The sequence below is a fragment of the Sorex fumeus genome, unplaced genomic scaffold, assembly GCF_029834395.1.
Source record: "Sorex fumeus unplaced genomic scaffold, SorFum_2.1 ptg000129l, whole genome shotgun sequence".
NCBI classification, from domain to species: Eukaryota; Metazoa; Chordata; class Mammalia; order Eulipotyphla; family Soricidae; genus Sorex; species Sorex fumeus.
In genome coordinates this window covers 10263239-10385134 of record NW_026606186.1, presented here as the reverse complement: position 1 = coordinate 10385134, position 121896 = coordinate 10263239, and the positions used below count along the sequence as shown (strand labels likewise).

At 40.7% G+C, this 121896-nt stretch overlaps 1 protein-coding gene across 2 annotated transcripts; it reads right to left on the bottom strand.

Annotated features, from left to right (window-relative positions):
- Nucleotides 1-10970: 10970 nt before the first annotated feature.
- On the bottom strand, nt 10971-110073 carry MEGF9 (multiple EGF like domains 9). Of its 2 annotated transcripts, none has more exons than XM_056138641.1 (7): nt 109308-110073; nt 109171-109232; nt 69638-69839; nt 34750-34889; nt 20519-20662; nt 14589-14858; nt 10971-12437 (listed from the first exon to the last, which is right to left on the bottom strand). In XM_056138641.1, exons 1-7 carry the CDS (start codon nt 109916-109918, stop codon nt 11986-11988), a joined length of 1881 nt encoding a protein of 626 aa, XP_055994616.1. In that variant the 5' UTR covers nt 109919-110073; the 3' UTR covers nt 10971-11985. The 2 variants fall into 2 exon arrangements, with proteins under 2 accessions (XP_055994616.1, XP_055994617.1); XM_056138642.1 differs by having other exon boundaries at nt 109171-109278; nt 109378-110073.
- Nucleotides 110074-121896: the final 11823 nt, after the last annotated feature.

Here is a 121896-nt window from a genome sequence, read left to right as displayed (position 1 = left end):
GAGTTTGCCAGGCTTTGCCGTGCAGGTGCGATACTCTCGGTAACTTTCCTGGCTCTCCGAGAGGGGCGGAGGAATCGAACCCAGCTCGGCCGGGCCAGCCGCGTGCAAGGCAAATTCCCTACTGCTGTGCTATCACTCCAGCCCATGAAGCACTCCAAATAAGGAATATAATTTTCTAACTCACTTGAAGGAACTCTTTCAGATTGGGCTCTGTGTAGTCTACAATTCTTTTTCTTCTTTGCCAAATTCCCAAATTCCCCAGCATATGATGGCAACCTATGATAATCATATACCTCAAGATCGAAATATCATATGAATACTACTGCCAACATATTCCCTAGATTATAATAAAAATAAAAATAAAAATATCTGAAGTTGGCTTGAAAAAGGCCCAGGACAGCTCAACGAAAGAGCACCTGCATTGCCTACGTGAGGCTGAGAGTTTGACGCCCCCAGCACCGTTTCACGTGCAGAATGTGAGCCCAGTGGCATTGTAATCCTGCAGAGCATCACACAAGTGTGTGATCGCTGGTGAGAGAATATCTCATTCCATTTACATACCCCCAAACTGAGAATGGCTTTACCCCAATACTGTGCTGTGATTTGACTTTCTACTCAGAAAACTGGTCACCGGGTATGTGATCCAGTTCTCCACGCACAAGAGAAAGAATAACTTTGCATTGGGAGTGAAACTTTTATAAAAGACCTAAGTATTAGGGAAAGAGTAGGAAGTTCCCACTCACTGTGGATGTTGTATGTGTGAGTAGCTTCACATTTAAGATTTTATTCAGCCTCATGCTACCCTAAGAGGTCAGTATAATAGTTCCTTTTACATACCAGGGCCAACTGCTAACTTGTGCACAGTCCTGTGCTGGGGGATCTGCATTTTCATCACCCAGTCCTCTTCCAAATCCTATGTTCTACATATTACAGGTATTGTTTTATAAGGTCAGATAGATTTGCTGGTGATGCTTCAGTGTGCATCCTTTAATGAGACAGCGTCAGCTAAGTAATCTGTGTCATTGATTTCTGAAAAACACAGCTCAATTGAGTCTCAGTTGCTAATATCACCTTTGGTCCACTTTTTCTAGTGTTGTCCCACTTCCTCTGTTATCTAATTGATACTTTAACTCTTCATTTAATCATTGAACAATCTGTCTTTTAATACGGAAAGGCAAGGTACAGATTAGATGAAACTAATTTTTTTTTTACCAAGGACATATGCCTGTTAACAGATCTAGTTTTTCATCTTAACCAAAGGAAATTCAAAATGCAACTATAGTCAAACTCTGATCCTTACGCTGGAATTTAAAGTCCCCATTTGAGACCATCCCTTTGGGGATTAATGGTCCATTGGAGACTATACAATTTGTTTAATTACCCCCAAATTATCTCAACTAATACAGATTCTTAATAGACAACCATTAATGTCTTTATCCCTGTCTAAAAGAATCTTATCTCTTGGCAAAAATAACTTCCTCAAGTAAGCTAGATAATCTCCTAGCCATGGTGATTAAAGATAACAATGGCTCATTTAGAAAATGTTTGGGGAAATTAAAAAGCAGGATATAGCCTGTTGGTTCTGCAAGCTACTAAAAATAAAGGCGAGAAAGGGAGGGCACCAAAAGCATCCATCTCGCAGGGCAAATCACTCTTCTATGCAGTCAGCACCAGCTGCAGTGTTTGAAAACAACGCGCTCTGGTCTAGGGGTCAGTGCCATGTGCACTGAACAAATGAGCTTCCCAAGGAGATGTTTCCATGAAAGGAGATTTTGTGCTGTTTGTTCTCTGGATCACACCTTCTTTGAAGAACCCCTTCTTTGAAGCCACTTGGTATCACTGTATCACTTGTCATCCCATTGTTCATTGATTTAATCCCCGGTAACATCTCCATTCGTCCCAGCCCTGAGATTTTAGCAGCCTCTCATTACTCATCTTCCCCAACGATTGGAGGCTCTTTCAGGATCAGAGGAACGAGACCTGTTATTGTTACTGTTTTTGGCATATCGATCATGCCATGGGTAGCTTGCCAGACTAGTGCTACCCAAAATAACAGTCTCTTGGTTTAGGGATTAGACTTGGATTAATTTAAAGCTTAAAAACTTCAGCATTTTGACACATATAAGAACATATAAACAACAGTAGTATCTTACTGTCTATATTCTAGTTACTAAAGTCAGAGCTTTGAGACTTCTGATCTACTCATTGTGGGTTGTTTTAGTGTTGTTGTTGGGGTCTTTTGTTTGTTTTGTTTTGGTACCAGGGCCTTTGCATGGCAATGGGGATAAAAGATGATGATAGACCAGTGAGAGGTTCACAGGGCTGGAGTGCATGCCTTGCACGTAGAAGACCCAAGACACACCCCCTGATCCTTGAGCACTGCTGGGTTTACCCCACGTGCCCACAGCTCTACCAGGCTGGATCAACACCACAGGGTCTGATCTGAGAAATGAATCTTAAGGTCTGCACAGTTGAGCCATTGATCATGGGAGTTGACCCCAGCCTACCTGAGACACCCACAAAGAGATGCAGACAGTCCCAAACCTCAGACTGAACAAAGTGATAATAAAGAACATCATTATCATAATCTTCTTTATCATAAATCAATGCCAGATTGGATCCATGTCATTTTCTGCTTCTATTGAAATAATCATGATTTAGCTGTTGCAGTCTATGACTTACATTGATTTTTGACTATTACAACAACCTGGCCTTCATGGGATAAACCCTAGTTGATCAAGATATACTTTTTAAAAAATGTATTGTTACATTTAATTTGGACTGGAGCGATAGCACAGCCGGTAGGGCGTTTGCCTTGTATGCGGCCAACCCAGGTTCGATTCCTCCATCCCTCTCAGAGAGCCCGGCAAGCTACTGAGATACAACTGAGAGCCTGGCAAGTATCCCACCGCACAGCAGAGCCTGGCAAGCTCCCCGTAGTATATTCGATATGCCAAAAACAATAATAACAAGTTTCACAATGGAGATGTTACTGGTGCACGCTCGAACAAATCACTGAACAATGAAATGACAATGCTACAGTGCTACATTTAATTTGCTTAAGTTTTCTAAGAGAAATTTTTATCTAGATTATTAATGAAAAATATTGGTCTAAGGTTTCTTTTCTTGTATTGTCTTTGTCTCGTTTTGTTCTCAGAGCAAGGCTGGTCCTATAGAATGAGTTGGGAAATATCACGTTTTTAATTTGTGTGTGAACAGTTTATCTAGAATTGGCACTTTTTTAAAAAAATAGAATTTTATAGAATTTGCTAGTGAGTTATCTAGAGCTGCAGTTTTCTTTGTAAGGGTTAACTACAAGTTTAATTTTTTTTATAGCTGCAAGGGCCATTTAGTTCTTCTCATTCTTTGTGCATGTCCTTTAAATAAATAAATTAAATGATAATTGCCAAGTGCAGAGCCAGCAGTAAGCCTGAGCACTGCCAGTGTGGCTAAAACTAAATAGATAAATACCAATTGCAGATCCAGAGAGATGGTACAGGAGATAGCTCGTCTTGCGTGTGGCTGACCTCAGTTTGATCCCTGGTACCACATATGGCCCAACAGGCACCATCAGGGATCACTGCTGAGCATGTCGCTAGGAATATAGCTCCTGAGCACCATGGGGCCCACCCCACCCACTCCCAAACAAAGAAACCAACAATAGGAGCGATAGCACAGCGGTAGAGCATTTGCCTTACAAGCAGCCAACATGGCCGACCCGAGTTCGATTCCTCCGCCCCTCTCGGAGAGCCCGGCAAGCTACCGAGAGTATCTCGCCCGCACGGCAGAGCCTGGCAAGCTACCCGTGATGTACTCGATATGCCAAACACAGTAACAACAAGTCTCATTATGGAGACGTCACTGGGCCCGCTCGAGCAAATCGACGAAAAATGGGAGGACTGTTACCGTGACCTACTAAACATTTAGAATGTACTGGCACTGTGCAGATATTAGATACAGCATACTTGTTGATGACTTCAAGAAATACAAAGTCTAGAGAAAAAAACAAGTATTTATACAAGAATTTACTCAACAATGGGGCTGGAGCAATAGCATATTGGTAAGGCTTTGCACCCGGCCAACCTAAGTTCGATTTCTCTGCCCCTCTTGGAGAGCCCGGCAAGCTACCAAGAGTATCTCACCCACACGGCAAAGCCTGGCAAGCTCCCCGTGACATATTCAATATGCCAAACACAGTATCAAGTCTCACATTGGAGACGTTACTGGTTCCTGCTGAAGCAAATCGATGAACAACGGGAGGACAGTGCTACAGTGCTCCTTACTCAACAATGAGTAAGGAGAAAGCCATAGAACCTTTGCCTGACAAGCTTGTTAGGTGTTATGGAGAGGGCTGATTAACTTTCTTACCTTAAGGGATGGCAAGATATGTGTTACAGAGGGAACTCCTACAAAAGGACAAAGATCATGTATACTGGCAAATATTAGGGAAGTATACCTAAGTTTAATACGATCAACTTAAAATAGTAGTGAATACAGGGAAGGGCAGAGACATTTTGGGGGAGGTTAAGAGATTAAGAAAATATTGACAGATATCAGCTGGTCCTCACCAGGGCCCCTTGGAGGGGAGGGCGGGTTGAGTTTTCCTCCCTGCCCCGAGCAGAGCCCCGGCAGCCGAAGACCTCCAGAACCAGTCACAGCCATGCTGAGACCACTCTCCACACGCATGAAGGAACCGGCAGAGGAACACAGGCATGTGGGTCCCAGGGCTAAGATCTCCAAGCCTGCTTGGATCGGGACTGGGCTTCCTCCACCCAGATCCCCCATCTTCCAGTAGGTAGGCGTCACACCTGCCAACTGCCCCCGGCACCAGGTAATATCATCAACAGCCAAGACCCAGAGAAGCGGACGCATGACATCTTATTATCTGGTTCTTACTCTGGAGAACCCGGCAGGCTACCGAAAGCATCCTGCCCGCATGGCAGAGTCTGGCAAACTCCCCGTGGTGTACTCAATATGCCAAAAACCAGTAAAAATGATGGGTTTCATTCTCGTGATCCTGAAAGAGCCTTGAATATGGCACTGTCTACAATCTCAAGGGCTAGGACGAAGGAGACGTTACTGGTGCCTGCTTGAGGAAAACGATGAACAGGATTATCATGATCATGATCAGCTGGTTTGATCACACAAAGGAAACTAAGGAAGACCGCCTCCCTTTTCCTTTATTACCCAAATCTACACTTCACTGTATACAAAATATTTGGCTTGTTTTTTTCTGTTTGAAATCCAATATTCAACAAGATTTAAAACCTACTTATTAATACAACTAAACAACACGTTAAATGTAATATTGTTTAATTGTTTTCATTTTGTGAGCCAAAGTATTAGAAAGCTTGTGATTACAATGATTACTGCAATATTTTTTTAATAAAATTTCTTTGATAAACTGAAAAACAGGTAAAAAATACAGGTCTTTGCTTTTGGGCCATATCTAGCTATACTCAGAGATAACTCTTGGCCCTGTGCTCAGGGAGTTTGGGAGACCATCAAGGGGTGCCAGGGATCGAAGCTGAGGTTGGCTGCATAAAAGGCAAGCCCCTTCACTCACATACTTTCTCTCATTCCCTAAAACTTTTATTTTTAAACATTTACTTAGAATGTTGCTTTAGCCTCTTAACACATCTCTAATTTTTATCTCAAGAAAAGCATGTCTTGAATTTGTATTAATTTTAAAATGTAACTAAGCACAGCTGTCACTTTGAAGCTATAAATTTATAGCAGAGCGGGTAGGGCGTTTGCCTTGCACGCAGCTGACATGGGTTCCTGCATCCCTCTCAGAGGGCCCGGCAAGCTACCGAGTGTATCCTGCCCACATGGCAGAGCCTGGCAAGCTCCTCATGGCGTATTCAATATGCCAAAAACAGTAACAACCAGCTCACAATGGAGACGTTACTGGTGCCCGCTCAAGCAAATCAATGAACAACAGGACAACAGTGCTACAGTGCATATAGAATAATTTTAAAATTGCATCATATGCTCTTACTAAAATTAAATAAAACCAATTTTGATAATGGACCTAGTCAATGTCTTTAACAATAAACTTTCTTTAGATGCTTGAATATAAAACTATAAAAGTAGTGTTTCTGACATTATTTCCTTCTGGTGTTCTGTTTGTATAAATAAATATATACATTTATTTTGAATTTTTTATTTGACTGGACATGTTCATTTTGTGTCCTTAAAATAATTGCCAGTTCATACGCATCACAGAACTCCATGTATATATGGAGTGATTATAAAGTAACAAAGCTTTCCTTGTTTTTAAAAAGGAAAAAATGAAATCCCAATGTTTAATTACCAACCAACTGAAGTCAAGTAAAGAAATCAAATAGTTTATGACACTCTCTTCACAAAGAAAAGGCAGAATTACTTTTCTTCTTTTTCAAAGTAACCCCATTTAGCTTTATCAAAATAGGGAATCTTTAAGGCTACTTCAAAATAATTTAGATGTACCTTTACAATTTATCTAATAAACACAATATGATTTTATTGCCATTACACTAAAGAATGATTTTTTTACACGAATGAGAAAGGAGCAAAGTTTTTCTGAGAAATTTTCATGGCGGTTCCAGTGGATTTTATAAGCAAATAGCCAAAAGCACAAATAAGAAAATATGTTTATATATGCTTTTTACTTGGTGGGGGTGTTTTGGTTTTGTTTTGTTCAAAGAAAGGGGATCTTCTTTACGTGGCTTTTTTTTTTTCCGCCTATGTGGAAAACACACTTTAAAGGAATTCCTTAAAAAGGAAAGCCTGGCCAATAAATGAAGGTTTCAAAGGTCTTCATGAAGTGATTTCAAAATAAATGATCCATGATGTGTATCAAAATATTTCCAGAAACTCAAAGCACACTAAAAAGTAAAACAATAAATCTACAATAGGTACAAATTATATACATTTATTTTTAATAATTTTAAATAACACTCTTGTATAAATTCTTTCATATATTCAAATCATACACAAATTAGAAATGCATCATGAAGCCTAGTACAGCGTACATCTGAGATATGCTTTTAAAATTTATGTTAGAATTTTAGTGACATAAATGCAAGTTTAATGTTTCAGAAACATTTCCCTAATTGCTTGGGCTGACATTTAATGTGTTACAGAGTGCTTTTGTGCAGCATGAAAACTTTAAATCATTCCACTTTCAGATGAGATTGGAAGCCCTAGGATCTGTCTCTCTCTCTCTCTCTCTCTCTCTCTCTCTCTCTCTCTCTCTCTCTCTCTCTCTCTCCCTCACTCACTCGCTCACTCACTCTCTGGTTTCTGTTTCAGCTATTACAACTGCATAAGTAAAAAATTAAGAAAGATTCCCAACTGCCTTTGAAAAGGCATCATTCAATCACTGACGTTTGAATGTTCCGCAGCCTTTATTCCTTTTAATATTACTTAGCTTCTCTGAATGAATCAGTGTGTTCCTCCTTTTTGCCCCCATAGCTGAGGGGTTCATGAAAGAAACTTGCTTTAATCTCCCACTATTTCCCTGCACACACCGAACTCATTTTAGCTCCCAAACTCCTTTCTATCAAGAACATCTCAGTAGACTGAAGGTTTTTGGTGGGTGAGGCCAAACTTCTTTCCTTGCCCTAATAGGCACACTGAGTTGCTGTTTACTTCCTCAAGATTTGTCTGTTTAGATGTTTGGGGACCACACCTGGCAATGCTCAGGCCTGACGTCTAGCTCTGTGCTCAGGGATCACTTCTGGAGGGGCTTGCGGAACCATATGGGGTGCCGAGATCAAATCTGATAGTCTGCCATATGCAAGGCAATCATTCTGGCCCCCCAAACTTTTATTTTTTGGGGTCAGGAAGTTGTATAAATTCAATTCTTACCTACATACGCAAAACACAAGCAGGGAATGGTTGTGTCTCGTGTTATGTTCACCTTGTGTCTATGAGAAATATCAGAACACAGCGAACGATCACATAACCCAGTTTCAACCAAAGCTGTAAGAGAAGTCCTGCTGTGTTAGCTCTTTGCCTCCAAGACAGTGTAGCCTGGGCCAAGTGTCCTCAAAGCACTCAGTGGACCACTGTGAACTAGTGGTCCATCGATCAAATTAATGACCGATGTTCTTGGGAGGATTGGGGCTAGACAATATCACTGCCATCCCATAGTTCATCGATTTACTCGAGCAGGCACCAGTAACGTCCCTGCCCTGAGATTTTAGAAGCCTCTCCTTACTGGTCTTTCCCAACGCTGCTATATTGGAGGCTCTTCAGGGGCAGGGAAATAAGAACTGTAAACAGTAGCCATGAGATTTCATATATATATATATATATATATATATATATATATATATATATATTCTCATCCCATGTCTGCACTGTTCTCTTTTTCATTTAACAATGTCATCATCTGCATATTCTCCTAAATTTCAATTATCCCTAAGATTAACACATTAAGTCCATAGGACCTTAGTATAAGTGAGGTTTAGTTTTATATTATTCTTCTTCTCTACAGCTGGAGAAATTCCACTAGCAAGTAACCTTTGGAAGCTGGAGGGTAGTGGGGGAAATAAGGGAACAGAGACATCATTAACAATTACCTAGGATCCCTGTCAGGAATGCATGAGGGCTTACTATAACGAGTTAATGAGAATAAAAGTACCACAACAGCAGTAGCTGTCATCTGTCAGTAATATTCACACTGGTCTTATCTCATTTGAAAATTGACACATTTCTAATCCTTAAACAAAACTTCTTTCAGTATGATGCCTGTAGATAAACCGCTGGAATCCTGGGGATCCAGGTCTTTATCGGAATGAATATCATGGAACTCATCCTGGACTTGTTTCCCAGTCTGATTTTGGCCAGTAAGCCACTTCCTGAATGAGAACAGAATTACTTCCACTAGCAAAAAGCAGAAGACACAATAGAACATTCTTTCAAATTCATTATTTTACTATTTTTTAACTTGATTTTTTTTTCCACTGGGAAAAACTGAAAACGTGACCTAGGAACATTTCATAAGGATTCAAAGGTAAAGGTTCTATGTGGTTCAATTGTTGCAGTGGGGATGGAGCAATGGCACAGTGGGTAGAGCATTTGCCTTGCACGTGGCCAACCCAGGTTCGATCCCCAGCATCCCATATGGTCCCCTGAGCACCACCAGGAGTAATTCCTGAGTGCAGAGCCAGGAGTAACTGTGCATTGCCAGGTGTGACTAAAAAAGCAAAACAAAACAAAACAAAACAAAAAATTATCAATTGTTGCAGTGCCTTTTAAAGTCTGCTTCAAGTAAGTCCGACATCGGTGGTCTTTGACCACCTATCCACAGACTGGTACCAGTGCGCAGATGCAGAAAGGTTGCAAACCTCTGCTCAGCCACCTCCCATGGACCAGTGAGCAGGATGGGCGCAGTCTGTGAGGGCGAAAGGCAAAAGGGCGCTGCTTGGCATGACCAGAATTTAGACTATATGTCTCAGACCTCCCTCCGCGCCCCCACAACAAAAACTCCTTTCTCTGTTGGGTTCATTTCTATTGAGCAAATATTTACTTCTCACTGACCTCCATCTCTGACTCTGAGGGGTTGGTAAACTGGGAGAGAGGCAGGAATGACACATTGCACAGCTCCCAAGCACTGTGCTGTGCACTGCCTCTGCATGCTGATGCTGGTGTAACAGCTGGTGGGGAAAGCAGGGTCGTCCCTCTCTCCTGCCCTAGCCTGGAAGGATTAGTTTACTTTAATGAAGCTCAGGCTAGTCGTTGTTTTCTTAGCGCCAACATTGGCTTCAGATAGCAATCCTCCTGGACTCTTTCCACAAAGTCCTTCATGGCTGTATGACACGCTCCCCGCCCCCCCCCCCCCCATCGCACCTGGGACTTAAGAAAATCAGAAATATTCCAGCTGGGATTCTTCTTCTTAGCCTTCTGGTACCCCTGGCTAGGCAAGGTCTGCATTAGCAGCACATAAGGAATTGTGCGGACACATAAGGAATGGAAAAGACAGAATTTCAGAGTTAGGAGTCCCAATTCCAAGTCTAATAACACTAAGTTGTCTGGCCTTGAACAAGGCACTTACCATCAGCTCTAAATTATATCTAGACTATATTTTGAGGGTAACATTGTTGAGAGACATGAATGTTGTTTGAAATTTATTTTCATTGTTGAAAGATAAGAATCTGGAATGGTGCACTGAAACCGTGAAGGGCTGTAGTCATACTAACTGATTTTAATATTGCTTAATGTGATGTCATCTCTCTTCTCATGCACCCCCAATGTCACCAGCAGGACATTACCTGTCTGCACAGTCTTCAGAGCATAGGATACCTCCACACCCTGAAAAGAACTTAAGGGTCTCCTACAAAGTGATAACCGGAAGGGATTTTTTATTCCTCTAGGGAAGTTAGGGCAGAGTTGTCAACTTAGATTTCCTATGCCTAATCTAGTTAAGTCTTTGATTTTTTTTCCCTAACCACTTGACAGTTTTCTGTTCCTCCTGATTTCTGTATTTGCTGACATTCTTAATTTATAATCTGTCAATATTATAATAGATGAGAGCCACAGTAGGGGACACCTAGAAAAACCTGCATCTAGAATTAAGGACTAACTAGACCCACCCAACTACAGAGCGACCCTCTAAGAGGACAGAAACATAGAGAAGTACGGCAGTGTGCAGAGGCGGCTCACATCTGGAAACGGATGACAGACTATGTCCAAATGAAGGAGGTGTACCAGTGGGAAGGGGAGGAATAGAAATACTTCACTGACATGAAAAGACGAGATCCCACGTGATATCATAGCTTTGCTTCTGAAATGAAAACATCTGTCATTCCTTTGGAAGACTATATTTTACATTAAAAAAATTTTAATGAAGATACGTTCTACATTAAACTATGTAAAATACACAGAGGGGCTAATGTCTAATTAGATGAGTAGTTTGGAGAGTGCAGCCTGGGTCCCACCTGAATAGTGACTGACATAAAAATCTATTGCTTGAATCTATAGGAAGTCAAAGAACATATAACTTTACTGTTGAGAAAGGGAAAGAACAATTAGAAACATTCAACCTCTTATAAATTTCAACTATGTCCAGACAGGGACTAAAAATGACCATTGCTTACCAGAGTCCCAGCTCTAGCAATATTGCCATCTATTTTACAGTATTTTAAAACCAACTCCTGTATATTTTTTACAACGCTATTAACTGCTGTACAAATACATTCTAGATGATAAAATATGACATGATTTTTTTTACAAATAGATACAAATACAATATTGACCAGATATGCTACATTAATTATATACACCTTGTTTATCTCGAGGCAGGAATAATGGTCCCCACTGTTGACAATTTATCATTTACACAGAGACTTAGGGAGGTCCATCAGCTTCCTGTTCCCGATGTTGCTTTCCTTTCTCGACTATTAGATGCTTATCCTGTGTTTTAATCCTATAATTGAGCAGAAATTCTGGAAGGAGAAATCAAGCCCTTCTGAAAATCGTGGAACTTTCTGTCCCTGTCTTGGGATAAATAAGGATTGTTTATTGTCATACAGACCAGACATCTTTTCCTTCGTGATATTTCTTTCGTACAATGAATGAGTATCATTCCTGAATCTCCTTTTAGAAATAGTTTCAGGAATGGAGATGATGTCTTCTGGAAGTCTTTTTTCCCATCCACATCCATGATCCTGTTAATCGCTGGTTTGAGGAACACTTCCCCGGGAATCTATCTGGAGGTCAAAGTGGGTTTGGACTGCACTGGGGGATTCAGCCTTTCTAGCACATCCCATGTGGTTTGATACAAAAATATACTTTAGTTTAAGTCCTTGTTGACAGTGAATGCTCCGAGTCTTCAGGGGACAACTAGAGTAATAAGGCTAAGTGCATTACAAATTTGTACCCGAAAGTTGCAGATGCACTATACATGCCTTTGCTCACTCAGCAAACTCGACCCAAGTGCCAACGCTGTCTTAGTGAGACTCAGATCTAACAATCCAGGAGAAAAGTTCTAGCCCTTTAGGCTTTGTAGTTATGTATGGGTGTCGTCAGGGTTAGTTGCCCATTGGGAGCCACTTCATTGCCATCATCTTCCAACAATCCCGACACATCTGCATTGGGAATGCTATCATGGTAGCTGCTGAAACTGATATTGTCTTCTTTTAGCTCGATGGTCCAAAAGGGGGCATTCAGTTTCCGGTTTTGGTATTCCCGGTACATATACACGGCCCCCACAAATCCCATCAGCAGCACCACCACAATGATGATGACTGTCAGAATGATGATGTTAAACTGGGTCCATGATACATCAGCCAAAGCTGATGTGCTGTTCTCAGAAGAGCTTACTGAATAGATAGTCTGCAGGGTGGTGAGGGTAAATGTACTATTTATAACAGGGGTGGGCACGGATGTGGTCAAAGAAGCATTGGAAACCAAAATGGTAGAACCTTCAGGTGTTGGAACAATAACTTCTGAAAATAAAAACAGAGAATGAAATGTAGAAGACAAAATCATCTAATTTTGAGAAACAATAAAAGAAATACACATGGGAGTGGAAGTTGATATGGGATGTTGACATGGTATTCTGCTTTAAGGTAAGGGAAGTTAAAAATAATTTTAAAAGAACAAGAGTGAAAAGAATCAAGTCTAAAAAGCTAGATTATTCCATCCATGGCTATTCTCCAAAATGTATAATATTCATACATATATATCTTTGGGAAATTTCTAATATTGGAATTTTCCACTATTCAGTCTTGAAGAGATTTCATACAAATTCTTGCAAAGGTAGTAACAACGTCACAACTGGATAAAATCCTTGGTTGAAAGTTATAGGGATAAAGGGCAATCGTGTAAACTAAGTTCAGTATATTTGCTGGCATTTCATATGGGTAAATTCTCTTCCAAGGACACAAAAATAAAACAGAAAGACTATTTCTAGTTACTTTGGAAAACACAATTCAAATGTTTAAATTTGATGTAATTTAAAGAAAAAACATCCTTTCTCTAGCTGTGTGTGTGTGGTACTGCTTCTTCTATGTATACCAATTTCATAACTGAGGTATCATATTTTGTATTCCTACTGCAGTATAACTCCGTGGAAATAGAAAAGATTTTAGAATTAAAGTATAAATGTTGTAGCTAGAGATAACTGAGCCAATCCTTTTAGAAATTGATGTTCTTCTTGAAAATGGGAATAATAATAACATCTGGCCCTGTTCTTGGGAAACATTAAATAAGAGAGTGTTTTCAAATCACCAGTCTGGGGACTAAGTACTGACCCATTTTATATTTTACAGTGCTTAGCACATTATAGTTACTCAATTAAAATGATTGATATTAACATAATTTATCACCAGAGTTAGCTACATAAATTATGGTAAAAAGAGACCTTTTTAGTATTATCTAATAACTAGAAAAGTATTCCCAGGACTGTCAGTTAAATGTTGCCAAGCTGATCCTCCAAAGGGAAAGAGAAACAACAAGTGACTGGATATCTGGGCTAGTGATTGATTTAATCTGAGTCTTTCAACTGATCACAACCGAATTAAGATATCAAGAGAATAGGGCTGGAGCCAGAGTACAGATGGTCGGACTTTTGCCTTCCATGTGGTTGTTCCAACTTTGATCCCTAAGTGCTGGGCCAGGAGTAAGCCATGAGTGACGCTGGGTGTGAGAAAGGAAGGAGGACAGGAAGGGAGGGAGGGAAGAAAGAACAGAGGGAGGGAAGGAGGGAGAGAGCAAGGGACAGGAGGGTCACACCTGCCACAGTATAAGTGCCCACCAGCCTGGTACTCTGCAGCTTTCAAAGCATCAGTGATTTGTAGATCATGGACTAATCTTTCTATGATCTAATAAAACCTGAATCCCTAATTCATCCTGAATTTATAACCACTAATTTTTTACCTAAACTCTTACTGAACTTATCTGTAAGAAGCATTTTCCTGTGTGAATAACTTTTTCTTTACGAAATTTAAAGGGCCGGAGCAATAGCACAACGCATAGGGTGCTTGCCTTGCATGTGGTCAACCCCCTGGGTTCAATCCTGGACACCCCATATGGTCTCCAGAGCCCACCGGGAGTAATCCCTACATGCAGAGCCAGGAGTAAACCCTGAACAGCTGGGTGTGAACCAAAAACAACAACAACAACAAAATGAATATTATTACCACTTCCTACATCACACAAGAATATTTATGCTCAAAGTTAGGACAGACACTAGAATGATCTCTTGTTTCTCAGCTGGACTCTCTAATCAGATTATAAATCCCTACTGAAAAGATCTTTCATGATCACAGGAAGTGATGAGAAAATACAGGAAGCAAAGGATAAAAAGAAATGATGGGACTTTTAAATTATTAACAAAAAATAAAAATAGATGAAGAGAAAATGTGGGGATGCAGCAACGACACTGTCTTGATCCTCAAATTTCTGGAGTTGACTTGGAGTACAGGAGAGCAGCAGGAATGGAAGGAACCCTCTTTGGGCAAATATCTATCAAAATTTATTTCCAGATTGGAATTCCTTGGTGGGACTGGAGAGCTTTACAAAGCTATGGTAGCTGTCCTGAAATTTGCACTGCTAGGTTCAGATTATTACTTTTACAACTTTGGGCGAAGTTTTACCTTTCTTGGTGCAATTTCCCTCGAGGTCTCGAACGTAACCTTCTAGGCAGTTCTCACACCAAAACCCAGTGGTGTTATGGAGACAGTTGATGCATTCACCACTCTCAGGCTTGCAAATCTTAGGAGTTTTCACTGGGTCCACATGGCCATGACACTGGCACCGTGTGCAGATGCTGTCAGAATTGTAAAAGCCATTTTCACATTTATTGCAGTTCTGGCCTGTGTAACCTTCGTTACACTGGACACATGTAGGTTCCAATTCACCCGATTCTAAAATAGAGAAAACAGCAAAATATCAGTACAATATCAAAATACCACTGGGAATGTAAAACTATCTCTCAAAAGGGTACAAACCCTCCCTCTATCTCCTCTCCAACCTAAGAGACATGGAATTAAACTAGTAAATTATACTTCTAACTTTTCAGATTCTTGTGATAAAGTTGAGGCCATCTGGAGAATCCATTTAGGTAGAGAATGAAAGAAACATGTTTACAGAAGAATACAAGTGATTGTGAAAAAGAGGCTCAAATTCTTTTTATTCCTTCCACTTTAGTCATGAGAGATAGAACAAACAGGATTTTAATAACTCTCCCACCTAATTTTTTTTTTGGTGGGAGCTTTTGGGATGTATCTGATGGTACTCAGGAATTACCCCAGCTCTACACTCAGGGATCACTTATGCTGCGCTTGGGGAGGCATATGGAATGCCTGAGACCGAACCTGGTTTGGCTACATCTAAGGCAAGCACCCTACCCACTGCACTATTGCTCCAGCCTTCCCACTTAATAGTTTTTAACTTACCATTTGCAATCCAACTTGATAGCATGCTCTCAAGTAAGTTACTAAACACTGACAATGTATTTCTGTACATTTGTTCATCTTGCTCTCTTTATCTCAAATGCCCCTCCTTCTGTTCACTTATTAAGTGATCATTTCTTCACAAGACTTCAATTTGATGTCCTTCTGCTCTGTAACCTTTCTCGTATACCCCATTCCAGGTAGTCTATTTATTCTTTGTGCACAGATCTGTGATGTCACATTACATATATTTGTGTATTAGTCTCTCCTTTAGAACTTGTGAGTTCTGAAATCATCAGATATATGTGCTGGGTGCCGCCTGTCCTGAGTTTGCAGTCTGAATTCACTCCATGATCTGGACCTGCACATCTGTCAGCTTGGACCAAAGGGACCCGGGCTCAGTCACTGGCTCCGGTCTCCCATCTGCCTCTATTTGCATACACTTGAAGACATACACACTTCACTCTTCAAGGTCCTATTCAAGTGCCTCCATATCTGTGAAGACTTTTCTCTACCTCCCAGGAGGAAATGATCTTCCAAACTCTAAGCTTTCAGGTTCTCCACATCTAATCACTTTCTACCCTGAGCTGTGATTATATTACTTTTTACAACATGAACTCCAAAACATTATTTCTCTTGTCATTCTCTATTCCCCTAGAATAGAGTTTTGTATCTCCTAAGTAGTCAGTATGCTAATAGGATGTGCCAAAAAGCCAACACAAGGGCCAGAGAGATAGGACAGTGGGTAAGGTGCTTGTCTTGCACAAGGCCAAGCTTGCTAAGTTTTTCTTTAGCACTGAGTATGGCCCCCCAAGCACCACTAGGAGTAACCCTTAAACACAGATGGATATGGATCACCCAAACCAAAACAAAACAAAAAACTAAAAGCCAACTATATAAGCACTAAATATAAATCCAATTTATAGGTGTGTGTGGGGGGGAGGTGTAATACATTTAAAGCCAATTAGGGGCCAGAGAGATAATACAGCAGGTGGGCATTTGTATTGTATGCAGCCAACCCAGGTTCGATCCCTGGAACCATATATGATCCCCTGAGCCCTCCAGGATTGATAGCTAAGGACAAACCCAGGAGGAAGCCCTGAACACTGTAGGATGTGGCCAAACCCCAAGAATAAATAACTAAAACAAATTACATCACACTGCATATTGTTCATTATTTAAATTTTGGCACATCTTTCCCTGAAATAAGAACTTCTTTGAGGATTATTTTTATTAAATGAGGATGCTAATTAGACTTGTACACCACTTACAAAAAGTAAAGGTAAAGGCCCTCCCGTTGATCGTCGATTTGCTCGAGCGGGCCCAGTAACGTCTCCATTGGAGACTTTGTTGTTACTGTGTCTGGCATATCCAATACTCTCGGTAGCTTGCCAGGCTCTCTGAGAGGGGCGGAGGAATCGAACTCGGGTCGGCCATGTTGGCCGCTTGTAAGGCGATCGCCCTACCCGCTGTGCTATCGCTCCAGCCCCACTTACAAATGTTGAAATTACTAGTTAGAAACAGAAAAATTCCATTATTGTCAACACACAAGACAAAATAAGGCTAATTATGGCAATTAAATAGTTGTAACTTTTCTTTTTATGAAATTTTAATAATCATTAGAGATTCCATAAAATATTATAAAGTCCATCAATTGATGTATAATAAATTGGATATAAATAAAATAACAGACGCCAGCAGACTAAAAGGCCTAGTAAGTATAGCCTTCCATATGTTTTAAATTGATAATGTATTGTTCTAGGAATAAAATATATTCTGGTATATTATTCAATAGCTATATGACCATGATCACAGAGGTTGGACTCAGCAGTTTTCAAAAATTGTGTTCTCTCCCAAATATGCAAAACAATTATAAATGCTGTTCTCGTTGAAGGGAGAGAAATAAATATGAAAGTTTCTTGTATTTTTTTTATAAGGGGTCACATCTAGAAGTGCTGGGAACCAAGGATCACTGGGGGGGCCATCAGGGCCGTGACTAGAGGTGGCAGAAGCCACCACAGCCATAACCATTGGTACGCGGGCTACTGAGGAATGCTGGGCAGTGCTGGGCGGAAGAGCAAGCAGAGCTGGGGATCAAACTTGGGGCACTACACGATAAGAGATGTGTTTGACCGCTCTCTCCTCCAGGCCAAATCTCTACTATTCTCATCACTCACTCCAACTAAGATGAAATCATGCAGGATACTCAGGAATGCTATGTCAAAATCCCCGAATTAGATGCTCAGCCACGAAGTTCTGAGCACTGTCAGATGTGGCCCCCAAACCAACAAAAACAACATAAAAGTATATATGCATTGCTAAGCTTTTATGGAGCTTATAATCCCCAGGAAAACAAATGTCAAATAAGAGAACAAAATATCTGAAGCCTATTGGCTTGGCCAGGTGCTTTGTTCAAAAGGAACATTGCTCTAGATATGCCAAGAACTAACATGAATTTTTATTGGACTTTCTTAAAAGTTTTCAAGTTTTAAATTCTTTGATACTAACAGCACACATTGGCGTATAAAAGAAATTCACTAAGGAATTCTAACATCATGAAAACAGACATTGATACATCATTTTTTCATTTTCTTGACTCCATATATAGCACTTACAAGTTCTCCTAATTGCTAAATATGTACCACATATATAGTGATTATTAATAACAAATTATCTCCTGATGTTATTTTTGTTTTGTTTTGCTTTGTTTTCAGGCCACGCCCAGCTGTGCCCAGGGCTGACTCCTGGCTTTATTTTCAGGGACCCTATGTAGTGTCAGGGCCATATGGAAGCAGAGTCAGCTGCATGCAAGGCAAACGCCTTCACCGTTGTATTATCTCTCTGCCATCCTGGTATTTCCTTTATGAAAAATTTCTCAATGTTCCCATGTAGAATGGGACACCCTTACTTAGTGTCCCACCATATCCACTCTACATAACTGCTATCTTTAATGATTTATGGGTTGCTTCTTTAGTATATGGGATATTTTTAAAATGTCTATATCTCCCCTGACAAACACAGGAACCAACAGGCACTAGATGCTCTTTAACTATTTACAGAATAAATTAGAGACTCTACCAAAAGAGAAGGAATTATTTCCCATCTCCAGGTGTGGTAGCCCGGCATTCAAGATGGGTTAATGAGCCATGCCTCCTAGCACTCACGCCATCCTCACCCGCTCTTCTACTCGAGGGTGGAAGTGGAGAAGCCATAGAAAGGCTGTGCCAAGGTTTCAGAGACCACGCAACAGAACACACTGTCTAGTTTCATCTAGTTTCTTAGCCTGTAAGCTCCTTGGGGAAGCCAGCCTCCATGCTAGAAGGAAACTCTGGTCGCTCTCTGAAGAGGCCCATATGGGCAGGAACAAAAGGCCTCCTACCTTTAGAAAAAGCTGTCTGAGTAAGCCCTTCTTGGAAGGAAATTTACTAGTTCTAATTAAGTCATCATGCCTGACTGCAACCTTGGCTTACAAATTGATTGCAACCTCATGAGAATTTCTAAGATTATGAAAGGGGGGGGAACAACCTTGGACTTTGCTGAAATTAAAAACTTGTGTGCTGAAAACACATCAAGGAGGTGAAAAAACTAACCCAGAATGTATGTGAGAACCGCAACTAAAGAAGTGTGACTGATGGCAAACACTGAAGGCCAAGTGTGCAACCCCGGTGGACACAACTGAAATGTGTGAGTGCCACATCCAGGCCTGTGAGGGAACCCTGCTCACCACGATAATGAACAAGAAAAGAAAAGGGAGAGAAGAAAGTTGAAGGCCAAGCCACAAAAGAGATAAAATCCAGGAGATCAGATGCCAGGTAAGGCACTTAAAAAGAACTCTCTCAACTCAGGGATAAAAACACAAAAACCTAATTTAAAAATGAAGAAAGAATCTGAAAAGACTCTCCTAAAGAAAATACATAAATGGCAAATAAATTCATAATTATCCACCAGGAAGTTGCGAGTGGATACTAAAATACCACTTCACAACTGTTAGGATCACTATAACAAGGCATGTATTAAACAAATAATGGTAAGGATGTGGTCTCCCACATAAAAATAGAGCCCTCTTACAATGTTGGGAGGAGATAAAATGGCATGGTCACTATGGAAATTAGTATGAGTTTCTCAAAGGTTGAACAAAGAGCTACTATACAGCCCAGAAACTTTCCTAGATAAATACATGAGAGAAACAAAAATATATGTATACACAAAAACATAGTACAATGTTCATAGAGCATTATTCATAGTAGCCAATAAGTAGAAACAGTCCAATTATCCATAAACATAATAATGGAAAAATATTATGTAGCAAATCCATGATGATTAGCAATAAAAAGGAATAATATATTGATAGATATTACAAGATGGATGAATCTTAAATATTATGATAGATAAAATAGTCCAGAAACAAACTATCACATATTATATGATTCCACTTATGTAATACTCAGAATAGGCAAATTCATAGAGGAAAAAAAGTAAGTTCATGGTTGCCTAAGATGACAGGAAAAGAAATGTCTGCTAACAGGAACAAAGTTTGTTTGGGTAGCAGAAGTACTAAGAATGTTTTAAAATTGATTATAATGATGATCACACAACATTGTGGATATACTAAAACGTACTAACTGTACATTCCCAGCTAGGGTGCACCCAAAGTCCTAACAGATATCATGTGAGATAATAAATGCTTATTATGTTAAGCCACAGAATTTCAGGGTAATGGTTATGTGGTAGGAGTCAACTAACACACCAAAAATAAATGTGAGTTAACTACATGTCGATGCTGCTATTTAGACATAAGCAGCCAATATTAGTAAGTAGATAGAAAAAAAGACTATTAACTAAGGTTACCTTAAAATATGTGAGCCTATTTATACCTGATGCAAGTTTCCCATTTTCCTCAATCCTGAAGTTCTTTATTTACTCAATTTGCTGCTTCTTTAGACATTTTAAGTATCATCTCACATGTGTGTTTGCATTTGACTGCAAATTCCTAGAAAAGAAAACCTTTGCTGTCTGATGGCCCCCCTTCATCTATAGCATATGGAACTTGACTTATCAACACAAGTGAAACCTAGTGACACACAGTCAGTAATGGGGTCCCTGAAAGATGAAGGTATAGAGAGAGGCCTTACTGATGACGCAAATGCCCGTGGACGTCACCGCTGAACAAGGGCAGCGAAGACATTCTTGAGTGGCACCGGGATTCTGGTAAAATCCATCTTTGCATTCTTCACAGTGATCCCCTTTGCTATTTTCCTGGCAGTTTAAACAAGTACCTAAAAAAGAAGCAATTTTTTTAAGATATTAAAGATTTATATGGGGAAAAATTATACTATAACCAAAAGGCCTCCAAGTTGACCTGGAAAAGTTATCTGATAAGGATTGGGCAGGGTTTCGTTTTGACCCTGCTGGAAGCTGTGTTTCTCCTGCCCGATTTATAAGCTCTTTGGAGAAAGGTGGAGGACATGAATAAGCCCCACGTATACCGAATGCTGGCCAGCTAGTGACAAAGAAAAAAATATAAAACAATATAAAGAACTAGTGAGGGGGACTGGAGTGACCGTAAAGCGGGTAGGACGTTTATCTTGCATATGGCCCACCCGGGTTCGATTCCCAGTGCCCCGTATCGTCTCCTGAGCACCGCCAGGAATAATTCTTGAGTGCAAAGCCAGAGTAATTCCTGTGCATCGCTGGGTATAACACAAAAGGAAAAAAAAAAGAAAGAAAGTAAGGTTACCAGGAAGCTAGATTGTAGGGTGAAGGTGCATGTTTTATAGTAAAGAGTCGAGGTTTGGTCCCCAGCACCTCATTTCCTAAGCATAGTGGACATGCCCCAGAAAAGAGAACTCTACAGAAAAGCATAAATATATTGTTAGGGTACTGTAGTTAGGGTACTGTAGTTAAGTAAGTGAGCAAGATCCACCTATATGTAAGTACACACACAGACCTTAAAACTAACATTTGTTGCAAAAGAGAAAACTCTGTAGAAAGATGTGTATAGAAAAATTTTTATTTTTATAACAGGTTCAACCATTCTAAGCAAAAGGATACATAAAACGTGAAGCATCTGGCTACAAAAATTAAATGTGAATTGAGAAGGGACAGGCAAAATTTTTAAGGTCTGCTTCTCTCTTTGAGAGGAAGAAAAATGAAGACTAGGGAAGAAAACAGACAGGAGTGAAATTTTTGTTTTGTTTTGTTTTTGCTTTTTGGGTCACACCTGGCGATGCACAGGGGTTACTCCTGGCTCTGCACTCAGGAATTACCCCTGGCGGTGCTCAGGGGACCATATGGGGTGCTGGGAATCGAACCCTGGTCAGTCACGTGCAAGGCAAATGCCCTACCCATTGTGCTATTACTCCAGCCCCAGGAGTGAAATTTTATTAGAACTTTTGTTCAAATACTTAACTATTCAAAGGGATATCAGAGACATTTGCAAAAATATGTAAGTAAATGCTACAATATGTATCAATGAGCTACAAAATAACAAAATGGTAAAAACCTATTAATCCTTAGTGTGGGTACATGGGTATATTATTCTTTGTATTTTTATATTTAAAAATTTGAAATAAAAACAGAGACAATAAGAAAAAAGTAAAAGAAGAAAATGAGCAAAGCGATGTGTTCTGTACAACACCCCTTTGTATCCCCCTCTTCAGGATATTCTCCTGGCACTGATGCAGCATAATGAACAGAAAACGAGAAGGATCTGAGTAATTCTCATTTCTTTCTTAGTGAGCCAGAGAAATTCAAAGGGATATCAGAACACTTTCACAAAACTTCCAGAAGAAACCCCACACTGAAATTTAGGAAGACAAGGACACTGGATACCTCGAGTTGAATACAGGTCACACTAAAACTATTCTATTTCAGTTCTTTCATTTTTTTCCCCCTTACTAGTATAATATTTTCAGAAAAGGAATTGAGAATGGGAGTGTGAAATAAAATGGTCTGACAGTTACAGACATATTTGTAAAAATCAAAATAATAAAAATGTTGTTAAGATCTGTGCCAAATTTTAATTATTAAGTAATTACGGCAGGATTCTCCTAAACTTCATGGAGTAAAGACAGCTTCAAAATTTTATGATCAAGGCCTGGGGAGAGAGAGGGCTCAATAGACTGCAGTGCACCTTTTGCATGCAGGAGTTCCAGTTTCCAATTACCAAATAATTCCCAGAGCATCACCAATAATTTTTTTTTTAATGTAGGGGTACTGGGGCTGGCGCAATAGCACAGAGGGTAGGGTGCTTGCCTTGCACGTGGCCAACCCGGGTTTGATTCCTCCACCCCTCTCAGAGAGCCCAGCAAGCTACCAAGAGTATCTTGCCCGCAGGGCAAAGCCTGGCAAGCTCCCCGTGACATATTCGATATGCCAAACACAGTAACAACAAATCTCACAGTGGAGACATTACTGGTGCCCGCTCAAGCAAATCGATGAACAATGGGAGAACAGTGCTACAGTGCTTCAGGAGGAGTGCTGCTATTTATTCGCCTGATTGAATTGGGCATGATATCCACATCACTTTTTTATTTTTAAATTTTTTAAATTGAATATCCGTGAGATAGACCATTACAAAGCTGTTCATGATTGGGTTTCAGTCCAGCACCCATCCCTCCACCAGTGTACATTTCCAGACACCAATGATCCCTTTTTCCTTCCCGCCACCCCCCAACACCCCAGCCCCCATCCCCAGCCTCCCTCTATGAGAGGCACTTTCCTTCTTGCTCTCTTTCTCTCTCTCTCTCTCTCTCTCTCTCTCTCTCTCTCTCTCCTTTTCCTTTTGTGCATTATGGTTTGCCGTATAGGTGCTAAGAGGTCATTGTGTTTGCTCAGGGCATTCAGTATTTTTATTGGGACAAAAAGGCTGGAGTAACTTTTTAGTTGGGTGGCATCTTTGGGGTGTGGACATGACTGCTGAGGCTTCCTGAAGAACAGGGAAGTGGAGGGGGATATCACCAGTAAATTTTGAGTACTAAGACAGGAAGAGTCCCCAAGGATTAGAGGATGTGGCCCCCAAATAAAAAATTTAGCTGGGGTGATGAATGTAGTTCAGCAATAGAGCACCTATCTTGCATGTGTGAGGCCTGAGTTTGAATCCCTGAATCACACACACACACACACACACACACAAATTAACACAAATTTAGCATCTAACACTTATGTTTGAATTGAACTAAATTTGTGTTCAAATGCCCTCACCTTAATCATAAGTTTAAGTGGCCTGAGAGTGTTAGCTATATCTTTAAGTAGATAATGCAGTAGTTTATCTTCATATAGTGAAAAACACTTTAATTTAGGTACTGTTTTCTTCCATGTCTTTTGTGACAATAAAAATCATTTTTGGGGGGGTCACACCCGGTGATGCACAGGGGTTACTCCTGGCTCTGCACTCAGGAAGTACCCCTGGCTGTGCTCAGGGGACCATATGGGATGCTGGGAATTGAACCTGGGTTGGCTGCGTGCAAGGCAGACGCCCTACCCACTATGCTTTTGCTCCAGCCCCTAAAAATCATTTTTTTTAAAAAAAATACACACTAGAAAACTATAGATTTTGGCTCGAAAAATCGAATAACCTTAAATGTCAAATGTGTTATACAGGTTGGGAAAACTTGTTTACTTTAGATATAAAATCTGCCTATTTGCTCTCCTACATAAAAAATGTTCAGTGGAAATAAATTGTGTGGGAGGGCTCTTTTCAGCACTATGATGAACTTGGGGGACAAGGGGCTTTTCTCGGTTCCAAACGTATGACCCTGACAGCTCTGTGCTCGTCCCAGGGGCCTAAGGGGGGCATAGGGCACTGAGGATCAAACTCAGGGGTCTTGTACATACGTGCACATACTTCGGCTCTTGGAGCTATCACTGAAGTTTGGAAATAATGGTTTTGTTTTAGTTTTGTTTTTCACTTTTGGGCTTCCAAAGTATCACTCAGGAGGCTTGGGGTTCACGCCTGGTGCTTCTCAGCCAGCTGTGATACTCCTGAGGATCATATTGTGCTGGGAAATGAACAGGGTCTGTTGCCATGCCAGGCAAGCACTGTAACCCCTAGACTATCTCTCCAATTCCAAGAAACACCTTTTTAAAGGTTCTGATTAAGTCCTAAGCTTTAGCTAAAAAATACCTAATAAACAGTGAATAGCTCTATAATAGAATATGAATGTCTGGAGCAAAATGTCTTCCAATAACATGCCATTTGCCTGTGACTACTGTAGCAAGAGAAATTCACATTGTTACTTTCATTTTGGGGGGAGAGGGGTCCACACCCAGCAATTCTCAGGGATTACCCAGGCTCTGCACTCAGGAATTACTCCTGGCAGTGCGCAGGGGACCATTTGGGATGTCAGGCATAAAACCTGGGTCAACCACATGCAAGGCAAATGCCCTGCCAGCTGTACTATTGCTTTGGCCTTTGTTACTTTTATTTAGAATGGCAGATTTCCATGCTTGGCCCAGAGAGATATTATAGAGGGTAACAGGTAGGGTGCTTGCCCTACAGTCAACCCAGGTTTGATCCCCAGCACCACATATGGTCCCCTGAGCACTTCTGGGGGTGGCCCCAAAGTCAAAGGAGAAAGAGATTTTGTGGGCCTTTATGACTATTATTTAAGGACTTTATGATCACTTTGGCAGCTCATATACTATAATTGGAATGATATTATTTAAGGAGTTTTCACTAGTTCCAGAAAAGATTTTGTGTTTCACTCTCCTAAATGATTTCTATTAGAATATTTAAAAAATTTTCCAGAGGATTTACTTATTTCTATTTGATTTAGTCATAACCTACAATGAGGAGTCAAAAATGATCTTAAAACAAAACAAAAATGTGGGATTGGGACATAGCACAGGGGTTAGGGGACCCTTGTCTGATTGTCAGCATCTCAAATTACCCTAAAAGCAATGTCTGGTATAGCCCTGGAGACCACCAAGCACCACTGGGTATGACGATGGTGGCCAGGAGTACCTCAGGGCCCACACAGGACCACTTCCTTGGGCTCTCGCATTGAACAGTCCATCGTGGTTGACTCTCAGTGGGAAAGGACTCTGGCCCAATGGGAACTGCTAGGGACTTCCTGCTAGCGAGTTCCCCACTGACCCCCAGAAAGGAACAAAAGAAACCTATACAGAATATATGTTAAATCAAAAGTAAAAATTAAAACACAAATTATTTTTTTAAAAGTATCAGTTCATAAAAATTCATCACTCTCCATAGCTTCAAAAATAGCATGCACCTGGAACACAGCTATAGAGAAGAAAATTAATAGACTAAAATTGTATCAGACAGAAACACCCTGGAATGTTGACTTGTGAGGAGAAATGGTCTTTTTAGTGATTCCCCACCCATTTCCCTTTTTCTTTTTATCTTTCTTTTTCTTTTTGGGTCATATCCAGCGATGCTCAGAGGTTACTCCTGGCTTTGCACTCAGGAATCACTCCTGGAGGTGCTCAGGGGACCATATGGGATGCTGGGAATCGAACCCAGGTCAGCCACATGCAAAGCAAATGCCCTACCTGCTGTGCTAGCTCCAGCCCCTGTTTCCCTTTTTCTATAATATGCATCTATCACTTTTACTCTGATTACCTAGATACTTTTCTGAACATAAAAATTATACATTGTAAAATCTTTAGCATGTGTACAGTAGGGTATTTCAAGAGTTTAGCAATTTAAAAACATTTCTTATAGAAACTTAAAGGTTCATTTCATTTAGAAACTTAAAGGTTGGCCTTTATAATAAAAATAAAGAACATAACCTCTAAAATCCATATAGGTGACATTAATAATGTGAACTTGCTTTTCCAACAGCTTACAACTCCCCTCTGAGAGGGGCAGAGCATTAGAAAAATGGCATGAGATTGAATACTGAATAGGAGTCCTAGTCCCAGCTAAACCTCTGACTGTATTACCTTTACTAAATAGGCTGAGTTTCACTTTTCTGTCCTGTAAAATGGGACAATTCCATGCCTACCGATTTAATATTTCAAGGGGCGAAAGATTATTCCATAAGCAATATTGCCTTTATGCTTTCATTTCCTCATCTATAATTTAAGAAATCTGAACTAGAAGAGATCTAAGTTCTCTTTAAAATAAAAAATGGTGAAACCTTTTATGGTAAATGAAAAGTAAAAATGAGTGGAGGTTAAACTTTGCCCACTATGCTTTGCCTAAAACCTCCCTTACGGTAACAACACTTTCCCAAAATTCAGTCTCCAGTGAAAGATGGACAAATGAATTGATTATCCCCTTCCCCTTGGAGAAGTAAAAAAGAAAGGAAGGAAGAAAAGAAGTGAGTGTTTCCTGAAGATGATCTCATACTAGTTGGCAAAGAATTAAAAAAAATCTGGTAGGGGTAACTAAGAAAATAACTGGTCAAAGGAAAGAATGTAGGGCTGCTCTCTAGCTAAATCCAGTGAAAAGGTTGGAAAACATAAATAATCAGCACCGGTAAAATTCCCTTTCCTTATTTATTTTTCCATTTCATGGTTTATATATAAACCTGTCAAAACTACAGAAATAATGCACTTTGCTGTAGAAAGAAATGCCTAATCCTCTCCATAGGACAGAAGGAAACTTTATCCTGTCAAACAGAAAGGATAGATTTGAGTGAACAAAAGAGAAAATAACAGGAGATAAGGTCAGAGAGAAAGGTAGAGAATTAAAAAAAAAAGTCACATCACAGAGGCCAGGGCAAGAAGTCTGAATTTTATTCCCAGAACAATGGGAAGCCATGGGGAGTTTAAGCTTTGGAAAGACATGATATGACTTCACTCTCTCTATTTTTTTTTTCCTTCCTGGGTTTACACTTTAAAAGGATCACGCTGGTTATTATGTAGAGTCTGAACTACAGTTGAGGTAGGGGTGGCAGAATGAGACAATGAGAGGCAGAGGGACCAAAGAAGAGTGTGGGAGTAGTTTAGAGAGAAGACGATGTAGTCTACACAAGTATGTCAGCAAGGACGTTCATCGAGAGTGTCAGATTCAGAGCAGATTTTGAATATCAGGCTGACAGAACTAGCTGGTGAGTTGAATATTTGCAGTAAGGAAAAGAATCAAATCCAGCTCATGAGCTTTTTTCAGACTGGCAACTAGGTGAAAGGGGCAGGTTGCCCAAATTCAGGAGACTGGCCGTACAGTGGACTGGGCTTAGATGGTACAACGAAGGCTGGTGCTGAGTTCAACAGAGCTGTGATGCCAACAGAATGCCAACAGACCTCAAACTCAGAGGTCGAGTGCAGGATAGATCTCTGAGTGTGAGGGAGAGATGTGAATCTGACAACCAGCCCGGGTGTCCCTAGCACACGATGAAATCCAGGGCACAAAAGGCAGCCACTTGGGGAAAGTGAAAAGCAGCACAAGCCAAGGTCTGAGCTCTGAGGCACTGCAGCGGGTGTAGCTTAGCAGAGGAAGAGCCTTTGGACAGCCTGAGGAAACCTGGGTGTCACAGGGGAGTGAAGGGGTGGCTGGCACAGTCAGCCCAGAGGACCCTGGGGCCTCTCCACACTATTCTCTATTCAGTCAACTGGGCCGGGAGTTCGATGCCAGCCCTGCGGTTGCGGAGCTGCTTGGGCCCTGCGGAGCAAGCGGGTACCCAGTCCAGCCTACCAGTGCTCAGAGGCTTGCAGGGTCACACTCAGCCTCAGGGCTGCACCTGGCAATGCTCACACCAATGGTGCCAAGATCCAAAGTGGGTGGCGGCTGCATGCAAGACATGTACCTTCATGCCTGGGTTATCTCTCTGGATCCTAGGCAACTTGATTACAAAGAAGCATCCTAGGGCTGGAGTAGGAAGCATGCCTGCACGCAAGAGACCCTGGTTTTAGGGGGCTGGAGTGATAGTATAGCAGGTAAGACATTTGCCTTGCACGCGTCTGACCTGGGTTCAATCCCCAGCATCCCATATGGTCCCCTGAGCACTGCTTGTAGTAACTCCTGAGTGCAGAGCCAGGAGTAACCCCTGAGTATCGCCGGTTACTTGCTATGTTTCCACAGTTCTTATTTCCTTCTCTTGTCTCTTTAAATCAAAAAAGAAAAAAAAAAGAGACCCTGGTATGATCCCTAACACCATGAGATAGCCACTCCCTTTCCCCCTACACACACACACACACACACACACACACACACACACACACACACACAGAGCTGGCTAAGCTGTGGAGGCCCTCTGAGCACCACCAGTGTGGCTCTGAAGGGCCTTGAGCACTGTGGGATCTGGGCAACACTATATCCTCGGCTCGAGCATTCAAAAAAAAAGGCTCAGTTGGCTGAGAATCTCCAGGAAGGGCCCTGAGAACTACTTGGGAGCCCCCTAAAAGAAATGCACTAAATGAACATAAATTCTATTAAAATATTAATAGTTCCCTTACTTCCATGTTAAATATGTGTTTAATAAAATGCAGAAAACAAGAGAGCACAAAGAAGTGGGGGTTGGGCGGGGGGCGGGGAGAGGAGCAGGAAAGAGAATCCCCCTAAGGCCCAGGGGACAGATGTGTGTTATTAAGATTTTGAATGATTTCTCTTGAAATCTTTTCTCTGTGGATTTTGCTTTTAAGATAGTCTAAACACACCATATACATGATTTTATACCCCATTTATTTCACTCTCATTTTATATCTTTCTTATAAATATTTAATGGCAACATAATAGTTGTAATTTATTGACTGCTTATAATGAACCAGGAATTAAATTAAAGGGGTTTAAAAATATATAAGATTCAGCTCTGGAAAAAACCTGAGTGTTCGAGAATAGATGACTGGTTAAAGAAACTTTGGTACATCTACACAGTGGAGTACTATGTAGCTGTTAGAAAAGATGAAGTCATGAAATTTACATACAAGTGGTACTACATGGAAAGTATCATGCTAAGCAAAATGAGTCAGAGAGGGACAGACATCGAAAGATTGCATTCATCTGGGGAACCTAAAGTAACAAAATAGGAGACTGACACCCAAGAATAACCAAGATAAGTACCAGGAGGTTTACTCCATGGCTTGGAGGCCAGCCACACATTCTAGGGGAAAAGGAAGCTCAGATAGAGAAGGGAGCACCAAATAAAGGGTGTTGGGAGGATCCTCCCAAGATGGGAGATGCATGCTGAAAGTAGACTATAGACTGAACATGATTGCCACTCAATGCCTCTTTTGCAAACCACAGCACCCAAAAGGAGAGAGAGAACAAAAGGGAGTGCCCTGCCACAGAGGCGGGGTGTGATGGGGGGGACGGGGTGGGGGAAGGGATACTGGGATCATTGGTGGTGTAGAATGGGCACTGGTGGAGGGATGGGTACTCGATCATTGTGTAACTGAAACCCACGCACAAAAATTTGTAAGTCTACAACTGTACCTCATGGTATTTCGCTAATAAAAATTTTTAAATAAATTAAAAAGAAGTAAATAAATAAATATAAGATTCGGGGCCAGAGAGATAGTACTAGGCAGGGGTATTTGCCTTATATGCAGCAGACCCAGGTTCAATCCCCGATACCAACAGGAATGATCCCTGAGCCAGCAGTAAGCAGTAAGCCACCGAGTATGATCCAAATACAAAACCCCCAAAACACATAAGATATACTGCACTGAATCTGAAAAACAATCTATTAGAAATTTATTTTTATTACTTCAATTTTTTTTAGGTGAAAATACAGAAACTTGCCCAAGGTGAACTCCCAACATTTTATTTTCTGTGCTTTAAATCACATATTGCTTATTTAACAGAATTAGCTTTGTTCCTGTAGTTAGTTGTTAGGAAAACATATTGCTTTACTGTAAATATTTCTTCATTCTTGTTGTTAGAAAACCATATTTATTTAGTAAACATCTTTAACAGTTTTTATGAGATTAGAATTTGTAGAATAGATTCCAGGAAACGTTTTGCTTGATCGAGGGATTATTTTTAAGACTTCTGATATCACATCATTCAAATTTACTTTCAAAATGGTTTTCTCAGATATTTATCACAAGGAGTTTACTTAAAAATCGACTTTACACTGAAATACAAAATACTGAAGCATGGAGAAGGAAATAAAGACTGTGAAGACATAGCAAGTGGCCAGCAGAGGGCAACCGTATCACAGTTCTACTGAAAAAAAATATCTCGGAAACAAAAGGAAACTGATTTGTTCTATATTAAGCTTGCAGTTTGAAATCAAATATTTGCGGTCCTTCAAGTTGTATTCTACTTTTATTATATTTCCAAACAGAGGAATCATTTGTTTCTCCTACTACTGGTTCTTTCCAGAAATTACAACCATGAGAAGCATTTCCCTTGCCCTAGGTAATCTTCAGAGCAAGGACAAGCTGGGATTTACTTGACAGCAGAGTTACCGCTGGGGACCCAGAGAGTGTTGCGAGTAAGGTACTTGCCTTGCAGGCAGCTGACTGGGGTTAGATCCCTGTGCAAGGTCCCCCAAGCACAGTGGAAAGTGATCCCCAAGCACAGAGCCAGAAGTCAGCCTGAGAATGGCAGGGCGTGACTCAAAACAAACACACACAAAAGAGCTGCCTCACTGATACAAGGAAAATTAGAAGTGAGAACCTGCAATGCACTTTCTGTGTACTATAAAAAGGCCTAGGGAGTAATTTAAGTCATCAGTACGATGGCACTTTCCTATCATTAGAGGATTAGAGTTCATCTTTCCCCTGTATGTTATTTTTCCATTCATTTGCTTGACACATTTAGTGAGCAGTTATTATGTGCTAAGCTCTCTGCAAAATATTGTATATAATGGTGAATGAAACTGATATTGCTCTGACCCCTCATGGAATTTACAACACAGTGAGTAAGTCACATATGACTCATAATCACAAACAAGCATATAATTACAAACTGTAATGAGTGCATGAAAAAAAACGAAAGGGTACATGAGAGGGTATAATTGGAAATTATCATTTAGCCTGGAGCATCTGGAACTGCTTTCTCATGAAGCAACTTTTAATTGAAGGCCCGAAGGAAGAATATGATTTAATAAAACGAGGAGAGGGGCGAAGGTGGGGGCAGAGTGCATTAGAAAAAGCCCATCTTAGCAGAGGAAGGTTACGTACAGTAGCCCTGGAACAAGGGAATGTCATTTGTTCTAAGAACAGAAGCCAGTATAAATGGCTCACAGACGCGAAAATAAAAATAGCGCAGAGCAAGACTGGTAGGTAGGACAGATCACGTGACAAAGAACAAACCAAAGCTAAATCACAATTTCTTCTCAATCAATTTGTTTAACTGCAGGATAGAGAATGAGAATAAAGAATGTGCTTTTTAAAAAGTGAAGCCAGATACTTTTTATTGAACAAAACTGACTCAGAAAGACGTGGGCTGGGGAGAAGAGAAGAAAAGCATGTTCAAAAGGGAACACAAGCCTGAAAGTTCAAGCAAGCAAAGAGAAATAGAAAGCTGTGTGTTCCAGGGAGAACACGGGCTTGAAGGAGCAAGCCAAGAGTATACGTTTAGCATAGACTTCCCCCGGTGTGTTCAATTTCAAGTATTCTGCTACCTGCTCTCACAAACATACACCAGTCAGATTAGTGTGTTTCTTTTTTGTGGGGTAGGGCAGGGTAGGAAAAAAGGACTTCCAAGACAGTTTTACTAATCTTCTGCATTTAGGAAAACTAAATCTCAGAAAAGTTCATTGTCTTCGGATTTTCATATTTTGCCTAGAATTTTACTTTGATTTTGTACGGTCTAGAGTTTATGGGGCTTTCTGAATCTGCGGGTTGGTGTCTTTGATCAATTTGAAAACTTGATTATCATCTCGAATATTTCCTCTGCCCCCAATGTAACTTTTCTTTCTCTGTCTCTTTGGGTCCCAATAACTTTTGCTAGACATTTCGACAGTGTCTCACATATTTTTCTGCTCCCTTCTTTCCATTGCATCTTTCTCTCTGCTTTGGTTTGGATATCAAATTTACTTAATTGTGAGTTTTTGAGTTAGACTTGTCAGTGCTTGGGGCCTACTCCTGGCTCATTGCTTGGAATTCACTCCCAAACCTTAGAGAATCGTGTACTTCCAAGAATCAAACCTGGGTATCCTCAATGAAAAATATGTGCTCAATTCCTATGAGTTATTTCTCTGGCCCCAGTTTGGATATTCTTAATTGAGCTGTGCTCAAATCTACTAACCTTGTCTTTACCATGTACAATACTGTAAAAACCATGCAAGAGATGCTAATTTCATAAGCTGCACCTTTTATTTCTAGATTATCCTTTTTATCAATATTTATTTTTTATCAATATATATTATTGATATATTTTTATCGATTCCAATTCTCTTAAAATGTTGCTACCATCAGCTTATTTTTGTCTGTTTTTTCCTCTATTTTCTTAAAATAGTAAATTTTAGTAATATTAAAGGCATTGCTTGCTAACTCTAACACCTGGATCACCTACAAGTCTACTTCCATTGTTTATTTCTTCTTTGTACTATTGATCACATTTTCCCCTTCAACACCATCTACTAATTTTGATTATATGCAAGACACAGTGGGCTGGAGTGATAGGACAGCAGTAGGGTGTTTGCCTTGTGCATAGCCAGCCAGGCCGAGCCAGGTTCGATTCCTCCGCCCCTCTCGGAGAGCCTGCCAAGCTACTGAGAGTATTCAATATGCCAAACACAGTAACAAGAAGTCTCACAATGGAGACATCGCTGGGCCCACTTGAGCTCGAGCAAGACACAGCATATGAAAGAACCTCAGATAGAATTGCCCTTTCCTCTGCTGGGGACATATATTGAGAAGATCACCTTAACCAATAATAAACTGAGATGGGTTGAACATAGACTGTAAATTTAATGTATGTCAGTTCACCCTTGGCTCATGACTATTTCTTCCTCCTTAGTACTCCAAGACTTTTGCTTAAGAGCTAGCAGATATGCATCTCCTTAGCTGTATAAGATAGGGACTGATTCAGCACGGCCCTTTGGTGGTTTAAGCCCCAGATACCACTCTGGCACCATCAAACTCTGGTAAGGTCTTAAGAGAAAGATGTGTTATGTGTTGTAATAAGTCCTCTCTTTCTAAAGGTATTTTATGCCCTGCTGGATTTGGGAAAGGACCACTAAGTGAGTGATGGTTGGAGGGCTTGCTCAGGATGGGAAATGCATGCTTAAAGAAGACTATAGACCAAACATGATGGCCACTTAGTACCTGTATCGCAAACCATAACACCCAAAATAAGAGAAGAAAGTAAAAGGGAATGTGCCTGCCACAGAGGAAGGATGGGGTGTGGGTGGCGGGAGGGATACTGGGAACATTGGTGGTGCAGAATGGGCACTGGTGGAGGGATGGGTACTCGATCATTGTATGACTGAAATGTAATCACTAAAGTTTGTAAGTCTATAACTGTATCTCACAATGATTCATACACACACACACACATACACACACACACACACACATAAAGGTATTGTATGCCCTAAGAATTACCAAAGAATTTCTTTGTATCTTTTTTGGTTAGACTTCAATCTTCTGCAAAGTCAGCTAACGTCCTGTGGGACAGTGGCTTATGTTTGGAGCTTCTCTGGGTTTTAATCCATCAAGTAAAACCTAAATAATTGCCAAAGGCTCTTCTTACATCCCTTTCTTCAAGAAGAATTTGCTTGGGCCAAGCCTGCTTCTTAGTCTTTGTCCAAAATCAGCACACTGGGACCAGAGAGATGAAAATCAACCAGCTTGGCACACGTTTTGCCTGCAGGAGGCTCAAGTTTAATCTCAAAGACCACAGGAGCCCCCAGAGCGCCATTGGATGTAATTCCAAGCTCAGAACGAGGGAGTAGTCTATAAACACCATCGGGTGTGACCCAGAAACTAAACATCAAACCAAACTAAAATTAGCAGATGTTCCCAGGAAAGAAAATGATAGTTGGTAATTAGTTGGGAAGATATTTGACCTTTCTGGAATTTTCTCTTTGGCGGGAGGTGTTGGCTCCCAAGTGGTATTTAGAAGGTCTGGGTTGCCCACCTGAGATTCTCTATTACCTGTGCTGTCAGGCCCAAGGATGCTATGCTGCTTGGGTCTGACCATGTTGGGGATACCCGGGTCACCCTGTATATGCAGGGGGCCTCCAGTGCTGCACCCAGTAGTGCTCACAGGACCATGATGAAGACTCGAACCCAACCACTGGCCAATCAATGGAAAGAAGAATCAACTAATTACATTCAAAGGATAAGAAAAGTCAAGGCTGGAGCTATAGTACAGTGGGTAGAGCATTTGCCTTGCATGCGGCCGATCCAGGTTTGATTCCCAGCATCCCATATGGTCCCTGGGCACCGCCAGGAGTAATTTCTGAGTGCAGAGCCAGGAGGAACCCCTGTGCATCACCGGATGTGACCCAAAAAGCTAAAATAAAAAACAAAAAAGGATAAGGATAAGAAAAGTGTTTACCTGTGAGGGTATCACAACTGGCGGATCGATTATTGCATTGACAGGGCTGGCAACCACTCTTATTGAAGCCATAATATCCATCTTGGCATTGATCACAAGTAGAACCCATGACACCCATTTTGCACTGGCATTTCCCAGAACTGCAGAGAAAAGCAAAGACAATGAACAAAGTAAATCAGAGGGTTTACTAATATTCCATCACAGACTATTTAAAAAATACAAATAGTTTCAATTAGATTCTTGTCACTGGATGTATTGATTTTGATGTTGAAGTTAAATAGCTTCTGCATGAATTCAATTAGCATAAGTTCGTGACAATTTAATAATATTAATCATTTGTGACAATTTAATCACCTGTACTTAGGAGATTCAAAATAAATTATAAATGAGCCATGGAGATAAAGTCCCCAGTGTTTAAAAATCTGTTTACTAAGCGCTGAGACATAGAACTAGTCCCACTATCACATCTCATTAATGGATCTTTCTACAGTCCATTATTGGCAGTGCCCCATCAGAAGATATCTTCATCTAAACTAGCTTCTGGATAAAGATTATAAAGACCAAGATCTTAACACTACGCTGACAGATATTTGTTAGTAAAAACATCCTGTGATTTTGGGGGGAAACAATGAGGGTGACCACACCTGGAACTGCTCAGGATTTATTTCTGATGCTATGCTCAAGAATCATTCCTGACAGTGCTCAGAGAACCATATGCAGTGCCAGGTATCAAACCAGCGTTGGTTGTATAAAAGGCAAGCATCTTAACCCCTATATCACTTGGGCACAATGATGCATTTTTAAAACTTTAGACCCAGACTGTATTCAAATCATATTTCTAGGAATTATACTGGAATTGTCAATTAAGTAAATATGACTATAAGGGGACCACCATTGCTTTCTGGATTAAGCCCACATAAATTTTCCAGGTTGTAACCCCAGAGGAAGACTACAAATATAACATTTTAAATTGTATTGTTTATTATGTTTTTCTATTAACTTGGTATGCCTAAAACACAGTAACAATAAGTCTCACAATGGAGACGTTACTGGGCCTGCTCGAGCAAATCGATGAACAATGGGAGGACAGAGCTACAGTGCAGTGCTCTATTAACTTATGTTCTTTGAAAAGTTAACATTTATGTTTGCTAGATATTTATAACCAATTATAGACATTTAAACTTTAAACCAAATTTTATTTTTTTATCACTGTTTTGCAATACTGTAAAATTTCAGAAGTAGTTTCATACATCAAATGTTTATCTTATTACACCCATCAGTTTCTATCCAACCCCCCCAAACTCTATCCAAGACCGCCCAAATCTACCCCAAACTCCCAACCCATTCCTCCCACCTACTTCTTCTATCCCTCTGGTTACCACCAGATTTTTTGATTTCTGAATTTTTTAAGTTGTGTTTTGTCAGTATTTTAGTTGCACTTTGGTTACTTATACTCTATTTCACATATAAATAAAACCATCATCAGTAATTATCTAACATACCCTGATTTTTTTCCTTAGCATGATCATCTCAAGTTCCACACTGATTGTCACAAAAACACTTTTTTTGCTTTTTAAGAACTGAGTGAATTGTGATTTTTGGCACCAGTCATATTGGTTGATCGGAGGCAATCAAGGTAGAACTGCTTTTCAATATAATATTTAGGAGTTCAAACTCCTAATAATGAGTCCCTGTGGGGTTAATTTTAGTTCATGAACCCAAGTTAAAATTTGTTAATACTTACACTGCTCTATCACAAATCAGTTAAAGTAATCCCATACTATTTCCCATGGTCATAGTTCGGTAATAAAAATAGACATTCTAAATTTAAGAGTTATAGAAACTTTGGGTTGCACTTTACAGAATGGAAGTAGAGTATTTCCCACCATGTGTCTCCATTTGTAATTATACAAACCTAAGGAGTTTTATTTGGGGGTGGGAGGGAGAGTAGAGAGAGAAAGGATCTCCATGATTCATTCCCAGTCATTCTTGGTCCCTAAATGCAGGCTTAATGCTCAGGCCATCAATGAACTGAGGCTTGGGCCTGAGAGTAAGGGGTCCCCAGGGTCTTGTGGTAGAGCTTGTAGGTACCCACAGGGGATGTACCTGGTGCTGTACACAGAGCCATGAAGTGCCAAAGATGCAACCAGGAGCCTCTGTATACAAGATATACACTCCAGCCCTTTCAGTTATGGCCCTTGCCCTAAATAATATTTTCATTGTTATCTGAGAGAAGTCTCAAATAATCAGCATTCCTTGGGCCCAATAATGAAGTGTTTGCCCTCTCTCCTTAAAAAAAGGAAAAGAAAAGAAAACACAACCTATTTTGAGCAGTTAAAGTTGAAGTACACTTTTCTCTCCCATATTTCATGGTTCTCTACAATACCCCAGGGAAGGCCCAAAAAGAATAGAAAATAACAGTACTACATAAAATATTTATTTTTAGGATTTGACACAAAGTCCAAAAGGGAAAGAAAGCCAAGCTTATAGAAATAATGTATACCCAATATGTGTCTTTTAGCCTTGTATAGTCAGAAAACATCTATCAAACTTGATTTTTCTGCCTAGCACACTGGCTTATGCAGTCTTTTGACCAAAAAAAAAAAAAACCATGGTAATGATGATAAAAATATAGGTCACTGAGGTTTGGGTGATGGCTCAGAGGAAAAGCATATGCCTTATATGTGTGAGGTCCAATCCTCAACATGGTGGGCAGGGGGAAGAAGAGTTGTTAATTATTCAGCGTTTATCCCAGTAGTACTGTAGCACTATCCTCCCATTGTTCCCGTTATCCCAGTAAACAAATACACACACACACACACACACACACACACACACACACACATATATGTACTTTCTAATATTAAAATAGCACTATTAGGTAGAGGTCATAATACTCATTTCACTATTGGGGGAATTCAGAGAAGCTAAAGTTATTGTCCACACCTACTGAATCAGACCCTTCCCATCTTCCTATGCTACTTACTCCTACCAAAGTTGGGCATTAAATACGTCCCTTCCCCCCGCCCCATATTTTTAAACATTGAAACACCGTGACTTATAGTTTCAAAATACTATGTCCACACCTACCACCAAGGTGTCTATTTCCCAACACCATTATTAAAGGATCCCACCTAGTGGTCCCACCACTATTGCCCCAGATAAGCTCAGTTCTGTAGATCTGTTGGGGCCGGACTAGGCCATCAGGATGAGCCCATGTAGACTGACCCGCAAACGGGCAGGAATGGGGCTTTATGAAAATGGGCGAGATTACTCCTGTGTCCTTACTGGTTTGGATGAGGTTGAACATCTTTTTCTTTAAACTGCCTTCAGTAAATAATTTTACAAATTTCAGTATACTGAAATTGTCAATCTTCCTCTTCTCACAGATCCTAGGTGCTTACATAGCCTGTCTGTTTGTAGTATGCAGTTCCCAAGCACTTAGCCTGTTTGTTTTCAGTATGCAGATCTCAGGTACTTAGCCTGTTTGTTTTTAGCATACAGAAAAGCTTTCGGCTTTGCATGTTCTTCCTGTAACTTCTTTGTTTTTGCATGTTCTTCCCATAACTTCTTTGTTGATGACCTCACTGTATTGAGCCCTTTAGAGGTATGAACAGTAGGATGGTAATAAAAGGAGATTTCAGGACGCTCTACTTTTGTCACAGTGTCTGAGCAAACCTGGACCCTCCGTGAAATAAAATTTCTCTCACATTCCTTGTCTCAGCTCAGAATGAATATTCATGCAACAAGATCAACTTCTAATTTGTGAAAAAAAAGTCATGATGAAGAACTGATAGTTACTTGGGTATCAGCTTTTCCCTGTAGAGTCCCAAGTACTACAATTCACCATTCATGTAAGTGGTGATGTCACTGAGTTGCTTCTGCCTTGCCCAGAATAAATTCAGGTCTCTTTTTCTCATGCCAGATTAATAAAAGCTTAGCATTCTTATTGCTTGAGGAGAAATTGCAGCCTAGCAAAATCCAAGGTTCTCCGAAATCCAAACCCAAATATTCTGATGCTTTGCTAAAGCTTAATTAAAATTAAGTAATTTGTACTGGTCATAGTATAAAAGATGAACATTTCTTTTAAAAATGCCACAGAGATTTATTATATTTATATTGTCAATCTGTCTCTTAAGTTTGCACAAACAAAAGAAGAAAAAAAACAAGACACACACATACAAGACTTTTATGTGTGCTTTACACAGGAATACTATAAAGTACAAAACTATCTAGTAACATTCACTTGGATTCATCCCCTAGAAAGTTTAGGAAATGTCTTATGACTCATGAAGGAATCAGTCAACTTAAGTCTGCCTTTTAGAAAGAATAAAGGTTACAGTGCTCCTTTACAATGCTCCTTTCAGAGAGCAGTTAGAAAACTTCATGAGCCAATTTCAAGGTTTAAAAAATATTGGTGAGGGGCCAGAGCAGCAGTACAATGGGTAGGGCATTTGCCATGCATGTGGCCGAGCTGGGTTTGATCCCCAGGATCCCATATGATCCCTCAAGCACTTCCAGGAGTAATTCCTGAGTGCAGATCCAGAAGTAAACCTGAACATTGCAAGAGGTGACCCAAAAGCCCAAAATTAAAATAAAATTTGGTAAAAATATGCCGGCTCCTCATTTCTCTAGCCATTAGATTATTTAGCATACAGAAGAATAACTAGCTACTTTCAATGACAGTGTCTGTCCAAGAGACCATATACCAGGAAAAGGTGCTGTCTTGAAGTACCTAGTAACTTGGTATCTCAAAACTGCAATGTAGCCAGTATTCCCAAAGTGGTTGCTATTCCTGTAAATGAACTTTCCCTCATTAAATTCTGCTTTAGGCATTCAAAAGATTGATTTAAGCAGGAACCTTTCTCCCTGGAGAACATACTCCTTTGCTGCTGATTTTAATGTTTCACTTTTACCAGGGAGATTTTCCCAAATTCAATTAAAATTTTATTCTCTCTCCCCCCTCCCCTGTTGATAATTGGTTTAGTTCTTACAGTGACGGAGGTCGAATACCTGCCTGGTTGTGTTGCTCACACACTTTTTTAGCTCTGGTACTCACACCTTGCCTGGGCCATGGTTCTCACTGAAGTTCGTGGGACTGTCGCTGTGGTCCCTCCACACGTGCTCATATTACACTTGCATGCTGATTGAGCCACATGAGTTAGAGTTGTCACGCTTGCCTGGGATCACTGGTGCTCACCCAGCTGCCCCTTCCTGGTGCTTGCCAGCACTTCCTGGTCATGGAACTCCTGCATCTTTTTTTTTTTTAATTATTTTATTGAATCACCATGAGATACAGTTACCAAGCTTTCATGTTTGAGTTTCAGTCATATAATGATCAAATACCCATCCCTCCACCAGTGCACATTCTCCACCACCAATGTCCCCAGTACCCCCGCCCCCCACTCTTTCCCACCCTCCCCCTGCCTTCATAGCAGACAATTCCCCACAAACTCTCTCTCTACTTTTGCAGTACAAATACTGAGAGGTTCTCACATTTGGTCCTTTATCTACTTTTAGCACACATCTCCCATTCGGAACCATCTCTTCAACCATCATTGACTTAGTGATCCCTTCTCTATCCCAGCTGCCTTCTCCCTCAGCTCATGAGGCAGGCTTCCAACCACGGAGCAATATTCCTGGCCCTGACTCTACTGTCCTTGGTGTTGGTCTCTTATTATGCTATTTTATATTCCACAAATGAGTGCAGTCATTCTATGTTTGTCCCTCTCTTTCTGACTCATTTCACTTAGCATGAGACTCTCCATGTCCATCTACTTATATGCAAATTTTCACACACCTTTTTAAGCTGCGGTGTTTGCTGGGGGTGTCACCTCTTTTGGTGTTTGCTGGGGGTGTCACCTCTTTTGGTGGTGCTTACAAATACCTGGCTGAGATGGAGCTGGACATTGTGGGGGGCAATAGGGAGCACACACAGCAGAGCTGCCAGGACCACACAGGCATGTGTGAGACACCAAGAATTTGAATTCATGGCCACACAGTAGCAGGTCAGGTACACTCCTCCAGGCCCTGCACTACTTCTCCCCATCCTGGGCAAATTTTAAAACACCAGGAAAGGGAGTGCTTTTTGTCGGGTAGGGCGTTCGCCTTACAAGCGGCCAACATGGCCGACCTGAGTTCGATTCCTCCGCCCCTCTCGGAGAGCCGGGCAAGCTACCGAGAGTATTCGATATGCCAAACACAGTAACAACAAAGTCTCCAATGGAGACGTTACTGGGCCCGCTCGAGCAAATATATATAATCAATAAAATAAAATAAAAAATTAAAAAATAAATATGCATATATAGAATCAAGTAGAAATGGTTGGTCATGAGACTGCACGTCCACGGTGCTATTCCAATGTGTTGTTACCCATGGCTCATGGCCAATTTCTGTATGTTTAACAATTTAATCACCCAGCAAATAAAAAGCTGTCCCTGTGTGACTTCCTTCATAGAACAAAGCCTGACAATACCCCCTTTCATGGTCTCCCTCTGTTAAAGACTATTGAGTGCTGTTTGAAGCAAAGGTCGATGGTATAAATGAAATGAAATTTCTTAAAAGGGAGGGGGAAGCCTATTTGAAGCCTCAGACGACATTTGCTTCTAGATACGTTTGAAATAAAAGTACCATCGTTTTATGATTTCAGATCTGGTCAATCTGGACACAAAACTGACAAAATTAGGTTTTTTGAAAAAAAAATCTACACTAATATAACTTTGTTTTTTGTTTTTTTTTCTTGTTTGTTTTGAGGCCACACCTGATGATGCTCAGGGCTTACTCCTGACTCTGTGCTCAGGGATCACTCATAAAGGTGCTCAGAGGGCATATATTGGGATTGAATCAGGATGAATCAGGATATCCCATATACTATCTCTCTAATCTCATGAGAACTTAAGATAGAATTATTCATCTGCTATCTTTTTTGTAAACATGTTAGCTACTAGTAAAGTACTAATGTAGAATTATATCAGAAAGAAGAACATAGATCTATGAAAGAAACTCAACATTATGGAACTAAGCATTTAAAAATCTCTTGAAATGTAAACAAATAATACAATGACTAACATAAACTTATTAATTTTATATGTTTTCTACAGTGCCAGGAATAACACCTAGGGCCTCACACATGCAAGGCAAGCACTCTACTGCTAAGCTACATCCTCTGTCCCAAAGTCATTAATTTTTCAAGAGGAAATTCAGTCATATGTCATCTCAAAATATTTTATCTATATATTTATATGACATCTACAAACATACATACGTACATATATTTGTTTCGTTTGTTTGGGAGCCACACATGGTGGTGCTCAAGGCTGGCTTATTTCTGACTCTGCATTCAAGGATCACTCCTGGTGGGCCTCGGGGGACCATAATTGGGTGCAAGAGATAGAACCTGGATGAGCTGCATGCAAGCAAGTGCCCTGCCTGCTACACTATCTCTTCAGTCATCTGAAATATATTTAAAGAATTCTGTTCCACTAAACATGGGCAGGAAGAGATCATTCAGAATTTCCATTATTTAATAATCACATTGATTAGGGTCGGAAGGGTGGAACACAGGAAGTGAACACACATCGGGGCCTATGGAAAATCAACCGTCTATGGAGACAAAAAGAATGAGTTCCCATTGCTGCTCTGAGAATAATAACCTGGGACCAAGCAGTTATTCTATGTTAGACTCCATTCTCGTTGGTAAAATGGACACACTTTTAACAAACTTCGGTTACTATGAGAATTGAAGATACACAAGATACTTAGCAGAGTGCCGGTAATATAATGAGTTCCTCCAACGGAAAGCAATAATAAGATGATGACAATAATCCCAGATCCTGCAATTTGTTTTGAGAATTTTAAAAATTGGTTAGACTCTCAAACAGGCAAAGGCAGACAAAACAAAGTTTTAAAAATTCTGTTAACTAACCTAGAAAAATGGCAAGAATTTATGGGGGTAATTACTAGCTTGGAGGGGAAATGTGGCCAAGAAAAAAGAACATATTATAAAAAGAACATAGGGTAGAAACAGTTTTGGAAAAAATGTTTGAGAAGGAAAAATCTATGCACAATCCTACATTTCTGGCCAAAGACATGCTTTCCTGTCAACTAGCTAATTGGTTTAATGTTTTCTAAACTATCAAGTAAATATCTTGGCATGTTTTGTGCTATTAAAAATATTGGGAGGAAGGGGTTTCCTAAGATTTTCAAGATATGACTTTTGTGTGTGGTATATCATTTGATAGTAGGTCATCAGTTTTTGTATTGTTTGGGGGGGTCACTCCCAGTGGTACTTGGGGGGCCGGCCTTTGTTGAATGGGGATCAGAGCCAGGTTCCAGCATGTGAAACACACACTCCAGGTCAGTGAAGTATGTTTCACATGTCACATATCCAGGTCACTCCTTATCCCAGGTCATCAATTTTAACTCTAGAAACCATAGTATATTAAAAACAATATATCCTTGTATTAAATTTATATCCTTAATGTAGGGGAGCTTAATTTATATGTGGATATTCAGAAACTACTTTTTCCACCTTTCTTCTTCCTCGGATATTTTATATGTTAGCATTCTTACAAGGAAATAACCACAAAAAATAAATAAATGTATCCATTTTCTTCTTCCTCTTTGAAATATCTGAAACTAAATTAGCTTTGGAAAAAATTGAAATGACTACTTAAAAAATGAGAGTCTGGAATTAATAGAAATGTTCTGGCCACAAGCTCTCTCGAAGTATTAAAATAGTATTCAAAGGCAGCTAGAAAAATAAAGGTTTTCTACCAAGTTTTTTTTACTTAAAAAAACTAACAAGAAGTTATTAACAATTCTTAATTTCATATTTGGGTCATGGGTTTTAAAGGTAACAAAAAAATAACTTTTCTTTTTCTGCTGTGAAGGAACATTTCTACGATCATGGAAAAGTGAGAAAAGCTCTATTTCTCAAAGAAAAAATATAGCTTTATTGTTGGGCTAGAGCGATAGCACAGCAGTAGGGCATTTGCCTTGTGTGTAGCCAGCCCGGCCTAGCCAGGTTCAATTCCTCCACCCCTCTTGGAGAGCTGGCAAGCTACTGAGAGTATCTTGCCCGCACGGCAAAAACTGGCAAGCTACCCAGGATATATTCAATATGCCAAGCACAGTAACAACAAGTCTCACAATGGAGACGTTACTGGGCCCGCTCGAGCAAATCAACGAACAACGGGAGAATAGTGACAATTGTTGAAAACATTGGGCTATTATGCTACACATTCCTTGTATTTCTGAGGGCAAATAGTCTAAAATATGGTTAGAATAAAACTATCTGTAAATTCTTAATATTCAATAAAATTACTGCCTAAGTTGAAAATATTTTCCGATAACTGATCTTACCAAAAATCAAAAACTTAAGTTTATTTGAAAAGTCAGCAGTAAAACTTAATGGCAAAATAAAACAAATAGGGTCATGTTTCCAGAGTTAGATCTGGATTCAGCTAGGAAAGCTATTTCTTATTTCCTTTACCTTTTAAGATGGAAGAAACACAGCCAAAAGAATTCTCAAGCCCAAATAATACTCTATTATTTCACATGCACGCACACACACACACACACACACACACACACACACACACACACACACACACCTTCACTTAAAAAGTAATTTTGTGGGTTTGGTTTTGTTGGACACACCTGGCAGTGCCCAGGGATTGCTGACTCTGCTCTCGGGGATCGCTCCTTATGGCCTCGGGGAACCATTAGGGTGCCAGGTACTGAATCTGGATCAGCCACATGCAAGGCAAGTGCCCTATCTATTATACTATCACTCTGGGCCCTCAGAGTAATTTTTTTAATTGAATCACCATGAGATAGAGTACTACAGAGCTGTCCATGATTGGTTTTCAGTCATACAATGTTCCAACACCCATCCCTCCACCAGTGGAATTTCCCAGTATGTGTCCCCAGTTTCCCTCCCACTCCTTCAAGTCAGCCCCCACCCCAGCCTGTCTCTAAGGCAGGAACCTCTCTTCTTCTCTCACTCTCTTTCTCTTGGCATTATGGTTTGTGATACAGATGCTGAAAGGTTATTATATATATATATGTATATGTATGTATATATATTCTTTTGCCTTCTCTGAAGACTTAGTTCTTGTCCAGACTGATCATTTCCAACTACTGTTGTCATAATGGATCCTCCTCTATCTTAACCACCATCCTTCTCCCACACCATTGATCAACCAATGACCAGTCTTCCTGGCCTGTGTTCCCTGGTCAGGTATTAGTGTTTTGTTTTTTAATATCCCACAAATAAATGAAGTCATATCTGTCCCTCTCCTTCTGATTTATTTCACTCAGCATGATATGTTCCAAGTCTATCCATTTATAGGCTAATTTCATGACCTCATTTTTCCTAACATCTGTGTAGTATTCCATTGTGTAGATGTACCACAGTGTCTTTATCCATCTATCTGTTCTCAGGTACTCAGGTTGTTCTCAGCTTCTGGCTATTGTGAATAGTGCTCCAATGAACACAGAAGTGCAGATGGTGTTTCAGCTGTGTCTCAAAAGTAATTTTGAGAAGAGAAGAAACCTGATATCTCAGTATCATCTTCATAGTATTGTGAACCAAAAAAACTAAAAATAAATGATAGTTAAATTTTTTAAAATGCTTCTTCAAATAGTAACAGTTGTATTTTTTTATAACCATTGTAAAAGGTTTGCTTAATGAGAAGGTAATTATTAATAACATTTGGTTTTTTATAAATTATTTTCTAGTGTTTAGAATTCAAGCTCATTTTCCACATAAATGACAATTTTGATAGCTTTGTTTCCATGAGCAAACAAAAACCTGTTTAACTGAAAATGTTGATGTTGACTGTACCAGGGACCAAGTCCTAAGCTTGTGAATCCTTAATCTTGTAAGGGGTGAACAAGAGGTACATTAACATATGTTGAATCCCAAGTCTGGAAGCACCAACGTGCAGACTTCAACATTTGTGACACTCCAATGTTCATTTTTTCCATTTATAGGTGTATGATTATTGGGTAAGGTAAGTTTTCAATGTATGAAAGACTAATAATGTTTCAAGAAGTATGAAAATTTTATAGATAAGTGCCTTTCGATGATTATAGTTCATCATAGCACTACACTGTAGCACTGTCCTCCAGTTGTTCATCAATTTGCTCGAGTAGGCACCAGCAACATCTCACAACAAATTGTGAGACTTGTTGTTACTGTGTTTGGCATATTGAACACGTTACAGGTAGCTTGCCAGGCTTTGCCGTGCAGGCGAGATACTCTCGGAAGCTTGCCAGGCTCTCTGAGAGGGGCCAAGGAATTGAACCAGGGTCGGCTGCATGCAAGGCAAACACCTTACCCGCTGTGCTATTGCTCCAGCCCATAGTTCATCATATGGTAAAATATTAGAAGTGCCAACCAACCTCCAATGAGTAGAGTATTAGCAACATGAAATGACTTAGTCTTCAAGGCCACACAGCAGAGAGTATCAGAATTGGAGCCCAGGTCTTCTTCCTATTAGAATACAGCTTTTCTTCTTACTTGCCTATATTACAAATTACCTCTATGTGCTTAATGAAAGCAAGTCAGAAGAATTTAATTTCCTCATCTTAATGGGCTTGCAACATTCACAGAATAATCACTTTGTAAAAACTATTGAAGTATGAGTAACATTAAAAGGGTTTCACGAATCATCATTATGAATCATTATAGATCTGCTTAAACTATGTTAAATACTAAAAGTCTGATTCCACCCTTTATCATTAAATTAAAGGGTTTTATATTAATTGCTGGCCAACTCAATTATTTTCATTAAAATATCTGCTTTGATGAATGAGATTTTGAAAATATTTTGTTGTTAAAGAAATAAGACACTGCTGTTCATCTCTATAATTTTAAAGTTAGTAAGTTTCCTAGCTGTGTGTGTGTGTGAGAGAGAGAGAGAGAGAGAGAGAGAGAGAGAGAGAGAGAGAGCAGAGAGACAGAGAGAAAAGGAGGGACAGAGAAGAAAAAGGAGTGTCTTCCATAGAGGCAAGCTGGGGTAGGGAGGGTTAGTGGAAGGGAAACTGGGACACTGGTAGTGGGAAATGTGTACTGGTAAAGGGACGGGTGTTGGACATTCTATGAATGAAACCCAATCATGAGCAACTTTGTAACTGTGTATCTCAAGATGACTCAATCTAAAAAAAAAAAAGAAAGAAGAAGTTTCTAAGCTGTATCTAGCACTGTTTACAAATGCCCCTACTGAAGATGGTTTCCTTGCAAAGCTTAGCACCTCCACTCTAGGAGATTTCTTGATAAAAACTTGCAAAGCTTTTTCAATTCCAAGTTTAAAAATACACCATTATAGTAGATAAATTTAAAAACAATATAATTTTTTAAAAATTTTTATTAGTGAGGAGCTGGAGCAATAGCACAGCGGGTAGAGCGTTTGCCTTGCACTTGGCCAACCCAGGTTCGATTCCAACATCCCTATGGTCCCCTGAGCACCGCCAGGGGTAATTCCTGAGCGCAGAGCCAGGAGTAACCCCTGTGCATCACCAGGTGTGACCCAAAAAGCAAAAAAAAAATTTATTAGTGAAACACCATGAGGTCCAGTTGTGGACTTATAAGTTTTTATGCTTGGGTTTCAGTTATACAATGATCGAATACCCATCCTTCTACCAGTGCCCATTCTCCACCACCAATGATCCCAGTATCCCTCCCACCCACCCCCATCCCCCCCACACCATCCTGCCTCTGTGGCAGGGTATTCCTTCTTGTTCTCTCCCTCCTTTTGGGTGCTGAGGTTAAAACAATATAATTTAAAGGACAATAATCTTTTTTTAAATTTTTTTGCTTTTTAGGTCACACCCAGCGATGTTAAAGGGCTACTCCTGGTTCTGCACTAAGGAATCACTCCTGGTGGTGCTCAGGGGACCACATGGGATGCCAGGGATTGAACTCGGGTCAGCTGCATGCAAGGCAAATGCCCTCCTTGCTGGATGATCATATCAGCCCCAATAAGTTTAACTTCCTATTGTTTTTTGTACCACGCACAGAAGTGCCCAGAGCTTATTTCTGAAATCACTCCTGATGGTGCTTGGAGGACCATATGTGGTGCCACAGAATTAACCTGGGCTGGCTGCATGCAAGGCAAGCACCCTGCCCACTATATCATCTCTTGGGTTCCAATTTTACTGTTTTGATATATACTTGTAAGACATGTGAAGACTCTTACATGATCATCCTAACTGCACCTCCTTCTCATGTATGAGAAGCAACTAAGTTTTATGTGAATAATTCTTTAGTTCTTTAAGACTTTCATCATCTCCATAGGTATTGGTAAATAATATATTGCTTTGTTTGCTATTAATCTTTGCTAGGGTTGGAGTGATAGCACAGCAGTGGGGCATTTCCCTTGCATGCGGCCGATTCAGCCGACCCGGGTTCAATTCCTCCATCTCTCTCGGAGAGCCTGGCAAGCTACCAAGAGTATCTCACCCGCACAGCAAAGCCTGGCAAGCTACCTGTGATGTATTTGATATGCCAAACACAGTAACAACAAGTCTCACAATACTGGGCCCGCTCGAGCAAATCGATGAACAATGGGAGAACAGTGCTACAATCTATGCTAATCAAATCATATCCTTATATTACTCAGCAGATTTTTAAGTTTTATTAATATAAATGTGCATGGTTGCAGATGTTCCTTTTTCATGTCAATCTTTCACTGCATGAATACCATCACTTAATGACATTTGTGACAGTGAATGATAAACTGCTTGTACAGTGGTGGTCCCACAAGGCTACACTCTATGTAAGTTATACCATCTAGGTTAATGTACTTACACTCTCTAATGCTTACATAATGACAAAATGTCTTAACAATTCATTTGTCAGAACGCATCTCTGTTCTAAACTGATGAGTAGCTATAAAATGCAATTCATTTATTCATTCTTTTAAACATGTGAGTGTTTTCAGTTGGTATCATGATTCTTTGTAAGTCTTATCGTATATGTCATCTAAACATACATTGGCATGTTTTTCTCTAAGGTATATACCAAGGCTAGAGTAGAGTTTGTGTATGACCAACTTCAGTGGGTAACGCCTGTTTTCCAAAGCAATAGTGTCAAGTTTCAAATAGTCATGGAATAATGGTCTCATTGCTCAAATGCTGGCCAGTTCTTGATATCACCAGTCTTTCACACTTGTGCCAATCTGGCAATCTGAAGTGGTATATCACACTGAGGTCTTAAATTTCATTATTCTAATTATTAGTGACATGGGGCAAGTTTTCATGTTTAATTTTTCTTTCCTTTTATTTTTTTCTGTGCTGGAAATTCAACCCAGGGCCTTATACATGTCTGGCTCATGCCTTACCACTAAGCAACCTCACCAGTCCCCGTGTGCTCATTTTGACTGGTCATTTGATTTTTTGATTTTTCCTTTTCTACAAAGACTCAGTCCAAGAATTTTTAACAGTGATTTGTAGACATTCTTTAGGTGTTAACTGAAAAAAGAAAAACAGTCTTTCATCAGTTTAATGAGCAATAATGATGTCTTCAGAGTTTGTGGCTGGTCATTTCATCCATTTTATAGTATTTTCTTGGTTTTGTGGCCATACCTGATGGTGCTCAAGGTCTGTTCTGGCTCAGTGTTTAGAGGACCAGGTGGTGCAAGGGACTGAACTGGGGTTCTCGCATATATAGGATGTACTCTGGTCCTCTGAGCTATCTCCCATGCCTTCACTTTATAAATTCTATAGTTTAGTGAAAATGAATAGGATCAAACTCCAGAGTCAGGCTTCCTGGATTCAAAGCCTATCTTTATCACTTATTAGTCATATGACCTTACTTGCATTTTAATTAAACTTTAATTCTTAACCTTAAAGTTAACTTCTAATTAAATTGAGTTTCTTACACCTTGATTTCTTCACTTGTACTAGGTAAAACAACAGTACCCTCTCTTATAGGTTAACTATTAAGATTAACTTAGTTCATGTAGAATGGTGACTGATACATAGAAGAAACTATGGAAACTTTCTAACATATTAATGTCATGTTAAAGAAATCCTTCTCTATCTTAAGTCATTAAAAAATTCCCCCCCAAAAAAAATTTAGTTCATCTTTAGTTCTTTACCCTGCTTGAACTTTAATTTTGCCCTTAATGTAAGGTAGAGGTCCAGTTTCTTATTCAATTTATCAAAAAGTCCATAATTATCCACTTATCCCTAAACTTTAGTATTTCCTCTGCCATATGGTCAAATGTCTTATTCCTATCAGTATTTCTGGATTTTCCTGGAAAGCTACCCATGGCATATTCGATATGCCAAAAACAGTAACAATAACGGGTCTCATTCCCCTGACCCTGAAAGAGTCCCCAGTATGCCATTGGGCTATGCTAGCATGTGATAGGGACGATTGGAGTTGTTACTGGCGCCTGCTCGAGCAAATTGATGATCAACGGGATGACAAGTGACAAGTGACAAGTTCTATTTATTTAATTGCCTATTTGTGAACCAAAACCACATTGTCTAAATTGCTACCATTCCCCCAAGCCCAATTTTTTCACTTAATTTTTATTTTTTAATTCTAGAAACACAGATGTGCTGGAAGAATTCCCTTCTATCTATATTTTGCTTTCCTTACTAACCCTGATCCCAAATTTCTTAAGGCATACTCCCCTTACTATTGCTCAAACGTGCTCATCATAACTCAGCATCAGGAACCCACATTTGCTGCTTCCTTTATAATACATTTCACTTAGGGGATACACTGCAATACATTTCACTTAGGGGATCCACTTGCATGCTCCCTTTTGATTTGGTTTTGTTCTTTATTCAAATGCCATTCTCAGAAAAACCTTACATAAAAGGTTTAAAATTATAACTACTCTCACTATTTAATACACTATATATTTTATTTACTTATTTTCTTTCTTTACCATCTAGAATGTCATCGTTATAAAATTGAAGAATTTCATCTGTTCTTTTCTCACTGCTATATTCCCAGGATCTAGCATAATATCCGGTGCATGGCAAACAAAAAATTTGATTAATAATTGTGTCATCTGGTTGCACAATGTATGCTTTCGTGATTTCTCCCGATGCTTTCTGTGTTAATTTGTTTTCAATATGGTATGTTTAATATTTCCAAATAATCTCGACACTTTATCACACTTAAGTAAAACTCTTAGAATCTCAGAAAATGTGTATTTATTCTTTTTGAGCAAAGTGAGATATGTAATGACTCCCATGGATCAATCAATTTATAAAATACTTGTCCTTTGGACCCCTTGTCCTCTAATATTTAACAAACAAAAGCAAACTAGGAAAAAAACATTATTTATCCTCCAAGAAAAGTCCATTTTGCCTAACTCCCAAATTCCATTACAACTCTGCTAAAATGGTCTCTTTAAGTTAAATAATTCTCATATAAACAAAGCACAGAACCTGGAATGCCTCGAACAAAACTACTCCTTACTCATTTTGATTTTCTTCTGCATTTAAGTTGACCTTATTATTATTTTTTTTGTGGAGGGGGGTGTGTTATTCACTAAATCAGTAGATTTCAAACTCTAGTATGCATCAGAATCATCTGGAAGACATCACAATAATTATAGGTTCACTGGACCTATCCTATAATTTCTGATTCAATAGGTCTGGGGTTGGGCCCAATAATTTGTTATTCGCTGGTTATACTGATATTGGTATGGGGGGGTCATACTTAAAGACTAGCCTAACTGGGAAAGTATCATATATTTATTTCACTCTCTAGTTTTAATACTCCTAGTATACTGGTAGAGAATACTGATAAAGCTGGCAAACTGCTTAATTTCCACCTTTGATCTTAGTGCCAAGCCCTTAATCTGGTATCGGGGATGACCTAAGAAGATGCTCTGATTAAGTTCCATTTGCTACTGGTTTTTGTGAGTTAAGACCCTATACTTCAATGGCTAAATTACAACCTCTGTCCTTTACTTCTCAAAGCCTGGCTCCTGGTTCCAATAGTTCTGCCTCCTCATGCCCCACTTCCCACCTTCAATGTTCATGATGCTTTCATTTCTACATGTCACTCAACTTTAATATTTATAATGTCCTAATTCCTGCTTTTCAAATCATTCTCCAAGGATATTCTCAGTATTTCACACTTCTTTTATGAAATATTTATTTCTGCTGTAGCTCAGATCTGATTTCTAGATTTATGTCTCCATCCCTAGGTCGATGAATCATGCCTACCCACATCCAAACCTACACTTACATTGAGACTCACATCGCCAAGTCTAATCTTGCCCATTCTGTTTTAGGGTACATGTGGGGGTGAGCCGTGGAGTCAGACAGACCTAGGTACAATATAAGTTTTGCCATTTACTAATTATGCCGTTTTTGTAAATAAGTCTGCCTCTAAAAGCAAGATAGCTAAGTTTTTCTGAGAAGTTTAGAGAGGTTACATACATGTGTAAAACACCAGCATAGAGGTTTGGAGGTCCTCATTAAATGTTGATTTCCTTAGTTTTTTTCTTTTGTGTCTCCTAGATTATGCAGTTTTCTTAGGTGAACAGTTTAGTTAAGAAAGATAATAAGGACCAGGAAGATTGCTCCATAGTTGGAAACCTGCCTCATGAGTGGGGGGAGTAGGCAGCTGGAATGGAGAGGGGATCACCAAGAAAATGATGGTTGGAAGGATCGGTCAGGATGGGAGATGTGTGCTGAAAGTAGATAAAGGACCAAAAGTGATGGCCTCTTGGTATCTGTGCTGCAAACCATAATGCCACAGAGTAGAGAGTATGTGAGAAATTGTCTGCCATGGAGGCAGGGGAGGGTGGGAAAATGGGGGGGTATACTGGGGAGATTGGTGGTGGGGAATGTGCACTGGTAGAGGAATGGGTATTTGAACATTGTATGACTGTAACTCAAACATGAAAGCTTGTAACTGTATCTCACAGTGATTCAATAAAATAAAATTTTTAAAAAAAGGAAGATAATAAATGGAACTTAAAAATGTGTCTGTCAAGTACTCAGGCTGGGGTTGGGAGGAACACTGGTAGAGCACTTGGGGAAGACCTGGGCTCAATGCCTCGCCCTGCATGTTACCCCCAACCACCTCTGGAAGCAACCCTAAAATAAACAAAATGATAAAAGATAGGCTTCCCTGCAAAAAATCTTCTCCTAAATATCTATGTGTTTTACTGGTCATTCTATTCAAATGTAGAATCTTTTAAAAATCCATTCAAGACAATTAAAAGTAAACCTTTTTTAAATGACAATATTTGTTAGAAATTGGTTTTAAAAGGAAAGGAAGGAGCTGAAACGATAATACAGAGGATAGGGCATTTGCTTTGCATGTGATCCACCTGGATTCAATCCCCAGCACCCCATATGTCCCCTGAGTACCTCCAGGAGTGATCCTTAAACACAGAGCTAGGAGTAAGCCCTGAGCACTGCCACATATGGCCCAAAAATAAGAAGGAAAAAGAGGAAGGAAAGAGAAGAAGGAAAGAGAGGAAGGAAGGAGAGAAGAAAGGGAGGGAGGGAGGGAGGGAGGGAGGGAGGGAGGGAGGAAGGGAGGAAGGGAGGAAGGAAGGAAGGAAGGAAGGAAGGAAGGAAGGAAGGAAGGAAGGAAGGAAGGAAATCCTGTTAACAATATAAGCCATATTTTCACTACTGTTCTGGCAATGTGAGAAAAATATCAAGACCTTCCTATACAAATGTTTAGAATACAATTTTCTAAATTTGATGGCATCATAGGTATCTTTAAGAATTTATTAAATATGGGGACATAGGCCAGAGAGACAGTACAACTGTTAGAGCTCTTGTCTTGCACACAGTCAACCCGAGTTCACTTCTTGGCATCCCATATGGTTCCCTAAGCTTAACAGGAGTGAGCCCTGAGCACAGACCCAGGAATAGGCCTTGAGCACCACCAATGTGGCCCAGAAACAAACAAAAAGAATCTATAAAATGTTATAGACTGTCACAGAAAAATGCATATATTCATCATTGTATTTATTAAGTATTTGGTTCCTGACAGATGACTCCTTACCTCAATCACAGGAGTACGGAGAAAATCAGAACTGAATACACAGGGGTTTCAATGTCATAAAAACAATATGGGGATGTGTAAATTGACTCTTCCCACTCTGCTATTTAACAGCTATCTACACTTGGGTTTATCATGTAACCTTTCTTACAACTTCTCATCTACAATTTTATTGTTTATAATATTTATCTCACAAGCTTATCAGAACAAATGAGAAAATGGACCGGGTAAAAAATACTATTAACTGTAAATGACTTACTAGGTCTTTGTTAATATTTCCTAGAAATCTACAGAATTATAGGAGAGCAAGCTTGCCCATATTGTTGAGACACATGAACATATCATATCTGAGAATTTATTTAACACATAAGGAAATACAAGGTGGTTAATTTTTAAACTAGTCCTATATACTTTGTCAGAATAATCATTGCTAAAGAAGCTTCAAGTGTAAATTTCTTTCTGGAATTGAACAATTTAGATATTTTTGAGCAAAATCCATATTCAAGGAGAAAAAAATAAGAATAAACAGTTTTACATTTCTCTGTATCCTCTCAAAAACACTTCTTGCAATGAGAAAAAAAATCAGAGATGGAAATTCATGCTGATTTTATTTTTTCAAGATACAAAGACTTCTCTGTTTCTGTGGAAAAACAGGCATCCTATTTCAGCCTGTCTACTAACGTAAGTTTTAGAGCTCTTCCTTTATACTCTTTTGGAAAAAATAAATTAAAAACATTAAAACAGGCTAGGAATTTAATTGTACATCCTACTCACAAGGTTATTCAACTAAATGGGAGAACTTCATGACGGTTTAGAAAAATTTATTTTCTTATCCTGATTCCTTCTCTGCAGTTAAGGCCAATCACTAGACCAACTTTGTTCCAATGACTTCTCCAAATAACAATTCAGTTAACTTTTTATTTTGAAATATTATTTTTCACCCTCCCGTTGATCATCGATTTTTCACCTAACTTGACCTAGTGTCAACTTTTGTTAACCACAACTTTTTCATTAGAACTAGAAGTGAGAATTTCTATTACTACTATTATTTAAGTATCAATCAAATACAGACTTATGTTTTTAGTATGTTCCCTGGTTTTTATACTAATACCCTTTTTTGTTCCAGAATCCAATTAGACTATTACCTTATATTTACTCATCATATTTTCTTAGCCTTCTTCAATCTGATAATTTCTCAATCTATCCTTGTCATTTGTGAGCTGATTATTTGGAAAATTAATTATTTCATGGATTTTGTAAAACATTCCCAATCTGGGTTTGTCTGGTGTTATGTTTAGTCTGAGGTATAAATTTGAGGAGAATATCACATACCCCCTATGATTATGCAGTGAAAAGGGGTATGTGATACCCACATGATTTACTGCTAATTAAGTCATCTTGATAATTGAAAAGATAATTTTTTATGTCAGGAATCTACGTCTATGGTAATTGTACTTAGGGTAGCTATGGAGCTTATTTGGAAAATAGCCAGTCCAGCTATTTTCAGGCCCTGAGATATACTGAATGCAGAGTCGTCAGATAGGTGTTGGTCAGGGCCTGTTTGGGTCACTTATTGTCTTGGTTGAGGTAACATTACTGAAGTTTCAGTTTCTTCATCTGTTAGATGACAGAAACACCACTTCCATTGGTTGTTAGTTTATACTTGAAATATTTAGAATTATAAAGTACTCAGCCTGGCATATAGCAAAAGATCCATTGGGGTGGGGTGGTTTTTTTTGGTTTTTGGTTTTATTTTGTTTTTGCTTTCTTGTGGGGTGGGGCTTTGTGCCATACCCAGTGATTCTCGGGTTACTCCTGCTCTGTACTCAGGAATCACTCCTGGAGGTGTTCAGGGGACCATGTGGGATGCTGGGAATTGAATCCAGGTTGGCCAACTGTAAGGCATGTGCCTACCCACTGTACTATTGTTCTAGCCTGCAAAGGATCGATGTTAATAGTGACCATTTTAGGGTGGATGGTGGTGGTAAAAATGTTAGTAGTTTTTGCCATGTTCTGTGTGATATTTTATAATAAGGAACATTTTTGTTGTTGTTTTTTATTATAATCACTGTGAGATAGTAAAAGGCGAAAGATTTATACGATCTGAAGAGAAACCAGAGTATAGACCCTTACAAAGCTGTTCGCGGTTAGGTTTCAGTCATACAATGTTCTAACACCAAACCCTACACCAGTGCACATTTCCCAGCATCTAAGAAGAAAGTCAAACTATAGATCAGGAAAACTCAGTGTGTTTATACAATTATTAAACTTCTAACATAGAACAAAATGTTTTCTCAGAAAGATGTTTAACCGAAGATTAATTCTGTTTAATTAATCCTCTAGAAAGAGAAATTTATGATTTCTTAGTCACATGGGCAGGGATAACCTTGAAGCAGACCCTCCCACAAGGACAAGAATCACTTATGTTAGGTTTCCCTTGTAAGCTAAGTATCTAGTGAACAATGCCAATGTTTTAACAAGAGCTTTTGTTTTAAGGTTGGAGGAAGACGTGGAGTTAGTCAGGCAGAAGACTCCATAGAAAGACAACCAATATTCTGGAGGCTGGTTTATGCATTGGGGTGTGTTTGCATGTGTAAACTAAAGAAGCTGATATTAAGACCTATAAGTTTTATGGAGTCCCAATTTAAAACATTCAAGAAAGATCTTGGCACTACGTGGCTTTTGTCCTCTTTCAGAGAACTGTTGTTGCTTCTGCAAGACCAGGGGGCTGGAGTGATAGCACAGTGGGTAGGCCGTTTGCCTTGCAGGCAGCCGACCCAGGTTCGATTCCCAGAATCCTGAGCACTGCCAGGAGTAATTCTTGAGTGCAGAGCCAGGAGTAAGCCCTGTGCATTGCTGGGTGTGGCCCAAAAACAAACCAAAAAAAAAAAATCTGGACCAGTAAAGACATCATCAGAGCAACCAGCAAGCAGATCTGTTAGGTTTGTTCAGGGCCAGGTTTCAACCCAGAAATTCTATGCAGGAGTGAAATCCAACAACATCAGTGACCTTATCAGAACCACACCCCTCTGATACATAGATCACAGCAGGTTGACTCTTGGGGTTACAGGAAAATTAGTAATTAATTGGTCATGAAAGGTTTGCCTCAAAGGACAGCCCTGGATTAATGCTTTCAAGGCACATGAGTGACAGAAATCAGTTGAGAAAATAAGATGTATGACTATCAGAACTCACTTTGAAGAACATCAGTTGTACAAAAGCACATCAGTTTTATAAGCTTTCAACTTTCCCGTGTATTTTATATTTGCTATCCTCATAGACCTCTGTATGAAGATTAATAGTTTGGAAAAAAAACCCTTAAAAGAGAAAGGGCTCTTGAATTTATTTTTAGCAGCCAAGAGAGAACATGGGCATGGGGGCATTGCTTGACGCTCAGCAGTGAAGCTTGGGGAAATAAAAATCCTATGGATTCAGTGGGTGGTAACGATTGAAGCCGAGCAAAGCAGATTTAATTCCTGCAGCCTGCAACAAAGGAAGAAAGGGACGCCTAGGGAGAGGGTATGATTCTTAGAAGGAGCTCTCGATCTGAGCAATTTTTAAAACTCAATTTAGAAGTACAAACCACGTTTAGTCTTAAGGCAAAAGCCATGAACTTTCTAGGCATTGAGCACATGACCATTCTCACTAGTTTCTATACTTTCTCATTCTGTTTTCACTGTGATTACCCTAATTTTGACCCGTAGGAGGGTTTACTTTCCTCTAATCTCCCCTACTTACAACCACTTGTCCTCTTACTCTTACAGTGCTGATCTTTCATCTGATTTCATGAAAAAATTAAAGTACTTTGGGCATTATGGTCTGGACCTCAGTAAGACCTGCCAAATGAATCTCCTCTGCTCCACTGTTTTTTCACTTTAAATCCAGTGAGTGTGCCTGTCTGAGGCATTATTCTATTTCCTATCCTATAATATCTTCCCAACCTTTTCTACTTCTTTAACTCCAGATACTTTTCTTTATTCAAATTGAGGTTAAGAGTACTTCCTCCGGATAAGGAGGATCCATTATGACAATAGTAGTTGGAAATGATCATTATGGACAAGAACTGAGTGTTGAAAGCAGGTAAAGGGATAAACAAGATAACCTTTCAGCATCTGTATCAAAAACCATAATGCTTAAAATGAGAGAGAGAAAGAGAAAGAGAGTGAGAAGAGAGGTGCCTGCCATAGAGGCAGCCTATGGGGTAGGGGATGGTTTGAAGGGATGGGAGGAAACTGGGGACACTGGTGCTGGGAAATGACACTGGTGGAGGGATGGGTGTTGGAACATTGTATGACTGAAACACAATCATGAACAATTTTGTAATGCTCTATCTCACGGTGATTCAATAGAAAGAAAGAAAGAAAGAAAGAAAGAAAGAAAGAAAGAAAGAAAGAAAGAAAGAAAGAACAAAGAGTACCTCCTCAATAAAATCACTGATTTCTGCAACAGTAACCATCATTTCCCACTTTCTGAATCCCCTAATATTTTTTTAAATTATTTATTTATTTATTGTTACTGTGTCTGGCATATCGAATACTCTCGGTAGCTTGCTGGGGGCTGGAGCGATAGCACAGCGGTAGGGCATTCGCCTTACAAGCGGCCAACATGGCCGACCCGAGTTCGATTCCTCCACCCCTCTTGGAGAGCCCGGCAAGCTACGAGAGTATTCGATATGCCAAACACAGTAACAACAAAGTCTCCAATGGAGACGTTACTGGGCCCACTCGAGCAAATCGATGATCAACGGGAGGGCCTTTACCTTTACCTTTTATTTATTTATTGAATCACTGTGGGAAAAGTTACAAAGCTTTCAGGTTTAGGTCTCAGTCATGCAAATATCAAACACATTTCCCTTTACCAATACTTATTTTTTACCACGAAGAACCCCAATAAACCCCCCCCCTCCACCCCACCCAATGCCTGCGAGGCAGATGAATTCTAGTTAACACTCTATCTGCTTTGATTAGATTCATTGTTTCAATAAAAGATCCATCACTATTATTTAGAGTTTCCCACCCCCCCCAAATCAGACATGCTGAAAAAGCATTGTGAAATGATTTGCTTTCTACAGCTGGGTTCAAGAATTAAATGCTGGTTTTAGATTTCCGCTATTTTACTTATTAATCCTGGAAGTATTTCTACTGAAAGTCAGCTAATTAAGAGATTGGTTTCTGTGCTCTGCAGTCGTGACCGTGCTGGAGAACTGCTTGTGGGGGGCAACTGGTGACCTCGGTAAGGTATGAAGGACGGACCGGAACGCCCCCCTTCCCATGAGGTTTTAGTCGCCCCCACACCCCCGGCTAATACCTGCTGTCCACAAGGCTCCCATGCGGCTGCCATCTTTCTTTCCAGAGAGGAGAGGGCGAATGGGGCAACACCCTTTCCCCTCCGGGTAGACATGATGGCCTGGATTAACGCATAGTCCGTTCACTTTTCTGCTCCAAGCTGCTGGCTTCTGCATTAAGTCCTTGTGCTTCTGGGGCCGTGGCCGTGCTGGAGAGCCACTTGTGGGGGGCAACTGGTGACCTCGGTAGGGTGTGAAGGACGGACCGGAACGCCCCCCTTCCCATGAGGTTTTAGTCGCCCCCACACCCCCGGCTCATACCTGCTGTCCACAAGGCTCCCATGCAGCCGCCATCTTTCTTTCCAGAGAGGAGAGGGCAAATGGGACAACACCCTTTCCCCTCCGGGTAGACATGATGGCCTGGATTAACACATAGTTCGTTCACTTTTCTGCTCCAAGCTGCTGTGAATCCCCTAATATTTTATCTTTATTTTTTATGTAGGCAAATTTTTATTTTGTTTTATAAACACACACACACACATATGGGTATCTATATCTATCTATTTTTTAGTGTCCATACGAGACCAGAATAGCTCACCTGGAAAAGGGATCATGATTTTATTTGTATTTTATTTCTGACAAGAACTATAGAGTTTCTTATATATAATTTGTTGAATAAATGAACAATATCAAATAACACATTTACATAAACTTGATTATTTGCACCATTAAAATAACTTATTTCCCCACTTGATTAGCCTCTTAGAAGAGGCAAAATAATCTTTAAATAACATTGGTAACAGGAAATATCTACTTTATTTATTTATTTATTTTTACATACCAAAACTGCCCCTTTGGGGCTGGAGTGATAGCACAGCAAGTAGGGCATTTGCCTTGCACATGGCTGACCTGGGTTCGATTCTCAGCATCCCATATGGCCCCCTGAGCACCGCCAGAAGTAATACTGAGTTCATAAGCCAGGAATAACCCCTGTGCATCGCCAGTGTGATCCAAAAGGAAAAACAAAAAACAAAAAAACAAAAAACCTCCCCATCCATATATGTGGCTTAATAAAATGAAGTAGGTAGAACAGCAGGCAACACAATTTAGGGCAAGTGATATCTTTGAATAAGAGCTACCCCTTTGACTAACTGCATCATTTTATGTTGATGTTTTTTAAATTAAAATTTCACAGCAACAACTTAGTGGGGTAAAGGGAGCTTTCTTCCATCCTCCACCCACTGCCCATTCACTTGACCATAGCTAATATTCAGTTAATCATTAGAAGACCAGGGCGGGCCATGACCTGCTCTGAATGGAGGGTTCTAGTTCAAAAATGCTCTGAAGAACTCAGAGCTATCCAAACTGTAAAACAGACATACATTATTTACTTAAACCCAAAGACAGTCAGTGCCTTTTTCAGAATAAATCCCTGTATAGCCATTTATTAACACTCAAATTGTAGTCTAACATATTTTACCACAAACCAAACATAATTGGTATAATATGCTTAAACTATCTTCTAAAACTATAAACCACTTGCCACTATTCAAAAATTTTTTGAGACAAATTAACCATGGAAGAATAGAGATTGAGGTCAAGTTATGTGCTTTTCTATAAGATAGTTCTATCTTTTCTGAGGGTGAGGGAAGGAAGGGGTTTGGGCCACACCCAGTATTGTAGTTCTGGGAGTCCAACTAATGCCAGAAAGCATGACAAACACTTAACCCCTATATTATCTCACCAGCTCCCAAATGGCTCTTCGTGGGGGCAGAGATGGGGAGAAGGGTTGATTTGGGGAACCCAACCCGTGATGCTTAGGGGTTTCTCCTGGCTCTGCACTCAGAAATTACTCCTGGCATTACTCAGGAAACCAAATAGGGGGTGTCTGGGGTAGAACCTGGGTCAGTCATGTGCACGACAAGTACCCTACCTGCTTTACTATCTCTCCAGTCCCAAGATAACTGGAAAGATAAGTTAAATTTCAACCTTGAAGGAAAAATATATTTAAGTGCATTGAAACAAAGGTAATTTCAATAAGATATCAATATAAATTGCAAGAATAATTATTGGGGTGCAGAATAGTTACTTTAAACATAAAGGTAAAGGTAAAGGCCCTCCCGTTGATCATCGATTTGCTCGAGCGGGCCCAGTAACGTCTCCATTGGAGACTTTGTTGTTATTGTGTCTGGCATATCGAATATGTCACGGGGAGCTTGCCAGGCCCTGCCGTGCGGGTGAGATACTCTCAGTAGCTTGCTGGGCTCTCCGAGAGGGGCGGAGGAATCGAACTTGGGTCAGCCATGTTGGCTGCATGCAAGGCAAACGCCCTACCGCTGTGCTATAAGTAACATATTATAACGTTATTTTATAAACAAAATAAAGCCATGAAACTTTTTCTCACTGTATTAAAATTAATAAAATCTTAAGTTTGGTATTCAAGGTTTAAGTGGTTATCTGATGGCTTCAAAATCAACATATTTGATACCAAACATCATCACTGTGTTCTTTTAAGTTGATTTTGTAACTATGTTTTTATTTAATAGACTATCTCTTCACTCATGGCCCTGAGTCAGAAAGAAATATGGGCGTCAAATATCTGCATATATCTCTTCCTCTGTAAATACAATCCTCCAATCCTGTACATTTGTAGATTTCTAGCTTCTAAATATTTCCTATTGATTCCCTCATTTCTAGCCCCATAGATAAAAATCAATTGATAACATTTTACTTAAGCCAGTCCCTTATCTTCTCTTACTTGGATTGTTACAATATTCTCACTGGTCTACTTGCCCAAGCTCACCCTATCCACCAGACACTGACAGAATAATTTTTCAATAAAGCAGGTTCCATATCATTCCTTATTTAATATTCTTCATTGGACAAATTTTCAATTTCAGGCACTTCATCATCTGGTTCTTTTAATTCTTCATTCATTCATTGAATATATAATGAGTCTAGTTGTGCCAGGCAATATTCTGAGGTTTTAGAGACACAATAGAAAACTAATAGATACAAGTCTCACCTCCTGTCACTTTCTAGTTTGAGTCTTCCCTTCCACCACTATCAAGCGCTATTTGCATTAAAAAAAATTGAGTTATTTGCAATCTACTAAAGATAACTTGTTTTATGTCAACTTTTTTAATTGAATAACTGTGAGATAGAGTTACAGACTTACAAACTTTCACCATTACGTTTCAGTCATATAATGATTGAGCATCCATCCCTCCGCCAGTGCCACCAATTCATCACCAATTTCCCCAGTATACCTCCCGCCACCCTCTCAACTTTTACTATCCTTAAAATCTTAATTTAAGTCCGACCTCATCTTTCAAGGGTCTCCCTGAGAATTCTGTGTATTTTGTGGGTAATCACAGTTTGCCTGTAATTTCTGCCAGTAATTTCCTTGAAACGATATGTTCAGACATGGTCGGCAAATGTGATTTATTTATTAAACAAAATTAATGAATAAAGCTTTCCTTATTTGACAATTGTTTCTAATGACCAAGGGACTTTTCCTAGAGCTCTCAGAATTGGAGTCAAACTAATAAATAAAGAGTTTAGGCAAGCATGTCATTCTTTATTTTTCTAAATGTTTCTTAAGAGCTCTCTATGAATGTAAACCTCAGTGGGTTTGTCATCTTCCAATTTGACATTTATCTCGTGTAATTTAAATTCTAAATAAAATTGTGCCCTCTGTTCTGAGGAAAATTCTCATCACTAAAAAAAAGTGCAAAGTAGTAAATTTTCAAAATAGAGAGTATAATAGCGACCACAAATTTTATATTTTTTAAAAAAGGGTACAACACCTACAGAACTTCTTTGTTTCTTAAAAGATAATGTAAAATGATGCATGGCAAACACTAACTTACTCTGAATATGATAAAAAATTCTCAAATCAGTATGTAATTGCTTTTGTTAGCCATGAGGATCTTTTTAAATAGCTTAAGAAATGCAGATTCACTGGGAATATTATGACAAAATATGATCCATTTTAAAAACTGATTTATAGAGCAACACCAAATGTAAATTGGTCAAACATAGAGCATTTCAAAAGAAAAACTGAAAAGTTCACTGTATACTGTTTCCCAGTGAAACAAGTTGGAACTCTGCAGGCAGTGGAAGGGGTGGCCATCTGTCAGCACATAAAGGACTGCGTGTTTGCATACAAAGACGTTGTTCAACCCGCATCTGACTCCTGCAGCCAAAAATCTACCCTCACTGGGACAACACCCACTGAAATATATGAGCATAAAGAACAGGGAAATTAATTTTTTAAAAGCCAGATGTTCATTCCATGGACATTAGATGTAGGAGAGAATTGGGACAGAATTAAGTCAACTTTTCTACGGTCATTTAATGTTTTGTTTTGTTTTGTTTTGTTTTAAAGAAAAAAAGAACAGGGAGGTCAAAGAAGAGAATGTGAGTAGGTGTAAGAGACCAGATTTCTCATCTCACTGTATAATGTTTGTAAAATTCGCTTATATTCACGTTAATTTTTTTTCCTGATGGGGTATATTCTTATCTTTGTGTCTTCTGGAATCATACCCTGTAAAGCACATATCTCAGTCTAACCTCTTTCAGAAGTATTTCCTTATTGAGTTTATTTTTGTTCTTTTTCACTAAAAGCTACTCCACTCAGAATTTTGGCATATATTTAGGTACTGATTTGTATTGATTTTCACATTTTTGTATCCTTTTAGCCTTGTATAGATTATAAGCTTTTTGACAGGAGTAGAAAAAATTACTCTAAAATTTGTTTTTATTTGTGAGGATAGTTCTGGAAGGGCTCAGGGATTTGTGGGGGGGCGGGGGGTGGCCCATGATGCCCAGGATTAAACATGGGGTCTTACACAGGCTAGGTCTTTGCTTTTCCACCGAGACATACATCCAACTTCAAGGCAAAACTGTTTCTACTCCTAAGTTTTCCTCTCCTTTTTGTGAGTTACTAATTCTATTTCACTTTTTAAACACAAATTTCACTTCAAGAGAGCCAAATCTGTGTGCCAATCACTATGTGTATATACACACAATTTAATTTCACACACACACAAAAAAAATCCTTCCTGTTTAATCCTTTTGTCAGATGAAGACACTGAGACTTAAAGATATCAACTATATTAATCTGGGGCTGTATTTTTAATATGTAGATAAATCAAGAATAGAACCAAAGTCTACTTTTGTATTTCACTTCCTTTCTACTACCTATCATATTGCTTTGCTTACAACTTCCCTTTTCCTTTAATTTGCCCATATAATTTATAGCATAGCAGGACATTAGCAATGTTTCCTTATAATTCACCCATAAGCTCTTGCCAAAATACATAGTCCTGCAACTTCCCACTTCTATTCCTCTAGTCTCCTGTCAATTTCACTTCCTTTCTGAAAGAAAGAAATGCAGTACTTAGAACTGGATTGAGTGCTCCCAGGCCTTCTTTCTAATGACTTCCTTTAAGTAAAGGCTTTCAAATGACTTTTGTGGTGCACTGCTTGTTTTGACAGATTGCCCAACAGTCTGAAGTAATATTGTTGAATTTTTTTAAATGACATATTACTCTGCAAGAACTCAGGGAAAGGAATTACAGATGTGTCTCATAAATGTAATATTCCTATCCTGGGGCCAAAGACAATCAACAAATAGAGTATAAGTAAAAGAAATAAAGAGTCTCAGTACAAAGAAAAGAGGATGGGAAAAAGCTTCTGAGAAGAGAGGTCATGAAACAAAAGGCCAAACTCTTGTTAGAATCATCATCTGTAGATATTGGAATCTACCAGAATTACAACAGACATGGCAACATGGCCAACCCGAATTTGATTCCTCCGCCCCTCTTGGAGAGCCCGTCAAGCAACCAAGAGTATCTCGCCCACACGGCAAAGCCTGGCAAGCTACCCGTGATGTCTTTGAAATGCCAAACACAGTAACAACAAGTCTCAAAACGGAGACGTTACTGGGCCCGCTCGAGCAAATCAATGAACAGTGGGAGGACAGTGACAGTGACAGTGACAGCGTGAGAGAGGCAACAGTGGGACCCCATGTAAGAAATAAGTGGCCTGGAGCAGAAGCAGCTTCAAGGCCATGTGGTGGCTTAGTTTAGCCAATGAGGAGTGTCAGAGGTGAGGATTCCAAAAGAGAAAAACTTGGAAAGAACTCTGGGAGTAGCTCCAAGGAGCCAGAGAGATGCCTATGTCAGCTCCACATCCAGAGGTAAGAGGGGGACTGTGAAACAGAAAATAACCCTCACTGAGAAACTGAAAATGACCATCACTGGTTAAGTATGGGAGAAAAGGCAAGATTCTGCTAGAATTCAGTTAGAAGACAATGCAAAGGATCATGCATTGGCATTAGACAGATCATATAAAGCTGCACCATTACTTTTATTTAGGAACCACTCCCAGGAATGTTGGGGTTAGGGGTGATCATGTGGTGGCAGGATTCACACTCTGAGCCTCAAAAACGCTAGTCATGTTCTCTACCACTTTTGACAGATCCTCAGGCTCCACATGCTTGTCTACCTACTAATGCCAGCAGAACCTACCAGCAACACAGACAAAATAGTCCTTGAGTACCAGATAGTAATAGCACTGTAGCACTGTCCTCCCATTGTTCATCGATTTGCTCGAGCAGGCACCAGTAACATCTCCATTGTGAGACTTGCTGTTACTGTTTTCGGCATATCAAGTACGTCACGGGGAGCTTTCCAGGCTTTGCTGTGTGGGTGGGATGCTCTCGGTAGCTTGCTGGACTCTCCAAGAGGGGTGGAGGAATCGAACCCAGGTTGGCCATGTGCAAGGCAAACGCCCTACCCGCTATCCTACTGCTCTGGCCCACCAGATAATAATAATGAAAATAAAAAATAGTCATAATATATCTTCCACCTTCTGCTTACATTTCAACCTCAAACCACCAACTTTCTAAAGTGTTTTTCAAAAAGAGTTAATGCCTCGTTATAAGTAACAAATGCCAATACTAGGAAGTAAAGTACTTAAAACAACACTTTCAGATTAAAGGCAATATAATTATATTCCTCAAATCATTAACAGGTGCTTCATATGCAATAACACTGCATATTCTTTTTGTTGCCATGTGGTTGTGCTTTCGGAACTGTATATAATTCTGACATTCTACCAATTATACTGGAATTTAATGTAAGATTTACCATATTATTTTGTTCATAATATACATCACTTTATTGGGTTTCTGGAACATAAATACAATGTTTTCTTACACAATCATCAGCCAAAACACACTGAATTGAGATATGACTGATGGGATATTTGGATGTTAACTATCAAGAGATCTTCTACTGGGAAAGCTATTATTTGTGAAAAGATTCTGCTTCACATTTTGAGCATTTACCTCTTATGTTAGTTCGACTGGTTTGTGTGTCTTTTATAGTCTGCAAAGGTAAAGTTAACTACATCCTATAAGCATCCACATTCTCATTATCATGGAGCCAGAGCAGTGAATAAGTGAATAAGCAGTGAATAAGCCAGTACAGTGAATAAGGGGTCCTACCCGAACACTCAGTATGGTTGCCCAAGCATGCCAGGAGTGAACCCTAAGCACAGAGACAGGACTAAATCCTAAAAATAGCTGGAAATAGCAAAAACCAACCAAACAACAACAACAGCAACAGAACAAAATTCTCATAATAAAAATAGAAAAATAACAGTGCTCTGCCTCCGCCCCTCTCGGAGAGCCCGGCAAGCTACCGAGAGTATTCGATATGCCAGACACAGTAACAACAAAGTCTCCAATGGAGACGTTACTGGGCCCGCTTGAGCAAATCGAAGATCAACGGGAGGGCCTTTACCTTTACCTTTACCTGCTCAACAGAGTTTTGTAAATACTAATGAGATAACGCACCTATAGCAAATAGCACAGCACACCCTAGCATACAGTACATGCTCAGTAAATGATTGCTGTTATTATTATTTTGTTATTGTTTGTCTAGCAAGTGTAGCACTGTCCTCCCGTTGAGCGGGCACCAGTTACGTCTCTCTCCATTGTGAGACTTGTTGTTACTGTTTTTGGCATATCGAATACACCACAGGGAGCTTGCCAGGCTCTGCCGTGATGATGGGATATTTCTCAATAGCTTGCTGGGCTCTCCAAGAGGGACAGAAGAATTGAACCCGGGTCGGCCGGGTGCAAGGCAAACACCCTACCCGCTGTGCTATCGCTCCAGTCCAGCAAGTGTAGATTATGAAAATATACACAAGTATTATCTTCATCCTTAAAATAATCCTATACAAGAGAAATAACCTATGGATTATTATCTCTACTTAATAATGCCAGGGGAAAAGATTAATCAGAAATAATAATATCCAGGGGCTCTAAGGTAGGGAAAATCCAGTACCAGGGACAGAGTGTAGAACCTTGCACATACTAAGTAAGTATATGCTCCACCCCTTTTGCTATCTCCTTGACCCCAGCACTCATCTCTTTTTTCTCCAGTCTTACAAAAATACTTATTAAGCATCTACTATTGGTAAGACTCTGGGGTAGAAACAAAAGTGAATAAAAATCAGTTTGTCAGACTTCTAGGATCTTCCTGACAGGCTAGAATGATAGATTACAAACTCTTTTATTTATTTATCTTTTAATCATAGAATCATTTCTAGAAAATGAGTCTTCTTTCAAGATTCTATTTGTTTTATTCTTTTATTGGGGGCTTTTTTTTTGCTAAAAAATCCTTCATTTTATTTTATGTTGTTTAATTTCCAAGTGCTTCAGAGTTTTTCATCTTTTCTGTTTGTGATTAATTTTCATTTTCATCTCCTCTGAGAGGATAGTTGATATGATTTCTATCTTCTTGATTTTATGGCAATATATTTCAAGGCCCACTATGATAGGCAGTGGTAAACAATTACTATAATCTTAACCTCAGTTTTCTCATAATAGAGGCCATAAGGCATAGTGTGATAAGGACACTGGATTTGGAACTAGGAAACTTATTTGAAATTTACTTTCTGTCATTACTTTTATAATTTAATAAGATACACAAATCTGTATAAAAGGACTTGTTTTAAGGATTTGAAGAAACAAATATTTTAAAATACCATGTGTCGCGGCTGTAGCGATAGCACAGCGGGTAGGGTGTTTGCCTTGCACGTAGACAACCCGGGAGATCCGGGTTCGATTCCTCCGCCCCTCTTGGAGAGCCTGACAAGCTACCGAGAGTATTTCTCCTGCACGGCAAAACCTGGTAAGCTCCCCGTGATGTATTCCATATGCCAAACACAGTAACAACAAGTCTCACAATGGAGACAGTACTGGGCCCGCTCGAGAATGAACAGTGGGAGGACAGTGACAGTGACCAAAAAGGGTAAAATATTGGACAATAATATCACTTCATCCATTCAAAATACCTACTAAGTATAATCTTTAAAAATATTTCTTAGAGCACCAGAGAGAGACAATATAGGAAGTAAGGTGCTTGACTTGCACGCAGCCAACTTCTAGGTAGAATCTATGGCAAAAGATGTGGACTCCAGAGTATTGTCTGGAGTCAGTCCTGAGCACAGAATCAGGATTAGTCCGCTGAGCACTGTCTGGTGTGTCCCTCTCCCCACCACTAATGAATTTTTCAAGGCTGGGATCTAGCTCAGGGGTAAGACCTTCCCCCCCTTAACCCTCATTTAAGCAGTATATATTCTTGGGAATTAAAACAAACCAGAATATGTTGGGTGCTGTGTGCTAAGCTTTCATACATATCTGCTTATTCAACCTCCACAACAATCTTGAGAAGACATGGGCTCAGAGAAATGTGATATCTTGATGAAACAACAATGTTCCTAAGTGACTCCACACCCAGGTTAGATTGATTCTGAAGTTTCTACTATTTCCTTGCATAACACTCGCTCTTCAGTTTTTTTTTAACTTGGGGTCTACAAAAAGCTAAGTGCTTCATAAAAGATCAAAGAATAATTACTTTCAGTGTAGTTGAAAGCAATTCCTCCGATTTAGGGGCCCTAGACTAAATCTAGTAGATTAAGTCAACTTTAAATAGCATACTATTTTAAAGATAAGTTCCAGACAAGTCCTGATCAGTCTAATTATGTTCCCCTAAAGTGTGCTGAGACATAAAGTAAAATTAGTCTTTCTCCAGCTAGTTAGGAAAATTAGAATATTACCAAATTTAAGCCTGAAACATGCAAAGAAATAGCTGGATAATTTGATATAGCAAAAAATAATAATAATGTAAAGAGTAAGTGTCAGTGTCATATTAGTGAACATTAAACTGAATATTTTCCCCCTGAAAATGCCTGGAAGTAATCACTTCCAGAAAACTTTGCTTTCTTAATAGTTTTTTTTTCCCCATGAAATTTGGAGAGACTACATCACATTGAAAAGTTGGTAACTTTAATTTTATGGTGCTTTTGAAGAACTAAATAAGTAAACTGAAAGCTTTTAAACCTTGACATCAAATATAAAAATGAAGGTATAAAAATATACAAATATCTTGCAAAAATGTGGACTCTATTCTGCCCACCCACCCCATCCCCCGCCATCTCTTTTATTTAAACAGGTGTGGTCTTCAAGAGAAGTCATTACTGAAATAAAACTAACTTCACCTCCAGTTTCTGTGACTTACCTGTTACAGCGCAGGCTGAGGGCGCCCAGTGGACTACAGTGACAGGGCAGACAAAGCCCAGAGGTGTGATTCTGGTAAAAGCCCTCCGTGCACAGGTCACAGCTAAGACCCCAGTAACCTGGCTGACATTCACATTGCCCTGTGGTCTGGTTGCAGCGATTCTCATCCACGCTTCCAACCGCAGAGCAGTTACATTTATATTCTGCAAAAGAAAGGAGAGACACAGTTAACAAAGAGTTCATGTTTTCTTAATAAAATTAACTCATTGTTTTCCTAAGTGAATGTTTGTGTTAACCCATTTCTGTGTGGCTGGATGAAATTCTGGTTCAAAAGAACTCTGATTAGTACATTTGAAATAAGAAATTGGTATGATAAAATAGATGGAACTATGTATTTTTTCCTAGTTGTAAAGTAAATACTCACAACTTCTTTTCTATTGCTCTCTTAAGTCTCTTAACTCTGCACAACAGTGTGTGTGTGTGTGTGTGTGTGTGTTTTATTAGTTTTTCTGGATTAGAAATTCCCAACGACAGGGCGTATCCTTTTCCATATGGTACTGGAGGGTGTTCTGGAAATAACATGTTAAATAAGGAATAATCTCATTGAACATCAACAAAAGCACAAATCTCAGATGGTTAGCTGTGGTAATTTATATAGGTTAGGCAAAATTCAGCAATGGCTGTAATCATAAACTCATCTGCATTGTCCAGGAATTCATGAGGAGAACATGGAAACCTTAAGGTGAGGAAGTACGAAAGAGCAAGTCCCAGATGAGAATGCTTACAAGTTAATCCTGATGAGTGAGCTAAAATTATTCACAATTTTCATCTCTTTCCCAATGTAAAAGTTTTTAAAAACTAAGCATATGGGGCCAGGGGGATAGTACACCCCAAAGAGTGCTTTCCTTGCATGCGACCAACTGGGGTTCAATCCCCAGCACTCCATATGGTCCCCTGAGCACTGCCAGGAGTAATTCCTAAATGCACAGCCCTGAGCATTTCCAGCTGTAACTCCACAAATAAAAAATAAAATAAAAAATTAAGCATTTTACATTTTCTCTTATAAAGTTCTTTAAATAAAAATAATCAGAAGTCCCTCGCTTTAGTCATTTAATGAAGATACATTTCAAAATCAGATAGGACTTGCTTTTTTGCTATGTCAAGAAGAAGACATTTTCAACAAAGCTTGATACAACATAAGACTGTATAAATAAAAATCAACTGTGGAAAAAATTAAAGTGTGTATATATTTTGGAAAAGCTTCACTCCAAAATAACTAGGAATCTAGATTTTAAAACCCCAGAGAAAATTATAATACAATTATACTTTGAATAGGTAAATACTGTATGAATTTGGCCTTATACTGATAAAAGCTTAACCTGAAAAAAAAAAACTTTAAACTTTGTTTATGTTTTAAGTTGTGGCACAGCTACAAACAAATTTAGGGTCTTAAAAAGAAATTAAGGAATTTGCTTCTCTGTGCTAGAAAAGGAAAGTAACCTTCAAAAATCTCTGTCATTACAAGCTGATAATTGACATAAGAATTCTGAAAAGCAATTCTCCTTTGGCCAGCTCTACTCGCCACACCTCTTCAGTTCCTAACCTCTGGGGTCAGCTTACCTACCTGCTCTTCACACCTTTTCTAATTTGATACATATGCCAAATAAATTTACATATGCCAATGGGTTATTTCTTTATATATATTCCATGTTTGTTGGAAAACCCATTCCTAAAGAACTAAATTGAGGAGAGGAATCAGTTTCCCATCTCATCCGATACTCTTGTTTTTACTGTGCTACAGAAGCAAGACATTTCTTTGACAAAGTTACATGCTTTCACATATTTCTAGGGTTTTTTTTGGGGGGGGTGTGGTTTTGTAAATAATGAAACCACATTCAGTGGTCTGTAAATCTGCCAATGACAACTTCATGGCAAGATTTCCATTTCACCAGAAATGACCAGAACGCTTAGAAGAACATTTTTCCTCCAAAATTTGGCAGAATTTCAACATACATCCAATTCTTCCTGCTGGAACCAATTTTGTCACACGTTAAACTAACCAAATTATGCTGGTGTGGGCAGAACTACCTCAATAAAAATGAACAGCCTGAAAACTCCATAATTAAGACCGGGAACTTTATGCTATTATTTCCTTGCCAATGTATTTCTATCTGAAACCTTAATCAGTGTTCCCAATGAATGAGATTAGTAGTATTATTTCTAGAAAACCCAATTAAGCTAAGAACTAATATTATTTTTTTCTTTTTGGGTCACACCCAGCGATGCTCAGGGGTTACTCCTGGCTCTGCACTCAGGAATTACTCCTAGCGGTGCTCAGGGGACCATATGGGATGCTGGGATTCGAACCTGGGTCGGCAGAGTGCAAGGCAAACACCCTATCCATTGTGCTATCACTCCAGCCCAAGAACTAATATTTTTAAAGTATTTTTTTCAATAAAGTTTGAATGACTAAACCTTCACACTAACCAAGCTCCTTGGCTATTTATTATTTCTATAGTCAATTACTCATGAACATACCTTTTATTTGTATTTGTGTACCTTAGTTCATTTGTTTTCCTTGAATTATTTTCCCTCTACCCATGTTCTAACCATCCCCTATTTCAATAATTAGTTGAGACTTATTCCTCTTTAAACTAATGCCATTGCCTCGACTGTAGCTCTACAATAACGTCTGCTCCTGATGATTTATGACAATAATTTCAAGAATCAATAGTAAGCATTTTATGAACACCAACGATAAAAGCAGAGAGCCACAGGTTCAAATACAGCTCTTTTTTTTCATTTTTTATAATTTTATTTATTGAATCGTTATGAGAGCAGTTACAAAGCTTTCGGGTTTAAGTCTCAGTCATACAATGAAACACCCGTACCTTCACCAGTGCCCATTCTCTACCACCAAAAACCCCAGTATGAACCCATCCTATACCCTCCCCCTACCTGTGGGGCAGATGATTTACACATTACTCTCTCTCTCTCTACTTTGATTACATTCAATATTTTGACACCAGACCCACCATTATTATTTGGGATTTTACCCCAACACTCAGATCTGCCGATAAGACAACAGCAGACAATTTGCTTTCTATTGCTGGTTAAGAATAATATATGGTGTCGCGTGGCTGCAGTAGTGGCCACATGATTTTAAAAGTCTGAAATTTGAACCCTTAAATCTGGAGGGATTTCTGCCAAAACCTGCTGGGTTCCGAGATTTGTTCCTGAGTCTCTGGGATCATGGCCATTAAGCAGCTTGATCAGGAGCCAGAGAAGCCGTTTGTGGGCGGCGACTTGGGGTCTCGTTGGGGTAGGGAGGAAAGGGCCAGCTCCATCCCCATCCCATGAGGCCCCACGTGTCTCGTCACTGCGGGCCCAAACCTGACTGTCCAGTGGCCTCTGGAGGATGACAGCCACAAAGCTGCCAGGAGGGAAAGACCAAAGCACAAAACCTATTCCCACCTCGGGTGGCCCAGCGCCTGTAACTTACTGCAGGGACTAGATGCATTTCTGCCAAAAGCCATTGGGTTTAGAGATTTGTTTCTGAGTCTCTGGGATCATGGCTGTTCGATCAGGAACCAGAGAGGCCATGCCTCCAATTATATAGCTAAGATGAAGGTGGTTTGTGGGTGTGTCTCCCACATACCTAACTTTTGACCATTTACTTTCTTGGTAAACTTTGCCCCAAGTTTTTGGGGTCTGGCCAAAGGCACAGCATCGATTTTGGGGTATCTGGAAGTCTGAAGGCATCATCAGGCTGCTGATGCACTCACCTCACAGGTACAGATTGACCTGCTGGCAGCACCATACCCCCAATGCAGCTCTTCTTAACTTCCTGTGCCAAGGCAAAAGTTAGTTCTAACTTTCATCTATGTTCATTTTCTCCTCTGTAAACAGAATACCATTTAGTATCTATAACACTCAGCCCCACTCAGCTATAAGTGGCCTGCAGTCCTGTAATAACTAAAACAACAGCTGGAGGAGAAAGGGATACTAGATGAAATAGCAAACACAATTCAGATGTCGGAATTATAGGCTATGGTTTTGTTATGTGCTACACGGAAGATCAAAAAGTCTGGGGTTGGGCCCGAGAGGTAGCAGGAGGGGAAGGCACTTTCCTTCCATGTGGCTCTCCGGGGTTGAATCCCTGGCACCACAGACGGTTCCCTGAGCACAGCTAGGAGCGATCCGTGAGCAGAGAGCCAGGTATTAAGCCTGAAGCCCTGCTGAGGCCACAAAACAAAACAGACCAAAAAAACCTGAGGTTGGATTTATTACCCAAATGCCAGTGTTGGACATATCTAGGGAACAGAATAAATGAACTGTTGTTCAGAAATAAAGTTGTGGGTCATCTCAGCATTCCACATATGCCTAGACCCCTACATCACTACACATATAACCATAAATACACTGACAGAAACATATGGTTTTAGAATGAGGTTTCAAAGCAGATGAAAAGAGCAGTTGATGACGCATAAACCCTGGGTATTAATCATCCTAATGGTATAAAGGAGTGAATGGCAAATATTTCCCCAAGAGAGGCCACCTGAACACCAGAAGTGGGATTCAACTACCAAGACTAAAATATCCACTGTCATGTTAACATTCTTCACCAAAGGGAAGATGCTGAAAAGAAGCATACCAATGCTAGGAAGCCTGTGTCTTTTCTCTGTTTGGAGTTTGGAATCCCAGTTCCCAACTAGCATTGCCCAGTGAAATGATTTGAGTTAAAGAAACAATATAAATAACAGCAGTAACTGTAAAGCATCGTGAACATCCATTGAACTGCAGCAGGACAGATAACTTGGCATGTATGTAAAGAATCTCAGCGCCTTCACAGTTCTTGACAGTCATAATGAACTAGACAGGGGGTAATACAGAAACAAAGCAATTTACAAGGAAGCAGGCAACATGCAAAAAGAAGAAAGGAAATTTCAATAGATTGAAGAAATGGGAAGAACCTTCAGTCTAAGACAAGAGATGAAGTGCTGACTTCTTAATGAGGTAGACTCTTAAGACACCAGAGCCACACAATGGATGCTGACATGACTAATGGCAAGTCACTAGTGTGGCTGTTAATGGGAGTGAGACAATAGGAAGAGGACACAAAAAGCTAATCACAGACAAGTCGGAACAAAGTGCCAAAAAGCTCTCATTTGGTTGCCTAAGAGTAAATAAGGAATAAATCCTCTGTCATTTGAGTAGCATGTTTCTTTTTAATGCCCTATAATTCTTGGAAAAACACTACAGAGAAATAAAAAGTAACTGAAATCGTTGGCATTTTCCCCCTTTTTGGTTTTAACTACGGTAGAGTAATGAAATGCATTGATGTGAACTTTGACAAAGAATTTAAAAAAAAACTAAAATCTGGTGCCAAACACTTTAAAAATAGAAATATAAAGACCCAGGGAAAAGACAATAAATTAGCATCGTCCTGAGAACTTGAATTTATAGAATGGTTCTAATTAAAAGTATCCACAGCAACCCTGCATTTAAATTACTGTATTTTTTTTTATCTATTCCTTGCCAACAACCAATAAAAACTTTCAACATTTAAAAAAATAGCTAATGATCTTGCTTAGAAATCCCTTGAGTTTTCTTTCCCAAATTATGCTCATACACCAGTCTGATAAGAGAGTATCTGCCTGGACTTATTAATGACCTTAAGCTTCTCCCTGACAACCTACTTTTAACTAGTTCCTATGCCTACAACAGAATATTCATTGACCTTTGGTACCTCCAGCTACTTGACACAAATGGTGGGAGTTTTTAGAAAAGTATCTATTATGATAGTATGTTTGAATGTGTTCTCTCTTTTTACCTGTTTTTTCCTATGTTATATGCTGTAATTAACTAACGTGTCTAATGGCTCACAAAGTTTGGTTCACACTTAAGTGTAAGTAAATGCTCACATAGTTTTTACTCATATCACTAAAGAGAAATATAGTTTACTTCAAATAGTAATTTGTTAAAATCTGATCCTTTTATGTCACATTCTACTAGTTTTTGTACCAGAATCCATTCGCTTTTAAATTGAACTATTATTATGCCAATTAAGTAAAGCGAGATTTTAATAATTGCAGCTTTATAACATGTTTCACTAAGACATTATTCTTCTTTGAATTTTTTTTGTTGTTCATAGTTGTTTCTATATGAATTCTATTACCACATTTCCTCCAAAAAATAAAAAATCCTGTTGCAATTGTCTGAGCAATTCCATTTATTCTACAAGTGAGTTTATCAAAAATAGTAGCTTTGTAGTATTTAATTTCCTCAGTGTAAGAACTAGTACACCTCTTCATTTATTCTGTCTTCTCATATCTCTCAGTGAAATTTCACAATTTAAAAATACATATGAGAGGACAGAGCAGTAGTACAGCAAGACAGGTTGTTTGCCTTGTACACGGCTGACCCAGGTTTAATCAGTGGTATCCCCCATGGTCCCGTGAGCCCACCAAGAGGGATCCTTGAGCTCAGAATCAGGAGTAACCCCTAAGCAGCACTGGGTGTGACCCCAAACAACAAAATATGAATTTCACTTATAACTTGTTGAGAGTACTAGGATTTTCATCACTATGGGTAGTGATGGCAGTGGTGGTAAGGACTTTCATCTTATTTTCCATTATATCTTCTAATCACATATAAGTAATATTTATGCTAGATTTCTTTTTAAGCTATGTAATTGCCATTTGATTTATTCTTAGTATTTCTATGGTTTTTCTCTGGATTCCCTTGAGAAAGGCTTCTATTTTTAAGTTACATGAAATGAGGTCTTCGTTGAAGGTCATACCTTACCTGTGTATTATAACAGATATAATCTTGGGTTTCTTTGACAATCCATTTGTTGGTAAAATAGAATAGAAAGTTTCACACAAATATTTATTTTCATACCATGGTTTGCCTTATCAATGATAGTGAAAGTACTTACTATTTACTGTTTAATTTAATGACTTAGCCTTTGTCAGACATTTTACTTGCATCAAAATTTAGCTTGACATAATCTGGTAAAGGTTGTTTATGAATTAGTTTCTTTGCATTTAAAAGCTTGGATAAATTTTTATTTTAGGGATTATTCTTAGCTATTATTTCTTGGACTTGGCCATGGTTGACATATCTCTCTTCTGTTTCTAATATACCCAATTTCCTTATGTTTCTTTATGTTTCTAAATAGTAAAATAAGAACTTAAAAGAATCTAAGTACCAATGCAATAAACTTATAGTGGTTTAAAGAGCATTCAAGTCCATGTTTATGTTACTCTCATACCTTCTCATTATGGATCACTAAAGAATTATCTTCTCTGAAAAAGATGGGAGAATACGGTTAGGGAGACTGCTTAAAGGGTAAGCACATGCCTGGCATAAAAAAGGCCCAAGTTTGGGCTGAAGCAATAGCACAGCAGGTAGGGCATTTGCCTTGCACGCGGACAACCCGGGTTCGATTCCCAGCATTCCATGTGGTCCCCTGAGCACTGCCAGGGGTGATTCCTGAGTGCAAAGCCAGGTGTGACCCAAAAAGCAAAAAAAAAAAAAAAAGGCCCAAGTTCAACCCCGGCACTGTACATCTTTCCCCCGAGTGCCACTATGTATAACTCAGTGGGTCCCCAAGCACTGCTGGGTGTGGCCTTGTGACAGCACTACAGGATCTGAGCATTACATCACCAGGCACAAAAACTGAACTATCAGGCCCACGCTGCCCAGTTGAGTGTCCCCAGGAGTGACCCTCACACTGCCATTTTTTTTAATGGAAGGTGGGGACTGGGCATGTGGCTCAGTGGAAAAGCATATGTCTTGCATGCATGAGACCTGGGTTAGATTCTTGGCATTGCAAAACAAACTAAAATGATCAGAGAGCAGAAAAGGAGGAAAAATACAGGAAGAAAGGAAGGGAGGGAGGGAGGGAGGGAGGGAGGGAGGAAGGGAAGTCTATTTAATTCTATTACATGCACTTGAATCTTTTCTTTCTCCCCTCTTCCCCAGTCTGTTTTCTTTGTAAGCAAGTGACATTAAAGCAAACTGCTATCAAACAGGGAGAGAGAGAGAAACAGTAGTTCAAGCAACAGAATAATTCTCAATTGACGACTTAGAACACTTTGTATTTGCTTACGGCTGGTGAGTCTTAACACAATGTTCGGAGCCAAAACACACACTCAGGATTTAATATTTGGGATCTGTTCATTCTATTTAAATGAGTAACGGCTAATTAGAATCTCCAGTACCTCTCAAGAAGTACACTAATTTGGGAACCTAGAGTGCTAGATAAGATGTGGACTGTGCTAATCTTCCCAACTGCTACGTATTACTTTCTTGGTTTTTGTTTTGGTTTTGGTTTTTTTTTGCAGTGAGGGATTGAATCTAGACTCGTGTGCAAGGTATACACTCTACCACTAAGTCACATCCCCTATCCTTAAATGCTTTTTGTGACAATATTTTCTAACCTATTTGCATTTTCAAACCTTTTGAAAAGTAACCTAATTTTGCCATTTAATTAGAGTCTACTGCTTGCTTCCTGAAAATCCATTTTACTCTGTCAGTTCACAATCAAATTGATAATGAACTGAAAATGAAACAAGTTACACAGACATGATTTAAAAGAATACCTATTCTATCCTTAATGTGAAGTTATAAGAACCTTTAAAAATAGCTTCTAATAGTGATGAGAGCAACGATTTCTACTACTATTTCTTTAGTTTTTTATCACATGCTAGATACCGTTTTGTGTCCTTTACATGCACTGCCACTTAGAACATTCAAGGAATCCATAAAGTAGGTGCAAGGTGATACAGGAGGTGAAATAAGGAAGTGGGTACCCAATGACATTAATTCCCCCAATTCAGACGGCCATAAAGAGTGCAGCTGGGATTACATTATCCTTAGCAGCAGTGGGAAAGGAGAAGGGAAAAACTGGAAGGTGGTAGATTTATTGATAAACAATGTAGCAGTTGGACAGGAGAAAAAAAATCTGAATTTGGACAGGTCAGTAAAGATTGCTTTTGCAAATACACAGATGCCCATCTGTATATGATACAGTGAAATTAAGTCGGCTGGCTGTATGAATAAATAAACACTACAAGGTGGAAAATATCCCTGCCTCCAGCTGTCCGTGCTGCTAAAAGTTTAATAGATTTGGAGTGAAGAGCCAAGTAAAATAACTGAGCCTTGAGGTATTCCAAAGGACACTTAAAAAAAAAAAAAGAAAAAGAAAAGAAATCCTTTATTTTTTCTTTTGGAACTGGAAGCAGGCTCTAACTTACTCTGTGCTCCCTATCTAATCCTCTTACTCCTCAAAACATGTTGACAAATTCTTCCCACTCTCCTGCCATACTTCACTATTATCAAACACTTATACCGTATAAACATGGCCCTGCACTGGAACTGTGAGGTTCTTTGCTTTATCATCATGACTAAGCAGTCGGGTGACACTCGGAATTGTTAAATAGAGGCATGCAAGGGGAGGAGCCCCCTCTTCTAAAGCTCATTACTGCTCCTCTTCACACAGCGAAACTCAAATCACCCCCCCCCCCACACACACACACCCTCTCTCCTCACCCAGATAGACCACCTCCCTCTGTCTTCCACCGCTCCTCTCTCTCTCCATCTGTCTCACACACAGGATCTTCAAAACAAAGCTGAGAACCTGAGAGTTCAAAGGGCTGAGCACCAACTTTGTGCGCAGGAGCCCTGAGTTCCAGCACCAGCAACACGTGGTCCCCCAAGCACCACCGGGTGTTACTCACAAACAAAGAGCTAGGAGTAGCCCCAGAGCACTGCCAGGCCATGTGACCCACACCCCTGCATTTCCCCCCACCCCCAAACACACAAAAGAAAACTTAAACCCTAAAATGTCACAATACTGGGGCTGGAGCGATAGCACAGCGGGTAGGGCGTTTGCCTTGCACGCAGCCAACATGGCCAACACAGGTTCGATTCCCAGCACCCCATATGGTCTCCTGAGCACCACCAGGAGCAATTCCTGAGTGCATGAGCCAGGAGTAAGCCCTGAGCATCGCCGGGTGTGACCCAAAAAGAAAAAAAAAAGTCACAATACTCAAAACAGATTGGGAGGCTTCAATTTTTTTTTTTTTAATGAGAATCTAGGACTTGGAGCAATAACACAGCGGGTAGGGCATTTGCCTTGCACCCAGCCAACCAGGGTTCAATTCCTCTGTCCCTCTCGGAGAGTTCAGCAAACTACCGAGAGTATCCCACCCGCATGGCAGAGACTAGCAAGCTCCCCATGGTGTATTTGATATGCCAAAAAATGGAGACGTTACTGATGCCCACTTGAGCAAATCGATTAACAACAGGAGGGCAGTGCTACAGTGCTATGAGAATCTAGAAGTATCATGATGTTAAAGACTTTGTTCAAGGTTGAAAATAAGACAAGAGGCTGGAGAGATAGCACAGTGGGTAGGGTGTTTGCCTTGCATGCAGCTGACCTGGGTTCGATTCCCAGCATCCCATATGGTCCCCTGAGCACTGCCAGGAGTAACTCCTGAGTGCAGAGCCAGGAGTAACCCCTGTGCATCACCAGGTGTGACCCAAAAAGCAAAATATAAATAAATAAGACAAAGCATAACATCCAAACCTCCTCTAATCATTACTATAGAACATTGTGAAATTTAAAAATCTTGGAACTTCTCAGGGACCAATAACAAATAAAAAATGATAACAACTTAATCCCCTTCCCGTACCTAATGTAAATAATCTTAAAGACTCAAACGTAATCTAAGAGAAAACATGCTAAGTGAAATTTACCTCTACACTAGTACAAATTTTCTTATTCTTCCTACTTCCTGCTTCTGACTACACACATTCCGTTCACTATATGCTTGGTGGAATTGTAAAATAGTACACTGCTATAAAAAAAAACAGTATGAAGGTACTTCAAAAATTACAAAATGAAAGCAGCAGAAAGAGATATTTACAAACTTGTATTCACAATAACATGATTTATATTACCCATGGTGTGGAAGCAAACAAAATATCAATGACTCAATCAATAAAATGTGGGATATGCAATCATTTTCAGTCTTAAAAAAGAATAAGAAAATCCTATCACATGCTATAACATGATGAATCACGAAGTCATTGTGTAAAGTGAAATCAGTCAAACAAAAGCAAGTGCTACGTCTAGGCCACCACATCTATAGTAGTCACATTCAGAGAAACTGAGGAAAATTCTGATTAGCAAAGATTTTTGAGGGGCGAGCGTAGAGAGAAAGAAGAATAATTGCTCAGTGGGTATAGAACTTCAAATTTTAAGGTAAAAATGTCCTGGAGATGTTTCACAACAAATATAAATCTACTCGATATACTTACCTATGTGATTAAAATACTTATAAGGATAAATTACATATAAGACTTTTAATATGTTTTCATTTATTTGGGGACTTGGGGCTATACTGGAGGTGTTCCTATATAAACTTTAAAGCCAGTGAGTAAAGTAAAACAATTTAGCACAGTGAAATGTGGTGCCTGACACCACATTTTTAAATTTTTTTTAAAAAAGAACTTTAAAAAAAAAGAAAAAAAGCTCTTTTTTTAAAAAATGGTAAATAGAGTAAGGGCTTTGAAAGTAAGAGGTGAATTTAAAAAAAAAAACCCTTTTAAGAGCACTATACAGAGGGTATGGTGTTTGCCTTGCAAGTGGCTTTCCCAGGTTTTATTCCCAGCATCTCATATGGTCCCCTGAGAACCACCAGTAGTGACTCTGAGTGCAGAGCCAAGAGTAACCTCTGAGCATCATTAGGTATGGCCCAAAAGTCTAAATAGCAAGTAGCACTGTCCTCCCGTTGTTCATCGATTTGCTCGAGCAGGCATTAGTAAGGTCTCCATTGTGAGACTTGTTGTTACTGTTTTTGGCATATTGAATACGCCACGGGGAGCTTAAATTAATTAATTAATTAAATCTGTAAATCCAATTTTGCTAAATTCCTGCAAAATGTTGCAATTAAGCTAAGCCATGAAGTAATTTTGCTTTAAGTTGGTTTTTCGCTTCCCTAAGTCAAATTTAAAGAAGCAAAAGATTACAGAATGAATTCAAATGATCATCTAAAAGAGGTTCCTAAACAACCAAATCTCGCAGATACTCCTGATGGGAAGAGAAACTCATAAGAGAACACTGCCGCAGATCTAGGCAGGAACCAAACACCTGTGCATGCCCTCAGCCTACTGGCACCTTCCAGCTGGTGACAGTTCATAGTGCTGCATCAGCTGGGATTTTGTCAGAAAGGCTGAGTCTCAGGCCGAGCTCAGACTGACTGAGTCTGACTGTGCACTTTAACAAGTTATCCAGGTGACTGCAATGCACATTAATTGAAATGCAGTGCCTAAAAGAAACAACCCACCCTCCAGTGTGAAGAAAGACAGATGCAAAGTTGTTCAACTGCCGAGCTCCTTGAAGTGAAAAAGAAAAGCATGATTTGAGATGACTAACAACAAGAAAATGAATACATTGTGATATATTCACAAAATGGGAAACTATATAGCAATTCAGAGGATTAAAAGTTATATGAACAAAGATAAATTTCAAAAACAAATGGAGAGTGAAAAGAAAACTTGGTAAGATGCCACTATGCAAAGTTCAAAACACTACCACTATATTTGTATGTGAATAGGGGTTTTGTTGTTGTTGTTGTTGTTTGTTTGTTTGTTTTTGGCCCACACCCAGCATGCTCAGGGGTTATTCCTGGCTCTGCGCTCAAGAGTCAATTCTGGGGGGGGCTTTAGGGACCATATGTGGTACAGGGGAACAAACCCAGTTTGGCAGCATGCCAGGCAAGTGCCCTACCAGCTGTGCTATCACTCCTGTTCCTTCATGTGAATAGTTTTTAATGCACAGGATTTATCATCAGAATTGTAGTGACATCTGAGTAGGAAAGTGGGAAATGGTTTTAACATGGGAATGCTTCATCATGTCTAGTATTTTATTTTAAGTTTAAAATAGACCCAGGGGCCAGAACGATAGACTAGTAAGTAGGGTGTTCGCCTTGCATATGGCCTACCTGGGTTTTATCCCCACCATCTCATGTGGTCCCCTGAGCACTGCCAGGAGTAATTGCTAGGTGTGACCCCAAAAGCAAAAATGAAATAAAATAAAACAGACCCAAAGCAAGTGGGGGAGAAAATTTAGATACTACAAAGTTGAGAGGTAGACTCTATTACTTCCTATGTTTTTCTGAAAGCTTGAAACATTTCATAATTTTTATGAGACATGTTTCTTCCCATTGATACACATTTTTTCATTAGTAAATTGCATCCTACTCAACACTGTACTACAGAAACTCATCTACTTGTCCTATTTAAGTTCTAGAAAGGGGTGGGGGTGGGGGGACTCTGACGCAGTCCAAGCTGTGACATCACGTGGTCCGGCACTGCTACACGATGAGACAGACATGGATGCTTTTGGCCAGCTGTCTCCATCTACCTGTATTGGTGTTATAAACATGAAAATGGCCCTTGATGGTTAAAAAAAAGATTCTAGAACAACAGGTTTTCACCTCTGACTTATTTATTAATGTATATTACTCCTTAGGCTTTTTGGGAAACTCGATCTATTTCACAATGTTTTATGAGGCATGTTTCTCCCCATGGATCAGCATTTCTCATTTATTAACATTTCTCATTTTCCTATTCAAGGTTGTACTACAGTTACTTATCTATTTGTCCTATTTCAATTCTAGAAGAACAGGTTTTACCTCTCACTTATCTCTGAATGCATCCGAACCCCTCCCCAGTACACACATATGATTCTGTTGGCTTCAGATACCAGGTTAAGAAACATAGAGATCAGCTTTAATTGAGGCAGTATACTGAGTCAGAGATAAAAGTAAGCAGCCGAGCACTTTCCTTGCATATGAGAGGCCCTGGGTTCAATCCTCGGCACCACAACCAAGTAAATAAACAAGCCCCCCGAAGGGGACACGAAGTCCAAAAAAAAATTGGATATACAAAACCCATACCTGGAAATTGTTATTTGGGATTTCCAAAATTATGGCCTCAAAGCAGGACTAAATGTGAAATCAAACAAAACAAAACGAAAAAGAAAATTCAAAGCATGGTGTTGGAAACACTGTTATACAGGGGTATAATCAATTTAAGAGCAATGGGGACTGACACGAGGCACAGCCTGTCAAATCACTGGGGGTGAGACAGCACAGTGCCACAGAGTTCTAAGAAAAGTTCATATGTTTCTGGTACAGAATTAAAGTGGTTGTGGATGAGAGGTGAAGTGCCTCCTTAAGAGCAACTAGGTAAATCATAAACTAATTTGTAACAGTGTAATTCACTGTGATTTAATGAAAAAGTAATTTTTTTAAATTTTAAAGTAAAATTTTTTAAATAAAATATATATAATATAATAAGGCTCTTACATTTATAATATACTTATAAGAAACACTGTGTAATGTTTTTCACAAATAAAATATATATAATATAATAAGGCTCTTACATTTATAATATACTTATAAGAAACACTGTGTAATGATGTTCACATTTTTAGTCACAGCTCTGAATTTTCACCATGCCTTTTCTCTTGTAATTCAACTTGTAATTCGTAAATTGCTATAAAATCTGATCAAATAACAACAAAAAAAAGCAAATGGGTAATCATGGAAGAATTTTTTTTTTTTTTTTTGGCTTTCTGGGTCACACCCGGCGGTGCACAGGGGTTAATCCTGGCTCTGCACTCAGGAATTACTCCTGGCGGTGCTCGGGGCACCATATGGGATGCTGAGAATAGAACCCAGGTGAGCCATGTGCAAGGCAAATGCCCTACCCATTGTGCTATCACTCCAGCCCCCATGGAAGAATTTTACACTAGAGAGGAGGGCATGGTCTGCTCTACATTTCAGAACATAGGCCTGTCTATAAAGTAGAGACTAGAGCCGGGGAAAAGGAGAGCCAAGAGACCTGCTGGTCACCTCCTTCAGTAAACAAACTCACTGAGAAATTGAGTTAAAAAAAATTAATGCCAAAAGCGCAGTGGATGTTATTATGACCACAGGAAATGTCTCATTACCTGGGCTGACCAACATGGCCATCTCCCAAAAACTAGTTTTCTTTTGTAGCAGAAACAAATCATGTGTGTCAATAAATTATCAACATCACTTGCCCAGAGGCAGGGGAACTGCACAACACCCAAAACCCTGTAAAAAAAATAAGGCATATAAAAATGGTATCAGGGCTGAGCTTCACAACCACATGTCACTGTGCTTGTCCCTAAAATACACCTTCATTATATATTACATCAATCTTAGATAACAATGTTCATCCTTTCTTTTCCCACAACAATTTTTCTACCCATTTGAACAGTTTCTGAGAGCTTGAGAGATTTATGCCTAGCTGTGTAAAGACAAGTATTGCTTTTCAGCTGAATAAACAAAGACAGACAATGAGGGCAATGTGGCAAATGAGTCTACCCACTCAGATATTTTCCAAAGTAGGTGTTCATGTAGGGCCTCCTTGGTTGGAAAGCCTAGGGAAATAAAATGTCAGATATATAAATGAACCAATAGCAAAACATACTTCATCTGCACCATCATTTCTGCTGATTGTTGAGTCAATTGTACACAAAACAATGGGGGAAATTATAAGACCCAGTTACAAAGCTTAAAAACTTAAAGAATGGGGGTGGGGCTGGAGTGATCGCACAGTGGATAGAGCATCTGCCTTGCACACAGCCAAGACGGGTTCAATTCCCAGCATTCCATATGGTCCCCCGTGAACCACCAGGAGTGATTCCTGAGTGCAAAGCCAGGAGTAACCCCTGCGCATTGCCAGGTGTGGCGCAAAAATTTTTAAAAAAATTAAAGAATGGGAATAAAGGAGGCAGGTCAGCTGTGCGTTTTTGTTGACAACACCCATTTAAAAACTCTTTCACTTACCCACACAAACCAGGAAAGCACTGAGCTTTCACGAATGTCCTCTAAAAAGTCCATGTTTATTAAAAGACAAGTAACAGGAGTCAAAGGTGCCTTACTCAAGTTGAAAATTACTTATATATTAGGATACTCTCTAAAATATTAATGTCTTGGGGCCAGAGAGATAGTACAGTAGAAAGGCACTTGTCTTGCACACAGGTGACCCAGGTTTGAGCTCCAGCACCCCAGGGGACCACCAAGAGAGATCCCTAGCTGCAGGAATAACCATCGGGTGTGGCCCAAAAACCAAATTAAATAAATAAAAATTTTAAAAAATAAATAAAAGACTAATGCCTTGCATCAACTATATATCAGATGTGGCATGTTTGACTTGGGTGAGGCAATGTTTGAGGAAGCTTCTCTATCCTTCTTTCTTATTCAAAGTGAACACTACATTCCTAACCAGGTCTGCTCAGATACCCAGGGTGCCTCTGAATGGTAGTACAGACTCCTCAGTGACCAAGCAACCAATATCCTGGAATTTGAAAAGATCTTTTTATAAAGAAAATTTCCACTATCAATAGACCATTTGCCTGGGTTGTTTTCATAGCTGCTGTTGACCCTGGAGACCAAGCTTTGTCCAGTACTAGGCTTGAAGTCACGCTACCAGCTAAAAAATTAGGACTTTTTTTTCTTCTGAGGGAAGAAAAAGCACTTTACAATTCAAAGCAGGGGCTGGAGAGTCAGTAAGCAGGTAAGGGCACTTTCTTTGCATGTGGCTGACCATGGTGAAATCCCTGGCACCCTATCGTGTCCCCCAAGCCTCAACAAGAAGAACCCTGAATGTGGAGCCAGGAGGAAGCCCTGAGCAATGCCAAGTATGGCCCCAAACCAAACAGCTACAACAAAATAATGCACTTGTAGCACTGTCCTCCCATTGTTCATCGATTTGCTCAAGCTGGCACCAGTAACGTCTCCATTGTGAGACTTCTTGTTACTGTGTTTGGCATATCGAATATGTCACGGGTAGCTTGCCAGGCTTTGCCGTGCTAGCGGGATACTCTAGGTAGCTTGCTGGACTCTCTAAGAGGGGCAGAGGAATTGAACCCGGGTCGGTCACATGCAAGGCAAATGCCCTATCCACTATGCCATCACTCCGGCCCAACAAAAAATTTAAAGACAATAAAAGGTAGGCAACAAGATATTAGGTGATCAAATATTTATTTCTATTTATTTATTTATTTATTCCGCTTTTGGGGTCACACCCAGCAATGCACAGGTGTTACTCCTGGCTCTGCACTCAGGAATCACTCCTGTTGGCGCTCAGGGGACCATATGTGATGCTGGGAATTAAATCCGGGTCAGCTGTGTGCAAGGCAAATGCCCTACCCGCTGTGCTATTGCTCCAGCCCTGATCAAATATTTAAATGTACTTATAAAAAATAATGTGAACAACAGGCATTTTAAAATAAATAATAAAATTTTCAATTCAATGTTTAGAGGAGCATAATTCAAAGATAAATTTCAGCACAAGTTGTTCTCAGTTTGTTTATTACCCCTGACAAGTCCTTTCTTTTTTCAGTTTATTAACACACAAAACTAGATGATAATCTGCACCCAATTCTTCCCAAATATGTTAAGTTGTCCTTATATTGTTGTTTTCGTCCTTATTTGGGCTATTATAAGTAGTTGAAAATGTCAGAATTAGTTACAAAAAGGTATCAATTTCATTACTTCTGGGGAGAAAAAATAAAGTATCTCAATTTAATTTTTGAAAAAATAAAAGGAAGAGGGGCCGGACAGTACAGGATATGGCATTTGCCTTGCATTTGGTCAATCCTAGCTCAATCCTAGGCACTGTCTAAAGTTCTGAGTACCACCAGTGATTCCTAAGCACAGCTGGGTTTGGCCACCCAGCACTGCCCCCTCAGAAATGGAAGGAAATTATCTTCTCCCCTAATCATAAAGAAAGCATTTGGCTGTTTAAATTCAATGATATGAAGACATTGTTCCTTTTTTGTTTGGATATGGTAACAGTGTTGTGGCTGCTTTAAAACATTAGGAGAGTCTTTGAATTCTAGATATTCTGAAATAGTCATATATAAAATGATACGATGTCTGGGATTTATTTTAAAAAATAGGAGTATGGTAAGGTGCACAGCAGAGCCTAGCAAGCTACCCGTGGCTCATTCTATATGCCAAAAACAGTAACAATCACAGGTCTCATTCCCCTGACCTTGAAAGAGCCTCCAATCGTTGGGAAAGACAAGTAAGGAAAGGCTGCTAAAATCTCAGGTCTGAGACGAATGGAGACGTTACTGGTGCCCACTCGAGAAAAATCGATGAACAATGGGATGACAGTGACAGCGACAGTGGATGGTAAGGTAAATGGGGGGTTGGATGAGTCAAGACAGTTGTCCAGATGGATGATCAGTATGAAAAAGATCATTGTATCATTCTGTTCATTTGTGCATATTTTCAAAGTTTTCCACATTAGTGTCATTACGCTACTTTTACAGGCATATTTTCTTAGATTTTTGTTTGTGATAGCAAGGTCACTCATTGGTCTCCTGTAGCAAAGATCTGATTTCAAATATGCATGCCAAGCAAAAGGTATTTACCAAGATCAGATAATTTGATTTAAATGCACAATAATAAAATTTCCTGAGTGCTTAGAAAATAGATGAGTTGCTAGCCCAAAGATTATTTATTTTTCCATGTCCCCAGGGACTGAGCCTGAGGCATACACAACATACACCCTATCACAGAGCCATGTCCTCGGCCCAAAGATAATTTGAAAAACCAAGAAATACTAAATTCTTTCTCTAGGGGCTGGAGCGATAGTACAGTGGGCTAGGCATTTGTCTTGCATGCAGCCAAACTGGGTTCAATCCCCAGCATCCCATATGGTCCCCACCCCCACCTGCCACCCCCCAGCACTGTCAGGAGTAATTCCTGAGTGCAGAGCCAGGAGTAACCTCCAAGTACAACCAGGTGTGACAAAAAAAGAAATCTTTCTCTATCCTTTCTCTATGCTTTCACAGTTTATGTTTTGGAATACACCCAGCAGTGATCAGTGGTCACACCTGTCTGGTGTTCTCAAGGGCAATTCCTGGCAATGCTCAGGGGACCAAACATAGTGCTGGGATTTGCTGCTGCGTGACTCAAGGCCAGTGACTTACCCTCTCTTGTTCTGGTCTATTTTCACTGTCTTAATTGTTCCAGTAACATAATTTCTTCTTTGTTTTGTTTCTGGGCCATACCCTTTGATGTTCAAGGATTACTCCTGTCTCTGCACTAGGGAATTACTCCTGGCAGTGCTGGGGGGACCATATGGAATGCCGGATATCGAACCCGGGTTGGCTGCGTGCAAAGCAAAAGTCCTACCTGCTGTGCTATCCCTCCCTCCGGCAGTCTAGCAGCAAAATTTCACAACTGTACTCACAGCTCTCTAAGGTGTTTGACAAACTTGGATTCGGAAAAAGAAGGAGCTGGAATCTGAATGCGAAACTTCTATTTCTATAATATGCTTTTTAGAGTTTGTCGAAGCTGCACTTTGATATTTCGCTGCTGTAAGACCCACATCCAGTGGTGCTGGGAACCACCAAGGCCACACGCTGTCATGTTCATGGACCATCCAGTGCCAGGGGATTAACTCAGCCTCATACACATCAGGCATGTACTCTGCCACGGGAGCTATACACCCCGCAAGTACCAAGGCTTGAATAATACTGGCTTGCAATAAGAGGAAACAAGCAAAAAAACTATTTCAAGCTAAAAAATATCTATTCATTGCCTTGTCAGGGCAAACAGTATATATGGGGGGGGGGGGGGGCGGCAAAAACAAGTTGGGAGTACTGGAGCTGGAGCAATAGTACAGTGGGTAGAGCATTTGTCTAGCTTGCAGCCAACCCGACTTTGATCCTTGGCATCCCATATTATCCCTAAAGTTCCACCAGGAGTGATCCCTGAACAGAGTCAGGAGTAACTCCTGAGCACTACCTGGTGGGGCCCAAAAAGAAAAAATAAAAAAGAAAATAGCATTAGGTATATTGAATATTGAGTTGTAAGTATTTATTATTCTTTAGTATATGACCTTGACTAAGTCAAAATACCATCTTAAAAAAGATCTGCTTTAGGAGAGAGAGAGAAGACAAGGGATTGCCCTGCCACAGAGGCAGGGTGAGATGGGAGGGATGGGGGTGGGAGGGATATTATCCATGGTGGTGGAAAATGGGCACTGGTGGAGGGATGGGTATTTGATCATTGTATAATTGAAACCCAAGCACAAAAAATTGTAAATCTACAACTGTACCTCATGGTGTTTCACTAAAAATAATTTTTAAAAAAGATCTGCTTTATTATTAAGGCAGATCTTTAATATTCTTGTCAGAGGGCCAGAGAGAAAGTACAGGGGTAAGGTGCACTGCACTGCACATGACTGAAATGGGTTCCACCCCCTGCCCTGCTGATGGTCTCCTGAGAAGCGTCCAGAGCAAGCCCTAAGCAGGGACTCAGGAATAAGCCCTGAGCAGTGCATAACCCTACAGCCCTGCCCCCAATATTCTTGCCATAATAACAACAACAATATGATAATTATGTGAGGGAAGGATTTGTTAACTAATCTTACTGTGGGAAATGTATTGTTATATATGGGCAACAATCTGCTATATTATATACACCTTTAAGTTTAATGTTGGGCTGGAGCGATAGCACAGCGGTAGGGCGTTTGCCTTGCATGCAGCCAACATGGCCGACCCGAGTTCGATTCCTCCTCCCCTCTGGGAGAGCCCGGCAAGCTACCGAGAGTATCTCGCCCGCATGGCAAAGCCTGGCAAGCTACCCGTGGCGTATTCGATATGCCAAACACAGTAACAAGTCTCACGATGGAAACGTTACTGGGCCCACTGGAGCAAATTAATGAACAACGGGAGGACCGTGACCATAACCGTGAAGTTTAATGTTATATGTCAGTTATACCTTGATAAAGTTGGTTATGAAACATTCTTATTCTCGATTTCTTCATCTAAACTTTGAAATTTTGAGGAAAAATGGAAAGAAAAAAATGTGTATTAAAAGTTCTAACACAGAAGTATCCTAAAGTCTTTGCACATGCATTTGTCCTTTCTTGACACTGTCAATGCCTGTCACTCACCAGGAAACTTGTTTTTCCTCTGCTCCTAGCAGAGGATTTGTTCACCTACAACCAAAGTTCAGCAAGAGGCCCAGTACCAATTGCCAGCTTTATTTGCCAGTCTCTAATTTTAGTCATCTACGTCTGTGTGTTATACCAACAAGCAAAATACGTTTCAAATGTTTTGCTTAATAAGAGAGGATACAAACTAATTCATGTCTCCTTCCTATTATTACATTATCCTAGATGCAAACCCTTTAATCCAAAATTAATGCTGGAAAAAAATTTAGAGAAAGTCGGTGGCCTCTAATTATCTTTGTTGGGGATCATTTACTCTTACAGGAGCATCCTGCAGCTTCCAGACAGATGTGAAGCACAAGCCTTAACCATGTCACTTCATGGCTGAGATGTTGTCATTGCTTTTAGGATGAGTTTCTGAGCATGGCATAGAAAGTTCGCCATGATCTGATGACTGCAGACCATTCCAGTCTCAAGTCACACCAAACCCTGTTCTAACATCACATGCCTTCGCCTCGCCTACTTGAACCATTCAGAACTTTGAGTTTCCTGAACATGCCACATATGTGCATTTATTATTTCAACACTTTTTGGCACGCTGCTCCTTCTTGGGATGGTATGTCCCTCTCCTCCACCCATTTTTTTTGGCTTTTGGGGTCACCACCTGGCAATACACAGGGCTTGCTCCTGGCTCTGTACTCAGGAACCTCCCCTGGGAGTGCTCAGGGGACCATATGGGATGCTGGAAATCGAACCCAGGTTGGCCGCATGCAAGGCAAACGCCCTACCTGCTGTGTTATTGCTCCAGCCCCCCATTTGTTTTTAAGGCCACTTAATTGCTGATTTTAAGAGTTTGTGTTTCTAAATGACTGATCTATTATACAATATTACACCTGAAATAAATACAGCAAGATGAATGAGGGTCAGTGGCAAGGCACGTGCCAGGCATGTTTGAGGTCCTGAGCAGGATCCCCGGCTCCACCTGACCCCAAGCAGTGCCAGGTGTAGCCCCAGAGGGGTCTCAAACACTGCTAGGAGTAATCCTGGACCCCCAAGCACTGCTGGGTGTAGTTCCTATTAGAAAAAAATCACATGGCAAGAAAAACGATTCTTTAAAACAATTCATTTAAAGGGATAGAGTAATAGTATAGAGTGTAAGGTGTTTTCCTTGCACACGGTTGGCCCAGGTTAGATCCCTAGAACTCAATATGGTTCCCCAAGCCCATCAGGAGTGATCCCTAAGCACAGTCAAAAGTAAGCCCTGAGTATCACCATGTGTGGCCCCCAAAACAAAACAAAACAAAACATAAACCGTTTAAATAAACTTTGTCCTTTTGCAACTGACATCTTGAGTCATTTGGGATTTCTCAAAAGAAGTTTTACATACAAGTTAAATAACGATTAATACACACTTAAGTACTTGACTAGGTTACAAACTTTGGTAGCAACTCAATACCACTATTTGATATTGTCTCCATTTATGACAAACTTATGTTTCATTTTAAGCAGTGGCTGAAATGGTGCTGAACGTATGCTGTTTTTCCTTAAATGTTATCCTGGCTGATGCATAAAAGAACTCATCTGATTCATAAGATAGATTTCATCTCTTCTGGCAATCAATTCACTGTACAGGTTGCTTAAGGTTAACAAACAAACTAAAATGGCATGATGTTAGTAGTATGTGAGGATAGGTCCTGGTTTTTCTTATAAAGGAAAAATTCTCTGCTACAAATCCTATGAATTAGAAGGAAAATCAAAGATGGCAGTAAGTAAATGTATAGAAATTAAAGCAATAATGACAAATCAGAAAAAAAAGAGACGACAACAGGGGGAAAAAGTGCCCTAAAATTAATAGAGGTTAGGGACCAGAAAATAGTACAGGGGTCGAGTGCTTGCCATGCACCCAACTGACCAAGGTCCACCAGAATGTGAGCGCAGAGCTAGGAGTGAATCCTGAGCACAGCCTGGTTTGTCCTCAAAACAAAAACCAAAGGAACACACACACAGGGAAACAAAACTAGCAGAAGTTAGAAGGACACGGTAAACACATCAGTCAAACACAGTCTAATTTTAACATGCAATTTTTCAATTATTTCTTTTTAAAAGTCTTCTAAAAATACGCTAGTCCCAGGTATGAATTCCAGATAACTAAACTCCCAGCTACATGGGTGTTGGTAAAACTTTTTTTTTTTGCCAGAGGATTTAATGCTTGGGTCAGTTGATACCATCCTGCTCAGCCTAGCAGTGCTGGGGTGGGCGGGGGTCACCAGGTCAGCCCTAACACAGTGCAAAAGACTTTCAGTGTCAGAGACTAAACTCTGAACCTGGCATGTGTGAGGCCCACACCCCTACGCCCTGACCTACTCTCCAGCCTGCCCTGAGACCACTTCCGGCTTCTGAGCTTCCTGTGCCAGCTCCAGCCTCACAGCACAGCTTCTTTACAAGCTGCCCAGCCTCTATTCCAACTTCTCTGTTTCTCAGTTTTCTATATTTTATGAGTTCCTTTTTGGAGCAGATTTTTTTTTAAAAGCGATTAGTTGAGGTTATAAAAATTAGGCTTATAAAAGTAGATCGTAGGCTTCATGTCCTGAATTTGCTTCCCCTGAAATTCTGTGAACCCTTCAACTTCCTTGAAATAAATTTCACTTCTAATTAAATAAACAAGCATTAATCTCTCTTAGGGCTGGAGCAATAGCACAGCGGTAGGGCGTTTGCCTTACACGCAGCCAGCCCGGCTACCCTGGGTTCGATTCCTCCACCCCTCTCAAAGAGGCCAGCAAGCTAACAAGAGTATCTCGCCCACACAGCAGAGCATGGCAAGCTACATGTGACATATTTGATATGCCAAACACAGTAACAACAAGGCTCACAATGGAGACGTTACTGGGCCCACTCGAGCTAATGGATGAACAACAGGAGGACAGTGCTGCTGTGCTACCATGAAGACTCTTATTAATGCTGGAGAGAAGAGTGCTCTAAGCAGAAGAAACAGCAGAAGCAGAGTAATGAGAGGCCAGTGAGCCCTGGTGATTATGAGCGGGGACTCAGGCTAGACCACTGTGGACCTCAAATAAGGCTCCACATTTGACGAGCTAAGAGAACTTGTGCGGCATACCTGAACTCTTCAAAGCTTCAATTCCTGCCTTCTAAAATATGGGGTGGGGGGATAGGGGGACTCTACACATTTCATAGCAGATCTTTTTGAGAATTATCAAGAATATATCATTTAAAATACTTATTCTCTGACATAGGATAAGACCTCCACGGATTACTGCTGTATTAATAACTGTCAGCAATAAGAAGCATTGACACTTGGGGGTAAATATAAAAGCAGTTTGATGCTAACGAAGCTGAAAACACAAGGACAGGGGTGATAGAGACATAGAACATAGACAGAAATTTTAAACCATACTGACATTGGAACATCATGGGGGGCATCGGTTACGGGAATTAAAGAACTATACTGAAATACAAAGAACTATACTGAAGTATAAATATCATGTCAAATTATTCACTAAGAGACTCTGATTGTGTTTTTACACTGTAGATATGTTTTCCACAATCATGGTTGTATAATTGGCCTGATCACTCAATTTATACACTGGCAGAATGTCACGATATACAGTTATTGCTGAGTCCAGATCTCAGGCAGGCAGAAGCTATTTCTTTGTAATAATTAGAAATCTTCTAAAGTGGTGCCTGTCACCTGCCAATATGTCTTGCAACTGGATCAGAAGGTTCTGGGTCTCTACTTGAAATAAGATCTTCTCCATTGACCCGAGAGATCAGTTTTTGAGTGAGGAGGCATGTTTTAGGAATGAGGGGAGGTGAGAGCATCTTTATGGGATTGGCAGATATGACTCACATTTGTGAGTCTGGGTTTGTTCTCTGGCTTTCATAGAACACGGTGTCATTTGTTACTTCATATAACATATTGTTTGGCAATGGCCTCTTGACCTAGAGTCCACAGTGAGTTAAAGATGAAAGACTGCATTGTCAAGAGCAATCAATACTACCACTTTGTAGTATGTGGTATTCCTTGCCAAATTTTAATAAGCATTGCACTGTCCCTGTTAGCAACAATCCTTCTGGCACTGAGTTAAAATCTCACAGATACTTCTTAGTTCTGCTTTACATTTATCATGGTTTGCTTTCATCTAATTTCCATCATTCTCCTCTCTCCCCACTGCCACTCCATAGCCATATCTACCTCTGAGAAATAGTCTTCAATGTAATTTTGATTTTCTTAGTGGCGACTGAAACAAAACTGAGTACTGAGGAGGACAATGTATGGGCTTGTTGGGGGAGGGCTGGAACGGCGACAAAAACAGAACCCAAAATGTGCTCTATAATCGCTGAATGCTTTATTTCATTCTCTGCTACTCCCATCTGTTTGGCAATGCAGCAGTTTTGTCAAAAGGAAAAAAAGGGCACAGACTTTTAGTCAGACAGAGCTGGATCTGTCAATTCCAGGTCAACATTCAAGAACCCTTTTCTGTTGGTACTAAAATACTCAGGTTACAGACGATGGTATAGAAACCCAGGGAGATTATGTGACTTAGACTGAACATGTGCGTGTTATATTTTTTGGCCTGATTTCAAAAATATCAATGTGCAAGCCATATAAAATTGAGTGGTCATGTCTTTCTGTAAGGCCGGGTCTCACTTTCACTTGATTGGGTCATTCGTGACTCTGACTTGATACCAACAAGAGATCCCAGAGGAGGGTATATGTGCCAGGCCTGGACAAAAGCTATTTCAGGGAGTCCCGCAAGTCCTATGTTTGCATCTGCCATTTGAAATAACTTCAACTTAGTCTGGTTCTGAGAAGTACATCACTGTTCTATCTGGCAACTGGTACAGGAGCATCCTGGCTTGACACTGCGACAGGATAAGAGGTCAAGTCAGCTGAGTTAGTTCCATCCCGCACTTTTGACCTACTTGGTAAAAAAAGGTTGAGCTACAGACCGGGGAAATAGCTCGAAGAATTGGAGTGCATGTTTTGTATGCAAGAACCCTGGATTGGATCCCCAAATGGTTCCCTGACCATCACTGGCTGTATCCTCCTCCCTCCTCAAAAAATAATAAATTGATTGTGACCATGTGTAAGTTCTGATTACCAGTTCACAAACTGTTACAGAGCCCAGTAAAATTGTTAATCTATAATTAACAAAGTTTTCTCTGCTGCTTTTTAAACACTGGAGATAAGTAATAAAGAACAAAATTAACAAGATAGCTAATGTTGAGTGTTTCCTCTATGCTGATTATTAGTCTAGAGGTTTATTATTAAGCACTGCCAAATTAGTGAGTATATGCATTAATTTAATATTAATTTTATAATTCTCTCAAAAACAACACTACTTTGTTAATATTTAATATTAATATTAATTTAATATTCTCTCAATAATACTATTGCTTTAAATTTTAAATTATACAATTTTCTTCTTATTTAAGCAAATTTTGATTGTTCATTATATAAGGTAGAAATTCATTTCCTGAAGACCAGAACGATTCTTTGGCATATTCGTTAGCACAGCACTGAGGCTTTTTCTGGCAATGCATAAGCTAGACAGATGGTACCTTGACTTCTCTCATCACAGAATTGAAAATACCAAATGCCTGGCTTGGGTCCAGACTGCTTTGGGCTCCCAGGGCCCACCTGAACCCAAGAAAAAGTCATGATCATACTGAAGACAAGAAGAACAATCACTAATTTGGTTCTTATAGAGTATCCTATTTCAAGTAAAGCATCACATGAAGTCTTAGATCTCCATTCAAAATATCTTTATGTTTTTGTGATGATAATGACAAATTTAATATGGTGATTTCCCCCACATCTGTAAGTATCACATATGTAACTTCAAAAGAGTGCTACATCCAGCTCACACCTTTGTTTTCATATGAAATAAGTGATCTCATTTATTGCTGTGAGAATGCATCAGTGTATGTAGTAATAAAATATTACTGAGTCAGTGATAAAAAACTACCTCTGTAACTATAAAAGATATCTAATATAGTAGCTTAGTAAGCACTCAGAATTTGATTATTTAAATTATTGTACCACCACAAATACTATTACTTTCAATTTCACTTGAAAAGCATCCCATTTTAAATGTTACAATATTTTAAATATATTATGTTAAAGAATAGTTGCAAACAATACATCTATACAGAATTATCTCAATGCAGAGAAGGGGGATAAAGTAAATACTGTAGTAAAAGAAATTTGCATTTACTGCTAAAAAACTAATTTCAATTAATTTGGGGTGCATTTTTTCTTTATACTTCCTCACATTTTCTAAAGTGAATATATCACTTTATGACCATAAAGACTAAAAATAGAATCCACTATAAACAGATCCCCAAAATAACATTAAAGACCTACAAAAACATAGCATGTTATTTTAGTATGAAACAAAGATTATTTTATTCTTTCAAGGTAGTGTGAGAAGAAAATACCAAAGGATTCAAAATCTTTAGAAAACACCATAGCATAAACTGCTCATAAGTTATATAAATATGCTAACTACAAAATAGCATAAATTATTTTTGCATAAAGAAAGCCACATGTAAAATGCATGTGATTTTTTGTTATTGTGCTTAATCAAAAGCTATTCTGTTCGAGCTACATTCTAAGCTTAATATAAAGCATGTAACAGGGAAAGAATATCAGAAGACAGTCTGAATTCTATACAGCCTTTGTGTTTGAGAAAAGCCCTTCATAATTTATATATTTTACTTCTCTGAAACATTGGAAGACCAAAGTAAGTAACAAGCTTCATTTTAGAGTTAGAGAAACAAAGTCACTAAGCTTAGGAACCCATCAAGTGAATGGAAAGAAAGACTGGAATTTAGTTCTTCCTTCTGCTCTTCCTTCTGATTAGATGGACCATTCAGTCGTCTTTGTGGACAAGTTGAAGCAACAAACTAACTTTAAAAACTAAAACCAGTTGAACAGGATGGGTTTGCAGGCAATACACCAACAATTCTGTATAATAATACCCAACGAGCCGGTTGCATTATATCTTTGGTTCACTTTATAACTATTCATTAACCCACACAACATGTTGTGGATGATGGACTATATCATTATTATGGTTAATATAGAAAGGAGAAATCCAAACATAGTATAGGATTCTAGTGAATATGAAATCAAATGAGAAATCTACAGAAGAAGCCCAATTCCTCTAATCAAACACAAGGACCAGGGATATGGTTGCAGCCCTGGGTTCAATCTCTGGCTCTGGAAAACAAACAAAAAATTTCAATACACAAACCAACTATAATGGAATACCAAGGATACTCTTTTCCTCCATTATTCCCATTAGCCCTTATCAAATTATCATCACATCCCTATTAAAGATAGAACCTAAAAGCTACATAGTCTATCCAATTTCCATTAGAAAAGAAAACATCTAAACTTACATAGAATGTTTTTTTTTGGTGTTTTTTTTTTGTTTTGTTTTTTTTGGTTTTTGGGTCACACCCAGAGATGCAAAGGGGTTATTCCTGGCTCTGCACTCAGGAATTACTGCTGGAGGTGCTCTGGGGACTATATGGGATTCTGGGTACTGAACCCTGGTCGGCCGCGTGCAAGGCAAATGCCCTACCCGCGGTGCTATTGCTCCAGCCTGCATTACCTAGAATGTTTTTAAGAAATTTTATCACTCCTCTTTTCTAAAGAACACTCCCAAAATTAAAAGGAACTAGAAAATATGTTATCCTTTCAACTAACAATGCTACTCTCACCTTGCTTTTGAACATATATACCAAATAAAAGCACTAGTTTTAAAATAATAAGAATTTTTAAAAAATCATCCCAAATAATGACAGTTTTTTAATGCAATGCTAAAACAAACTCTTTCAAAATCAGTTATCTAAAAATTAAATAAAGATTATTTAACATTTTTATCTGGTTGAAAACATTTCTATCCCATTTCATTTTCCTTCTGACTAGGCAAAAAACATTTCTTTTTCCAACTGACTACATTTCCCCCTTTCTCAGACTTTAACTATCACCCTACTAAGGCTATCATACAGAACAGCTGTCTTAGTACCAGTTCAAAAGCAATTCCATCTGATCTAATTGCAAAACATATGTTCAGACTGAAACCAACCTTTACATCATTGAGAAAAGAGACATCATATATCTATTGACAATGCCTATAAACAATGCTATGAATTCAAATCTTGCACAATTTAAATAAGGTTCAATAAACTACCTTAATCTGTAACTACATGCTTTAAATTCCCTACACAGAATGAAGTAAAGAACTCTGGTTTCAGCTTCTGTTAAGATCTGTTAATCTTCCATAAAGTTAGCAAATTATATATATATATGTATGTTTATATATATATAAAATAATACCTATACAACATGTAAGATTTGTCAGGTATCGGGAATAGTTTTTTTCCTTGGTTCAACAATCTCCTTTCCTCAGCTTCGTAAATCATTGAGACTGAGCAAATATCCCAAATATAGTTCGAAACTGTTGAGTCAATGGCAGAAATTATAAATAAGGGACCGTGAGTAATACCACCTGGAAGTTTCACATAAGTAAAGGTTTACCAAGCATACCCAGAATTTCTGTTCCTTTTTAAAAGTTTTATCCATATTTTAATGACTATAAAGTCAAAATAGAACATATTCATTAAAAACTTGGGATATTCAAAAAAACATGAAATAATTAAAATGATCCAACATCCATTGCTTAACTTTTTCAATTAATAGTGGACTCTATCACAAAATTCTACCCACCACTGCTTAGGAAAGAAATATAAAGTAGCAATCCTCTTCCGCAACAAAATAAACTTCAAGACAACAGTATGAAATACTGAAGTATGGAAAATTGTCATATAAAAATAAGAGCAGCTAAACTAGTCAAAGATTTACCTTTAACAAAATAAACCTGAAGACAACAGTCTGAAATACAAAACTACCAAAAAAGTGTCAAATGTGAAACACACCGAAAACCTGTAAAGGTTTTGTCAATATTCACCAATAAAAGTAACAATAGAGGATGAGGCGGGCCTTTATTTGCTTATATAATAACCAAAAATCAACAAAATATGGATGTTAAGTCTTGGAGGCCTAAGAATAACCTCATAAACTATAAAGCACAGCACGCTTGTTAATTATTAGAAGCTCTGTTCACTATTAACTTTAATTAGATTCCTACAGGGGAAATTCTGTCATCCAAGAGATCTAACACTTATTTCTCAATTAAATCAAATCTTTTATATTGGTAATCAACCCAAATTTACCTACCCAACAACAACAACAAAAAAAAAACAGTTGATAATATTCATAAATGGGGGGGAGTTTTCTGCAATTTATTCGATGTACTTTTTGGAATTACTTTGGAAGACAGATGATTTCTACCGTGAAATTTTTTTCTGTATCATTCCTCAGGAGAATTTAAAAAAATAAAGCTCGGCCATAACAATACCCCAGTGCAGAAGAAAAATCTTACCTCTCAGTTTCTTCAAAAAAGAGAGAGTCAAGAATAGTCATGAATAGTGGGTAAATTAGAGCATTTTCTCATCAAGTGGGCTTAATAATCCAAATTAAACAGATAAAAGTCAAATCCATAGGGGAAAAGTCAAAGTCACAAAGACAGACAGAGTGTTCAACTCTGTGCCTCTGTTACCAGGGCTTCTGCAAGGGACTTTTGTTTCTCTAGAAAGACTTCTCAGAAGAACTGGGCTTTGAGGAGGCACTGGAGGAGGACAAAGTGGTAAATTGTTAAATACAGAGGATAATTTAGTTCCTAAAGAACATGGAAGAAAGACAGACTAAAGTGAGGGGAACATATAGAGGAGCTTACATTTTAAGAAGTGTGCAAGGAGAACAGAAGACAGATGGGGGTGGGAGTAAGAAGGAAAGTCAGGAAAAGATTTCTCCAAACAATTATCTGCAAAACAATGATACTACCAAAGAGATTATTTTGATAGATACATACACTTAAATAGGTATAACTAAAATGATAATTTTTTGAACAAATATTTACTGTGATCCAAACACATGTATATTCAACTTTTTTTTTAATGGCCTTTCAAAGTCCCACTGCAGCTAGCATGGTTAAAAAAAAAATTACTATTTGAAAAAATGCCTAAGTACTACAGAAGAGGGGGCTGTAACAAAATCTCATTGTGAGTAATAAGAATTTGTCTATATTATCTAAAGGAAACAAACAAAAATCAAGGTCAGCACAAAAAGCACGAAGTAAAGCTATCTGTAACTTAAAATATCAACACTGTCTTTCCTTTAAGCAAAACTTGATTTCTATCTTTTGATCTGCTAAGTGCCCTAGAGCAGTAATCTCTCCCCTGTGATTCACCCAGCAGAAGAGTGCAGAAGAGCAGCAGAATACTTTTTCTTCCATTCTCTTTATAAGGGTGCCCGGACGTCTGGAAGGTCTGGAAGTCAATATTCACATGCTTAGAGAAACATCGAATGAAAAGTAATGCACACTTTAATTTTATGGGTCTTTATTTTTTTTTAATCAAGATACAAAGACCTAGTTAGATGATTTCAATGTGTGAATTTTCAACTAGCCAGAAGGCTTCCTGTGAATATAATTCAGAAAGTTTCAAAATAATGTTGTGGAATTCATGCTATCCCAGAAACTAATCAGACCAAAGAGTTTTTGTTTTTTTTAACAGTAAGCAAGGTACTTAGCAAGGAAATGAAGAAGCCCCTACATCTGGCCCTAAAAAAATTACAAACTTATCTTCTCTATCGCTGACCATATTGGAGTCTAATCAGGGGAAGAATGAGAACTATAATTTTGGAAATCACAGTTGTAAAACAGAAAAACCTGAGGAGAATGAACATTGCACAAGGGTGTGAAGAACTTAATGCTTAAGAACTTAAGAACACTAGAAATGTTTTCAGATTAGTATCTGTCACTGTCACTGTCCTCCTGTTGCTTATCATTTTGCTCGAGCAGGCCTAGTAACGTCTCCATTGTGAGACTTGTTATTGTGTTTAGCATATCGAATACCTCACGGGTAGCTTGCCAGTCTTTGCCATGCAGCGAGATAGTCTCGTAGCTTGCCGGGCACTCAGAGGGGGCCGAGAAATTGAACCCGGGTGGGTCGGGTCAGCCACATGCAAGGCAAACGTCCTACCGCTGTGCTAAGGACCAATAATTTTACAAAATAGTTTCCTATCCTCTTCTCGGCAACTATTTCTTTAAGTACCAATAACATGGATTCTAGCATCCGCTGGAGCGATAGCACAGCGGTAGGGCGTTTGCCTTGCACACAGCCAACATGGCTCGACCTGAGTTCGATTCCTCCACCCCTCTCGGAGAGCCCGGCAAGCTACCGAGAGTATCTCACCCCCACGGCAGAGCCTGGCAAGCCACCCATGATGTATTCGATATGCCAAACACAGTAACAACAAAATCTCCAATGGAGACGTTACTGGGCCTGCTCGAGCAAATCGATGAACAATGGGAGGGCCTTTACCTTACCTTTTACCTTACCTAACATGGATTCTATAACCAGAACAACTTGCTCTGTATCCAGGTTCTGCTATTGCTGGTTTCTCTGCCTCAAGGTATACTTATCTATTAAAATAAAGGTAATAGCATTGCCCAAATAGATTGTACCTATTTTTTGTGAGGATTAAATAATAACGTAAGATACTCAGAACAATGCTTAGAACATCATAAGTTCTATATGTGTTTGCAATTATTACAGTTGGTCCATAGCCCTTCAGATCTGATACTGAATACCACAAGATCAAACACCAGAAATTCTTCTGTAAGTCATTTGGCACCAAAACCCAACCAGAGGAAACGCATGGCTATTTGTTGTCTTTATTTATCCCTCTCGGGCTGGAGCGATAGCACAGTGAGTAGGGCGTTTGCCTTGCACGCGGTCGACCAGAGTTCGATTCCTCTGCTCCTCTCGGAGAGCCTGGCAAGCTACTGAGAGTATCTCGCCCGCTTGGCAAAGCCTAGCAAGCTACCCATGGTGTATTTGATATGCTAAACACAGTAACAAGTCTCACAATGTTACTGGGCCCGCTCGAGCAAATCGATGAAATTTGTGAATTTTGTGAAATTTGTGAATGAAAGACAGTGATAGATTTGTCCCTATCAATGTGAAAACACATGTATTTGTTGCATATAGTTTCATGTATTTGATTACATAATCAATGTTTGAACCAGTGTTCAAAACTTCACTGGGTTATACTTAACTTTCTAAAATGTGAAAAATTCTAAATTCTGAGACACATTCAGCCCCCTGATAAAGTCCATTTACCAGTTTTTAACTTAAAAAACTGTGACCAAAATTACCTTCAAAGTCAGAACAATTTCTGTGTCCTTAAAATGAATGGTAGTTTCTCAAATAACCACCTGTAAATAAAATCCTGCACCTAGATAATTTTAGAATTAAAATAAAAAACCTTTCCCCAGGTCACATAGTTCAGATAGGAGGGACAAGATCAGGAGAATGCTCTATTCTCAGAATGTCCCTTTCAAATAAAATCTACTCAGATTGTTTTCTTTACATGTGTTCGCAGTCAGTGTTTCCAAACTCTAACTTCTAGGGCTTGCTTCAACAAAGCCTATTCTCCTAACTTAAATCACAAATAATCAAGGCTCTTGGGGGAGGGGGGGAAGGGAAGGGAGGCACTAATGTGCCCTGAATCAAGCAAACCACATCATCATAGAACTTCAGAGCTGCAAAAGACCCTTGAGAATGAATCTGAATTGTTATTCCTTCTCTTCCAACCTGCTTTATCATCCATAAATTTACTCTCTCCTCTGAGGTACAAAGCAGCTGCCCTAACTTGTCCTCAGAGTCTGTCTATAGGGACACCCTGTAGGCGAATGTGAATGAACTGGGTGGGGTGCCCTGACAGACTTGGGATTTCAACAGATTACTTAAATCTAACACAATAAATTTTACATGCTAGCGAAATGTCTCAGATTATGTTTTAGAAAATAACAAAAACCTGCAAGTCTGAAAAGGAGAAAAAGTCATCAGTACATGTTTTTTAAAAAAAAAAAACTGATTTAGCCACCTTCATGGACTCGGTAAGTCAAAAATACAGTGGGATGCCAAAAAAAGCTACTGTGATTAGGGACTAATTACATCAACAGTGGTACAGCATCAAGAAAGAACAAAGGGAACTAACTTCTCTAATGGGATCTAGTTTGAGGACATCTGGACGATTATGTTCAGCTCAGGGCATTACATTTATCTTTCTGTAAAATGTGAAAAAGTTCTGAAGAGGGTGGACCAGGAGAGTGAGAGAATCTATCAGATAAGGCAAAGTTAAGGGAGCTGAGGTCACATAGTTCAGAGATCGGAGGGACATGATCACTGTCACCAAATCCCCGAGGAATGTTCATGACACAGAGGGAAGGCTTATTCTGCACGGTCCCAAAAGGCAAAACTAGTGTGAGCCAGTATAATCTACAGAGAGAAATAGTTCAGCCAATCTGTGGATGATTCCTTAAAATGCAGATGCATACTGGAAGGTAGCCAGAAAGAGTTCAATGGGCAGAACATATGCAAAAGGCCTAGGTTTGATCCCCAGCAATGCATGGTTCCCTGGGCACTGCTGCGAGTGATGCCCAAGCAGAGAGAGGAATAGTCCTACCAGGTGTGGCCCCAAAACAAAACAAAAATGTATATATACTTTTTTTTAAGGGGTGGGGCGGAGCAATAGTACAGCGGGTAGGGAGCTTGCCTTTTAGGCGACCGATCCAGGTTCGATCCCCAGCATCCCATATGGTCCCTCAAACACCACCAGTAGTAATTCCTTAGTACAAAGCCAGGAGTAGCCCCTGAGTATCGCCAGGTGTCACCTACAACCACCTGGCGATACTCAGGGGCTACTCCTGGCTTTGTAAAGATCTATTTTTTTCTTTTAAGTCCAACATCTGTCCTCACCTTAGCGTCTTACTGCTGATAACTATAACTCTATTACAGTCTCTCCCCTTAGACCTTCTTCAGATATCCTACCCAGTCTACCAGTCCAATGTTTTCTACCAGTCCAATGTTTTGCCAGGTCTGTGGGAGGAAAGTGCCTGCTTACCAGGCAATTAGTTTCAGTTTGCAGATCAGGGCTTGAGACCTCACTGAGCGGCAGGCAAGGGCTCAGAACTAGATGTTAAAAAAAAAAAAGCCTATTAATTCAAAGAGCAGCTAGAAAACTCACCTCCTCGACAACACACAGTCCTTACACAAACATTAAAACAGAACACCCTGAACAACTCTCTTCCCAAATACTAGGGGCCAACTTTGCAAGCTAAACTAGGTCTCTCAGATTCAATTAGATGTTTTCCTTCCATCAAAGAGATGTGTTTACTCTTTGAAGTAGACTAGAACTTAGGCTCAGATTAAAAGGCTATGCTTGATTATATCACTATAAAGTTAAATTGCCTATCAATGTGCCCGCAGACAGTCTGGTTGCTGGATATTGGGCACAGACGATCCACAGTGAATTCAAAGAAAAATACCAACTACTAGAAATTTAAAACATAGAAGAGATTACCCTAGTTGGACTTTCTTTTAAAACTTTTTGGTGTCCAAGACCACCAGAGATACTGATATGTGTTAGGCCAAAGAACTTACTAAAAGAATTGAATAGCATTTAGGGTCAATTTGAGTCATTCCAGCTTCACTTAAAACTGATTCGATTCTATGGAAATTTAGCCAAAGTATTAGAGAGTATGTACATCATGGACTGAACAAGAAATAAACTGCATTTTTAAGCCCAGAGTAACCTAAGTGTCTATAAACAAGGGACTGGTTAAATAAAGAGCATGACATATTTTTAAGTTGAAAACATACAACTATTAAGAAAAGGAGGGTTCGGGGACAGTATCAGAGCTAGGGCATGAATTCCTGGCATCACATGGGCCCAAGCATCACCATGGCCTTGAAGGCCCCAGAGCACTTCACCCCAGCACCACAGGGTCCAAGCAGTCTGCTGACATAGCACTGAACCACTGGCCAGTACTACAGGGAGTAGCCCTGGGCTACTTGAGCAACACCTAGAAAACATTCTCTGAAAAAAATTGTTTTTATTTTTGTTTTTGTTTTTGCAAGACCATACTTGGCATTGCTTAAGGCCCTGTTCTCAGGGATGACTCCTGGCAATGGTCAGGTACTCATGCAGTGCCAGAGATCAAATTCACCACTTGCAGGGAAAGCACCTTAACCTCTATACTATCTTTCTGGTTCTCCCCCACAAATTCTTTTTTTTTTTTAAGAGTAAGGTAGATGCTAGGTATAGTAACATGGGATGTGTGTGTGTGTGTGTGTGTGTGATAGTTAATATAGCAAGTTGTAAGACTATGTATATAAATATTTCATTTTGAGGTTTTTTGGGTTTTTGTTTTGTTTTGTTTTGTTTTTGGCCTTCTGGATCACACCTGGTGATGCACAGGGGTTGCTCCTGGCTCTGCACTCAGGAATTACTCCTGGCGGTAGCTCAGGGGACCATATAGGATGCTGGGAATCGAATCTAGGTCGGTCACGTGCAAGGCAAATGCCCTATCCACTGTGCTATCACTCCAGCCCCTCATTTTGAGTTTTTTTTTATTAGTTATGGGAAAGGGGATAGGGCTGAGCCACACCCAGTGGTGCAAAGGCACCATTCCTGGCTCTCTGCTCAGCAGTGACCCCTGGAGGGCTTAAGGAACTTATATGGTGCCAGGGATTTGAACTGCAGGAGGCAAGGCTGGCATCTTAACCTCTGTACTATCAATAGCTATTTTTAAAACCATATATGTGTTCATATATGCTCAGAAAAGAGTCTGAAGAGAGAGAAAACTATTAACAGTAGTTAACCTCTAGGGACTGAGTGAACTAGGGGGCATTCTAAAAGAGTGACTTTCACTTTTTCCTTTGTAGTAGGGTTTGTCTGGGATTGCTTCAATTTGATTGGTGTTTCATGAAGTAAAGTATATTTATCTCTATGATTTAAAAAGGGATGGAGCGATAGCACAGCGGGTAGGGCGTTTGCCTTACAAGCGGCCAACATGGCCGACCCGAGTTCGATTCCTCCGCCCCTCTCGGAGAGCCCGGCAAGCTACCGAGAGTATTCGATATGCCAGACACAGTAACAACAAAGTCTCCAATGGAGACGTTACTGGGCCCGCTCGAGCAAATCGACGATCAACGGGAGGGCCTTTATGATTTAAAAGTAACAATACAGGGGCTGAAGAATTAGTACAGGAGGGGAGGCTGATCTTGCACATCCTAGGAGGGAAGGTGCTCATCTTGCACATGGTTGACCCAGGTTGGATTCCTGGCACGGCATACTGCTTGTCACACATCGCCAGGAGTAAACACTGAGCACAGTGACAAAGTAAGCCCTGGGTACCACGTGGAGTGGCCCAAAAACTCAAAGGGGGGTCAAAAAGAACTAAAAATAACAATACAAAAATAATACAAGTAAATCAACATCAATTATACTGGCTTGTTTATCAAACACTAACCATTTCAAATAAGTGACCTTGCTACTTAAATGCTACCATATGTTTCCAACCCTTTTTCTACTATACAAAAACACATAAAAGTCACAAGTTCCTAATAGGCTTCTCCAGTACTTTGTATCCCGGGAAAGCGGCCTAGTTCCAAGGCTAGCTAACTAACACATGGTGCTTACTCTGCATGAGGAACTGTTCTAATCACTACAAATGTATTAACTGACTCAATCTTCTTGCCAATCCTCTGAGGCTAGTTCTATTATTATCTTCATTTTAGAGATGAAGAGAAAGGTTAGTTGCTCTGCCCAAGATTACAGTTAATAAGGGCAGATCTAAGATTCAAACTTAAGAATGGTCCCCACAGTAGACACAGACTATAAACTGGGGTAACACAGACTATAAACAGAGGGAAGAGAGGGAAGGTTACTTTTTTATTTTGAAGGGTAAGGAGGTTTTCTTTGGGTTTGGGTTTTTTGGGTTTTGGGGGTCTGGCATTTTTGCTTTTTTGTTTTGTTTTGTTGGGGGGCCACATTCGGTGATGCTCAGGGGTTACTCCTGGCTCTGGACTCAGGAATTACTCCTGCTGGTGCTCTGGGCACCATCTGAGATGCCAGGAATCGAACCTGGGTCAGCCTCATGCAAAGCAAGCGCCTTCCCCACTATTCTTTCGCTGTGGCTCTTATTCTTGTTTTTTTTTTGAAGGAAAAAAGAAGTGAATGAATTCCAGAGTTTATACTCTTAGTCCCTATGCTTATTTCAGTTATGTAGCAATCTCTATACAAACACGAAGTAGAGTTACAGTCAAAATGCAGCTAGTTAATTCACACCTTGAGGCTGGAAGAGAGGCAAACTTAACTTTTCATGAGTGAACATCCTACATTCCTGCTTTTGCTAATACCAACCCCCAGCCAGAGATTCAAGACTGTATTAACTCATAATCATGTGTGCAAATGCTCAGCTAATTCAATTACAGTCCAAAGTTCATACCTGACTTCAGACTAAGAATTAGGTCAGAGATCCATTCATGTAACTACAGCCAGACAAACAGTTGGGACAAAACTTCTCCCCAATCTCAAAGCAAAGGAATTCAGACACTTCTGTCTAATAGCCCGGCAAGGTAGGTTTTACTTATATCTGGCCCATGTTAGGTCAAAATGGGTTTATAAAAAGGAGTTGTCTCTAACTTTACTAGACGACTTCATCCAGCAGAACGCAAAGCCTTATTTCCGACACAGCCGGCAACAGAAATTGGATTCATCAGCAAGATGGAGCATTCTAGCTTTTGGGGGTGGGGGACATAAGCATCCAGATACATTGATCTTGAAATTGAGGAAGGCGGGGAAATGGTGCAGGGAAGGATTTAACCTAATTTAAATCATCCTAGATACACACCTGTCCCAAATGACCTAGTGAAGCCATTTGTGTGCGGGGGAGAACATGGGTTACATTCTTTTTTTTTCCCCTCTCCTTTTGCTTCAAAAGGTATGTGCTACTGTTTCTCAACAAAATCCTTCCCCTAGCTCTTCCACCTGTCACATGTACGTCTGATATTTATATAAACAAGGAGGGGTGGAGCTTTAGGAATCCCTTTCGACTCCGTTTTGGACCCAATGCCCTGTGCTGGCTTTCAAACTCCAACAACCCCCCACCTCCACCCCCCACTCCCCACCCCACCCCCGCCCAATAACCGAGGCGACCAACCGGGCGAGCGGACCCGAAAGTTTCCATCGATTCCAAGGGTCTTGACAAAGGCTGCCGGGAAGGGGGTGCGATGCCGCCTCCCCCTCACCCCCCAAAGCAGCCGCCCCGCGCCCAAGAAGCACAGCTCAAGGCGGACAAAGGACTTTGCCAACTGGGGGGCTGGAGGGGGGGTGCTGGGGAGGCAGGCGAGCCCGAGCTTGGACCTCCCCTGGGGAGGGGTGGGGGGAGCGGGAGAACTGGGGGGCCAGAAACGATCATCGATAGACCAGAGAGGCCCGGGGCTGGGGTGGTGCTGGGCAGCCGCCCGGGCGGTGGGTGCCGCGGGCGTGGAGGCGCTGGGACTCACCTGGGGGCGCAGGCGAGGGGGGCTCGGTGGCAGGGCCGGTGGGCGGGACGCTGCTGCTGCTGCTGTTGCTGCTGCTGCTGCTGCTGCTGCTGCTGCTGCTGCTGCTGCTGCTGCTGCTGCTGCTGCTGCTGCTGCTGTTGCTGCCGCCGCTGCCGCCGCTGCTGCTGCTGTTGCTGCTGTTGCCGCCGCTGCTGCTGGGGAGAGCGGGGCTCGGGGTCAGCGGGGTGGTGGGCGCCGGGACAGTGGGCGCCGCGAGGCTGGTGGGCGCCGGGCCGGTGGTCACCGCGGGGGTAGTGGGCGCCGGGCCGGTGGTCGTCGAGGGACTGGTCCGCGCGGTTCTGGGGGTGGCCCGAGGGGTGCTCGGGGTGCGTTCCTCGCCCCGAGCGGTGGTGGGCGAGAGGCCGGGCGCCGTCTGCAAGGTGGTGGGCGCGGGTCGGGCTGGGGGGCGAGCAGGGCTGGTCTCCGGGGACGGCGGCGAAGAGGACGCGGCCGGGAGTCGCTGCACGGGGTCGCGCGGGGCAGCGCTGCTCGGGCCCAGGCCGGGGGGCGCTGTGGCTTCAGAGAAAGGGGCGCTGGGCTCGCTCCTCGCTGCCGGGCCCGGCGTCGCGTCCACCTGCCCCGCGGCCCCGGTGACATTCCCCGCGGCGGCGACGGCGGCGGCGGCGGCGGCGGCGCAGCAGCAGCACAGCAGGGCGAGGCCGCCCAGGCTCGGCAGGCTCCTCATGGCGCGCTCGGCTCCGCCATTCATTCATTCAGCCGGCCGCTCGCTCCGTCCTGTCCCCCTCGCTGCAGTCGCACCCGCCGAGCCGCCGCCGCCACCGGGCGCAGCATCGCCACCTCCCTCTGACAGGCGGCCGGCCCCGCGGGCGGGCCCCAGCGCCGACGGAGCGCGCCGGCCGGGCGCGCACGGCCCGCCCCCCGCGATCGGCAGCGGCGCGCGCCAATGGGCGGCCACGCCCGCCCACGTGACTCCCCCGCTGCGCGGCCCCGCGGGCCAATCCGAGCGCGCCGAGGCGCGGGGGGCGGTGCGGAGGCGGGGCCAGGGTGGTGCGAGTCCCGCGGCAGCCGCTCGGGCTGGCGGCGGCGGCGCCGGCTTTGTCTTGCCCCGGGAGTGGGGCGCGGGCCTCGGGCACCCGGCGCCGCGGAGCAGACAAAGGACGCGCGGGGCCCAGCCTCCTGCCCCACGGGGCGGCCGGCGCGAGCCACGGGGGGGACTCTGCTCTCGGGAGCTTCCCCGCCCTCCAGAACAAAGGGGCGCCGGCGCTGCTGCCCGACCCGGGTGGGGACCGGCCTGCGAGCCCCAGGACTGGGCGAGGGCGGCAGCGGCGAGGATGGATGTGGGGCTCTGTCTCCTCTCTGCTGTCCGAGAGCCTGGACCTGTGCTCTGCCGCGCCCATTTTAGCGATGGGGAAAGTGAGGCCCGCGAGCCAGACACCTGCTGCGGGCAGGTCGCTAGGCTAGCCTGGCCCTGGGTTAGAGACCCGCCAGCAGCGGAGATAGACCGGCACAAATACACTCCCCCGCCCTCCCCGGAGAACAGGTGGAGCCGAAGGGGTCCTGTGGCCCGAGTGCAGCTTCCTCACCCGAGTGGGCGGGTAGTAGACACCCCGCACCCCTATCCCCCAGCTCCATCCCGCAGACAATTAGGCAATGTTCTTCAAGGGCTGAAGCCCGTGCCGGGCCTGCAATAAACACTCATTAGTGCTAACTACTCTGCGTCCTGTGTCCAGACAAGTTCCCCGCCACAAGCCTGCTGGGTGCCCAGAGCCGCCTGCCTGTTGCAGAGAATGGGGCGTGTCTGACAGCACAATCTGACCCCGGCTAACCCTGAAGCCTAGCTGAAGCTGGACCCGAGGGGGGGGGGGGGGGATGCTGCGAGGCCTCCCCGGGACCGCCCAGCGCTGCAGCCTGGGCTCAGGGGCTTCCTGGGGGACCCCGAAGGGGGCAGGCTTGTCTTGTTAACAAGACTTCATCCCTGCCCCGCCGCCGCTGCCGCCAACCCATTCCTGGCCTCCCGCGTGCGTGATGCTTGCCTTTGTGCAAGGTTTCCCATTAGTCATTGGCCTCCAACCAGAAGGGCAGGACGAGCTGTGTGTGAACTTGTGGATGCGCTCATGAAAACATGCATTCATTGCCTTGCGTGAGGAGTGGGTGAGGAGGGGGTACGTATGTGCTTGAGAGGAAAGCACGAACGTTTTTGGTGATTGTGTGTAGGAGGATTATATTTGTCCGAACTGCTGAGCTTGGGGACTTGTATGTGTAAAACATGTTGTGCTACTGTGTATTTTGTGTATATTTGTCTGTTTTGCATTTGTATCTATGGGTGTGTCGGGACAGATCTCTGATGTAATGGGGAGGGGAATGGAATGTATGTGGGTCTTCTGGCAAGACCAAATCAAGGCTCTGTTTTGACTTCTCCTGGGGAAGGAAGAAGATAGGTCATGACCTGCCCCCATATTCTCCTGCTGACCTTATCAGTTCTTCAAGTTCAACCAAAATACCTGCTCCTTTAAGCCTTTCCTGGAGCTCTGAATGGGAATGAATAATCTCAGCCATCTCCCCACTGTCATTTGCCTATCCATTAATTGCAGCACTGACCTATTAATCTGTCGCTCTCTTGCCCCTTCTTAAAAGGATGAAGGATGGCTTTCAGAAATATATACAACAGTGCAGGACCAGAGCAGGTAGGGCATTTGCCTTGTACCTGACTAACCCAGGTTGGATCCCTGACATCCCATATGGTCACCCAGGAGTGATCCCTGAACACAGAGCTAGGAGTAAGCCCTGAGTACTGCCAAATGTGGCCCCAAAACAAACCAGTAAAAAAGAAATACATACAACAGGATAAACTTGTAATCTATAAACAGGATAAACCCATACAGCTTTAATATTTCTCATAGGCACGCATTAGCCATCTAGAACTTTCCATTTCCATGTTTGCTTCTCCCATCTGGCTGCTCTGTCTGCACTAAGTGCCTTGAAGGGGTGATGTAAATAAGCGCTAGATCAAGCCTGTTCATTTGAATTCAACTGAAAAGGAGCCTGTGGTGCCCTGGAAGAGAGTGTCTATTTAGAGGCAGATGGATCTGGTTCGTGACTGGGCCAGCTGGGGCCCTGTAGGGGAAACCATTCACCTCTGCATTCCCTCATCTCTCCGAGGTACCGGTCCTCGGTTGAGCTGAGGATCGAAGAGAATGTTCTCACACAGACTGGAACATACAAAGCACAAAGTCTGTGCGGGTTTGTGTTTCATCTATTCGTTACCAGTGCTGACTTGGAGCCCTGTTGGCTGAAGGACCACAGCTGAATTCTCTGTCCTCCAACTGTACTATCAGCTGACAGAGCCAGACGACGGCCCTGCTGGCTAGCCCCATGTGATAGCCGAAAAATGCTGGGCTAGCCCTAAGCTGTGCTATGGCAGAGAGTCTCTGGCAGTGGGAGAGAAAAGCTGATGCGGCTTCTACGCCTGGAGAAGCACAGAGAAAAGATTAGAGGACCTTGCCAAAATGATGGAGGCCAGCCCTCTGCCTCAGACAAGGATCTAGCACACGGGAGCTTCTAAAATGCCTGCTTTATGGGTAGGAACTGGAGGGGTATGGTTTTGAAAGATAACTGTATTAATGTTGATTCATCCAACGTTTGATTTTTTTTAAATTTGATCCTGTGGTTTTTATTCTAAACTGCAGTATGACCTTTAGGAAATGTCTTAAGAATGTTTTACCATACCAACATCAGAAGGTATTATGGTATCTGTTTCATTTAATCGCCTGGAGTCATGGTGAGGGTGACTGGGAAGATTATACAGCAAATATTAGTCATTAATCCCTAAACTCTAGGACATTATACCAAAAGCTACATATAAATTCAGGGGAGAGGGGAGGGAGTTGGACCACACCAGGCAGTGCTCAGGGGCTATTCCAAACTCTATGCTCAAGAGGGACCTCTGGTGGTGCTCAGAGGTGATACCAGGGATTTGAATTGAGGTCCTATCACATGCGAGACTATCTCAGTCCCAATGTGAATTATTTTGTATAATCCTAAGCACAACCTCAGGACATAGGTCCAACTATTAACCCTATTACAGATAAGTAAACCAGGGCACAGAGAGGTGAAGCAACTGGTCCAAGGTCACTAAAGAAGTAAGGTAAAGGTAAGGTAAAGGCCCTCCCGTTGATCGTCGATTTGCTCGAGCGGGCCCAGTAACGTCTCCATTGGAGACTTTGTTGTTACTGTGTCTGGCATATAGAATACTCTCAGTAGCTTGCCGGGCTCTCCGAGAGGGGCGGAGGAATCGAACTCGGGTCGGCCATGTTGGCCGCGTGTAAGGCGAACGCCCTACCCGCTGTGCTATCGCTCCAGCCCAAAAGTATAGTCAAAGTGACATCTGCACGTGTGTGTTCATTGCAGTACTGTTTTATTTTTTTCTTTTTGGGTCATACCCAGCAATAATGCACAGGGGTTACTCCTGGCTCTCCACTCAGGAATTACTCCTGGCAGTGCTCGGGGGACCATATGGGATGCTGGGAATCAAACCCGGGTCAGCTGCGTGCAAAGCAAACGCCCTACCCGCTGTGCTATTGCTCCAGAAGTAACAGAGCAGAAATCAAACTGAGGCTGGCTGGCTCTGACTGCTTCCGTTCTTTAATACTTACGTTCTAAAGGGAAAACGTTTATGTTATAACACGAAAAACAGAGAAGTCATGTTAAGTTATAGAAGAGGCATAACAATAATAGATGTGGCTCAGCAAAATAACTTCATTGCCTAGAATCCAGCAAAATAACTTCATTGCCTAGATTCCAACAAAACATGAGACTCTTTTTGGAACAGAACATTGTTTAGCATGACCCCTATTGTCCCGGAACTACATATAAAGTCCAGAGCTCTCAAGAGACTTGTCCGCTCATATAATGCCCAGGACCACAGAACAAGAGAGAGGAGAGTGCCTTCTCGAAGCCACTGAGAAATCTGGACTTTCTACTTTCATCATCTAGAGATGCAGCTGAGGACCCAGTCTCATTCCTCTGTGTATACTTTGGACCTAACACAGTGTCAAATACACAGAGATAGGATGTGAGCACTCTGATGATGTGTGGCAAACACCGCTTTAGGAATTCTGCATGTATAACTCATTAGTTTCTCAAAGGTGGGACTATCACACCACACTCCCCTTGAGAGAGGAAGACAGAGAACCTAAAAAGGAGTTAAAGGACTTGCCAAAAAAATCTGCCCAACTCCTAGGTCCAGTCTTCTTTTTTTTAATTTTTATTAGTGAGACACCATGAGGTACAGTTGTAGACTTACAAATTTTTGTGCTTGGGTTTCAATTATACAATGATCAAATACCCATCCCTCCACCAGTGCCCATTTCCTACCACCACGGATCCCAGTATCCCTCCCACCCCCCCATCCCCCCACCCCACCCTGCCTCTTTGGCAGGGCATTCCCTTTTGTTCTCTCTCTCCTTTTGGGTGTTGTGGTTTGCAAAAGAGGCATTGAATGGCAATCATGTTTGCTCTATAGTCTACTTTCAGCATGCTTCTCCCATCCTGGGAGGATCCTCCCAACACCCTTTATTTTGTGCTCCCTTCTCTATCTGAGCTCCCTTTTCCCCTAGCATGTGTGGCTGGCCTCCAAGCCATGAAGTAAATTTCCTGGTAAGGTCCAGTCTTCTTGAGACTCTGAAATTCACAGATTGGGCCAGCATGCCTCATATAAGTGGGAGACCAATGAACGCATCCCGAAAGAAGGGACATATACATGCCAAATTTAACCCTCCTGCTAGAACAGCATTTAGGAAAAGAGAAGTGTTGGGAGTAAGAGGAGGGGAGGAGCCATAACTGTAATAGATGTGGCTCAGCAAAATAGCTTCATCGCCTGGATTCCTGCAAAATAACTTCATCGCCTAGATTCCAACAAAACATGGACAACCCTTTTCTGGTTTCGTTGAAACAGCAACACGGAAATGGACTTTTCTAATCCCATTGGAGCTCAACCTCCTATCAGATGTGACTGGATAAACATGTTGGCATCATCTGCAGACACCTAGAAACTTTTCTTTTGGGGGGGGGGGTGCGAGGGGGAGGCAGAAAGTCAGTCACAGCAACCACGCACCCAGGGAAGGATGCTAATAGTCATGTCATAGAGAAATACAATGGCTGTAAAACATAAAATACTATCTATCCCTGAAGTAATCAAAGATTTTCAAGTTGAAACAATGAATTATCATTTCTTTAGCCTGTTGATTTGGCAAGGATTTTTTTTATACACTGGTAATTGTTACTGGTATTTGGCATATTGGGTACGCCATGGGGAGTTTGCCAGACTCTGCCGTGTGGGCAGGTTACATTCGGTAGCCTGCCAGTTTGTCCAAAGTAGGAATGAGATAATGATGGGTCTCATTCTCCTAACTCTGAAAGAGCCTTGAATATGGCACTTTTTAAAAAATCTCAGGGCTAGGATGAAGGAGACGTTACTGGGGCCTGCTCGAGGCAATCGACGAATAACAGGATGGTCGTGATCGTGATCGTGACACTGGTTAATACTTGTTGCGAGTGAGGGAATGCCTTACACTAATGATAGGAATGTGAAGTGATTCAGCCTTTTCAGAAAGTCTGAAAAGTGTTTACACTCCTTGACTTGTAATTTCCGCTTTTTGAATACATCTAGGGGAGGTCAGAGAGATAGTACAGGTAGGTAGGTAAGACCTGTGCTGGGCCGACCCCAATTCAATCCCCAGCATCTCTTCAGTACCCTCTGGGAGTAACCCCTGCCCGTGGCTGGGTTTAGCCCAAAAACCAAAGAAAAGAGAAAAAAGGGACTCCATTCAAAGTAAAAGGTAAGGTAAAGGCCCTCCCGTTGATCGTCGATTTGCTCGAGCGGGCCCAGTAACGTCTCCATTGGAGACTTTGTTGTTACTGTGTCTGGCATATTGAATACTCTCGGTAGCTTGCCGGGCTCTCTGAGAGGGGCGGAGGAATCGAACTCGGGTCGATCATGTTGGCCGCTTGTAAGGCGAACGCCCTACCACTGTGCTATCGCTCCAGCATAATTCAAAGTAAATAATCAGATAAAAATAGAGATGTATATATAAAATGTTCATCTTAGAATTTTAGGTAATTGGGGCTGGAGTGATAGTACAGCGGGTAGGGCGTTTGCCTTCAACGTGAAGGCCAACCTGGGTTCGATTCCCGGCATCCCATATGGTCTCTCAAGCACCACCAGGAGTAACCCCTGAGCGTCGCTGGGTGTGACCCAAAAAGAAAAAAAAAAGAAATTTTAGGTAATCGTGAAAATAAGAAAAAACTAAACAGAAACCAATAAGAGATAGATTTGGTATTTTGTGCTCCATGACCTCCCTATGTTGGCACCCCATATATCTAAAACTGATGGGTCAGGGAGGTAGTTCAAATGTCTGAAGCACATACTTTGCAAGCAGGAGTTCTAGGTTTGACCCTCAGCACTTCATGATCCCCCCGAGAAGCAGCAGGAGCAGCCCTCCAACATCTTCAGGTGTGACCCCCCCCCCCCCCAAAGCAATATCCATTAAGGGAAGTCTTGCAATGTAAATCGTGGGAAAAGTGAGCTTACTACAAATCTCTTAGAATTGCCAAAATCCAGAATACTGACAACACCACAAGTTGGTAAAGACGTGGAGAAATGGATAAGCCCATTTATTGCTGGTGAAAATGCAAAATGGTACAGCCACTTTGCAAGATAGTTTGGTGGGATTTTATTTCATAATTTATAAAGCTAAATATGGGCCAGGGGTGTTTCCCAATGGTTAGAGCACATGCCTTAGAGATGTGAGATCTTGGGTTCAATCCCTAGCACCACAAAAACAGACTGAGATATGGCACAAGGGTTAAGGCACTTGCCTTGCATGCAGTCAACCCTGCTTTGATCCCTGGCACCACATATGGTTCCCCAAGCACCTCCAGGAGTGATCCCTGAACACAGAGCCAGAAGTAAGCTCTGAGAACACAGAGTGTAGTTCAAACCCCCTACCCCAACAAAAGGCAACAACAAGAAATAGACAAACAAAAACTAAACATACTCTCACCACATGACCCAGCAACTACTCTTGTCATCACCAAACAGCATTGAAAACTTTTGTCCACACAAAAACTTGCACATGGATATTTATTGCACCATTACTCATAACTGCCCAAACTTGGAAGCAGTCAGGATATACCTCAGCCAGACAGTGGAATACTACTTCATGCTTAGAAGAAACAAAGTATCAAGCAATAAAAAGACATGAAGTCATCTTAAATGCATCTTTCTAAGTGAAAGAAGCCAATCTGTAAAGACTACACACTGTAACATGTTTCCAGCTATCTAATATTCAAAAATAGGGGCTGGAGCAATAGCACAGCAGGTAAGGCATTTGCCTTGTATGCAACCAACCAGGGTTTGATTCCCAGCATCCCATATGGCCCTCTGAACTCCGCAAGGAATAATTCCTGAGTGCCAAGAGTAACTCTTGTGCATCACTGGGTGTGACCCAAAAATCAAAGTAATACTAATAATATTAATATTAAAAAATAAAACAACTATGGCAACAGTGAAAAAAACCACTTTCAGTGGTTGCTAGGGGTTATGAGGAAAGGAGCAGGGTATATAAATCGATAGTGCATAGACTACTTAGAGCCAGAAAAAAATACTCTATAATATTACAATGATGGGTTTGCTATGCAATGGTCCAAACTTATAGGATGCTGAACAAGAGTGAACTGTATGTAAACTTTAAACTGTAAACTGTAGGTCTAAGTTGATGATGATATGCTGAAGAGATGTAGCGGTGGCGACCAATGTAGTATGCGGTGAGGCACCTTGACAATGAGGTAACTTTGAATGTGTTGCAGTAAGGACTATAGGGGACTCTCCATATTTTCCTCTGTGAACTTGAAACTGCTATAATTTTCTTGTAATTATGCTATGGAGTGCTTAAAATGTTACAATGATTGCTTATAATTATGCTACAGTTATTACATTATCAATATTAAAACATTGAAAATATTTTATTATCTGACTTTCTGTATGAATATTTCATATTCTTACAAGCTGCCAATAAATTAATGTGATATATTTTTTAAAATAATAAAGTCTCACATAAAAAAAGTGTGATGTGAATCTATTCTATGATCCCAATTATGTAAAATAACATATAAATGTGTGTCGGGGAAGAAAAGGAAAAAATCCTCCTAAAACATTGAAAAATTTTTGAATAATTGTGTTAGGCATGTTTATATATTTTTTAAATTTTTATTAGTGAAACACCATGAGGCACAGTTGTAGACTTACAAATTTTTGTGCTTGGGTTTCAGTTATACAGTGTTCGAGCACCCATCCCTCCACCAGTGCCCATTCTCCACCACCAATGATCCCAGTATCTCTCCCACCCACCCCCAGCCCTCCATCCCTCCATCCCATCCGGCCTCTGTGGCTGAGCATTCCCCTTTGTTCTTTCTCTCCTTTTGGGTGCTGTGGTTTGCAAAAGAGGCATTGAGTAGCAATCATGTTCGTCTGTAGCCTACTTTCAGCATGTATTTTCCATCCTGGGAGGATCCTCCCAACCCCCTTTATTTGGTTCTCCCTTCTCTATCTGAGCTGAGGCGTGTTTATATTTTTTTCTCCTTCATATTTTTTAGAATTTCCCAAATTTTTTTACAATGAGCACATATGACTTTAGTGAAAAGGAATAACGGACAACAGAACACATTTGGATGGGGGCATATTGAGACCAACCATAACCATGACTTACTATTTTCTACAACAATACATGGATAAATGTTCTAAACTGCAAACTCACTTTCATTGAAAAGCAACTTCCCTGAACAATGAAGCAAAAAGTTGAAATTCTGCTTCAATATGATGATGCTAAAATAAGCTCAGAGAAGTATTTGTTTCAGTTCTTGGAGATGAACTGAAGGACGTCATTCACAGTGGGCACCAAGTCAAAATCTCGCGTCATCTGTGTTGGCTGTAGAGCAAAAGAATTTGAACCATTTAGGGGAGAAACAGCATAGAAGCATCAGAAATAATTCTTGCCCTCAGACTGCTGTAATTGTGATAAAGGGGATTATTGACAGGTGCAGAATGCGTTGAATTTTCCTGATCATTTATCACAGTTGAGTTTTGCAACCCACTTTGAAGAGAAGATGGTGGTGGTGGTGGTGGTGATAATGTTAATAATGACTAACATTCACCACACACAACATATACCAGGTATCAGTGTCAAGAATTTCGTGTGTGTTATCCCTCTTAATCACATACGATGAATTAGAAGGATGGATCATCTCCTCACCTAAGTCAGTATGCCATCACTTGAAGAAGTCTAGTGACTTGTCCAAGATCACTTGCCTCGTAAACAGAAGAACTGGGATTTGTAGGCATTTATTTAGAACTTGGGTCCAGAGTAATTACCACAACTGCTTGCTGAACCCCTTTTTTTTTCTGTTACTAGTAGGAAAGACAGTCCTAAGGCAATAAAAAGGGCTGGGTCTGCTTCTGTTTATCTCAACTCTATCCTCTTCTCTTGAATAAAGATTGAATAAGGATCATAATTTCCATCTCACAGGCTCAAGGTCAAACAAATCATGTAAACACAAAGCACTGGGTCAAAAATGTTCCCCGGAGTAAATATGAACATGAATGTGAATAGATCTGATTTTGCGGACATTGAGATAGATCTGATTTTCCTAAATGTTGTCTTCTCACCTAGCAGCTCAAGGCTGGGAGAGGGCAAAGATCCTGAGGTTTAATAACTGGAACTTCTAGCGCTCAGAGGAATCTGACTTCCCACCTGATTCCCTGACCTCAGCCCTCTTGAAAAACCTCTGTGATGAGATCTATCATTGGCATTAGTCGCAAGCACAGAAATGGCTCCTCAGGGCCCCTCAGGTCTTGGGGCTGGAGCGATAGCACAGTGGGTAAGGCGTTTGCCTTGCACACGGCCAACCTGGGTTTGATTCCCAGCATCCCATATGGTCCCTTGAGCACTGCCAGGAGTAATTCCTAAGTGCAGAGCCAGGAGTAAACCTTGTGCATCTCCAGGTATGACCCAAAAAGGAAAATGAAAAAAAAAATCCAGGTCTTGAGGATTAAGACATTGAACTCTTCTAAGGGAGGTGTGCCCTTTTCATGCTGACTTCTGAGGCCGGGATGTAAGGAAACCCATCCTAGTGTGAGAAAAAAAAAGGCTCAGATAACATACATCATAGCTTGAAGGGGACTTAGAAGGCAGACTTCCAAAACATTTGATGGAGTGAGCCAGTATCAGATCCAAACCCACTGATCCTCAGGCCACAATGAAACTCAAACCATCTCTCTCTCTCTCTCTCTCTCTCTCTCTCTCTCTCTCTCTCTCTCTCTCTTCTCTCTCTCTCTCCTTTTTTGGGTCATCCCCAGCTACTCAGGGGTAACTCCTGGCTCTGCACTCAAGAATTACTTCTGGAGGTTCTGGGGGGACCATATGGGATGCCGGGGATTGAATTCAGGTCAGCCGCATGCAAGCCAAATGCCCTGCCTGCTGTACTATTGCTCTGGCCCCTCAAACCATCTCTTACAGTGAGGAGTCCAGAGCAACATTTCTCAAACTGTTTAGTCCCCAGGATCATCCAAGGGGGCCACTGTGAAAAATCATATAAATGGGGGTCCATGGCATGAGACTAGGAGGATAGCCAGAAGGCCAGGGAGGCCACCGGAAGGAAACGAGGTCAGAACAGCACAACGGTCAGAAACGGTTGAGAAACACCAGCCTAGAATCTACTGATTAGATGCTTCCCACCCATACCACTGCCCTTCTGATCTAGGACTCTCTCTATGGCACCTCACTCCCTTGCCAGGAACTTTCCTTTTAGAATCAGAGAGATGGTGTCCCGGCAGCCGTGTGCCAAAAACTGCGGCAGTACTTTAAATAATTGCAAAAATCAGGGTCTGCTCTCCAGCAGCAATTGCAACCGCAGGGATGGCCAAATTTTCCAAATTAGGCCACAGGGGCATAAAGGAACTAGAGGCAACTTCTTTCCCATCCCATCAGGCCTAAATTAGAACAGTTCTGAGAGGGTCCTGAGAGAGCTCTCAGGCCTGCGAGTTGGTTTTTCTTTCCCAGCTGATCTCTGCACTTCCTTTGTGATCACTGGGTGTCTACTGCATGTGAGCGAGTCTCCAAGCACACAGCAGGATTTGGAATTGAGTGTGATCCTTAGTACCATGCTGACCATCCTCTGGAATCGCTGCCAACCCAGTTCCTACATGGAGAGACTTAAGTCTCTGATCAGTCAAGATGGTTTCCCAGGGGCTGGGGTGATAGCACAGCAGGTAGGGCGTTTGCCTTGCATGCGGCCGACCTGGGTTCAATTCCCAGCATCCCATATAGTCCCCTGAGAACCACCAGGAGTAATTTCTGAGTGCAGAGTCAGGAGTAACCCCTGTGCATTACTGGGTGTGACCCTGTCACTGTCACTGTCCTCCCGTTGTCATCGATTTGCTTAAGCGGGCCCAGTAATGTCTTCATTGTGAGATTTTGTTGTTACTGTGTTTGGAATATCGAATACACCACGGGTAGCTTGCCAGGCTTTGCCGTGCAGGCGAGATACTTTTGGTAGCTTGCCGGGCTCTCCGAGAGGGGCGGAGGAATAGAACTCGGGTTGGCCATGTTGGCTGCATGCAAGGCAAACACCCTACCCGCTGTGCTATCGCTCTAGCCCGGGTGTGACCCAAAA

Excerpts from the sequence above, each read along its gene's own strand:
- MEGF9 (XM_056138641.1), bottom strand. The coding sequence starts at position 109,918 with ATGAATGGCGGAGCCGAGCGCGCCATGAGGAGCCTGCCGAGCCTGGGC. Across the intron at positions 69,840-109,170 it reads CCCCTCGCCTGCGCCCCCAG|AATATAAATGTAACTGCTCT; the intron begins GTGAGTCCCAGC and ends TTTCTTTTGCAG. Across the intron at positions 34,890-69,637 it reads CTCAGCCTGCGCTGTAACAG|TTCTGGGAAATGCCAGTGCA; the intron begins GTAAGTCACAGA and ends TTTTCTCTGCAG.